This window comes from Camarhynchus parvulus, chromosome 1A (genome assembly GCF_901933205.1).
Source record: "Camarhynchus parvulus chromosome 1A, STF_HiC, whole genome shotgun sequence".
NCBI lineage: Eukaryota > Metazoa > Chordata > Aves > Passeriformes > Thraupidae > Camarhynchus > Camarhynchus parvulus.
In genome coordinates this window covers 28,554,645-28,698,823 of record NC_044586.1, presented here as the reverse complement: position 1 = coordinate 28,698,823, position 144,179 = coordinate 28,554,645, and the positions used below count along the sequence as shown (strand labels likewise).

General features: G+C 39.5%; 3 protein-coding genes and 1 long non-coding RNA gene across 5 annotated transcripts; 2 read left to right on the top strand and 2 right to left on the bottom strand.

Annotated features, from left to right (window-relative positions):
• Positions 1–22,925: 22,925 nt before the first annotated feature.
• LOC115910675 lies at positions 22,926–72,415 on the bottom strand. Its single transcript, XR_004061200.1, has 3 exons — positions 72,217–72,415; positions 42,629–42,715; positions 22,926–23,052 (listed from the first exon to the last, which is right to left on the bottom strand). It is a non-coding gene; the product is annotated as an uncharacterized LOC115910675 (long non-coding RNA).
• Positions 72,416–72,567: 152 nt separating this feature from the next.
• NUDT4 (nudix hydrolase 4) lies at positions 72,568–99,645 on the top strand. Of its 2 annotated transcripts, none has more exons than XM_030961076.1 (5): positions 72,568–72,976; positions 86,563–86,673; positions 92,533–92,577; positions 95,043–95,127; positions 96,155–99,645. In XM_030961076.1, the coding sequence occupies exons 1-5, from the start codon at positions 72,878–72,880 to the stop codon at positions 96,355–96,357; spliced, it is 543 nt and encodes a 180-aa protein (XP_030816936.1). In that variant the 5' UTR covers positions 72,568–72,877; the 3' UTR covers positions 96,358–99,645. The 2 variants fall into 2 exon arrangements, with proteins under 2 accessions (XP_030816936.1, XP_030816935.1); XM_030961075.1 differs by having other exon boundaries at positions 95,040–95,127.
• Positions 99,646–103,844: 4,199 nt separating this feature from the next.
• Positions 103,845–124,307, bottom strand: UBE2N (ubiquitin conjugating enzyme E2 N). Its single transcript, XM_030961077.1, has 4 exons — positions 124,191–124,307; positions 106,545–106,791; positions 106,222–106,362; positions 103,845–105,553 (listed from the first exon to the last, which is right to left on the bottom strand). The coding sequence occupies exons 1-4, from the start codon at positions 124,218–124,220 to the stop codon at positions 105,513–105,515; spliced, it is 459 nt and encodes a 152-aa protein (XP_030816937.1). The 5' UTR covers positions 124,221–124,307; the 3' UTR covers positions 103,845–105,512.
• Positions 124,308–132,370: 8,063 nt separating this feature from the next.
• On the top strand, positions 132,371–143,832 carry MRPL42 (mitochondrial ribosomal protein L42). The gene is made up of 6 exons (XM_030959572.1): positions 132,371–132,485; positions 133,550–133,701; positions 135,497–135,560; positions 136,427–136,511; positions 137,803–137,966; positions 139,214–143,832. The coding sequence occupies exons 2-6, from the start codon at positions 133,620–133,622 to the stop codon at positions 139,257–139,259; spliced, it is 441 nt and encodes a 146-aa protein (XP_030815432.1). The 5' UTR covers positions 132,371–132,485; positions 133,550–133,619; the 3' UTR covers positions 139,260–143,832.
• Positions 143,833–144,179: the final 347 nt, after the last annotated feature.

Here is a 144,179-nt window from a genome sequence, read left to right as displayed (position 1 = left end):
GAAGGCACTTGAGAGTGAGAGCTGCTGCCTGGGGACAGGGACACAAGATTCACTCTGTCCAAGACTGGCTTAGCTCATGTGCGTGTTCATGGAGTTACAGTGCAGCAGACCCTAAAGCTGTCCTCTTTAGCTGTGCACAGGCAGTCACTTGTTTGCTGTAACTGTATACACAATAAGAAAATCATTGAAGTAGCAACTCACAAATAAACTGCCTCTCATGTCCTCTAGCTACTTCTGTTTTGGGTGATTTCTTAATTGCCCAGTGTGACAATAGATACCTGTGGAACCTTATTGCTCAGAGTCATTCATAATTAACACGATTCCTGTCAGCAGAGACAATCAGAAAATCCAGCTCAAGACAGTTTCTAAAACATCCATGAGTGGACACAGTTTGCATGAAGCTAGAGATGATCCATCACTCTTGCCTCTTACTTAATGCTCTACTCTTTCTCTATAACAACTGCTAAATGCAAAAGCAAGAAAAAGTTTCCTAAGAAAAATTTGAGACCTCTTCAATCAATATGGCATGTCACAGTACATGAGAATTAGAAAGGGCAAAGAGAATACATTGCTGGAAAATAACATAATTCTTCAAGTCTGACAGAGAAGTCAATCCAAAAGCAAGGCAAAAGTGAAGACAGTAGAGGCATTCACTCATCTAGGCTAGGTAATGGGAATTTGAAAAATATGAGGGAGACAAGTTCCCATGATCTTATGAAAGAAACAATTCACAACATGTTAGGTAAATGGGACAAACAGGACAGCCAGTGCAAGGCAGAAACTGGTGAAAACACACAATACTGGCAAAGATCCTGCTGTCTGACCTAAGTCTGGTCCTGAGCCTGAAGTTTCACACTCAGCCACCATGACAAGCCATGGATTCTGTCCTCCAAAGGTGACAACAGCTCCTCCCTCCATGTCTACTCCTGCCTTCCTGTCACCTGTAGCACTCATCCAGCCAGGGCCTAACTCAGAACCATTGGATGACCCACATGAAAACTCATCAATATATTGCAGGTTGGACCATTATTTTGAGCTGCAGCATGGTCTTAAGCTTGCTGGGAAACCATACCTGAATCTATGGCAGATGTCTGAACACCAAAAATTGCCTGCAATATATATATATACAGAATTGCAACTATTCCGCTGCACGGAAATTATTTGGGATTTTTAGAAAGGCTCACTGCTTCTTTCTGTAAATATATCTTATAAGGGAAGGCTTCCCCTAAACCCTGTAGATCTGTAACTCTGGCATAATGCTGGACATCTACCAAATGACTAATCAGTCAGAGGCCCTACTGGGTTAAATATATGGGCAACATGATGAAAATTGCAGATTTCAGAGTGCAGGTACTTTGGAAATGGATGCTGGGTTGAAAAACAAAAATTGCTGAAGCTCTCTCAGAACATTCGGAATATGCTTTTAAAAATATATGACTTTCAAAAAAAAAACCAAAAAAACCCCAAACCCAACAACAACAAAAAAGCACCAAAAACCAAACAAAAACCCAACTCTGCTAACTTTGAACATATTATTTTAGCTATTTGGCTGCTAACTCTGGGACCCCTCAGGGTTCATAAGGAGAAATAGCAGTAAACAGAGAGCCAGGGTGTAAGTCCTACAGGGTTCTGTAATTTACCTACTGTCTCAGAATTTTTAACCAGAATAAAAACTGTTAGATCACTGAATGAGGGCCAGCAAGCTAAAATAGAGACATATGCCTCTACCTCCTGGAACCTGAGGGAAAAAAAAAGTATCAGAGGGTAGCTCCCAAGAGGAAGATTTTCCTCACCCTGCTTTTGGCAAGAGTTATCAGTCCTCCTCTGCTGCTTCATTCTTTATTTTAGGAATAAAGATGATTACTACTTATCAGCTGTGCAAAATTTCAGCAGTTTTTCAATCTCTCCAACAGAAAGCCATCAATTGTGCTCTAGAACAAGCTGGACAAGCTGGGAACTTTCACCTGTATTGTATTTGTGGGGTTCCCCAGACAGAGGAAGGAATGATGAATCTGACTCCATGTTCTCAGAAGGCAAATTTATTATTTTAAGATACTATATTATACTAAAGAATAGTAAACTATACTAAAGAATACAGAAAGGATACTTACAGAAGGCTAAAAAGATAATAATCAAAACTCGTGACTCTTTCCAGAGCCCCAACACAGCTTGACCTTGATTGGCCAATAAGTCAAAACAACTCCATGAAACCAATGAAACAATCACCTGTTGGGTAAACAATCTCCAAACACATTCTAAAGCAGCAAAACACAGGTGAAGCAATGAGATAATTATTGTTTTCCATTTTCTCTGAGGCTTCTCAGCTTCCCATGAGAGAAATACTGGGCAAAGGGATTTTTCCAGAAAATATGACTTTGACACACCTAAACATACACCTTATGAATATGGCTACAGTACTCTCCTACATCAATGCACCCTCCAATTGTTCCTCTAGCTCAGAGACCAACACATGACAAATAGCTTCATAGCACCCCTAGAAATAATATAAATCCATGGTGACCTAGCTAGATTGCGTTCAAAAGCCAGGAAGAATGATGCAAGCAAAGGCTCATCCCTCTCTCTCTTTGAAGTGACTTTCAATATATTTGAAAACTCACATTTCCCCTCAGTCTTTTCTTCTCCAAGCTAAATAAACCTTCTCCCATCGTCTTTCATCACAGATTGTGCTTTTAAGACTTCTGATAACTTGAATGCAATAAAAACTAACTGTAGTTCTAAAAATTAGTCTTACTCCAAGGAAATGTTGCAACTGATCTACCACTGTGCCGCACCAAGACAGCAACAGCCTTAAGCGACCTCCATTTTCACTGTCAAACAAGCTTTGCAGAAATCAAAACTATTCTGTGAAACAGATCTTGCTGGGTTTTGTAAGAGCAAGCCCATGATCCTGCACTGCTGTAGTATCAAATCAAGGCCTTCTGGCAAAGGATTTTCAGTGGAAGAGAAAGAGACATAAGGATCTAATGCTCTAAAAGTACAGCAAATGAAAATGTTCAAAATGTCTTTTACCTCATGAAAAGTAGATTCACAGTTGGCTCTTTGTGACTTTATCAGCATGACACTGTAGAGGTGTTTAAAAAGAAAATAAATAAAAGGAAATACAGAGGCGGAGTATTTGTACTGAGGTAGGAGCTGAAACAGCTTGTCATCATGAAGAGACTTTGTTTACAAAGGACAGTTTTCCACAATGACATTTACTGCTGCCACTAAGCTAAAAGAGAGATCAACATATTCACTCAAAGAGAGAAATGTCTTGACACCGACATTTCACGGCTTAATCTGTACTGCAGGTTATATTAAGTTCAATTAACAGGTTTTGCATTGAAGTTAGTTATTCCTCACATAGCTACCTGACATGAGACATACTGACTACCTACTACTTCTACAAACTGAAATTAAAAAAAAAAAAACACAAAGCAGGAAAAATAAAATTCTGGAGCTGTTATGATCTATATCTTTATTCAAAATCTTCCAAGATGCCTCTGAAGCAGGGAATTTATGGTTACTTAGTCTTTTCTTGTTACATCCTGTAATCCAGACACACTCATTAAAGTTCCTTCCAGTTTCTTAGGAAACAACCAGTATTCTCATCTTAGAAACCTTGAAGCTCAAAGTTTCTAATTGCAGGAGAGATCTGGATTTTAAAGCACCACCGGCCTTGAAGGCAGGCTAGGTCGTGCACAAGAATTTTATTTACCCAATTATTTGGCTGGTTCCTAATTTTTTTTCATAAAACAAAAATATATCTTTTTTTGAAGAAATCCTTATATTTTGTTCATTCTAGCAAAACCTGCTTCTGTCAACACTTCTATTTTCAATAGATAGCCTGCTGAACTGAAAAACAAGCCCATAGGAAATATTTCTTTCTTAAGATGGTTAGAAGGTAAAATTGCCTGTGGCTGTAGGCGATACCTTGGAGGATGACACAGCCATTGCTTTAATTAGACTTTTTGATACTGTCTCACACAACATGTTATAATCAAACACCTGACTATTATCCAGGCACAGATATTGTATGCTGACCACAAAACAAGTTGGAAAACTATTCAAAGAGTAATTTTCACTAGGTTCCTCTAAGTAATTTCATACACTAAGAGTACTTACAGAGAGTTCCTCTTAGACAGGTGCATGGATTTTATTCTGTTTCCATTACTTTCCTGACTGCTAATGTAGCAAAACCACTTTTCAAATGAAAAGAAGCTGAGCAGTGTTGCAAGCACCACACTGGCAATAAACAGGCTTCAAAATGGCCTTGAAAAAACACAAGATGCAATTCAGAAATGGTAAGTTCAAAGTACTACACTCAGGGAGAGCTAATTGCACAAACACATAGAGGGCAAGAACTCTGAAAAACAAAAGCTGGAAACGACAAATTGCACATGAAGTAATCCATTGCCATGATATAGAGAAAGCCAGAACTGCTTCAAATTCATTCTCAACAGTGTGGATAACCTTAGGCAGCCATTATTTTTCTAAAAACTGCATGTTTACTCATGCTTCTAGATAGACCCATAATAGTTCTGGTAATTTAGAAGGGAACAAAAACTAAAATCCACTCATTCCCTAAAAATATTAAATCACAAACATAAGGTGTCATTTCACGGTTAGTATGAGCAAAATCACATCTACCAGCTTGTGCATGAAACACTTATCTCCCTTTTTAGTTTGTCTGAGAAGCCAGTGCATTACATTGAGAAATTCAGAGCATGGGATCCTCACAGTGCAAATGCCAAACCCTTCCAAGGATACGAGACCAACATTTGTGCAGTAACAGTATGAACAGATGTAGTGGATGCAACTGCAAAGGTATCTAGTGTTAAGTACACGTCCTTGTGAAGTCACTAAAGATCAGCTGTTTAAAAATGACATATGAATGCCTCATTTAATGGACTACAAATAGGCATAAAGCCAGGTTACCTGCGCAGATATTTTTTCTTAGCCAGTCAAACACCAAGGTATCTAAAAATGTTCAAGTAAAATAAATCCAGGAGGTTTTGTATGTCAAGTATAATATATGAAAAATAATGCTCCTCTGGTACCATATAATCATTAAGGTTGAAATAGACATCTGAGATAACCAAGTCCAACCATGACTCATATCTTACGCCTGGAAGAAATTGTACTTCAAGGATGATAGTTTTATTTGTCATATCTTAAGTCTACATTTTCCACAGAGATCAGGCTGACATGGGAAAAGAAATTTGCACATAAAATTTGTACAGTTGGATATATTAGTTTCAGAAATGTTCACTTAAAAAAATATAAAAAAGGAAAAATGTTATTTAAATCAACTTAAATACTCCTACCTTATCTGATGAACAATGAATGGAATCAAATTTCAGACAACCTTCCATCTTCTTTTTCCATTTATTGTAAGCAACTAAAATGCATCTTTTATTCTTTTCCCTTTCTGTAATTTCAAACTCTAGTCACATCTTTAAACCCTTATTCACAGACCAGAATGATTAAATGTAATTCTGATGTTGGACAATTCCCTTTATCTACCTCATTCTTCAGTTCCAATTATGATTATGGAACTGAGAGAAACCAAGCCTACAGATTCAAATGTGTTTCAGTGTCAAAAGGCTATTAGGCCTTCAGTTCTGCCTACCATGAAAAAAAAAAATCCAGGACAAGAGAAACTAATGGAGAATATGGCCATTTAGCATAATGTCACTTGCCACAAAACTCAGAAATTGCATCCAAGGAGGTTCATCAATATCATCCCATAGCTCCTCTTCTGTTACATCACTGTAGCTGGATTCCACTGCTAAAAGCAAATGCAGGAAACTTTAATTTCTTGGATATTACTTCATCTTTCATTTAAGGGGACTGTGAAAAAGTGCCTAGGGTTCTTCAGGGAAGCAAGTGAAACAGAATTCTTAAAAACCAAGATTCTGTCACAGCATATGTCACAGCTGAGACACCCAGGATACACAAAGAATCACTGTACAATTTCACAAGGCTTGACCTCATACAGAGTAACACCATACCACTTCAGAAAGCTTCAAACAGCTGTTCTTCAACAGAACCTTTTATATCCTCAACATTCATGCACTGCACCTGTGTGCCCTTGGCTCCATTTGGTGATCGGTCAGTGCCCCTGGGCACTCCGTGGCTCATTGCTTTCAATGCTGCTCACAGCTGTAGCCCATTGGGGATGAGGCTCAGCCACAGCCCCACTCCTAATTACCACAAACTGTGTGCCTACAGGAGTCTCTTCCCTTTAGTCAACATTGAGCAAGACTGAATGCTCTGGGTGAAGGGTAGCAAGATAATGTCTTTGGTCCATCAGCACCAGAGTGTGTAAAACAAGCAGTTCAGGGCAGAGCAGGAACATGGGTTTCCTCTCTGGCAACAGCACTGTTTCACACAGTGTGAACAACTTCTCCATCTTAGATCCCTCTGTTCTGCCAGCCAGGATGTTTGAGCAACCAAGCAATGAACTTGACCAGAGGGCTGATCTCTCTGTAAAGCAATGCAGCAAAATAAATGGTTATTTTCAGGTGGATCCATTCTGAGTCTTGCTAAGTGTGCAAGTGCCCAAACAGATCTGATAGCACAATGGAAGAAGCTCTGAATGGACATGAATAGGAAGCCAGGAGCACTGGATTAAGTTGACAGAGACAGTTAAGAAATACAGAGAATGACACTTAAAATACCAAAAGGATAAGAAAGCCTGACATAACAAGTACAGGTACTCCAACACTGATCCCAATCATACAACATCTCAGATCCAATCCAACTGAAGCCAACCCAGGAAGTCCCTGTTCCTTCAGCAGCTGTGTGCCTGTTTGTCAAGCATGCTGATCAAACCCTTTCTGTGTTATACTGAATATCGGTTCAACAAAAGCAACTGGAATGAAAACAATGCCTGAAAGAAAAGGAAGACAAAAAGGTATGCAAAACGTCAAGGAAATCTCAGTGTAAGACTGATTCCTATAAACCTTATATCAAAACAACTAAGCTAGTTGTAATAATTCTTTTTCAACTGTGTAGTGCAATCTGTGTACTGGGACATGTTTTAAACAAAAAGTTCCCAGACAGGCTCAAGTTCTTTTTTATTATTTTGCATCTACATAAGAGAAACTAAGGAGCACAGCCAAGAAAAATAAGGTGGCTACAATGTACTGTTTCATCATGCCCAGGGAAAGAAAAACAAGCACTAGTACATACATCTCCAACACCCAGACATCAAAACAAGTATTTTTCTTTTTCAATTCTGTTTATTTGGACAGGCTTAGGAGGCCACCCATTTCATAAAACAGGAAAGCAACTTTAGAGGAGTTATCCCCAGTTACCCCAGAATACTGTATATGGTTTGGAGCAGATGACATGCACCATTCCATTAACAACTCACCACCCTTCAGGACCAGCCCATGTGAGAACAATTGTTCTGACACCAGGAAGAGATCATTTGAGCAAGGGGGAAAGAAAGCAAAAGTGCATGAACTCCACACCCAGGTTTGTAAAAAAGCACAAAGGAAACTTATGTTCACAACTTTTTTCTGAAAGTCAATGCGATTTCAACATCTGAATTTTCCATTCTGTAAAATCATTCTTTTGTAGAATCTAAATTACAACATGAGTCGACACCCAGGCTGACTTTCTGAAGGACACTATGATGGTCTCATAGCTCAGACATCACACTACCACTGTATACCTGGAGAACTGAAAATTGATTAAGTGCTCGTGAGACAGTGCTGAGAATTGTACATGAGAATTATGTAGTTACAACAATGAGAAAACTGAATTTTCAGAAGAAATTAATCCACAAGAAGCTTCTGCCAAATACATGACAGTACCAACCACCTGAATTCTGTCCTAACATACTAGAATATTTTATTGCACAAACCTCTTTTGTTAGAAAAAACTCTTTTTTCTTACATTTAATTTCTGTGAACTAGAAGAGAGCTTCTTTAATATCTACCAGATAATATTCTCAGTGCATTAAGGAAGCTTTTCTTAGATGCTTCACACAGGGTGATACCTAGCACAAATGCCCCATAAAGAAACCAACATACATTCCAAAAAACTGTGTATAACACCCTATTGGCTGTGATGTCTAACCGGTATTTTAGAGTGTTTAAATATGTACTTAAACATTGTCCTGAAGCTTCAGCAAAATCAAGTACAGGACATTTAGATACAGACTTACTAACTTCCAGATAATGTAATCTGAAATTGACAGATATTATCAAGATTGACATTACAACTGCAGGACTTGATTGCAAACAGTAGCACAGACACTATATGAAAGTTCCATTCCAGAAATGAAAATTTAGATTAAACTTTTTGAAATTAATGACAAATAGTGCACAAGAAACGTCATCACAATGATTATATTTGTTAACATTTCAGCTGACTGAAATGCATTTTCTATCTAGGGTTACAGCCTGTACATGCATTTCCAGTCAGTTTGATTTACATGATAAATTATTTTAAATATTATTCTCTAAGTTTTATTTCTCCTATATTCTAATATAATTGTTTTGAATAGTGTCTCTTTTCTGCTAAGAACATATACACTTAGTTGCAGAAGACCTTTTTATTCAAGAGGCTCACCTGCAAGTGACTAAAAAGCAGCCTGTAAAATCCTGTGCACAAGGACATAATTCCTGTAAGATTTGCAACCACACTAATCTTACATCAACCTTTGTAGGTTGTGTGACTAGTCCAAGTAACTCAATTTTGGTAGATATGACAGGTTGAGGCAATGACAGAAAACACATACACCTTAGATTTAAACAGCCAAAACCACCTCACTGGAGTTACCAGCACTGGAAAACAGCTGTAGGAGCTAAAAGACAAGCAGAAAATCTGAAATGAGAAATTCATGTTTAATTTTAGTTCTGGTACACAATTCACTGCTTAACCTTTAGCACTGAGCCTCTCTGTGCCTCAGCTTTCCTACACAGAAAAACAGGGATTTGCACAATTTTTCATGGTGTATCAAATTTGATCTGCTCCCAAGCTTCTGCTAATAATAGCTCAGTGTGAAATGGAAAGTAGCCAGTTTTAAGAGCTGAGTGCAAGTAAAGAGCATCTGTCAGCTACATGAAAAGAAATTCAAAACATTTTAGGCAAGAAAAGCATGACCTAGTACTCTGCTCAACAGTAATTGTCTTCCTGTCTGTGCGTGAAGCTGCAACATCATTTCTGACCCACCCTCAGACTTTAGAGGAAGAGTTCATTCTTACTGGCTGAAAACTTGAAAAGGAAACAAGAAACCAGAGGCTACATCCACTGACCTAAGTTTGTTTTTTTCAACCCCTTCCATGTTAGCATGAACTTCCAGGGTTCTTCAAGGAAGTCATTAATATCCCATATCCCTCTCACCCTACCTCAGCTTTGCAAGTCTTGCCCATCCTTATACTGCAGGTTGGGAGAAGAGAAAGCAGAGAATACTTAGGGAGGTGACAGTGAGAGAGATGCACAGCATCACTTGCTGGAGCAGCCAAAGGGGCTGGAGGACCTCCGAGAGCCACTGGCTGTAGGAGAGGAACTGCAGGACACTGGCAGCAGTGGGAGGTTTTCCACCTTTTGGTGGCCTCTGGCACGGGAGACTGGCAAATGGGATGGGGCACATGGAAACTAAGAAACACACAGAAGCCCTGACTTGGAGATGCATATCCAAGGACTTTTACCCCTGCAACTCCAACATAGCAAATACAGCCCACAAGGAGATAATGCTACAACTGGCAACCTGCACCGACTCATGGAGCAGGAGAAACCTGGCAGCGCTGGGTGAAATGGAGATCCCAGATGCAACAGCAAAGGGGTGTGAGCAGGGAGGGTTCTGAAGGAGTCCCTGTCAGCAAGTGAGCTTGTTGGGCTCTATACAGCCTGTCCTGTCCTGCCCAACTTGCTCAGGGCCTGTATTCTGGTTTCTTACATACTAACATTACTCTCCATTTAGCAAAACTTCTCTAGTGTTGATTTGTCCTCATCAGTCTCCTTCTCCACCCCTTCAGCTTCTGCCAGCACTTATTAAAGAAGATCTGGTATTCTGTATCCAACCCCACACCTACCCGAGAGGTGTCTCCAAGCACCCACCATCACTGGTGGGTTGCACAACTGCTGTGCAACCAGCACAGCAACAACATTCACCTTATGCATATCAGTGGTACAAATGTACTGCAATTTTGGGCATGCAAATTTGTTTTGCTCAGACTTTAAGATGCTCCAGTATCGCTACTCTTTGTATGTTTTTGACACGGTTTGCAGCAGGTCTGCTCTTGATTTTCTTACTGATAGTCACAGCTGAAAGGTCTTATTTGGAGTGATAAAGCTGAGGGTTTTTCCTGTTAATTTTTAAACCTCTCTATTCCCCCTTGCACTCCCCTCATATCAATAAACATCTGCCTTCCTTCCTGAAGGCCACCCATGCTAGTGTATTCCAGCAAGATCCTGTTCCAGGTCACAGCACACAGTCCAAGCTATGCACTTGCTTCACCTCTACCCAAAGGGATTTAAAGAATTGAACCACCAGACAATCTGGAAAATCTAAGTTGAACATTTACTGCTCTTAAGCCCACAAAAGATTACACTGGGTTGATATGCATAAGTAGTTACAACATTTGGAAGCAGAGACTTCATCAAATGCATATGCCACCCAAGCAAGATATTTCCTACAATTCAAAGTCAGCACCCACCACTTAAACTGTTGTCCCTCCCCCTCATTATCACCCTCCCCTCACACATATATTACTTGGCTTTGTCTTTCTCCCAAGAAAAATTAATGGGTTTTATTCTCACCACTATCAGTGAGCTTTAGCTCACTGCATTCAGAATGCCCAGACAGCGCAAGGACAAACCTGAAGGAACTTTCTGAAACTGTTATGAAAACGAATCAAATAATAATTAAAAAAAAAAGGCTAGAAACAGGAATCAAGCCAAATCCAATAATTACTGCAGAAGACCTAGTTCAGTAGCATTGGTGAGCAACTGCCACATCATAAAAAGATCATCACCTTTTTAGCAGTAAAAATCTAGTGCAGATGAAGGAAGATCTTGGCTGTTAGATCTTCTTCATCATGCACACAAACCTATTAATACAGAGAAGATATGAGATTACCAGAAGCTGAAAAAAAGTCACAATATTAATACCTCATTCCCTGCTGATGGTCAGTCGGGATGACAATGACCTAGAAAAAGATTTGGATATCAGTACTCACTTTGACAGCCACTGCCGTGCAAGAGCACTCACAATTTTTCTGTCCTTCATCTCTTTCTCCTCCATGGTGGGTGGATTCTTCCACCATTAGCTTAACTGATACTTGCTGTTCCATTCTTCTTGAGATTATTTTGATGTGGTAGTCAGTGCTGTTTCAGTTCATCTCCCCCCTTAACCTCTCCCTGAGCTCACAGCCTCAGCAGCAGTGTCCTACACTGTTATTTGCGTTCAAGAACTATGCAAAGACAGAGGATGAACAAGGGCCCAGTTGTTATACAGAATGGAAAAAAAAGTTTTGGGCCCCCCAAAGCAACTGAACTGCCTATTCTGAACATGACTTGGGGCATTGTGGATAATGGCACAGCTCCTCCTGGACAACTCCAATAAAGGAGGTCATGCAGATTTCTGTATATGTAACAGTCAGGCCAAAAGAGGTAAGTGAGGTGCAGACAGTGGCCAAACCTTCCTTGCCTGTTTACCTGTTCCCTGACACCTTTTTGTTCCTGACACTGCCTAAGCATAGAGGCTGTTTCCACTGTTGGCAATTCCGCTGCAATTAGCAGTGCCTCCTATGTCAGATTGCTGTGCTCCTCTTTCCCTTTGAGCTCTCAGAGTTACAGCTCTTGTTCCACTTCCTGGGAGACATCTTTTCTAAGACTCATTTGCCTGTCCCATCCTGCTGTTATGCTCCTGCTTCTCCACTTTTCTGATTTTATTGACAAGTAATGCTTGAGCTACTATGCTCTGTAGTCATTGCAAGATCATAGTATTTCAGAGCAGAGTTAGAGGTGGAAAGGAGTATATAAGGGAGCCATTTCTACTATTTGTAAAGAAGGAAAGATAGGATGAATGAAGATAAAAGGAGAGGAAAGGTTCAGGAACAGCCTAGTTTACTCAGCCAGTACCAACCAGTTCCATCTGGTAACTGGAACAAATTACGTAGTGCACCGTGTTGCTTTACTCTCCTGTCAACACAATCAAGCAAACTCAGCCACCTGGCGAGGTGAAGCCAGAGTGTTTTTAAACTGTCTGCTTCTACAAATGCTTGACATTCTTGATAAAGTTGTATCCTCTTTCAGTTACTGGAGAGATGTTGTTAATGTCTATAGCATTTGGGAAAGGCTTATGTGCATCAACAGTACATAGCAGTGCAACACTGAACGTGCAAAGAACTTGAAAAATGTTTTGATTCCTCTTCCTAAAACGCTAAAAAATGAAGGATTTCCAACTCCTAATATAACAGCAGATCCATCTGTTTCTAATCTCATTGTTCTGGGTATTTCTTCCTGGCCCAAAGACACAGAGGGAAAGTCAGTGATATTTTCCAGAGGGTGGAAATTAATTTGTCAGTGTTACAGCCAGTTCCACTGCTTTTCTCTAAATGACTCCACAGCTCAGGACTGTCAACTCAGCCCTCATTGTAGCCATTAGCTGTAGGGTATCCCATTCCTACAGACAAAGCTGAAGAACTATCTGTGCTAGAGAAGAGGTTATTATTGATAAAGTTCAAGTTGCTAGCTCTTTCCATACTTTCACACTACTTTAAATGAGCAAAAATACAAATAAATCACTTATTATCCAATCTTCTGTGAAAGTTCAGACAAATTATCAGGTTTCTCTGCCGCTTAATGTCAGTGTTACCACTGATAGCCAACACACTGTAGAGTTGGGGAGAAGCATCCTTACAAGACACAGCCTGCCTGTCAGGGCGCACTGCAACACACTGCTCTGTTTCTACAGCATTTCTGATATTTGTTTCTCAGCAAGGGAGATTTGAGCACCTGCCCTGTAGGGTCAGCCCCCCACCCCCAGATTCAGCTGATACAAGGATTCCTTGCCTTTTACAATGGCAGTTTCCTGAAGCCACACCTATCAAGCCCTTAAAATGGACCTTTTAGCAAGGAAGAACATGATGTTTAATCCTTAATGCTAGTGCTTACACAGAACAGATATCCAGAAGCAATCTTCTTCATCAATTCTGTGACAGTATGGAACACAACTGATTTTCTGGTGTGCCAGAAATAAGCTTTATATTTATGGCTTTTAAATAAAAGTCATTATAAAAATCAAAATCCTCCCACTAATGTTTTCAAAAGGTATTTCACCCGAAGTCATTTTCTCTGGGAGTTAAACTCAAAGGAGTGTTTAAGGTGAAGTAATTTCCAGCTCCTGGGAATATTACATCACCTTAGTCTGTCTACAAAAGTTTGGGCTCTGAACAAAGTTAATGCTCTTGTTAAAAGGTTCCTACCCTCAATTCTCTATTTCCCATCTAAGGATCCCATTCCTTCCTGCCTGCTTAGATGTATATGCTCCGTGCTCATGTTTACCTAAATAATCCTGTTTAACTCATAGCCCCTTTTGCATCCATACAATACTCTAAGGATTTGTGCTAACCTGGACAGTCCTCACAGAAAGAGAGGTCTAAAGGAAAAGTCACATGTGCAGTTAGGCATGTGGCTGTTTTCAGAAGAATCAATGAAAAATACCTTCTCCACATCAACATACAGATCCTACTTACAGGGCAATTCCCAAGACAAGAAAAGCTGAATATATCTAATGTCTTACAGCAACCAGAGGAGGGGCATCCAAACTGTCTCATACAATTTTCAGTCATCTGGCCTTTTTTCTTGCCTTGTTCTGCTTTTCAATGAACTAATTTGTCTTACTGAAGGGCAGAAAACTAATCTAAAGAATATAATGGAAAATCAGATTTTTCTCTGCTGCTTCAGTGAGCTGAACCAGCATACAGACAGCAAAGTCACATCAGGGAAGAAGCAGTCATGCAGCTAAGAGCAGGAGACTGAAAATCAGCATGCCAGCAGATCCCCACCCAAGGCTTTTCATTCCAGTAACTAATAATGGACAGCCTAAGAAAACACTTGGCCTTTTGGCCTTTCCACCCAAGCAGAATATGAAGTCCAGAGAGGTATGTTTTGCAGTAAAATAAAAAAGGGAACTTTGTATACAAAGTTTATTGATATTTTTATTTCATGCTAACCCATCCAATCATTCCTAAGGCTAATCACATTTAAGAAGGCAGTTCCATTATTTCAAGCACTTTATCCTTATTATAGTTACTGTTATTTATCCTTATTATAGTACAGTTGACAGTCCCAGAGCTCAGCCATCCTCAGCCTCTGAATGGACCCACAGTCTGGGGGAGGGGATACCAGTCTGAAGCTTTGCCAGAGCTCCCAATCAATCAGGCACTCTGCTAGCTCCTAGCCAATGCCTGACTCCAGGTGTTACCCAGTTTCCCAGGTGAATCTGTCTACTCATAGGGTTTCATGCTCAAGGGTACTAAATAAGTATGTCTTTCCCAGTTTCTGATTTATTATTTTCCACCATGATTCAGATCAAATCAGGAGAGTCCAGCACCTACACATCAGTACAAACTCTGTATGCTTTTTAGGTTTTGATACACTTGTAGCATTTTTGCATAAGAACAAAGTGACATTTGGGATTTAGTTCAGTAAAAATAGGCTTCTTATGTATCCAAGTGGAATCCAGGGTAAAAGAAAGTCCTAAGTGGACTAGGGAAGTACTAGATACAGTTTGTTTTTCCTGCTCATGGTTGGTCCACCTTTCAGGAAAATCTGAACATATCTCTTTGCTGGCCTGCCTTCCTTCCTCAGAAGACACAAGGCAAAAACAGACAGGCATTCCCTTTCCAGTTTCTTGTTTACAAAACAAATAGAATGTGTTACTCCTTCAAAACATCTGTTTGCACTCCTAACATGAGAAAAAATGTTGAGACTACGTGTTTGATAACAAGTCATGACCTTTGCTTTGGCATTTGGAGTTCGGTTAAACTCAGCTTGTTAAGTTTTCAAAACATAGTCATCTTTGAAACTTCAATTAAATAAAGTCCACTTATTCTAAAATGAAATTATTTCTGTATTTCTGGGTTAAAGAAAGATATCCACAGAGATTATTAAAGAAGTCTCATTACCTTGCTTTATTTCTTTTTACTTCTTAATTACACTAATGGATGAAATTCTAGCTAGTGAGTCAGAGTGGTTTTAGTGCAGGGGTGGTGAGCTCATGAGCTGAATATAGCACACCAAGCAGTTCATCCAGGCTACAGCTGAGTCTTAGCGCCATCTCACAGTGTCCCTGAAGCACAGAGAGGCAGCAAGCCACAAATCAGGTGATCACTTAGGCAGCCTGAACAAACCATTTCTTCTGAAGGTGTCACAGCCTTCACCTCTGAAGCCTAAAGAACCACACCACAAGTAAAGTGCACGGTGGGATGTGGGGCACATCCTCTAAGACAGCTGTGCAACCTCTGGCCATAGGACACACTGTGCAGTGGTCACAGGACAGAGCAAACCTGCGTGGCCACATGACACACACACAGCCTTCAGCCATGACTCATTCCACATGTACCTGCACATGTGGCAGCTAGGTGACAGGGCAGGTAGATTTGGAGAATGTGACATAGGTACTTGGCCGCTTTCCAACAGGCAAAGGGACACACCTTTCTTTATCACACAGTTTTCAGAAGCCATGTGACTGCTCAGGGGGAAAGCACAGGCACAGCTGCCTCAGAGCAATTCTGGTTATGGCAAATTCACTGCTCCTCCTACATACAAAATTTTTTCTTTCTCTTCTTTGCAGATATTGTCTACTACATGGGAGAGTGGTCTGTAACTCCAAGATAACAAGACAGTCCATCTTATTACATATTAATGAGGATCAGTACAAGGTTTCCTTTTATTTTCAACCATTTGACTGATAGTGAACATTCTTCACATAGGCAGAATGCTCGTGGGACATCCTAAGTCTCTGTTCATTTCTACAAGCTGCTTATAAAATTCCAATAGAATAAAACTGCCAGTGAAGAAGAAAATACTAAAATAATAGCTAAAGAAATAAGCATAATTGTCCTTCACTGAGTACTTGTTCACTTGCTGACCTGATTTTCTGAAGTGTAATCTTTGTTCGTGGTCTCTTTTAAGGGAAAAGTGTTTCTTAAACCATAGAAAGACACAGGAACAGAAGGATCACAGCAGTGGCAGGAAGAGCAGGGAAGCAGCAACCAGACTTGTTAAGGATTCAGGTGTTTATCTTTTACAAATGTAAAGTGACATCTGGCATAAAAATACATCAATAGGGTGAATTCCCACCCAAAAGTTCAATGATTGGGAAACAATTACAGAGTAAGCACCTTCTTGGCAAAAGATCAAATTTCTCCCAGTGCAGAGGCTTCGCTGGAAGACAACAGAGGTAATTCTACATTTGGTATTGCTTTATTGAAGCACTTCTGACTATAAGTTTTCACATTGCTATGATGAAAAGCTATGCCTTGGGAATATGCTTTAATCTATATGCTTCATGCATGCTGTATCCAAACACTGTTCTGAAGTGCAGTACCTGCAAGCAAGAGAGGTAAAAGTGGAGGTCGGTGTCTTTCCTTTAGAATCAAATGTTGTTTTGATACCTGGATTAGGTTTCTCCACACAAGAGCAATGTGCTGCTGTTAACATTAAACACTTATCCTCTTGATGAGAACCATAATTTTCAACATGAGGATTACAAATTCCAAGAGGTTTATCAACCATTGCTGGAGAGTTTGAGGAAGGTGGCTCAGAAACACCAACCCAAAAAACCTCTTGGAAAAAAAGAAGGTGTGTCCATAAATCCATACTCCCCTTGTTCTCCTTGTAGAGGTTTCTATACTCCATCCTCACTCCTGCTCCTTTCCTGGGACCTCTTGGTCCTGTGGTTCAGTTCCCATTTCTGATCTGCCTCATTAAAGTAATTCCCTTTCACATCTGAATCCCTCCACTCTCTTTTAAAAATACAAAACTTTATCAATTAACTACTGAAAAGAAATTTTATGTACCCTCCTACCCTGAGCAGACAGAGTTGGCCATTCTAATATAACAATTCAGCACCTCTTTGCTTTAAATGTGTTGGACATTTAAAAACAAAGCCTGACATTCATCTACATAACTGTAATTTCTCAATGACTTTCCCTCAGGTGTTCCCCTCCTAAAAAATGTAGTTGTACTACATTGTACAATGATAGGTACTGAAGTGATTCTTTGCATGCAGTGACTCAGGCATGCATACCTGATTACTCTACTTGTCTGCTTCCAGAGTGTGCAGGGGTTATTTCATAGCTTGATTGACATTCATAAAATGTAGCATTCAGTGTAATGGCAGAGGTTAATCAGCTGAAGGGGAAAAAATTTATTTCTAGCCTTCTGTCTACACTAACAGCCAACTGCCACAGCTCTGAGCACAGGACTCACAGTTCCTGACAGTGGCCAGGCTGTACCTGACCTCCACAAGAACAGGCTAGGAGAGATGGCAAATCCTCCCACTGCATCAAGTTACAAAGCCAACAACAGCTGTCTTGCCACAGGCAGGAGCATGCTGCCCACTGAGTGAGACTTTGGAATGGGCTAAGAAAAAGTAGGCTTTCTTCAGGTGCTGAGAGAACTGCCATCCTTATTTACGTACCAATCCAGCCACATGGGCCACGTCAGGTCAAAAGAGTCACAGATAACAGCATGTGGACAATCCAGATTCCCAGAGGAATGTGGGAGCAAATACATAAACATGCCTGCTGTAGCAGCACTTGTCCACCCTTAGGAACCCAGTTTGGAATAGTCCTCTAATATTATTGTTCTATTTTGTACTGTACGGGTTGAATTTGCTGGATATGAAGATATGAAGCAGAGGCAGTAGTCATTAGGATAGGTAAATGGAACACATTTAACATAAAAATAACAGTTAGAAATATAGAAAATTCTCATCTCAGGTAAAGACATTTCTCTGAGTAGATTTACATTTAAAAACGCACTTGCAAAATAAAAGCAGAGACTCATGTAATTATTTTTATTCCAATCCTTCTGTAGCAGTAGCAGCAAAGGACATATAATAGGACATGGCCCGGTGTTCACAAAGATCTGAAGCCAAACTTTAAGCCTGTTTTTCTAAGTATCTGCCAATCTGAAAAAGCACCTGAGTTTATGACATGATATTGAGTTTAGGATTATCTGTACACTGAGTTAAGTTCTTAAAATACATTATTACATAACCGTTTGTTGGGGCCCTTGCCTTACTCAGTTTACTACATGATTTTCCTCTGGGACAAAATCCAGACAAAGCAGTGATGAACACTATGCTCTCTGGACACTCCTTTTCCCCTCTATATCATTTGTTGCAAAAATTGGCAAGTGATAAAAGGCAAACTTGAAGAAAATAGAAGGCCTCACAATGAAAGCTAATGAATGTGGCTTTTTGCCATGGAGTTCTTCTACAGTGCCAGAGAGGCCATTTAAATCACACTTTTCACTATTCTTTAGCAACTGCATGTTCCTCATGTTCCCATATGTGGCTTGAGATTGTGGGTTGTAATTTGAAGCAGAGTTAAAGAGTCAGCTTGTAGTTGATTTATGTGGATGCTTTACTTTGAGTATCAGCAGTACTAAACACTGAATACTCCGAAATATCATCTGCTGGGCACATCGGCCATAAATTATTGCAGATAACAAAGAGAGAATACAAAAGCCCCATCATGTCATGGGAGTTTTATGGGATAAATTCAGTATGGAGGCACAAGAAAGGAAAGTGCATTAGGAAATAATTCTCTCTAATTTCAGAGCAGACTTTTGCCTAAGTAACTTTGAGACATTTGATTTTACAGTCTTTGCATATAATTTCCTAGACTCTTCTCAAATCAAAGCCTGAACAGAACAGAACTAAATCACTACAACTCCTGTGTGCCTGTCACAAGTATCTACTACCATCCACAAGCCAAGGCTCCTGGGCCCAAAAGCACAGGCCTCTGAGCCAGACAAGCTGCCTTCCTGCCAGTAAACCAGCAGAAGAGGTTGCAAGACATTTGCTTCTTCAGGTGACATTTACTACCATGAGCGGCTAATAGAAAAGGTAATTCAGAGATAGCAGAAAGAAGAATGTGTTCTGACAGGTAAAACTCCCACCCTCTTTTTGGATTTTGTTGACAATGCCCAGCACTTCCTATCTGTCCTATGCATGCATAAGGCTTTCTGTAATAGCAGCTCCTCTTTCTTCAGCAAGCTTCTTCTCTCAGTCCCACTGCCCTTGCTAAGCCACTCTCAGTTCTCTTCCTTTGCCTTCCCTCCAAAGTCACTGCTCTCCCAACAACTCCCAGGTGGAATATCCTCCCAATTTCTTGCTCATATATGTACAAGTTACTTCATTCCTGCTTTGTCTTCAACGACCATGCCCAATCTCCCTTTCTCTCAAGATTTTTCTCAAGCAGCTTCCATCCTTGACTTTGACATGTGAGCTCTCTTCTACATCCCTGTGGCCACCTGTCCTCCTTTTTGCTTACTGAAGTCCCAGCTTATAATCATCTCAGTCATTTTTATCTCCAGACTCAGTTTCCCTCTTTATTCTCTCCCTCTTCTTGCACCATCTCCATGACTCTTCTCTGTCATCGAGCTGCCTCCCATTCCTTCTCTCATTTTCCCCAGTTTCTAGGCCACACTACAACACAACAGAGACAACTTTTGAGAATATTTTTTAAGGAATAAAGCAACATATTCTTCCCTTAGCTTTCCTTTCAGAAATGACTCAATCACTTGGCTGCTATTTGTCAAAGTTTTTCACCTCAAGTTTTCCATCAGAAACGGAAAAGTGCAGCCAAAATTGCTAAAGCTTCTTAAAGTTATGAGCAACTGATACACAAAGCCATACTAGGATATGCTGTGGAGACTTAACAACACACAGGGCTATCTGCCTCTCCTGGAATTGTACTTACATACAGGTTTTATGCTTTCATTTAGATTATTGGCTTGAATAAATTAGCTCCATTAGCTTTAACTTTGCTTCAGTAAAAAACACTGAGCCTGGTTAAATAGGAAGGGTGGTCAGCTCCAACTTTAACAGACTTTGCTAAAAATGCTTGCTAAAAATTCCATGCTTAGGCACATGGTGGCTATGAGCCACCTCCAAACAAGGAACAGAGCTTATTTGCCAATGTCATACTGCTGCTCTGCTATCAAATCCTTGTTAAAATGCACACATTAAGTCATTTGACCCTAGCATATCTAAAAGTTGCATGATCTGACATTTCCAAAATGTGTCTTGCATTTTGTCTAGATGTAATTTCTTTTTATCTTACCAATGAACCTTAGAATAATTGTTTGTAGCTTTAGGCACCCTGAGCTATGTGTCTCAGGTGTGTCTACAGACATGAAATTCCCAAGCTTTCAAAGTCCATACACGAAGTGCAAAAATCTTTATCGAATGCTTTAAGTACTTCCTTCCAAAATTAATGATAATGTTTTAAGTACTTCCTTCCAAAATCTTTGCTGAAAACTAAACAGACACATACACTCCCACACAGTGTCCTTAAAAACATGAACATTCTTCTTGTGTCCTATGTTCTTTCTTGAAAAACATATACATTACAGACAATTTAAATGGTTTTTTTTATATTTCTCAGTAGTTTTAGTAGGCAAAAACTTTAAATTAAAAGAAAAAAAAGCAACATAGACAAAACCAAACCATTGTGACTGCTTTAGCTTACTCCTGAAGACTAAAAGACTAAAATAAACTGTGTTTAGCTCACTATGTCAGCTAAGAGGAAAAAACCTCTCATCTTTCACTTAGTTTTTACTTGCTTGTCTTCATGAAAGCTTAGAAGTTACTGGTGCTGCTTTCTTTCATTTCAGATTTCCACAGACAAGACAGAAACAGTGCAAGTGAAATGCCAGGAACAGTGAACTCATTTTATAAATAAAAGTGTGAGCATGTCCAATATATAAAATACATGAGTTCAGATTTGGTCAGATAATGTTCTTACACCTGTTCATTCAGGCTTTGGATCAAAGCACTTGCAGAGCCAGTGAATGATATTTGAACAGAGCTGGGTAAAAATAGATTTGTTCTTGTAATATTATCAAAAGGATCTGACCTAAGAGATGACAACATCTGATGGGGTAAATCATCTGAATTGGATGTTTCCTCATGTTTTAGGATTGGTTAGTATTATTCAGTATGCATAAAATAGCTGACCCTTACTATAGGTCATACTCTATTCATGGTCCATAGCTTACTTCTTCAGTTCTATATCAAGTTCATTCCATAGTCCTATTTGTATTATACACCAAAAGATTCATGGCAATAGTTTCATTTGCAAAGTAATCCACAAGTACAAAATAAGTTACTTTACAAGATTAGTGCAGAACTTTGACCGACAGCAGCCTCTAAGCTGTTTCCTCTTCTCTGAATTTCTTATATATCTTATGCATGCAGCTATATATGTAGTTAGGAATAGTACTCTTTTTCATTCCAGCAACTTTTGCTTCCATTGATAAAAAAGAATTGATACAGTATTCACTGTATTTTAGCTCTTTATGCTGCTTTGGGACCAAGGCTGCTGTCTGTGAGCCCACTTAGCTCTGCCTGCAGAACCATCCACCAGTGAGGGACTCTGCCCAGCACCTTGCTGCTGTGGTCACTCAGTCCAACAATGTGGATCAAGCCCACTCTCTGCAGAGTCACCAAGGAAGATTAGCATTGGAAACAATTTAAACCTGTGCCAGGGAGGATAAAAGCTGTACATGTCTGTATCAAGCAGGGAGGCAGGTGAGGAGGCTGTGTGCACTCATGCCCAAATGACAGTGAAGGCACAGGTTGCCCTGCTCAGCCACTTTTAATTCATGCTTGAGCAACTTTTGTAGGCACTGGTGACTACAAATACTATTGTATACAAATACAAATATATCTATACAAATACGATTACAATACCATTGTATTGACACACAATAATAAGGCAATTGTGGCAATGCCTCCTTTGCTCAAAACCCATAATGTTTTTTGTTGACTCAGAGTTTACATTTTGTTTCAGTTCACTGCATGTGAGACTTGGAAACCCTGGCTGAAACCTCCAGTTTTGTCTATACACAGAGCACAGTATCAGTTTAAATTAAAAAGTTTGTCAAGCCAACAAAAGATCTGGTGGGCATGGATGACTCAAGAATGTCATTTTTGCATTTGAATCACTCTAGATTTCAATCAGCACAGTCTTTGCCAAGCCCAGGGCTTCAGTTCTGAGGCAGTGAGATAGGGCATATTGCAGAAAAAAGCATTTGTAATTACAAATCAGTGTTTGGGGGGTTTTTCTCCAGTTCCATGACACATTTTCCAATGTCATCATTTTTGTAGTCTGTACTGTCAGTGTTTTCCATTTGTTTCTGCAGGAAAGACGGGTTTCTACAAAATTTTAAAATTGTGGCTATTTGTAAGTTGGGCAGTGAAGTAAGGTATTGTTACAATGCTAAATGTTAACAGCTCTTCCAACTCATTTCCCTGAAGCTGGGACTAAAATTAAGCAGTTAATGACTGTACCCATAGCTTAGAAATACCTCTACAGAAATACATGCTCTTTCCTGAACCCCTACCACAACACCGTAATCAACCAGCTAGCATAGTAGCCGACATTCCAGCTGCCTATGAGATTGCAGCACAATATGGAGTTTCTAGTAGTCAAAAGAAGTAGAAAAATATGAATCTCTCTTCAGAGCAAGCATTAGAAATTGCCTGGAAAAACCCAAGGAGGAAAAAGTTATCTAAGAAGCAAAAAAAAAAAAAAAACAGGTTTGCCAGAGCCAGGTAGCTAAAATATGGCATCTCTTCCAACAGGGGGAGGATCACTCCTGTCACCTTCTTACTAAAAATATTGATGTTAAATGAAATTTTATGAAATTTTACCTTTTTTGTGGACTGTCAGATAGGAGTGCTGCAAATATATACCCAGGAGAATACATCTGACAGAAGTAACTCAGTTCTGTATCCAGTACAGAAACACCTCGAGGCCTTTTCCAAATCCTTGTCCATTTTCACACCTGTAAAATGAAGATAGATCTGTCTTCTTTGCCTTAAGTGGCTACAGAGATTAAGCAGATATCAGAGTACTTCACCTTCTACCAGTGTAACACAGCAAACAGGTTCTTTTCCACGGGATAGAAAAACTCTTAGACAGGCCTGGGCAAAACAAAGTGGAGCACCTACACAACCTTTCACCCTCTATCACTGGAGGCTCCCCCAGCAAGAGAAGGAAGGCAATTATATATTCTCAGGTGCCTTCACTGTGGAGTTAAAGTGTCATGTGCCATCCTATACCTAAAATAAAAAGTAGGGGCAAAATAAATTTTCCTTCTATAAGATTAATAACCCCTGCCAGAGAGGAGAGAGATCCCAAAGGTTTGCTTGATACAGATTAAGCATATATGCATATATATATATATATATATGAAAAATACATATTTCAAAATGTATTAGGATAATAAAAACTCCTATCCTATGCAGTCAAGAAACAGGAGAGGAAAAATCTCTTGTATAACTTTTGTATTAACCAGGCTGGTGATGACAGTCATGTTTTAGCTGTTCAGCTCATAGCAAGAGAGCACTCTGTACAGAAGCAGATTCTCCTTGCAGATGCCTCATAACAGTTTGCAAAAGCAGGTAAATGCTAAATATAACAGCAAATACAGCAACAGAGGAACGGAGTAGTTAAGGAACTCAATTACTTTTTTTTTTCATAAGTTATTGGCAGACAAGCACAAAACAAAGTTTCCCCAAATTCACTTCCAGCCTAAGGTTAAGCCAGCCAGCTGCAAGCATTTGCCATAGTATGCATGAGTATGCATGAGTATGCATGTAAGTTCCTTGAAATTAGATGATTTGCATATAGCCACTGAGCCACCTAGTAGCAGGACTTTAACAAGGACATATTTGCAATTCCATGCCCTAATAGACCAGGACTGGTCAACAGATCAAGTGTCTACCCTGTTGATGTCTGCTTCTCTTTAGACAGAAATGTTAGGGAAATGTTTAGCAGAAATAGTCAGGTATTTGTCCTTTGGCAAGTAAAGAATAAAGAAATGTCTTTCTTTTCCTTCATATAAACTGTGGCTTGAAGCTTTTTTTTATTTGTATTGCAGTCACATTAAGTTACATACACAAACCAAACAGCTGAGACTCCTGGGATTTTCGATTCCAGTCAATACAAACTAATTGAAACAATGTGTGCTAGGAGTGGTGCAATTCTACATGGCAATGGGACTTATCTTGTAGCTCCGTGTGCACAGCAGCATTATCCTTTCCACACATTAAAAGGTGCAACCTTTCACATAAAGAGCATTTCCTAAGTTCAGTTTGAACTTTCACTACTCTTTTTAATGATAGAGCATTTAGGAGATTAGTGACTTGTTCTTTAGGAACTCAAGTGATCTTCTGGTTTCCATGAATACCTTTAAAAGAAATGCCACTCTGTTAGAGGCAATCCGAATGTGTGTGACACTTACTGTACACGAAAGTGTTTCTTGTACAACTCCATGGGCACCACACCAGCCAAACTCATCCATCAGGCTGTCAACACCTTACTCTTTTTCTGCAGTGACCTATGTGGAAAATTCTCTTACAAACAGCTGTTCAGATAATAGGCAGACAACAGGTTGTCTTAAACCCCTTTTCAATTGTGCATAAATGTTTGTGAATTTCTAGTTCCATCTGCAAGATAAACATGAACATAATGTTCTTTTGAATTACATTTATTATTTGTTTATATTTTCTATTTGCAGAAACTCTTCTGGACCTCCTACCTCCACTGCCAAAAAAAGACTTTTAGTTCACTGACCTTTTCTATCCAATGTTTTTGTTAGGATGTGAATCCTGCAGATGGAATTCAATTATTCTCTACTTGTGCATTTTTTTTTCTAAAGGGTTCATCAGCAGATGTGAAATGACGGTTCAGAATTATATGACAAAAGCTCAGCAATGGGTACTGTGAATGTAATGAAGACTTGTATTTCACAAAACTGAATTACTATTTCGTTATGTAAAGCAGTGTCTTTTCCAAAAGCACTGAAAATACACATACTGGAAGTGCCAGAGTGACTTAGGATCCTATTCTTTTGGACCTTCAAGACTTGGACCTTAGACTACAGACCAAACTAGTTATACATTCCCTAATTCCTTGGCAGAAAAATTACTTCTGAACAAATGTAGGCCTTGGAAGGTGCCAAAAGAAATAATTGATTGACAGCTTAGGTAGAATTTCCTGAATAAATCCCTAGATGGCCATATGTAATCATGCTGGATTAGATGTGTGAAGAAAAGTCCTGAGCTTGTCAGCAAAGACACTATTGACCTATTTTTGATGTCACCTTCAGGATGAAGTGCACATCTAGGTTATTGTGCATACTCTAAAATGTTACCACTTCTCTTCCCTGAATTGAGAGGTAGCTCATTTCCAGATACCAACCAAGACTTGATGAGATAAATGCCCCTTTCAACTCAGTTTTGGAAGTAGGATTTAAGCCTAAAACGTTTTCTCAATCTTTTTGAGAATTAATCTGATCATTTTTTTGCAGTCCAGCATAGACTGAACCCCATATATAGCTAACCTGGCATATAAACAATTTTAATAACAGCAACACCAATTTTAATAACAGCAACACCTGTCATTCAGAAGTGTGTTCTTAGTTCTCCAAAAGCTTCACCAGAAGCACCATTTCTTCTTTTTAAAGCTGAAAGCATAGATGTAGACATATTCTTCATACTACCTAGAAGAAATATTCAGCTATCTGGCTGCTAAATAATAACTCCTCTGGGAGCAATTTACAGCAGCTCCTTAAGTTAGCCATATTTAATCCCATTTCAGAAGAAAATATTGTTTGTGAAATTAACTGTGCATGCAGTGAGACTTGAGAAACTACATTCAAGTTCACAGAGCTCTAGCAGCCCTCAGATTGGATTAGATTGTATCACATATTACTGTTCGATTGATGATCTGTAGTAACTTTTTCCTCCTAATGTGACATTTGTTTTTCTGCCAAGAGACATCCTCTTCATTCTTTTATTCATGCACAAAGATTATACAACATTCAGTAATTCATACTGCTAACTCTTCCTTACCATTTCAAGTGAGTCCCATGACTGTAGTTCAGTGCACAGAACATTTGTTTCCAAAATGTGGGGGCTGGTTTTATTTGTTTATCCTTTCCTTTACACATTTCCAGAATGTCAACCCTGACATTCTGTATTTTTTAGTTCTTTGTGGTCTCAAAATTATGGATTGCAAGCTTAGTCAGAGCCATTATTGAGGGTGAAGTTAATCAAATACAAATGTTTATAAACCAGAGTTTTAAATGCTACAAGCAAAAAATATTTTTCCACTTTTCTTCAGACCTCTTTCTATTCCATAGAAACACATTTCTATGGCTGATTCTTGTGCCATCGAAAACTTTTCTGAGTCTTTTTGGTGCAAAGGTGTAGCAAATGCTAGTGGGAAGAAGGTTCAGCTCTGGGTGACTTCAAGAAAGTCAAAATCTGCCTAGGTTTCAATTCTCTCGGTGACATGAGGGGTATAAAAACAATCTCCAGGGAGTCCCTTCCACTGTTGTCCATATTCATTGCGCAGAAAACATCTATCAAAGGGACTCATCTCAATAGACACAATTTTGTGAATTCAATTAGAAAATGTATTGTTACAGCATGAACTGATATCATATCATTAAAAAAAAAGCACAGTCCCATGAAGGGGATGAAGGCAATACAAACAGAAATGTCAAACCAGCTACTCATCTTACATGGGATCTATAGAGATGAAACTAGGGGAATACTGAAGAAATTCAATAGATATAGAAGAATAACTGACACTGCTTGAATCAATTAATAACCACCCTCAGTTTTGTTACTGTCCTGTTCAAAAAGTCCTACACGGTATAAATTCCCCAAAGTCCTGGTCTAAGGAACACAAAGAACACATATACCTCTACCATAAAACACATATTGTTTAGATCACAAGTTAATTTTTCAATTCCTGTTCAAATAAAAGAAGACCAAATTCTGGCTGCTTCTGCAACTGTTTTACTGCTCAAAATGGCTGTGAGTGCAATACATGGCTTGGTGTATGTATATAATACATACATATATATATATATATATATATATATATATATATATATATATATACACACAACTGGTTTAAAGGCCTAGAAAACCTCAATTTACAATATCACACTAATGAATTTAAAATTTCAGGCACCCATGAGCAGCTTCAAATTTGTATACTTTGTGTTCATAGAATTGGCCAACATATGGATATTCCTTTCTAGTTCACCCAGAACATTTTACTCATGCTAAAAAAATGGTATTCTGTTTCATGTCCAGAAAATACACTTTTGGTTAAAATCATAAAAAGAGGAAAATTTCCAAATCACAATGCCTTTTCAAAACCCAATTTTTAAACTTTCTACGTTACAAAATTAAATATGCTAAATTGCCATTATTTTCCTTTTTAAATGGGAAAATCTTTGACATGGGACCTAAAAATTATTACTTTAATGCCTCCTAAAACTGCATTTTAGGGCAGTTTTGGTATTCACAAAAATGACCACAGCCTGTAAGTTAACATCCCATACACAGGATTGCCACAGTCGCAGTCTACTTTAGCACCCAGAAATAAGAGAACAGTCACAAAACTTTTAAATCATTTATAATAGTATCTGATATAATAGGAAAAAAATAGCATGTTTGTATTATTTCTTCACACCTATCCAAAAAGAAGTGCTTGTAAAGAATGAATATGCTATTAGGAAATGTTATGCATCATGCTTTATTAAAAACCAGTGAGTTAAGGGATTGTGCAGTGAAATCTTTGGCAAAGTTTTTCTAAACAGGATTTACATCATTTTAGTAAAATAAAAATATAATACAAGCAGAGCAATCAAATTACAGCAAGGGATAGTGTAGGAGAACCCATAAACTTGAAATTATTTTTGTTCTTTGTGAGAAAGATGTTTATGGGAATATCCTCCAGCTTTGTTGTCAAGGAGTTTGGATTGTTTTGCAACACAATGTGTACAATACTGGGGGTTTTGGTGCACTGCTGATATCCCTTACAAAAATACAGTCCCGGTGCTCAAGCTATGGGAAAGTGGTACCAGTATTACTTAAGTCTCACTCTTGTTCCTTGATAAAGTTAACCCAACATATTTTCATTTAGGAGAAAAGCCTCTTCAGTGCCTAATAAACAAGGGTGAGTTTTAAAAAAAATACCATAGCTTTCAATTTGAGAAGGAACTTTTACCTGCTTTGTGAGAAAGCATTTATCTAGACTAAATAGCCTTCAGCCTTCTTCAGCGCACTACAGATTTGTATTTATATCATTATATGAAAATACAAGACTGGAGTAATTATTTAACAGAAAATATAGAGGCCACATCCACCTGTACTTACCAGACAGAGGTTCTAAATCCTCTCAAAAAAATGGTGTGCTTTGTTCCTCTCACACTACAGGAAGTTCAGTAATTGGCATGTTGTTGGTACCAACTGTCATGTTAATGAGAAGTTTTAAAGTTAGACTAGATCTAGAAAATTAAACTGACATAAAGAAGATAGCTTGAAATCACAAGGCGATATGGACTCTGTGATTTACCCAATGTTAATGATTGAAGGGACATAATTTTTAAAATAAGAGCACTGCAAAGGATTTGAATGTTCTAGTGCTGCAAGACATGCCACAGACACTGAGTACAACCATGACTATTTTAATTCTTCTGACCTCAGTGACCCATCCAAGTATCACTGAGGACATCTCTGAGGGTGTCCTCACCTTCATCATGTGCCCAGTCTCTCACAGAACGCACTGGCATGATTTCCTTCCTACAGCAATGTCCAGTTTGTTTTTCCAAGCTGCCTCTTCTCAGATTGCAGTAACTGACAAACCTTGCCTTGGGTAATTTTGTTTGCTGGATATGCTCTCTCCAGGACAGTTTTCACTAGGAACCTTTCCAAGGATGTGTCACCCTGAGTTTGCCTTGGATGTAGATGTTAGGTAACTATTTAAATCACACCACCACAGCTGCTTATTCCTGTATCAGGTTAATGAACACTGTGCACCCTATCAGAGCACTATATCAATTCAAAATAAAAGAGAACTTGATCAACAGGATAATTGTAAAGCAGAATTTTTTTCAGTGTTATAAAAGGGCAATTAGGAGAAAAATGAGCAATGCTTTTAACTAAGCAAGGAGAAAAGAATTTGAACAATCTGTATGATTAGAGCACCAGTTTCAAACCCACATAGGCAGACTGGTACAAACCTCTCCATGAATATCAGACAACAATTGAAACCTGCCTCACAAACAAAGATAGAAAATGCAAGATTACCCTTACTACAAGACCATACCCTTTTAATAAACTAAGTTAATTTTAAACTGCACCTTACACTTAAAGGGTAGTTCTATTCACATTTTTACCTACAAGCAAACCAACAGTAAAGTTTTCCAGAGTCCTTATCCTTGGCCAACTGTTTTTTGTTCTTATTTGTGCTGTATAACTACCTTTATAGAACTGTTGTTTAATACCATATCATCTGAACAGTCAGAACTTCAAATATGGAATGGGAACGGTTTTCAACCTGAATAACTTCACTGAACAATTTATGGTCAGCCTCACATGGATTACCACAGTACAGCTGAAAGAAAAGAGTGAACAGCAGCACAAGTACAGAAACAACTGGTTCACCACTTAGATGACAGCTGAAGGTGGATAAAGATGTTTCTAGTGCTCTGGCTGTAGGCTAATGACAAAAGATCTTCACTGAAACAACACTGTTGTTTCCCTCTGCCCCTCTTTCTGTCATGCCAATGAAAGTGTTTGTGGGGTTACAGTGAGCAGCAGATCAAAAAGGTGATCTGCATCAGCAGTAGCATCTTCACTCTGACAGGGTTTTTAGCACCACCACAAAGGCAGACCACTCCCATAAAGCTATGTTTTCATCAACATCCCTGTCTCATCAAATCATGCCCTCATTTCTGTGCATCAATGGACTTTCATGCAAAGGTCACACTTCACCATTTGTCTTTAATGTGCATCATAAATAAATTGGAATCAATATTATGGTAAAAATAGCTAAGTGAGGAATGACATCCTCTATCCACAGAACAAGTTTAATGTCCAGTCTTTATTTCCCTTGTGAAATCACCAATACAAATACTGTTCATAAAAGGGCTCTGGTAATTTCATAAGTGGTAGTGAGCTTATTTAGCCTCTGTACCTAAGAACCAGTTAAAAGCTATATGTTCACTTTGAGCAGCATTTAGAAGACAAAGGCTAGGCACTGCATTTTAGTTATTAATTTAAACTGGTGTTGGTTAACCTCAAGTTTAATGCTTCCATTTTACTGACAATTGGCTGTCTCCAGGAGTGAAAAAATCCTAGTTACATCCACACACTCCTAATTCAGTTCAGCGTGCCATGCTTAGTTTTCTTGAAATGGGGAAAAAATTACATTTGCTGTGTGTACTATGAATTTAGTACAATCGGTCCATTGATGATGGTCCCTAGGGGGCAAAGAGAGATCATCTCAAAGCTAGGGTAAGATCAACATGCAGAATGTGTGTAATCCACACTGCTGTCTGTCCACCAGTCTGTGTTATTAACTGGACATTGGAATTGAAATAAGAAACCATTTCCTATGCAATGACAAGATAATAATTCTATAAGCAAATCTAAATTTAACCTTTCCACTAATTATGTTTGTTTTTAAAGGGGAAAATCCCCCATTTAAGTAAAAATCTCCATTTGTTATTTCACACTCAACTCTACATTTCTTTCAAAGCCCTACAGCTAGTTATAAATATAGCACTTTAGGTTCTCAGTACCAAGACTTCTCCAAACCTCTAAATCGCCTGATTTTTTGCATGCTGATACAGAAAGACAAGGGCTGTCCTTCTGTCTCATGCTGACACCTCAGTTTCATTAATCATGGGATTTTGGCTGCGTAATTCTTCTCTGCCCTCTCTGTCAGTCATTTGTTTTGCTTAGCACTGGTGCTCTTTCCTACCCCACATGCAATGACACAATTATTTGCACAGGGTCTCCAGAAGTACACTGAGCTAAACTCATAGGTCCCTGAAACTATGAGCAGGAGGTCATGCTTCTGCTCTTTATCTCCTACTAGCTCTGGTACTCACCAGACCCTCCTTAGAGATAATTCAGTGTGCTAAAATGACAGAATAAAAAACAAGGTTGGATAGTTTTCTGCTGCTCTACCTAGTGAGTTACATCAGCTCAGGAAGGGCTTGACAAATATTGAAACTGTTGTCCAGGTGGGGGACAGAGCCAGTGCAAAGCACAGCTCAGCTCAGGGAAAAAGTCCAAAACCTTTCCCCTTCCATAGAAGATGGTACCTTCTCCTGATCCCTTTTCATTTGCATTATTTTTAACCTTATCTGGTTGCCTGATCCAGTTCACAGTCCCCCAAATAGTTGCGTCAACAACTGAGTGAGTGACAGCCTGAGTGTAGAATTTCTTCCATCAGTTTCTCTCCAAAGGGCACATGATGTCTGAGCAGTGTTTTGCTTTAGACATGTTTATTAGGTTTGTTTAAATCAGACCATGCATGGAGGTGTTACCAGGCATGAAAGATGTGAATCTGGTGCATTCAGCTTTTATAAAGGTTCTTCTAGTCCACTCTGCTTTACCACAACAGGAAAAATAATATCATTTATGGTGGGCAGCTGTGGTATATTCCACAAACACCTTTGTTCTCGCATTCATCTTCTTACTTACCAGGGTTAGTCTCCACAGAAACTAGAGATAAGCTTGCACCCTTCATTATCCCTAATAAAGCTTCGTAACTACTCCCTAAGATATAAAGGATTTGCACTGAAGCTGCTAAGAAAATTCAGAGTTCATCTCATGAATTTTTTAGAATGAGATAAATCTGATCAGCAAGAGATAAATTACCAATAAGCTGGCTCATATACTTGTTTAAGGGCTACTTAGCTCCAGGAATGCATTTCAGAAAAGCACTTCCAGCTATCAGAAAATCATATATAGTGATAGGCTGCACTTCACAGTAGCAAGGTAAGTTTGATACTGTACTTTGGTTGATCATCAAAGCTGCAGAATAACAGGGGTAAATTTACCCGACTTCACAGTAGGATGCTTCAGACAAAGTGCCGCTGAGATTGGGTGGCAACTCAACCGACTTTTAGGAAAATGCCTCTAAGACCTGCCAGGACTCCAGCTGTACATTCTGCAAAACTTTCTCTCCATTAGATTTATCAGTTTTGTGTGGGCTAGACAAAGAGGTTCATAACTTCACACTGACATGTAGTTAACTGTTAAATGTCTGTGACATTTGTTAATCTGTTTCCAAATACAGCAATGGGTTTCTTTGGCACTTAATACCTCACTGATGCCCCTTGCTCAGTGTTGGGAGAAATTTCAGGTTAGTCTGGAAAACACTAGAAATTTGCATTCCCACAAGGTGAAACCCTGGTCCATGGATCACGGACCCAATGTATTCAGCAGAATCAAATCTCTACTCAGCACTTCTAAACTACCCATCTCCCATCAAGTTGCAACATGCAGCCAGAATTTGCACCTTTCAAAGGCAGCAGCAGAGGAAGAAAATGAAAATAAAGGTGGACATCCCTACAGTGTTTTGTTTCATCTCCAAACTGTTGAAAGCAGAGCAAAACTATAAATATACAGAAGAAGCCATCTGCTCTCAAAAACTTCAATGCACTAAAAGATCAGTAGATCTTCTTAATGTAAAGCCTGTAATTTCATTTCTTCAAAGCATTCTCACTTAAACATTTATTGCCACAAGTGTAAAGATCTCTGTGAGATTAATGTGAATATCGTTTTTGAAAAGAACTAATGGCCTGCACCTGAGATTGTCAAGCAGAGAGTCACAGCTTAATCTAAGCTCTATTGCTACATTTTTCCCATTTCACTTTCTCTGACCTTTAAAACCTAAGCATACTTGGATTTACTGACAGTCAAAATCACCTGAAAATTCAGGCTGAGTACCCAAATACACTGTACAAAGTGATCCTTTCTAAAGCAAGGTAGGGATTGGTAATATTGAGTCACTTGCCTACATACAAATTCTCAAGCAAGTCTGATTGCTACAAAAGTTTTAGAAAAAGGATAGTGAAACATTTGAAGAGCAAAAAAAAAAAAAAAAAAAGAAAAAAAAAAAAAAAAAAAAAAAAAGAAGAAGTAGAGTCTTATACTGAGACTGAGTCCTCTGGATCCCTGACCGCCCAGCTCAGAGGGCACAGCAACAGCTGAGCTGCAGCTGTCACTCAACAAAGTGATCAAAATGCAGATTGATAGCAGACCCTATGTGACCCTTACACTTTATCCTTTCAGGGTTTCACAGATTTTAATTCTCATGGATGCAGGATTTCTGAATGCTGAGAATATTATCAGAATATTCAAGCTGAGAATATTCATTCTAACTGGGAGATCTATATCTCTATATCTATGTCTAATGTATATCTATATCAGCTATATCTAAATCTATATATATCTAAATATAGAAATAAATATAGCTATTGATATGGCTATTTCACTTCCAGGTCTGCTTTATCTTTCAGGTGGAAGTGCTGATCCTCTGCTTTCCTGTCCTTAACCCACCCCTGCTTTAGCTCCTTTTAAGCAATAAAGCCAGTCCAATAAGCCTCCTTACTGCTTAGTGCCTCTGTGAACATTTTAGTTAGACTTGCAAAGGTTGCTAAACGTGATCCTCGATTCTCACAAGACTTTTCCTCACTAAATTACGGACATTCACCCAGCTGACATGTTCTTCAGCAGAATTCCAACACAGCCATAGTAGCCAATAATCCTGAGGAAACAGTAGCAAACCATTCCTCTAGGCAGTATAAAATTCGCAGTCACAGCCACCCAAACAAAAAAACAACAGCATGACCACAAGGATATAGCTAACAAGCAGCCCAACATCCACCTAATAACTGCAAGGAATGGTATCTAGAAAAAGCATGACTTGGGTCAGATATCTATATGCCTAAGAGATCAGGGAGCAAGAAAGCATTTTATACTATTCAGCCCAGACTAGAAAAGGACATTCCTAAGAGTACACTTGCTATTTTCCACTCTTTGATCCTACAAACAGTATCCAGTGGGATGATGGAGTTAAAAAAATGTGGCTGTTGTTCTCCTCTACTATCTCAGTTCACAATACTCTGGCACTGGTGAGCACTATGTGCAGAAGGAGGAGCAGAGGTTGGACACCAAAAAACTTTCAGAGTTTACAGTTTTTCCCTTCCTGTGATTTAAAAAGAAACTCAGGAAAGTGCACTTTTATTTGTTGTTGCCTATTAACAAACCCAATTTTTTCATCATACAGTACAATATCTCTGTGGTAACTCCAGAGAAAATTCATAGTTGTTCTTGGTAAAAATACATATGGGTTTTTGGTATATGTAGCCACTGAAATTAACCAGGTATGTTCTGGACCTTTTCATCTATTTGCCACTAAATAAGTAGTAATCACACATGGAGAGATTGTTACAATTTTTTTGCATAGGATTCAGTTTTGTTTTGTCAGAGATTTGCAAAACTCTTGTCAAAATCATGTTACTCCTGGTTTGACTGGATATAATGAAGTTTTCACAAGGGCAAAGTTTAGATAGACAAAGAGATACAAATATAAGGTCACTTAAGTGAGGCAATCTGAACTGGAATGTACATTCTGAATGTACAAATCTGTAGACTTTTTACAAGGCTTTCCCCTCAACCCTGCACAGCTCTTCAAACAGAGAGTATCAGCTGGTGACTGAAGCACAGACCAGAGTCAGCTTTTATTTTTGGCTTGCATACAGATTTGTTGTGTGACCTTGATCAAGCAGTTTAACCTCTGCATTTCCTTATTAGTAAACAGGAATAATCACCATCCCTGACCTCATAGGCTTAATTCATGAATACTTGTAAAGAGCCTTGAGATCCTTGCCTGTATGTTGCTATAGGAACAAGAAGTAAACCTACAATACAATCATGTATGATGCTTTCATGATCCCAGTCACAGCAGTACTCAAGCACTCCAGCCTTTCATTTTAATTTGCAGTAATACCATTATTGGGAGTGAAATAGCAGCAATGTTCTGTTTCATCCAGTTTTGGAGATGGGGAAATGAAGTACAGGCAATAAATTGACCTCAAAATTGTGTTTTGGATTAACTTTCAAATTCAGTCATATACATGAGGTAGATATAGGGAAGACTGAGGAAAAGAGACTCAGACTTAGATTTCCCTTAACATGGTTCCAAGTGTACACATGTACAGATCATATAGGCAGGATGGCCATGCTGCACTTAGCTGGACATCAAAATTTATCTGCCCTTCTTGCTAGACAGCTGCTAAGCACTTCTTAATAGACTTAAGACATACATTGCAAAACAATGATAGCAGTTTTAGACAGCCTAGGAAACCCACACACACTTATCAAAAGGTAACAACATGGCTTCATGGAAACTGAGTGATCAGTCAGTAGTGCAGTTCACTAGGGCATAGCATAGGCACAAACAGGGGAGACTTCCTGCTCTGCGTCAGTCAGTGGCACAATTCACACTGACAGCAGGCAGTGAAGGCTCAGTGACTACATGACCAACTCAGAATCAAAGAAGGAAAACTGCAGTAGGTCTATTATATATCACATTAATCCTCTGCCCAACCAGTCTATTCCATGAGTGTCACTGGGAGCTGGAATTAACACACACATTTTTATGTTACATTTTCTTCTATATGTTGACATTTGTGATAAGATTTCTGCAATAAAGTTTGTTTACTGACAGGCTTCCTTTGTTGTTTTTCCCCAGTCACCAACATTGCAGGCAGACAGTTTAATCACAACATTGCAGATTGGGAAGTGCTGAAATATCTCTGCTCTAAGCCTGCTTTACAATCTACTAACAGAACACGTGGCTAAATTATCATATGACTTAATCTATTGATGTAAAAGCCAGCATGGAATTTATATGGTGAAAGAATGCTTAAGTATAAAAGAATTTATACAGCAAATAATTTCAACTGATGCAGATTCAGCCACTCACTCACTCACTGTCAAGATGCACAAGACTGCATCTGCTGCTACAGACTACTCTTCAACTTTGAAGAGTTAGTCTATGTCATTAGGATGTACCACAGTCAGCAAGCGTTCCCTATGGCTGAAAAACAGTTTCTGAATCAAGATCATCATAAAGTACAAGATTCTAAAGTTAAACCACTGTAGGACATGGGATAAAAGAGAGGAAGAAGTAATTTATCTTAAAAATATATGTTATTATATGTTTATAATTTTTTACAATGTTTATAGAAAAGTTTTGAACTATCTTCCATTTCATTTTTTTTAAAGAAGCTGTGGATTAAACCTCCTTCATAAAGCCTTCATAAATATTTTTTCTACAGTGCTGTAACACAAGCATTTGACCTAATGCTCCTTTTTTCTTAGATTAGACAAACAAAACCTTGGCAGCAGTTTCTGGACACTAGTATAATCAGCTGGGTTCCCTGTGAACCCAAAGATACACTTTAGAAAAAAGAGTCTATTGAAGACCATTTTCTTTAAGGCCCTTATCAAAATGCTCATCCTGAATATCCCACTGGCGACATACAGCCCAGGAACATTAGATGCACCTTATAAAAAAGTATTTTTGGAAGCCCAACTAAATTTGACAAACCAGCTCTTAGTATTATTTTGACTGTCTGCCAACCCTGAGGTTTGCACAAAATTATGATCTTCAGTACCTTTGCTAAGGAACAGTGCAAACAACACATTTGCAGCCAAACCCTGTTTATTAGCATGGGAATTCAGTAGGTTGAGCTGGTAAACTGCTGCAAACTTGGCTAACACAGCTGGGGTACTGTATGAAATCTCTGTGCTGTAGAGTAGCATCGTATGAATCAGCAAACACAGAGAAATAATCACATTGGTATGACATGTATAGGAGTCATTGTTGGTCATTTTATATCAGGCACTATATCTTTGGTCTCTTTTGTGGATTGAGTTAGAGTAATCCACAAACCCAGATTAAAACATAACAAAACACTGTTCCTCTGGTTAGGTAGTTTTGACTACTTTCCTCTCATCAAAGGAAAAGCAGGGCAGAATCAGAGATCAGATCTTCTTCATTTGATCCTACACAAGAAAGGAGACAAAAAGACAAGTGAAAAGAGGCTATAAGCTCTCCTGTTGGGATTTTGCCAGGGATTTCTCTCACATGAACAATTATTGGAAAGACCAATACCCTGAAATTTCATAACCTGGCTTCTGCTTTTTCCACTCCTGCTTATAAAACCTTTCTATTACCACCACAGGTTGTCTGTGACTGACCCTATGCTTTTAGCATGGGAGGGGACTTCCTTTTCTCCATCTTTCTTTTCCAGGCTGTTTCTGACAAACTCTGAGTACTTGGTCTCTTTGACACTGGTAATTATCCCACCAATCCTGGTTACAATATGTCAGCTGGAGGCTAGAATAAAAGCAATAACTAACTGTAGAAAAGCCCTATAAAAATGTTATATGCTACTGGTCTCAGATTATGCTACTGGTCTCAGATTATCTCAGCTTTTACATGTTCTAGAAGGTCGAAGTCTTCATCTCTGCCATGCCCTACTGCCCTTTTTTCACTGTTTAGGCTTTCTAAAGCCTGGACTCATGTTCACATTTTTAAAGATTTCATGCAATTTGCTTGTGAAAGCTGCCATATTATCACCTACTTCCCTGTCAAAGCTGCAAAAGCCAGCAAAGCTGTTATTATTATCACTCCTCACATAGTTAAGATGCAATAGCAGTGCAAATAGCAAAGCAAGAGAATGTTTTAAAGAAAAATATTGCCCATTAAAATTTGATTACAGTAAGCCAGGCTTTATATTATTACAGAAAGAACTGCTGAGAACTGGAGTGCCTCCATGCTCACCAGCAAAGTTATGTGTCCATTGAGTCGGTGAGGAAGGAACAGGAAAGGATGATGAAGATAGGGGAGTGCCGGGAGATAGAGAAGCTGAATAGCACTCTAGTCCCCAGTGTGTGCAAACACTCTTTCTCCTTTGGAAATCCAGACAGAACATGAGCTATTCCTGCTTCCTGCTCTAGAACTTCTGCTCCTTAGCTGAATGGCACAGCTCTTGCTTTTCGCACCAGCAAGAGGTCAGTCATCACATAAGCACTGCCAAGTGTTATAATTACTGTGTCCACGTGGTCACTGCGTCTTATTGCCCAGTTATTTCATAACTGAGCGCTAAGTACTGCACCAGCTCCACGCACACAGCTCTCACTGACTTCTAGGGCTCCCTTTACACATAGGTCTGTTGGAATCAACGTTTTTCATGACTTTATTTACTTGACCTGTCAATATTTTGGAGAACATGATGGTGCTTTGGAACGATTGCGTATTTGCCTTGTATACGCATTGAAGCTGAACTTACATGTGTATCTCTTGCAGAATTCATTCATGAGGAAAACCATACAAGTTTACAAGTTAATAATCTCCCTGGATGTCAAAATCCAGGGCAGATCAGGATGTGCATTGTGTTGGCAGTGCTGCAAACTGGGCTGTTTTAGTATTAACAGTAAATTTCCTAGCCTCAGTAAAACTTTTAATAGGTTTTGCAGCAGGTTAATAACTAGCCATGGATATTTGCCATAAGTAATGCAAAGCACAGAAAAAAAAAGGTCCAACTATTAAGAAAACAGTAGCTTGAGTTATCAATTCAATAGAAAGACTCCAGTGCTTTCTTTTAGATTTACACTTCTGAGTAAAACAGATATGCCACCTTTGTTAGAAAGAACAGTGACTTCCAGAACCAACCAATCAGCACATTTTAGATCCCAAATATTCCAAACCAACACCAAGTAAGATTTTCACCAAGTAAGATTTTGTTATGGCTCCTAGCTGTAGAACGTGACTGAGTAGTTCACACTACATGGGTTCCAGCTTCAGCTACATAACCAATGAGACAATATTTAGGTGCATAGAGCAATGTGGCAAAGTATCTTCAGCTGCTCCACCTCACCATCTAGTACATAAATAAAACCAGCCTTGAACCAGACTGTCTACTGGGATGACAGACATGCAGACACACATTCTGCCATTCTGGTTTTGGGAATAGCAACTTCTGGAAAGGGGAACATGAACACCCGAGAAAGAGTTTTTTCTCAGAACATAGACTGGTTTTTTTATCCATTCTAGGAAGATAAAAAGCAGTGAGATCCTTATGGTGACTCTTGAGATAGCCACCCCACAGCAGTCACCGGTGATAGCCAAGAGGAAGGAACCACTCTTCTGGGGCTATGTTTCATCAGACACTAGTATTCTGTGATCATTCCCCTTCCCTCATTTTCTTCTGGTTATAAATTATGAGATATAAAGCATGTGTAAGCTATGTAACATTCTGCCCCTCTTGTCTGTCCCTGGAACTGCCCCTTCTGCCATCCCCAAATTTTCTTCTTGTGGCTGTTTACAGAGTGCAAGTAGAAAGTAGGTCAGACAAATGGAGACTGTCAGATGACTAGTTTGAATTTATAGACATGTTGTTGTCTCTGTAGAACCATAGCGTTGTTGTTACAAATCCCTAAAAGTTTGTTTTAGCCTGAAAGGCTATTAGACTTACTTCACCAGCAAAGGAGAAGGCTTTCTGCAGGAATTTCATCTGATTAAGTCAACAGAACTCTGCCTGCAGAGCACAGCTTCCAAACATTTGGCTTCATTTTTGTATCATTTATTCTTTACCTTTTCCTGCTCATAATGGAAACACTATGAAAAGCCTAAACAACTTAACAACTGGGGTTTATTTTCCTTTTTGCCCCTCACTTTGCCCACACACTCCAACACAAAAATCTCATTTAGTCATGACAGCTTAGAATCATAAGCAGCCTTGGAAACATGTGTTTCATGTATTGATATGCTTCATACAGCCACGTGACAGCGTCCCACCGTGCCATGAGGAGTGCACACCGCAAGGGCTGCTCCTAATGGCAGGGAAGGGGAGTACAATTTACAGCTCTTTTAACTCCTCTAGCAAAGACACCACCAGTCAGTTACTGTGGCAAATAAAATATTCTGACAGAAGTATGATTGAAGTTGACAATAGTCCCACAAATGTCAGCAGAGTTTCCAATAGTGTTGACAGTTTTAGTGAATTCACGGCAAAGTAAGCAGTAACTGCTCCATTAGTCCTATGGTCTGGCAAGGCCAGAATGACAGTTTTAATGTTTTATTGTCAAGTCACCTGTCAGAACAACTGACTGTTGCCTCTAGACTCCTGTTAGCAGTGTGAAACATGGTACAGTAAATAACCATAAGCTGGTACTTTCTTAGACTGTTTTAAAACATATTACAGCAGCAACCTCAAGCAGTGCTTCAATTCTAGTCTCAACAAAACCCTAACCACATTTATTGGCTTAAGCAAAAGATTAACCACTTCCTCTTGTTCTCAAAAAAAATCTGACAGCAGAGTAGAAGTGCGGAGAAAAGAAAGTTCAGAGAGGCCAATCAACATACCAGTGGTAAAATCTTAATACTACTAAAATCCATGGTAGTTTTGCTATGAATTCAGAAAGACCAAAACTTAACTTTATATGTTTGCTTCTGTGTTGCTCAGAGAAACAAATAGAAGATATGGTGGTCATTGTTTCTCCCATTCATATGGAAGCCCTTCAGTGGTGAGGCTATATGGGAGTAAATCATTAGATTGGGACCACAAGTGGGTAGAAGTCAAGGTATAAATTTTTCTAATAAAATTCCCTTTGGAAAGGTCCCTCAGGAAATGTTTTAACTGACAGAATACAGAGCAGCCTTTAAACTGGATGAAAATCAGAGGGAATGGAAAACTGGACCCCTCCCCATCTATATTGCCCACATTATGCCTGCTGCAAAGTTTACATTTCCCACTATTTGTTTTCTGTAGATATATTCCTATATTTGAATGCATTGAAAAATCTTGCCCTAAGAAGTAAGGTCTCTCCCTTTTTTCAAGAGGATACTGAAATGTTGACAGTGGCTACTACTTAGAATTTCTTTCTGTAAAAATGTACAACTTCAACTACCATGGGTAGGATCCCTCTGTCCTTATGAATCTGCCTCACCAGGTGGAAGCTGGGTGCCCGTTCTCACCAGCTGCATAGGGACTCAGTAACAGGAGGAGAAGTTCTCTGATTTAAATGGGGTAATTCCTCCTATCATAAAATACACTTCTAAAAGAAATGAGATCTCTTGAGGGAAACTCAGCCTTTCTTTTAAAAAATATTTTTAAAGCAAGTGTTTTATGATTAATCTCATTAACTCTTGAATTCAAGTAATTCACGGATCCAAATAAGAACATGAAAACAAGTGTATTATTACCACATCTGAAAAAAAAGTTCTAAAACTCTTAAGCTGCAACTACTTTCCTTTGCAACAGAAACTTATAAGGGTTTCAGCTCATAAACTCATGGTACCTGATAGCTTTTGCATCTTATGCTTTACGATGACACCTGGGTATTTCTAGTTTATCGTATCTATGTGTTCAGCATGAAAGAGCTGAAGGTCTCAAGAGACCTTCCAAACTCATAAGGCCTTCCTAGTCAGCTAGTTAGATTATTAGTCATGTGCCTTCTGAAGCTATTAAACTTTCAGTTGTTAGATTTTCAATACTTTTCACTTAGTGCTTCCTTCCTGAACACAAGTATTTTTACTTTTTCAAGGCAACAAATCCAGATCTCTTTAGATAGTACATTGCTAATTGCAAGAAATTCAATGAGTACCACAGACTCAGAGTTAATAGCTTACTTATTTTGCAGTAGCCACCAGTTCCATACACATAACCTCAAAACTTCATTCCAACCTGTTGTTTGTAATCACTATTTTTTTCCCAACAGGTTGTTTCTCATCACTAATGTTAGTGATATTGTTGCAGTGACATGACTTTGCTGATACATTATTTCAAACTTCATCTAGTTTTATGCCATTGGAACCTGGACACTCCTCCATAAAATTTTGGAGACAAAAAATTGCAAAACATGCCAGCTATATTAGCCATCTGAAGGTTATAGTAAAAGACTGTGACCACAAGAGAAGCCCATTCTGCTTGGTGCTGTCCAAACAGGGCTTGCTTACATCTCCAGCAAGGCATGACTCTATTGTATCAAGGGATACTTTACATAGGTGGACTGCAGGCAGTTCAGCAGTGAAGCTACAGAACCTGGCACAGTCTGCAAAGCCTGCCTGAAAAGCAAATTCAGAAAGTTAATCTGCGCTGAATTCTTTGCTGCTGAATCTATCCTGATAAGGGTATTTGACTGATGTTAATTAATTTAAAGCTAATTTAAGTATTTCTATGTAAGATGGAGTAATAATGTGATTGCTGTATAAATATCTCTGTAGTAAGATATGGCACTTTCTTGTGGTTGCCAGAATTAAAGAAGGGTAATGGCATGAGAAAACAGGGACACAGTGAAGACAGGTGGCTTCTTTAATTTCCTGCTGAAAATGGTATCCATCTACAGACACAAACCGCCTGGCATGAACTACAGGGAATGGCTACAGAAACACATAATTTCCAAATTTAGCCTCTACATATTTCAGAAGAAACATCTGTGGTTTAAGACAGCCCAACATACCTTGCTTTCCTTTATCAGCACAGTGTCAGCTTCCTGTCAAATTCTTGTCAACTTCACTTCCCAAATTCACCCTTCTATTTCCTCAGTCTGAAAAACAAAAATAACAGCAACTCAAAAGTTAGCAAAAGCAAGGGTGGAAATAGTGCTAATGATGGATATTTATTGTCTTTTCAACTCACTTTAAGGGCTATGAAATCCACATAGAAGAGTTATTTCTCTAAAAGATCAACTTACTAATATTTTCTGTCCACTGCCAGTTGCAGCTCTCCTAACATACCTGCACTGCTGACTGCATGAGTCACTTGGAACATGACATCAGACCTTCAGCATCAGGCAGTGATGGCATTAAGCAGCCACTGACCAATAGGTTGAAATATATACAGGAGGTCTGCTACACTGATGCTGTTATACAGTCCTCCGAATTTCTTGTTTCCAAACAATCTTCTGATACATTTAACATCAGTATACAATGGTCAGTTTTTTAGCTCAAGCTGGGAATTGAAAAAGAAAACAAAGATGACAAAATCGTAAATACACAATAAATTTTAAAATGTAACTTCTGAGGCTCCTTTGCTTCTTGCTTTTTTGTCAAGTCTTTTAGCTGACTTAAAAAGTGATAACCAACTCTACAACTGGAATAGTTTATTTCTCAACCTTGAAAAACAAGCCATTGAAAAGTAAAACTGAAATCAATTTTAAAGGACAGACTGAAAGGAACTTTTTCAACAGCAAGCTCACAAGCAGCTTGGAAGAGAAAGTAAATAAAAGAGGACAGAAAAATGTTTGAAATTCATGTAATACAATGTTCTGATTTAACAGTAGGTTGACTACTTGTGCTGGTGACTTGGTTCTCCAAGGTAGGACAAACTCTTAGACAAGTCCAATATAGTGAAAACATGGTAATTAATGTCAAAACATACAGTTCTAATGTTTAAGCCTAGAAACTAGATGCTAACTGTCCATACATGGGAACTCAAATCTAGGAGCTTATACTCAGATGCACACAGCAAAGCCCCTCATGGTCTGTTGTGCAATCTGCTCTAGACTCATCTGTACCACCACAGTAAGGGGCCAGGGAAGGAACTGCCTTATTTGGCCATTAAGTTTTCAAACTGGCTCCTACTGCCACAGCCCTAAATCCCACTGACTTTTGCTTGGAACTGGATTCAGACCCTAAAAATCAGCTGTAATAAGGCTCAGTCACAAATTAAGCAAAGTGTTTAATTCCCTCTCTGAACTGCTGAAGTTATCTAATACCAGATGATCAAGTCACATAATTTCAAAATAAATATAGGCTGCTTTTAAGTTATTTTATCATTTGAACACCTTATTGGTAGTAGAAAGTAATAGAAGCAGGACAGAAGGTAATGATACTCTAAGAACAACATTCCAAAACAATTAATTTACCCAAAATCCCAAAACGGCTCTCAATCTGTGCTCCACACAGCCTATAATTGTGCTTAAGATTATCACGACCCAGGTGGAGGACCTTGCCCTCGCTGAAGCCTATAAGGTTTGCATGGACCCACTTCTCAGGCCTGTCCAGATCCCTCTGGATGGAATCCCTTCCCTCAAGCATTTCAGCTGCACCACAAAGCTCAGTGTCACCAGCAAGCTTGCACTTGATCCACTGTCCATGTCTCTGAGAAAGGTGTTAAACAGCACCAGTCCCAACAATGATCCCTGAGGAACATCACTGGTCTCAACTTGGACATTGAGCAGTTGACCACAACTCTGAATGTGATCACTGAAAGGAAATAGAAAAAACCACAAAAGATGTGTTCAAGAATTGAAATTCGTTGCTTCAGAAACTAACCAGGGCACAGTGTGGTTGTTCAAATCCTGGAAACAGAGATGGTCAGCCAGTTGCATCTTCTCCAAAAATATCCACTGTGTATCTAACAGTGTGAAGACTACTTTCCTAATAAGCTCAAAAACTTAATGCAGGAAGAAAGGTTGAAACACTGAAAACTTTAGGCATGGATGAGTTTGACACTTTATTCTGGAACAATCATTGGACAACAAAGAACTCTTAACCAGGAAAAATAACAGCCAGCAGAAGTCTGTGTGCATTCCTGCTCTACTTCCAATTCCCCTGAGAACCTGGGAAAAAAACTGGGGAAGTTAAAACCGTTCCCGCAAGCAAACTAAGTTCTCTTTTGGCCTGCTGTTATTACAATAAAAGAAAACCTATTACAACCAACTTTAGTCAGCTATGGCATGGATTTCTAGAGCTGAAAGAGTCATCCCCAGCTTTAAATTCAATTAAGAAAAGAAGTATTTAACAAGTAATTTATCTGTTTTATTTTAGGCAGTGGCATCGGGATGAGAAAAATTGTGCTGCAAAATGAAAACAACAAGCCCTATAAATTTCCCTGTTTCCCTCTACACACAATAAATGAAGTCCAGACGAGGAATTGTCTGTGTTTAGTAAAATGAATCCCACCCAGTAAGCCTGTGGCATACAGAAACTTCTCCCAGAGGCCTTTTGTTATAGCTGTTACAGTTTCCATCATTCCCGACTATCAGGCAACAACAGTGCCTTCTTGATGATCTCTAGATGTGCAATGGAATCACAGATATTCAAAGTTCTTCCAGGATTTCTAAGCCATCAGATCCTACTCTATGTATAGTATGGATCTGAGGGGTACACCTTACCATGTAAATACTCTACATGATAAACAGGAAAGAAATAGATCAGAGAAACTCTTTTTTCCTACATTGGCTACACAAACTCCCTCCCTCCCATTGCAGAGACTTAGGACAAAATCTGAAAGACTGAAAACTGCAAGACATGCTAAAAAATTTTTTAAAAATTACTAAGCTGCATTCTTGATCAGAAAAGCATAATACTAACAACCCAGAATCTACAATACAGCATGAGAAATAATCTTTGGTTGAAGACCCACATCATCTTCCTAACTCAATTTTTATAGCAATATTGAACATTGATGGAGGAGATTTGCTATTGATCCTCCTACTCAGAAGCTGCTATAAATGCCAAGGTGAGCATTGCTCATAGTGTAAGCTAAGCTTGATAACAGTCTAATATCTGAAAATCCAGGTTTATTTATTATTTTATTTTTAAAAATCTGCACATGTGATAAAAAAGCAGTCACTCTTTGGATAGGGCATACCATCACAATGCTCTTTTATGCTCCCTCAAACAACTGGTACCCAGAGCAGGTGGCACTGGCATATCTCTGACTCCAACAATTACTACAAACACCTTATTTTTCCACCTGAATAGGTCCCCAAAGGACATAATAGTTGCAGAAATTATGTAGTATACAAGTGGCGTTCACCATCAGAACCATTTCACCAGTAGAAAACCAGACCTCTTATTAGATTTTGTTATAGAACAAAGTCTTGTCCATCCTACAACAAACAAAACCACTGTTATCAGTTAACAATAGAGCTATCAATTATCAGTACAGCCTCACTATTTTATAGAAGGCTTTTGAGTACCATGTTCACTTTGCAGCTCCTCATCACAAGAAAGACATTGATGTGTTGGAGTGAATTCAGGGGAAGGCTACCAAGCTGACTGGGAGACAAAGCACATGATGTACATAGATGGAAGAATTGTGTTGGTCCAGTCTTCATAAGAGAGGAGTTAGGGGAGACCTAATTGGATAGGAACCTGAACAACCTGATCCTTTTGAACCTGCTCTGTGCAAGCAGTTGCACTAGGTGACCTTTCAGAGGCCCTTTCCAACCCATGTAATTATATGTTTCTGTGAAATGAATCAGAAAGTGAGAAGAAGACTAAATACAGCCATGAGGAAGCAGTTTCTATGGCTTTAACACACACTTCCATCAGTTCTTGAAGGGTGCTCAGTCAATATTCAATACTCAGAAGCAGTCTCACCTAGTTGCCTGCCTAATAATGACATGTTAATATAGTTGGGTCTACGTACAGACACTCAGACTGCCCACAAATCTCATCCCCTTTACAGCAAGCAACAATACAGCTGTCCTAAGGACAAGGAACTGTCTCATCTGCAGACAACTGAATTAGCAGGGCACACAGCCTATCCACAAAGCAGTGAGGCTGCTCTTGAATGACCTTTAAAATTTCAGCACTAACTAATGTTTCTCCTGCAAGAGAATCAGCTGTTTTCATGTGCCCCCAGATTCAGGAATAACAACACCCTAACAAGTGCAGAATGAATAGTTAACACATTTGGCTTCAAGACGAATGCTGAACAGCATTACAGACACAGTTACCAAAATCCCCTTACATGCTGTGTATATTTTGCCAATACAATCTGAAGCCATGAAGAAATATATTGCCAACCGAAGCAACCAAATGTAAATGCATTCTGCCAAAAGAACTTGCTGGCTACACTATGCCAACAGAATGTTTGCCAGCTAGATCTCCTCATGCAGAAAAGGCCATGGATTGCCACTGTCTTTCAGACTCTCTGTCAGATTCCAGTATTAAATGGATGGATTAACATTTTGCAACCAACAAGGTGACACTAGTTATCTTCATGACTGTTTTTAGTCACTAGTAAATACTAGTCGACACTAGTCAACATGTCAATTTACACCATCATCTGTACTGAACCTTGCAAACACAAGGCTGCAAATATCTGCAACTGCCTAAGTAGATACACCAGAGATGTGGAATCACTTAAGAACTCTGTGAGGTTTCTTAAGCTGCCACATTTGTACAGGCTTACTACTCCACCTTGTACACTCAGACACAGCAGACAAGATCCTGAAGTACCTTTGCATGTGCACTAGTACAAATCAAAAGGACAGATGTCTCATACTAACAAAAATGCTAAGTTGTTGTTTATGGTTCACATTAGGATTTGAATTTTGCAGTCTCAATAATAAAACTACCTTGCCAGATAACAAGGTGGTGATGCAGAGTATTTGAAAGTTCTCTGAAAAAAAAGTTTTTATTCCTGTTTACTGAACCAATGAATAAGGAACTTTGTGGGGACATAGTTAACCTGATTCAACTTCTTACAAGGGTTTGAAAGTCTATCCAAAGAAAAAGAAATAGAATAATCTAAGCATAATCTGGTGATGAACCACAAAAAAGATTCAGACAAGGCATCTGATTTGCCATTTTCCCAAAACATTTAATGTTCAACAATTAACCTATCAGAAGTATCTAGAGCTTCTTTTATCTTCAAGAGAAAACAAAAACAATTGAAAGTAGTTTAAATTTTTTACTTGATTAAGAGGGACTTCATTAATAAGAAGGTCTGGGAGAGAAGACATAAATGCTGTCAAACCGACAAGTTAGCAAAAGGAAGCTACAGTTAGCCTTGGAATCCTTTCTGTAGAAATTACAGTACATTGAAGAACAACGTGTAATAATTTTGGCCACATCTTTTGTGAGACATTTACTGAAAAATGAAATAACAAAGCAAACTTTCAGTCAAAGGCAACATTCTAACAGATCATCTCCACTCCCTCAGCAGAGCATAACAGAGGTCCAGTATAGATGAAGGACTGATGAGTAAACAGATTACCCAAAACTATCAATAACAACACTCAAATACTCTGATGGTATATATAGACTAAAATATGGGACCTGTTGAAATAACAGAACAGCCAATGCCTCATGTAGCAATGGAACTAGCACACAGGAAAAAAGAAGAAGCTACACAATTATAGATCCCATGTCTTATGCCTATACTAGAATGCAAACAAAAACCTAAAAATATTATGTCCACCAGAGATATTGCAACAATGTCATAGAAAAGCTGACCTTGCAAATCCCATGAGCAATATTAATCAGATGGTCTCTGTCATGAACACTATACAGCATTTACAATTAGCACTAACACAGATTAATAAGAGCTACTGGTATCCTATAAAATTGATATCAGGCAGTCATATTCAGTAGAAAAATTATTCTGTCCAAATGAGTTACAGTTAATGACTCCCACTGCAATGAACTTCACTAAAATTTCTCTGGTCAGGATTCTAAATCCAGGAAGGCTCTCACCTTCCCAAATTTGCTCTGATTTAGATCCCAGTAGTAACTAAACCAAGCTGATCAAAACCATTAAGGGGAAAAAAGATATGTGAAAACAACTGCTGACTTAAAAACTGCAGTCTGACACCTCTCAGGCAGCAAGATGTCTCAGGAACTGAATCATGCTTATTATCTAAAGCCGTTCAGAAACCCTCTTTAACCACTTCATTTTACAAGTTAGAGAGAATTTTGCTTTTGACTGCCATAGTTATAGGATTGGCCAGTCCTGACATGAGTTGAGACATCCATCTATTAAAGATCTGTTAGAGAAGCACACACAGTAACACTTGCATCATCACTGAAATAATTTTCCTTTAAAAAGCAGTTACCACATAGTCATGTGGAGCAGATAAAAATACTACCAAAGTAATTACAATGTAGACCAGCTCTGACTCTTCCAATCTTTGTACTTTGGTGTAGTTCTTGTTGAAAAAATGTCACTATTCAAGTTCTGTGTTGTTCAGATTACTAGAGATGGATATTCGTCCCACCTACTTATTCTTCCCACTTTAACACTGTTGTGAGGAAGTATTTCTGACATCCACCTACACCAGAAAGAATTTGGTCTACAGCCTTTTTAAATCGCACTACTCTGAAAGACATATTCAGATAGCTGTTATAGACAGATCATTTTGTAATACCTGCTCTTTATAGTTCTACCTATGCCCCCCCCAACAGGTCAGTTCTGAAAATCACCACTCTAGCTGCTATTTCTAGGGCAGGTGCTCAGCTTTCAGAATAAGTGTTAAGATCATGCATCAGTCAGGTCTAGCTAGAGGCTAGCTGGGTAACACATGGATTCAGCTACAAATTCAGCTATTTTCATTTATAGAACTTATTTTTGTTTACTGAGCTTATTGCTTTAAAACAGGTGGTATAGTAACCTATAACTTTTATTTTGGCTACAGGAAGCAGTTTTTCCATTACAGCCTTAGTAAAGTCCAAATAGAAAATACAGGCTGGGTGGGAGAAGCATATTTTGGAGAATTCTTGGGGTTAATGTTATTTAAAGCTCCACTTCCTGTGAAATACTAGAGCCCAAATCAAGTAGGTGCAGGTTAAGATGAGATTAAATGGTATTCCTTCAGTAACTAATGTAACATTCCTTCTTCACATTTTCTGGCCTGAGGGTGAGAGCATTGCCATGGCTTGGGAAAATCTTGGTGGATGTTTCCTTGTTGAATAGTACACTTAGAATCTCTAAGTCCCTGAGCATTGTCTTGAGTAGACAGTTCTTGTTCTATGGATGTTGATAATCACAACTAAGCTTATCTTTTGGGTAATTACCTCTTTTAATGCTTTAATTCTTTATTAGAGGCATTTCCAGGACAGCATTGGCATTATCACTTCTCACTTAGGCTTCTGGTGACTGAGCCAGGCTAAGGGTTAACACTGGCTTAATTAATGTTTGGTGTGCTATTGTGTGAGTGTAGACTTTGAGCTTGCTTAGTCTCCACAGACTTACCCTCCTATTTTAAGTTTTTCAGGGAACAGAATGCCATAATACTGCTGTCAACTAAAGGCCTGTTTAGGCCTCAAGACATCAAACTCAGGATGACATAATTTGAGCATATGACCAGCCTGAACTGGATTTGTGAGAAATGCTTTTTTTTCAGGAGTGTCTGAAAAAAACCTGCCTTTTCTTCCAGCATGAAGTATTTCAGCTGGAAGAACCTGTTTCTACTAAAGCATAGTTTCTATGTCTGAGAACTACTATAAACTTTTTCTAGTGTTAAAATGAGTATCTATGTAAAGTTCACTGAAATTGCATATGTTAAATAAAAAATCTTTAAAGACATTTTAGAAGCTGATCTTCTCAAAATATAAGTGAGCTTGAAATATTATTCAAATCATACAGAAAGCCTTTTTAAAATTACATTCTGAATACAGCTGTGCATCTTCAGTTTGCTATGGAAAGGTGAAGAGTATTGTTAACACCTGTTCATGCCTTGTAGCATGGCATTTGAAACTGGCAGCACCCAGCTCTTTAAAAGCCAAGGTCTATTTTGCTTTTTGAAAAAGTTTTACTTCTGTAAAACTTAAAATGTTTGGATCATCTACTAACTGTGATCCATATAAATTTTAACAGTAAAGGGATGAAATATTCTTGTTGTAATATAATTACATTCTCTGTAATTAAGGTGTGACTTTGCTTGGTGTTGTCTTAGATTACTATCACTATTGCTTTTTCATACAGGCATAAATATATGCTTAAACACTAAAACTTTGAAATCTGATTTTATTATTGGTAGATCACAGTTAATGTACAGGAGGACAGGACACTCAGAACCTAAGGCTCTTTTAGAACTCCCTGCAGAATCAAACATAACTCTGCAATATCAGTCCAGTTCCTTTGACCTCACTATGATCATTCCGTAGTTTGTCTTCCTGTAATTTAAATATCCAGGAATCCTGTTTCCAAAAGTCAGCTTTATCCACTGGTCACACAGAGCATTCTTTTGTGGTGGCAGCATTAACAGCACACAAAAAATAGCTGTGCACTAAAAGTAATTTCTTGTAACTATAAAACATAATTTTATTTATTAATTCTATTCTGTACCTTTCTATATCAAAAACTTAAAAGGCAACAGCTGTTGGTATACAAGCTGTTGAACAAAGTATACTAGATCATTTGTAGAATCAGTTCTTGCTCTGAAAAACATAAGCATCTTTACTTCCATCCTTAACAGAGTTTTATTCTGGTTGCCACATCTCTCCTACCCTCAGTAATTTCCATGTTATTCTACTTTGTCTCAGTGCTATTAACAGCCATTTTCTGACAACTTCTTCAAACTCCCTGCAATTCCAACTTTAAAGGCCCTTGACACTGTCTCTGTTTAATATCCTCACAGACAAGCTGACAATGTATGGGTTATATCAGTGGATAGTGAGGTGGATTGAAAACAAGAATGGCCAAGCTGGGAGGGTGGCAAAGTCCAGCTGGAGGCAAGACACTGGTGGTGCAACCCAGGGATCAGTACTGGGGCCAGCACTTTCTAATGCTCTCATTAATGACATGTGAAGAGACAAGAGCACATCCTCTGCAAGTTCACAGTAACACAAAACTGGATAGAGTGGCTAATACACCACATGGGCACACTGCTTTCCAGAGAAACATTGACAGGAAGGAGAAATGAGGAAAACCTCATCAGGTTGAACACAGGGAAGTGCAAATTCCTGCACCTGGGCTTTAATAACCCAAGACTCCAGTACAGGCTAGAGGCTGACTGACTGGAAAGCAGCTCTGCAGAGGAGAACCTTAGGTGTTCAGCCCAGAGAAGAAGAGGCTCAGATGGATCCTGTCCATGTGTATAAATACTGCATAGGAATAAACAAAAAAGAGGGAACCAGACTCTGGTAGTGCCCAGCATCAGGGTAAGAGGCAATAGCTGCACATTAAAACACATAAAATTCATGTGGGCACATGAAAAACACATGTGGACAAAAACCCCTTCTTCTTCCTCCACGTGAGTGATCAAACCATGGACATTGTTGCTAAGAGATGGTGTGAAGACTGAATCCTTTGACATACTCAAAAACAGCTGGATGCAGCCCTAAGTAACCTGCCCTAGCTGACCCTGCTTGAGCAAGGATTGAACTAGATGATCCCCAGAGGTTCCTTCCAACCTCAACTATTCTGCAAATTCTAAAACAGAGATATTGCTAACATTTTTGCTACCATATTTTCTTATAAAACCCACACGGAAACAGGACTGAAAAGGACCAATTAAACCTCCAGGTTGTTATCATCTCAATGTCAAAATGTTGTTTTCTTAAACCCACCAGTCCTAAGAGAAGACTTCCACTCTCACGCCCCATAATTGAAGGTTGGGTGTCTAGAAAAACCTTACCGTAAATTATTTTAGCCACATGTTCTTATCCCCACATTGTTTTTCAGTCTAACTATATTTTCTCCTCCCACAGGTTTATAGAGGTGCAGGCTTATTTAGCTTTTATGGACTCTCACAAGATGCTGTCCATTCCTGTGATCAACCTCAGAGCCTTTCCTGGCACATGCTCCAGTGTTAATTCATCCTTTATGAACACAGAACAGTAGAACAGTACACATTATTCCTCAAAAATTATACTAATGCCTTCCTCCCTGTTCTGTCATAAACAATTTCCTCACTTTTTGCGCAAAACTGCACATAATATATCCTTCATTTAATCTCACCAAACTAAATTGGAGAAATTAATACAATAGAAGACTCAGGTGCTTACTTGGACTGTGCTTACAGTCCATTCTAGTGGGACTAACAGATGGGAGGCTCCTTTCTGCACTCTCATCATAATCACAGGGCTAGGTCATGCTCACTGCAGCCATTTCATTAAGATCTTCCTTCCAGGCATCAATAAATTTCAGTCTGTTTATTACAGCTGTATTTCCACCCATGCACACTGTCTGAGGCAGCAGACTGCTTTTCTCAGAAAATCTTCAGCAGCCCCTGTAAGATGACCTGAGAAGCAAAAATTATCTCAGCCCTGAGAGGATCTAATTCAAGTTAGGCCAGCACATATCAAACCACCAGAGAGTAGGTAGGTTTGGCTTCTTTTAAACAAAGAGGAAACCTGCATTCTAAATCATGCCTATGAAAAAATGTTTGAAACTTGTTCTCGGTGCCTCATCCTCTCTCTAAAAAAAAAAAAATTAAAAAAAAAAAAAAAAAAGTAAGGTGTGGGTTCAACTTTTCAAGAGTAGCAGAATTACAGGGTCATCAGTCACTTATGAAAATGGGACTTCAGGGCTTTGAAATTTACATTCAAGTAAGTTTCTAAATTAGACAAGACACTGAAGCAGAGCTTCAGTAGAGCTGGCCAGTTGATAGCCCAAAAATAGCCATTAGCAAAGCAAATATAACTCCAAAGAGATGTAATCTATTTAGAAGTACTTTGGAAGGTAGAAGGTGATGGAAAGAGAGGAAAATCTAATGTAGAGACCACTTATAACTTATGATGTAAATGAAATATGATCCCATGGCATCTCAAAGCTTGGGTTATATTTGTCCATGAGATACCAGCTCCTGATCTTCTATATAGAGTTAGGATAGCATTGTAATACCACTTTATTTTGCCCAGTCCCTAAAATTTTGAAGGGAAGTGAGGTAAGAGTTATAACCCAATGTGTGAGAAATTACCCTTTTGTACTGAGCAATCTGCTGTTTGGCGCTTTTTATTCCTCTTTGAAGTTACATTGTTTTCAAGAAGACTTTGTTTCTGTCCTGACATTTATCATGTCACTACAGTCATTAACATATGAAAGGCTTTTTTCAAATCCCATTTCAACTACCATTCCTCCTATCTTCCATTTCTTGGAGCAAATATATGATGGGAAGAGTGGTGGAAGGTGATTTTTTTCTTTGAATCTAATAAAGTCTACAGAACTAAAATAGGCTGAAAAAATAATTCCCATTTTCTGTCTTTCATAACCACAATTCTGCCCTCTACTTAGAGTAATTGTGCATGTTCGTAGAAAGGAAGCAAATGGCAATCCAGTATTAGGTAAACTTACTGTAGTTAAAATTAGAGAATAAATATCAGTTCACTGAGAACTTACCCTCAATTCATTAGCAAACGTTATCCTCAGTATCCTGATATATATACACTGCTACACGTTCTTCTAATTCTCAGCAGAATGGACTTGCCTCCTTTCTCATTATGATTCTATGATTGTACTCCATCTGAATACAGTTACTCTAAAGAAAGAGATGCTTACCCTTTGGTTGAGGTTATATTTTTAGAGTGTTAGTTATAAAGATATACTAAAGCTGTAGCTCCCTTTTACTGGATAATAAACATAGCCCAACAGCTGAAAAGATATATTTACAATCTTCCCCCAGAATCCTCCCAACCCCTTACTGCTAAGAAAAACAAGTGGGCCACTGCAGCATGTCCCAGAACTATTTTGGTATTGGGGAAAGTGCAAGTTCCAAAGCAGTGTGGAAAAATGCCCTGCCAGCTGCTCCCCTCTCATTCCAATGCAGGCTTAACAGTCTTCCCTGGTCAACTGCTAGATAAAAGCACTTCCAGATAACTTGCTTCGACATCATTAGTGCCACATCCACAGAGATTTTTAGGTGTCTAAAGGCTTAAAGGTTCAAATGAATTGCTGGACTCTAATCAAGCGTCATACCTCAGCTGACCCAGAGTAATTGGCTGTGGAAATCAACAAAAAAACTGCAAAGCAACTCCCATCAGCCCAGCTCCCCACCAGGGAACACGCTCCCTCACATTACTGCATCTGCCACAGAATGAGGAGAGCACAGGGGCCTGCTGAGGCCCAGAAACGCGTCACCTCAGCTGGCTCTGCGCCAAGTAACACTTCATTTATAAATATAAATCTGCTTTCAAAGCCCTGGCACCTGAAAGTCATTGATGCTTTAGGCCTCACCAGTGCTGTTAGCCACATGCCAGGCATTCCAGCTTACGGCATGCTGGGGGCTTGGCTTAGCTGAGCCCTTCCTACCTCAGGCCTGCTGACCCCAAGCCATGGCCTAGGCCTGCGCTGCCAGAGCATGGCACACTGAGGGAGGAAGCAAGCGGCTACCCAGCCGAGGGGATTTAACCACAGATTCTTACCTTGCTCTTGTTCTTTTAAAGGAGATCTATAATGTAGCTCATGCTTCTAAAGAAAAGTTTAAAAATGTGGACCTCCAGTGACTCAAAACCTTTGAGAAGCAAACAAATGTCATGTGCATGTGATTTTTTTCTAGATCAGATGAGCTCCTGGATTCATATATATGGCATTAATGACAGTAATAAGTGCCAGAATGACAATAATATGATATGGCAAAGTATGCTGAAATTGATTCAGTCTGGAGAAGAAAAAGGCAAAGTACTTAGATGGTCTATATGAATTGCACATAAACACAGTTTCTGAGTCGAGCTGGACCCAAAAGCCAGACAGACACGATCTGGCTGCTGATGTTGCAACATTAGTGCTTCCCTGTCAAGAAGGCAGCTGTGAGTTCAAACAAGTAGTCATAATATGTAACATCACCTCTTTCATTTTGGCTGTTTTTCTTCAAATTAAAGATTTTCGTTAGTATTAGAACCTCTTCTTTCTTCAGAATGAGTTTCAGGCTGCTGGTAAGCTGCAGTCGAAGGTAGAACTGAAACCAACTTACACCAAAACTCAACAGCTATAACCAAAGAAGCATTGCAAAGGCTTTAGCTACCACACAGTACCAGCATACAGCCCAGATTTGTACAGCTGGAGCCAAATGCAACACTTTTGCATTTTCAGTGCTGTTGTCTAGGTTAGCTAGATCAATATGTGAGCATTGCTATCCTACCTGTAACTGCAATGTAGATACAGGGAGTTATCATTAAAGCTCTGAACTCATATAGACAACAAAATTGGCAATTTGATTTCAGAAATACTTGAGACACTAAATTTCTCTTAGTAGGCTAGGTTTTATTAGAAGCTATGGATCACAACTGGAAGGGCATTGAAATGTAGTAAGGTGCCATGAAAAAGCTGAGAAGCATCCAAGGAATTACATCCATCTCAGTGCAAACTGTGCCAAACTTCCAAAACATCCTGTAGTCTGCTATTTCAAAATGAAGCTGGACATTCACTATTCCACACTTCAATTGCCTAACTTAATGCTCTTATGAACTCAGATTATACTAAAATTAAGGGGAGGAAGTTAAAACATGAGAAACTCCTATTAGTCTACCAAGAAGAATCATTTTCCCTTTACACTTTTCTCAAAAGCAATATAATACAGTATAGCAAAATGAAACTCTACTTTGCAGTATAGGTATATATTAAATGTCAACTATATTTCATGGGCTTGCAGTCCTACTGAGAAACTGTTTTGAAAAAAAAAAAACTCTGGTGATCCAAGCATCCAGGAAAGAATCAAGATTAACAAAATGCTAAAATTTAAAAATGTCTCAGAATTTCTGGTAATTTTATCCTCTACCAATGCTTTTATAAGCAATAATCAAGAGGCCATGTTGCTGATAGAGAAGGATAAAGTTATGAAACAGCACAGGCACCTGCCTATCAATTAACCCTGAGCACCATTGGAAATGTTACTGCCTCCATATCACCTTTCATATGTTCACATCTGGTATAATATGAATTTGTTTTAAATATATTCCAATTCTTCTTGAGGGCTTTGGTTTTTGTCTGGCAATAAGTACATTCCATCTTCAGTTTCCAGCTCAGGATTGAATGCTGGGAGCTTCTGCTACAACTTCCATCTGCAGAACTTCTTGTGTGGGCAGCTCCACAAGAAAGTCTTCAAGGCAGACTACAGCTCAGAAGACAGTGATGGCTGTGTTTGCATAATGTAGTGACAGTAGATACAAACACTGAGCATGTTTTGCATTTCATTTCAGAGCATATGAACTATAGGCATCCTGAAGACAGAATAGAAATTCCACAGAGGAAAATCCAGAGTCACTGCTATTACCTCACCTTCACAACTATGGTAGCTATGAAACATGCCACCACACAAATTCTGGATTAAAGAACTTTTTTTTTTAATAGAGGGGGGCATTTAGATTTAATTGCACACAAACATAAAATAAACCATGAAACAAGCAGCTTTCTAAAATACAATTGCAAAATGCATGCTGCTGGTTGCAGAAATTACTATCTTAAGTTAAAAAGTGAGAAACAATATATATCATACACTAACACATATGTGGCTGATACAGAATTTGAAAAAAAGATAGATGGCACACAGAAACTAAGGAGTTTTTGCTGTGGGTTATTCTCAATGGAAAGCTCAACTTGACTGTCACAAAGAAGAAGCTGTCAGCAAACTCATCACTGCTCATGGCCAGAGGGCTGACTAGCACTGTTCAAACAATGGGTGGGACCAACATGAGAAAGGAAATGGAACCCAAAATGTGCTGTTTGATTCCATCCCATCCATGGCTCCTCCCAGTAACATTGTTCTGCAGCCTAGCCAGAAGCCATACCCATATATGCAGTGCCTTTAATCACCCAGTTTATATTGATTTCAATGGGAATCAGGCTCCTAAATGCCTTTGTCAGTCTTAGCTTTACTGGTGTTGCCCTCCAACAGCAGTGAGAAGCTTTTATACTACCCTGTTGCTGCTTCAATGCCTTTCCAGGAAAAAGGAAGAAAAATACATGCATATCTAAGGCATGATTCATGCCAGTTTTGCAAGGAGATAACCACGCAGCCAGCACAAAAAGAGACATCAGGAAGCATATCATTATGTATGGCTTTTAACATTAAGTGACAGCAGTGGCTGGCTACCACTAGATCAGCATACCTTTTTCAGAAACTCTGACAGCATAGTCAAATCTTAAGGAAATTCCTAATCGCCTCTTACTTTCACACATCTTTGAAAATTAGATTTAAGACTGGGCAATTGTGTTATATTTAACAGCTATTTTACATGAAAAAATGTTGGGCATAGTTATCCTGACTGTCAAGCAATTTCATTGCACCAGTTTATAATACCACAAGGAAATGTGCATTTAAGGGGTGACCCTCTTTAGAGTTATGTTCTGTTAGTGTTCTATCCCCCTTATGAGAGATGATTGAAGAAAAAAAGAAAAATAACATATGGCAGCTATTGCCAAAGTAAACACATCTTGTTCTGAAAACCTGCATGTTCCTCAGTTACTTTAAGAGGAAAAAGAGCTTTTAAAAAATCAATTCCATTTATTGCCTCCTGGGTTTTGATTTTTTGTTGTTTTTTTTTTTTCTGGCAATGAGACGTTGTTGGCATTACACAGATCTGACATTTATTAAAAAAAAAAAAAGCAGCTGTGCTGGAAATCATGAATGTCAAAGAAAATTGAGAATGCTAGCACATGCTGAGTCTTGTTCTCCAGCATATTAACAGAAATGCATTCCAAAACCAGGTTTTATCCTAAGAAACCCTGACCAGGGGTAGAAATCCTTCTTGCTATGGAAAAAGAGATAAATGCACAAAATCATAGTCATTATTTATATTACTTTTAATGCTTAAAGTCTTAAAGGGTTCATGGACACACCACCACAGACATCACTTATTTCTGCATGCCATGTGTCATCACAGGCTGTCAGCAGTGACAGCTGACTGACAGTTTATCTCCTTTTGCATAAATGAGACACTGCTACTGGTCAGACTATCCTGCTTCCAATGGGGAAAAAAAATCAGGAAAAAAATATTTCTTTCAAGAACAAGGACTTGAAAAAGTAGGACTAAAAATGTCATGTGGTCCACTGCACTACTCCAAGGCAGGACTGCTACGGTTTAAACAGTATTCTGACATTTTTTGACTTTACATCTAGAATAACCTATATCTGATAACAAGAAGATACAAGTGAAATCAAATTTCCCCCATCCCAGAAGAGGCTTCTACAAACTAGTTATGGAAAAAATATGAAGACTGATACTCTAGGAGTTGCACTTTAATTACATGTTCTGATTTCTGGCAGGCTGCTGTAAGCTGAGAGTTGTGCCTTGAAAGTGATGCTTTAAGTTTGAAAATTCCTGAACACAGGAATGCCTAGGTCAGCAGTTCTTGCCATTGGCTTACAACGATTTGCTACACCGTTAGCACATCAGAACAGTGACCAACAATTGTCTGACAAAACAATACAGAGAAATACTAAATTCATTTTCTTCATCTGTAAAAAATTTTGTACCAATATACTGATACCATTAGACTGATATGACTGGCTTGCAGGTGAGCAAGTAGTCCTTTCTCATCAGTGAATAATAAGAATTAATGTAGAATTTATCAGGTGATAGAAGTGTCATCTAAGTAACTGAATTTTTTTGTGTTCCTCCTGAAGACAAAGTTCTTTTAAGCCTGTTTTTGTAAGATGCCTGAATAAACTTATTTCCATTCTGGACATATTTCTATTTCCTAACTGCAATCTTACCAATCACTTCTATGTAATAAAAGTTTCAGACCGTAAAAAAATTAAAGCTAAGCACATTTTCAGAGTTGTTCTCCTGTTTAGTCATCACATTTTGGGAACAAAATGTTGGCTCTTGGTTAAAGAGGAAATATCAGAAATACTGTATGCAATGAAGTTCCCAAAATGGTAGCTGGTAGCTGCAGCAAAGTGCTTTCACTGATGCAAAAACAAAAATCTTAATCCACATGGGCAAATTAAGTACCATTTTTATTAACTGCAGCTAGTAAGCACCATAAAATCATATTTGTTATCTTTTTTATTTTTGCCATGCATATCTGCCTTACCCTTTTTTCACACCTGCCTTTCCCTTTCATTTCCATTCTTTGTTTTGATGCTTACTCTTGTTGTTTTATTTCAGAAATTCTTTCTATTGTTCCACTTCACTTTCAGTTCAGTCAAGAACTCACTGCTAACATATTCTCAAATAACAACCATTTTGTCCTTGAAGAGAGCTGAGGAGCAAAAGGAAGAAAACAGAAAAACAAAACCAAACAAAACCCCACAAGCTAATTTGCAACTATTTCAGTTTCACAAAGAGGGCAATTTGAGATGTTTACACTGCTGGAAGAGGGAGACTTTTTAAAGGAAAGTTTAAAATTTTTGTATACTATTTCAAAACAAAGTAAGAATTACTAGCTTTACGTTGCCCTTGCAAAATAGGTCTCTAGTATTTACAGAGGCCAGTCTGTAAATTTTACTGCTTGAAAATAGTCCTTGTTCATAAAATTAGTATCACAGTTAATCTGAGTCTACTTAGGTGACTCTTGATGAGTCATATAAGTTACTACTTAAATTATCTACTTATGTCATTTTGATGCTCATTTCTGCACAAGATTACCATTAAAGTCATAGAAATAATGCTGCTAGATAAGCCAGTGATCCCATTGTTTCCAGAAGCACTTGTAAAAAAGAAAATCCTTCAAAGGATGTTATAAGAAACCCTAATGTGACAAGTTCTAGAACTGTCTGCCCATGAGGGATTTTTTTTTAATTACAGGAAATTCATTATTTTTACATCAAATGCTCAGACTTGATTTCAGTTGTCCCAAGTTTCTACTTCCATATCCATATAGCAAAACATAGTATCAGAGACAGATGTGAGAATGTTGAGAATGTAAAATTTAATTTTGCTTGAACTTTTATAAGACATCCACATTTAACTTACTAAGTAAAAATTGTTCAGAAATACAGATACAGAGATAATTTGAGTAGTATAAAACAGTGCAACATGTGGAAAAGCCACCATTGGCCAAATCCTGCAGGTTTTCAATTATGAAAATGAAAAATACAGAAAAATACAGGACTGATTTATTTTTTAGTAGGAGGTGAGGAGGGGAAAAGAATTACCAAATATTGAAGGCTTTTATGTGTGACAAGACACAAAATCCACAGTATTACTACCGACATCCATTTAATCTTTCTTAGGAGTCTTCTACTCCCTTAAAAATGCATACTGAAAATACTACTCCACATGCTACCACAAATATAATTAGAACATACTATCAAAAAATATTTTATCCAGCACGAGTAAAGAGTAAGTACAGTATTGTCACCAAATTAGAAAGTCACCAAGAGATACAATAGGAGATGAGGGCAGAGAGTAGACCCTACTTCTCATCTCTGTACTGCACACACAATCAATAATCAGCTTGGCTAAAATTCTTAGTGGGAAGAATTAACACAACAGACCTTTACTAAGGCATACAGCTCACCAAAATGAGGCACAGGAGAAAGAGAACAACCATTTGATCATTTCTGCCTTTTTCTGTCCAGAATTCAGCCTCGCATGCTCTGCAACGCCTTTACAGCACCCACTAAACGTCTTGGAAGATCTCCTAAAGGGCAATGGAGACCATTAACTCTGATCATCCATCCCAGGAAAGGCATTTCTATAGATAATCCTATCTCATCCTGTATGTTTCTCTACAGTGGAATAACTCAGACATAATATTATATTTCAAGAGAGTGACTCAATACGTTTCAAGACTTAGAACCTGTGTGAAGGAAAAACACTTGTACATCTTTTACAAGCTCATTCAGGCTATTCAATGAAGTTGTTTGAAACTGAAGAGCAAGGAAAGACTCAAAATAAGTGAAATGTAAACAAACTGCAAATGAAATACTAGAAATCTAAATCAATTAGCAGCTTCCTGGCTTTTGGTTTGGGTTTTTTGTTTTTGTGGTTTTGTTGTTATTGTTATTACTGCTGTCTGTTGGATTACAGTCAACTACAATAAAAGGTGAAGCAATCTTTGAGCAGACCAGCCCTTCCACATAGCAGAACAGTCATAACTGCCGTTCCATTAGGAATGGTTATGGCTCACACAACTTCCTTGCTGCCAAGATAACCTTATCACTGTAGAAATAGGCATAAAGGGAAGAAAGGGAAGAAAGGGAACTGGGAAACAGAGAATTCTTTAAAAGCAAGCATTCAGCCGTGTATCTCTCTGCTCTTAATAAAAATTCATTGCCCCTTCAGCACACCCAGGAAGAGTCACCTATTCCCGGGACAACCCTCTATACCAACCTACAGGTTGGCTCCATGCATTGCCTTACATGTTTCTGAGCACATTCTTTTCCCCACACTCACTCAATCACACCCTCTTCTTCCTCTAGTACTCTTCAGCTTTTACAGCACAAATACATTACTCACAAAGCTGAGTTTCAAGTTATGTTAGATGGGGATGTTACCAAGTATGAATGAGGAAGGTCAGTGTGTTAAGTTTCTTCTTGTGATTGCAGCCAATGAAGTAGAGCCATCCAATGGTGCAGATGAAAAGTCAAACGTGAAAGAACATCCAGTTTGAGTTTCTATTATACCACATTGAACAGGTGCTCCAGAGTTCTTATGACAAAGTAACATTTTTAAGTAGCTGGATTCATAAAGTATTACTGAAAAAGAAAGTATATGAAAGTATAGCTTCTTTATATCATTTTACATTTAAAACTTGGTTTAGTATTTAAAGTCTATTCACTAAGAATGGCAATGAGGTAATATACTGTACATCAAGTTGAAGCTTATAATGTGGAAAATGCTCAATAGCTATAGGCATGAAAGATGTCTTAAAATATCTGCCAAGGCAGAAAAATTATTGTCACATCTGTAGAAGTTTACAATCCTTAACATAAGAACGAATTTTACAGTACCTTTAGAAATTAATTTACTGAAGCAGTTTCTCTGAATCAAAATCATTGTAACAGGAAAAACAGTGAAAGAACCTTAAAATAAACTACCATTTCTGTATAATGCACACACACAGTATTTAAAAACTGTTAAGAATGGGTAGTGTCAGCATCAATTTTAAATTTTTATAATAAAGTACTCGTACTACATGTTCATTCTTTGTTATTTGCACTTTATTATATAAGAGGCCTGTACATTGAGTTCAACTGGGGACAAATTGAGTGGCAGACTTCGTAGTTAAAAGGGACTGCTCCAGTGTCATTGAACAAGGAAAACATGCCACTGGAGCCAACACAAAACAATTCATATGTAATTATAAACTCACAACAGTCTTACCCAGCATAATACCAATTCCACAACTGGATCTATTCAGGTTGCTTTCACATACATGAAAGGCCCAAAAAACTTTACAGACCTTTGACAAAAGTCCATCTGGCAGCAGCTTTGATATAAATACTACATAGAACTGATACAAAGAGGATAACACTTCCCAAGGTAAAAGAAAAGATAAAAGGAAAAATCTTTGAGGTAATCAGAGAAAATCAGAAAAGGAAAGAGATAAAATCTAAAAAGCACATGCTCACCATTTATATTACAGAATTTTAATTCATGTGGTCAGTTTTTATTTATTTTAGTAGACTTTGTTTGGTGCCACTTACAATGCATCTCTAGAAATTATCTGCACTTTTGGTCCTACTATCAGGGGAAAAACACTTGCAAAAACTCCAAGTATTCAATTGCAAAATCTGGTTTCAGCCACATTTCAAGGCAAGTATCTTGAGTATAATAGATGATTTCAAAAGACATGTCACCACTTTGAATAGCAACAAATTTGCAGTTGCAAATAAAACTGATCTTTTAGCATTTCCATAATCAGGATATGACTTGTGAAATCTATGCCTTCAAACCAATCTAATCTAGATGTGTCCTCAGTCAAATTCTAAATCCTATTTCCAACTTAATTTAAACCACAATATCTTCATTTCCTTTAAAACTCAAATTGACAAGATCCATAGTAAAGCACTGTCTTTGGTGGATCATTCTTGCAAGCCTCCTGCTAATACTAGCAATCCATGGGATCTTTGGTCTTTCTCTAGGATTAGTGTTCATTATTCAGGCAGAAGGAAAGAGCGACAAACACTGAACCACATAAATCAGGTCTATAAATGTCATTAGGAAAAGAAAAGGTTGTTTGTGACATCTTTTATGCTTCCAGTAATGCATTGCCATTGCCAGAATTTTCTTTCCTATATAAAGATACCTTATCTAAATTCTTAAAGATAGCAACAGTAAGGTTCAGGAAATAATACAAAAAATCATAAGAAAATTCACCCTTTTCCATCCTGTGAGAAATGTTAAAACTGGCTACTAAAATTAGAATTAAGGTGTACCCTAAACCCTTATCCCCGAGTTTTCATTTATATACATGTAATTTATGGAGATACACTGTCTTTTAAGAAATTTTACATTTTTTTTCACCTACCCTTTGTCCGTAGTGAAAATAGTAAGTACTCATTCAGAAGAATAATTTTTAATTTAATCAGAAATTTTACTAATTTATTACTACTTTATCCAAGGAAAAAGTAATATTAAAATTTATGTTAAATGGAACATGAAGCTTTATAAAGTCAAATTTTAATTTAAATATGCATAACACTGCTAAAACGTTGTAAGCCCTCTACACTCCACTTGACCTGTTGAGAATGACATGAACTCAGCAGAATCCCTGAAAACTCATGTGTACACTCACATAAGTAAGGGAGCATTGAGATAAAGCTGAAAAGAATATTTTAGGAAATCTTATGATAAAGATAGAGCTACAATGTCATAATGTAAGTCAACTAAGATGACATGAACAGTTCTATGTAATATAGTCAGCAAAGTAAACTTACAAAGCTTGCCCAAGCATGGTGGAAGGACAGAATTTTGTTGCATTAGTTATTTAATAGGACAACAAATGAAGTAATACAGCAAAGGTAGAATATTTTTTAAAAAGCAGACTTCAGACAAGGCTATAACCTCAAGAGGCACTGTCTATCAATATGAGCAACAGACAGACCAGATAAATCCTAAAACAATAACAAAACTTTTCTTCCTGAGAAACACTTTTTACCAGAATAGAAAACATTTTTATTCTATGGAGGAATCCAAATCAGCTAGATTTCATCCCAAATCCAGGAAATAGGGAACTTTAATAAAACAACAGACAGATCAACTCCTACTGTAGTTCAGCTTTACAAGTAGTAACAATAGAACAGGTATTAATTTACAGCATACTTAGAGTAAATACCACTGCCATCAATATTTTAACAGTTGTTACCTAGACAATAGTAAAATCTGAACCTCACTGCACTGAAAGATGTGAAGCTGTTAACAGACAGCTCAATGACAAGTTGAATTACAGAATCAAACACCCCCAGTCTTTGATTTGAAATTGTCCACATTTATTGTTTCTCAGGACAAAGTTCAGTAACCATTTACTCAGCTTCTACTGGAAACAAACAGTAGTTATTATAAAGTAGTAACTAAAGCCTGATATGCTTTGGGGAAACTCCAGGAGGAAAACTTGATTTTATTCTGTGTAACCGTATTTTTTGTACAAGTGCATTTTTTTATTTCTATCTTCCTAAAATTTGGGAAATTGAAATTACTATCGAGAAAAACTATATTATCGGTGAATGCTTCTCAAGATTACCTACACACAAATAGTGGACCACTTTCATAGCAGCTGCATGAGAGGAAAAATATTTACAAAAAGGAACAAGTTTCAATAGATGGTTATCAAAATATGCAATTTAAATAATTTAAATTTAAATAAATGTAAATATTTAAATAATTCATGTGGCTTGTGCAATAAAGGAAAGCACTCGGAGCACTTGTCAGAGTAATAGCTAGAAATTCCCTACTTGGCTTTTCCTAATTTGGAGCTTACTGAGTCTCAGCGCTCCAACCATCCCACCATTCTGATGATCTTTCTCAAGCACAGATTCTATCTCAGAGGTCCTGGAAAGTTTTCTGGATACAAGCTGTCAAGATAAATACAATTCTTCACTAAAACTGAAGTTGAGGCTGGCTAGCTTTAATAACATATTCATGTTTGAATGCATCCCCCATACCAATACTATTTTATTGTGGCCATACACAGAAAACATGTTCCACCTGCTCAGAAGTTGAGCAACAGAACCCAAAGCATATGGAAATCACTAGGCTAAAATCCAGAGCCACCAGAGTGATTTCCTACTGCTACCAACATGTACATTTATATGCAAATCTTCCATTTGCCCACAGACTGTCCTTGCACAATTTTCTGTGCGCAAAAACAAACCAGGCACACATCTGTGCCTTTGACCTCAGCAGAGCCCTGAGGCACAGCTTAAATGCTACCTTCTGCTGGCCTCTTAACACCAGGAGGTTCAACTCTTAAATTGCAAACAGCTCTGCTGCATATTTTTAGTAACAGTAGCCAAACCACAGTCTGAAACAAAAGCACTGAAATATAAGTGATAATACCAGGCCCCACTGCAATTTGGTTCCAAAGCCAGTAACACATTCAGTCATCAAACATTCCCGTAGAAACAGAGCAATGAGCAGCTTGCACGTCTGGATGTTTTCAGGAAGCCCATAATCAATCTTAAAAGTCTTGTAATGGGTCATAAAGATGATAATGACTAACTATGATTAAAATTTGTGGGTTACCTATTATAAATCTGCTCCACCCATACTGTTGTACGTATCTATCAGCATTTGGGAGTATTTTCCAACTTAAATGATCCAATGATTTTATTATCTACTCTTTTTTAAAGGGAGCTTCCAACAAGAAATGTTAAGCCTGACTAAATGTATAAGGGTCAAAATCCTTGGAATTAAGTCTAAACCCTTTTGGAATTAAGTCTGCAGATGAAAACAAGGAGAGGAGCACTCAGGGCTTTTTTGCCCCCTCTGCCACCACACCTTTGCAGTAATCACTTTTTCCATTTATCTTTGAAATTCTACCAGATATAAGAGCAAAATTTAATAAGTGTTTACTGCTCATGTAGAATTACCTTTAGTAATTATCTCAAGTATTTCTTCAACTCACAGGTACACAAAATAACTTCCACTGCTATTTAGCACATTTCCTCATAAAACATAAAACATTCAAGCCCCCAGTGTTTCTGCCACAAATTACATTTTTCTACAGTCAAAAAAGATGTGCATTGTCATTCAAACTCTTCTGCTAGATTTATGTAAAGTCATATCAGAAACAGACAGGGTCAAATAGTCAGTAACCTGGCTACACAAACATAACAAAATAAACATAACAAACAAATAACCTGTTCTATGAGACTTGAGTGCCAAGTCCAGCCAAGAAGACTTTTGTTAGATTAGGAAAGAAGATTGCGTAAATGACATTCTATTCTTCCATTTTTGATGCACTGATAATAATACAGCTACCCTTTTATTATTAACCTGGCTTCTAGTAAGTAGGTTCTGCCAGAAAGGGCTGCGTGGTTTTGATGTAAGGCCACTATAAACTCTTTCCCTCAGCCCATGGCTGGAAAACATACTGCACAGATTTAGCCAAACAGAACATGTGTCCATCTCTTGGCAACTCAGTTCATGGTCCAATTTCCTCTGTACATTAAACCAGGACACTGGAGCAGCTGGTAATTATTACAGGCTTGCTGCTGCTCTGGGAGTGGTAACATCTTAACCACAGGTAGACCTCCAAAACTATCTGGGTATTTTCACAGCTTTGAATAAGCGAAGTCCTATCTTTCCAAAAAGCCAAACTCCTCAAAACCTAGACATATTTTACCCTTTTTTATCCAGAAAACTGAATGAGGATCAACAAAGGTCTTCATGGAGCCACACTTACAATTTTCTTTGCACATAAATCAGGATTTCATTGCAATCACTTAGAAGGCATAACTTCATCACTGAACAAGCCTGTAAGTCAGTCATATAGTCTCTCCAAACTACACCCACTTGCACTATAAGTAGTCTACTACCAGAATTAAATCAAAACTTGAATTTAAAAAGTGTTATGGCAATGAATTCATAACTAAGGAAGAGAAAATACTAAGGACCCTATTGTGAAATGCACCTTTCATGGGAGGAATATTTATGACTTTAAGCAACAGGAGATACAATTAACAAAGCTTTATGGCCTTAGGAGCTTAACCCCAAATCTAAAATTACATAATCTCACAGAGAATCTAAAATACCTAACAGTGATCTTACTTTCTACTTACTTATTTCATGGAATTTGGACAAATCCTTTAGATTTTAGATTGTCTCTATGACAAAAATAAAAGAATTTTGTATTACTACAAAACATCTTCTTCAAGTACTTTGAATGAAGTTGAGTATTGTCAAAACAACTTTATCACAGAAGCCCAATAATATATGCTAAACAGTTACATAGAGTAGCACTTTTTCTATTTTGCTAAAAGTTCAATTTTAAGCAAATCCAAATCAATCAGAATTCAATGAACACGGAAAAAAAGCACAAAAAATAGGCAGTTATCTAAATATGTAAAAAATAAATGTGCTCAGATGTCTACATTCAAATGAACATAATTGCATTTAATTGATTCCCCCTTTCAATTAAATGGTGACTATTATTCATCCCCATTCATAAGCATTTGATACTAATCCCCATCTTTACTGGCAGGGTCGCTTTTACCAGACATCAAAGCAGTGCAAACTATACTTTTTGATAAAAGTCAAGATTATAAAGCTGGACTGGCAGACAGTAACAGTGTAATTGCATACAGTTCATATCTGTTGTTCAACAACAATAAACCAAAGGAAAAAAAAATTGTTGGCACCTGTAGCAGTGGTCTAGATTCACCTGAAAATTAGGGAGCCCTGTGGATGGAGAATCCTACTCCTGTTGTAATGAGCACGTATGTGTACTCTCTTCAAAGGGCAGCTGACAACAGCCAGGTGACAATGTGGCTCTAAGGGAAAAGATAATGTGGGACTTACTTCATAAAAGCTTCTTTATGTAGCAGCATGATTTAGAAATATGTAAGTGCTCAATTTTTCAAAGTTCTTCCTGTTCAGTGTTTACCAGAAGAGAGTGCATGTATGAATTGGCAAGCCTTTTGCATATTTTTTGGCACTTAAAATTATTTTAAGACTAATGCTGGCATTTTCATAACTGCTAAATCATTAAAAAGATAATATTTTAAGTCTGCAGGGAAGCTGGCTTGGCACAGTTCTCACTTGCTTGCTTACCTAAAGTAATTTTTTTCCTGCCAAATATATAAAATCTCAGAAGAATCACTACTCCCTCCTATTGTATCTTGGTGGAGTAAATCAAATAAGAACTAACCCAATGAATCCTTACATTTTCCGTAAACCAGATGTTCTTATATTCAATTATGTTCAAGACTTTTTTTCTAGTTTGGGGAAAGCTGCTCACCAGTCTGGCAGTTAGGCTAACCTTTCCAGCCTCAGCACTGCAGTTACTGCAGCTTCTGCTGAAATGATGACAAGGCTTCAGCTCCAGGCACCCTTTCACCTGGCCTCAGAACAGCTGAATGAGGACCTACCGTTCCAAATGCCCAGGCTATGCAGCACTAGAAGGATGCATTCTTAAGACACTGTTTGCTCCTGAACTTTGGGGGTTTTGTGCTGGTTTAGTTGTTGAATAACAAAAAAATGTTATAAATGTGGCAGAGCAAATGATCAGCTAGAATAATAACTAAAGACACTGGTTTCCCTAACATAAAGTCATTAATTGGATGCGCTATTTGAAGAGGTGACAAAAAATCTTAGGTATCTGTCCCTCTCCAGAGCAAATATTAAGTAGAGGACTAAAAGTACCTCCAAAGCAAATATTTCTTTTTTATTAACCATAATAAACTAAGAGTGGCAAAGAAAGTCACATAAAACTTGCCAGAACATAGTTATTGAACATTGCAGTTTCTAATCTCAGCAATAAATGTAGGTCAAGGGAACTGGAAAATCTAATTACTCTGTAAATTTTTAAACCTGTTTCTTTCTTCTCAAAGAAAAGAAAATTGTTCCTTTGCATTTAAGCAGACTTCACTTCAAAGTGTAACTACAGCTAGGTGATAAATAATTTTTGCCTGAATGTAGAGGTTTTTGAACCTCCTTCTTTGCACCCTGGGTTGTGTACTCAGCTCTGGTTCACGCTTGTCCTCAAGGTATCACCACTTACTTCACAATTACTAGAGCTAAAACAGTAAAATCCAGAGACACTCATCAGAAAAAAGCAGACAAAAAAAACCTCATCATTGATTAAAATAGATCTTTGGTACCACACTGCAGCAGTTCCTTTCAACAATATATCGCATTTGATACCCACTATTCATACACTGCATTAAGAAAATACAAAGCAATGCATTGTTACAAAACTATTATGAATATAAGTATCTGGTAGCATTGTAAATATCAATTATTCAACGATTATATGACTTTTTCACACAGTTGATGCTGATTTCAGTGTATACACAGACCATATTACTTAGATTTACAAGAAAAAAGAAGCAATTGAAAAAAATACAAAAACTTTGAAGATTCAAGCATCCTGATGACTAAAAACCAAGGATTGTTTAAGGATCACATTTCCAAACAAAAAAAAAATAGTAATTTCAGGCACTTAAGATGAATTCACGGCACAATGAATTTCAGCTTCTCTCTCTCAAAACATAAAACAAAAACAAAACAAAACAAACAAACAAAAAGATTAGAAGCTGTAACTACAGCCAGCCACTGATGGGTCCATGTCACAGAGCTCTGACTCCCAGCCCTTACCTCTGCAATACGTGACAAGGAAACCATGAGTTTCACAAGAGATAGATTTGTGTGTTGCGTTCTGATTTGGCAGTCAAATGTTTTGTTTGTTTTTGGGGGGTGGGAGGGGTGAGCTGTACAGAAGTGGAAAACCTGGCCTAAGGTCATCTGATCTTTGGACAGTGCTCTCATTAAGCATAAATCCTATTTTTGAACCTCCTCCAATTCCATGAGGGGTGAAGTCTCCCAAACAAACAAAACAAAAAACAACAACAAAAAATTAATTTGGAGAGATCCATGTGGAAGACTAAAAATGGGTTTCTATTGAAAGGTAAACCCTGAAACACTAGCTCAAGGAACCACCCAAACCAAAATGAGTTCTACCCTGGTCTGTTTGAAAAAAGAAAATAATTACAAGATTTTGTTTTTGCTTTATGCATTTGATGAATGACATCTACACGGTTTATAGAGATATAAGGTGTGTCTTTTAAACCACATGAGAATTCAGCAGACTACACCACACTCCCTCCTCTGTATCATGGACAAATTTATGAATACAAGCATCAAAAGCATCCTCCAGTATTCTCAAAGCCTATCAATATTAACTTGGTAACCTTTGAACCAAAAATTTCAGACACTAATTAGGCATTGGTCCTTCCCTCAAATAAAAAAAAAAAGAGCTTATAAGAATTTATCCTGACTGGAGATACATTAAATTGTCAAAATCATATGTAGCCTGAGGCCTGACTGGTAACAAGCAGCAATAAATGAGACCTGGATCTGCACTGAATGAGCAGAAAAGGAAGAAATCTTATCTGCCATTTGTTAAGTGGCAAAAGTGGCAAATTGGCAGAGGCCTTCTTAAACATATATGTTTAAACAAGTAACTAATGTGGAAAAGCAAATTAAATATGGAGTTTCTTAATCTCTGGGTGTTTGACTTTACAGTTTATTATAACTTTGGCAAAATAATACAACTCATTACCATTGTGCTTTCTTTCCTTCAGCTTTCATGGTTCTGGAGCAGGACATTGCACTGATTCATTACACTTAGTTCATATTCTGAAGAAGACAAGGTTCAAATTTCACTAAGAACCAGAGCAACCAGTGATGACAATCCAATCTCCCTTCAATATATGCCATAAACAGCATATAAAAAGTCTGACTGATCAACAAACCTGTTAAAAAAGTAACACTAGGATGGAAAAAATAGGTGTTCTGGAACAGCGAGAAACAAGCAGAACAGAAGTTTAAAGCACATTGGTCCACCCTAGAAGCAAAAGAGAGCCTGATGAACAGCAAAAAGGTTCAGATGAAGGAAAAAGTTTATGGAACAGTTGAGATGGGAAATTTTTACAATCACACCACTAAAATAAGGACACACAACCTTCTGTCTGCCAGTACAGCTGAGTAATCTTTCATGCACAACCACTGAAGGCATCGATGACTGCTTGCAGTTCACATCAATCCAAGACATTGAAAGGAGTAGCATTTTCTTATTTTGCTTTTGGATGGGTTTTTTGAGTTATTTGGGATATTTTTTATGACACGATCTGATGATAATAGAAGTACGGAGCTAGTAGACTTCTTCCTAGCCTACTGGCAGCATTGGGGAGGCCTTTTGTCCATCCTGATCTCGCAAATAATGTAATACAAACGAAACCAAACCAGCCTGAGCTGCCCGCACCCCAGCCTGCCTAGAGCATGTTTTCCAAAAACAAGTTATTTCCAAAAGGGGTTAACTTACAGTGCCAAAGCTACGCTCTGGTTACGGCACTCGAGCCATGTGCATACCCCATGTACGCTCAGGGAACGCCGCCCCGCCTCCCACACCTACGGCGGGCTCGGTGCCACGGCGGCTGCCGGTACAGACCGCAGCCCTCCCGCAGCCGCACCGGGCACCGGCCCAGCGGCCCTGGAGCGGCGCCTGCCCCAGCCCCGCGGGGCCCGCCCGCTGCCCCGGCCCGCACAGCGCCCGGCCGACAGCGCCCGCCCCGCAGCACCCACCCCGCGGCGCCGATCGCGCCCGCCGTGACCGGCGCTTCGCCTCCCGCCCCCCGCGGCCCCGCCCCGCCCAGCGCCTGCGCGGAGCGGCGCGGCGGGCGCAGGAATGCGCGTTACGGTTAAATAGTGGGGGCGCAGGGGCGGCCGCCGCGGGCGGGCGGCGGCGGCGGCTCGGGGCGCCGGGAGAGCCTCCATGGCGCGGCGCAGCTCCCGGGGCGGCGGCACCACCAGCGGCAGAGGCGGCGCGGCGCTCTTGTGACAGCGGCTGGGACTGGCCTTCCTCCAGCCCCGCTCCCGAGCGGGGGCCCCGCGCCGGTGTCCCAGGGGCGCGGCGGCGGCGCTCACAGAGCGGAGCCGTGGCGGCGGCAGCGGCGGCCGGGGGCAGCCCGCGTGTCACCGCCTCTATGATGAAATTCAAGCCGAACCAGACGCGGACGTACGACCGGGAGGGCTACAAGAAGCGGGCTGCGTGCCTGTGCTTCCGCAGCGAGCGGGAGGACGAGGTGAGCCCGCCGAGCACGTGGGGCGGGGGGCGCCGGGCCCAGCCCGGCCCGGCCGAGGTTCCCGTCCCGCCGCCGCATCCCTTTGTCTGGCCGCGGGGCGCGGGCGCCTCCCGGGGGACGCTCCCAGCGCGCACGGTCGTGCCGGGGCTCCCGCCACCCCGAGAGCCGGCAGGGGCGGCACGGCGGGGCCGCGCGGGCTGCGGCCGGCCGGGGCCGGTGGCGGGCGGCCCCTTGGCCGTGCCGGTCAGAGCGGGGCCGGGGGCGGGGCGGGCGCGCCTCTCGCCCACCATCTTGGGGCGGCGGGGTGCGCGCCCACGTGCGCGGCGCCGCCTTTGTGCGCGGCCCCGGCGCCCCTCGGCGGGGAGAGGAGAGCCGGGAGAGAGGGCAGGGAACACTGAGCTCTCCGGGCGGGGCGGGATGGGTCAGAACACCGGCTGGAACTCCAGGGTTATCATCTGTGCGCCCGTGACACGCGGAAAACCGGTTAATGTATAATGGCGCGTGGAGGGCAGGGCTGGTGTGTCATCCTAAGGCGAACCTCCTGCCCCTCCTGCTTGGGTGCGATAAAAAAACCCTGTGGTTGGAACGCCTGGTTTTGCCACGGAGAGAGTAAAATGGAGCTTAGAAATATTTTGTGAACGAGCTTGGGAGAGTTCTTGCGGCGGCTCTGGTTGTAGCGGGTGGCGCTCCCCAGGAATTTTATGTTGCAGCAGAGTCGGGAGGTGGCAACAAAGTTGTCCCGTGTTCCGAGCCAAGGTCAATGGCACTGCCCGTTATCTGGGAGCTCGGCTGATGCTTTCATTGCACAATGCTTATTAGATGGTCTCTTATTAGATGGCTGGACGCGTACCCTTTTGCGATTTCTTTTGATATTTTCTTTATAGTAGCCATGAAATAACTATAAAGGTTAGGGTTTGGAGGTTTTTCCTGCCTTTATCTAGATGCTGGTGCCCTTCCCACGCTGTCAGTACAGCGAATGTCCTCCTTAAACATCTACTAAGTAAGTATAATGCCGTGGGAAGAGGCCTGATAAAAAAATACAGGCACTTGGGTTTAAAAAAAAAAAATATTTCCTTTGTGGTATAAATATAACCGTGGGACCATGCTGATGACTTTTTACTAGTGTGAGGGAGAACGGCACCCAGCAGGAATCTTGCAAGGTCTTGTTATGGATTACAGCTTTTCTTTGGTCTCTGACACTCCAACATACTTCACCAATTATGTGAGTTTAATAGGAATTTTTGGATGCTACTCCAGCTCAGACTTATTTGGAGTTTGAACACCTGAGCCACTGTTACAGCTTTTTGCACCAATTATAGTTGGAAATTCATGATCAGGGTCACCTTTGCCAGTGATTTCTGTTCACTCTGCATTTCCTGGTACAACTTCTTGCCATTCTCTTTCAGTCTTGCATCCAATGAGATCACTGGCTGCTCCTTAATACTGTTTGTGTATAATGACATCCTTTGAGGCTAAGGATGGTAGTAGCAGCTTCACTGGGCTGTGTAAGAAGAGTGGGTGCTGACCATTATTGCACTGCAGTTCCTTGTGTATTCTGGATGGAGTACTTGTATTGCTGGCATGAGGCTGGGCCTTGGCATCATGCAGGTAGACATACTTGAGGATGAAGTGAATGGGAGAACATCAGATCAGATTTAGGACATAGATTATGTGTGTGGAAACAGTTAAAATTGCTTTCTGACAAGCTGTTTCCAGGAAAGCAGTGCCAACAGCTTGAACTTGCTTAGGAGCTGTTTCCCAAGTGCCAGCCTCATCTGTGTCAGTACAGAATCTATTCCTTAGAAGTTTGATGCCTGACTGCTGTTTGTGATTAGCTTCGGTCACCAGCCATGTTCCCCAAATTAAGTGTTTGAGGCTTGCTTCTGTCCTCTTGAACACTGTTGTCCAGGTGGTTTCTGTGTTGCTCTATTCCATGTAAATGTCTTCAGTGTTTCTTTTCTAAGTCTCTAGAGATTGCACCATCAGTTTTCAGCCAAGCTACACCTCCAGGGTGTTTAGGTGTAGGGTAACTTCTGCAGGAAAGAACACGAGGGTGGTACCCCGGTAGCTGGAGAAGAAGGGAATAGGAGACTCTTGCAGAAGTTATTGGGAGGTGGGGGTGGTGGGAAACTACAGGATAGAATAGTTTTCATGGTTATTTTGACTTGCAGGATAAGCAAAGAGTTGCTTGACACTGGAGTTGAGAAAATAGAACCAACAAATGAAAACAATTTTTAGCAATACATTTCTTTTTAGGAGTCTTAAAAGCAAGAAATCCAAATCTCAACTTTTTTTTTTCCTGGAGATACTGTCTGCAAGACTAAATTTGGTCTATTTTTCATCTGATTAGGTTCTATCTGGAGGAATGAGTATCTATAGCAATCTTGTGATACAAATCTTGGAATTAACCTTTCTTTCTACTTCCATTCTGACTGTCCAAAAGGCTTGTCCCTAGCCAGTTATAGCTGAGCTTAAGCTTTTTTTTTCTCCTTTCTTGCACTTAGTTTTCTGACATATCTGTAGAGAGCAGTCATTCCTTTCTTAGCATTTTTTATGAACTTTAAGTCTTAAATCATCTTCTCTTAAAAACAATTTTCTCTTTTGGTCATCATGGTAGCTCTTACATCTCCTTCCATTTGGAAAATGTATTTTTTAATGTGGGGGACACTTGTGGTTGCTTTACCTGGGATCATGCTGTGCTGTGTAAAAGGTTACTAACACTTCTCCAGCTATACCAGAAAAAATGTTGTAATAGGACCCATCTCTACATGACTGTAAAGCTGTTGTGTAGTCATCTTGTGTTTTCTGGTGATATCTAAGTCCCTTACTTCTTGCCACCTCATGAACTCTAAACATGTACCAGAAATCCACAGCAGTGTTCTCAGCTGAAGGTGATCCTTCTTCTGCAACTTCGTGTGATGTCCCCTGTTGATATCATGACTTCTGGATGCTGCCTCTTGACTAAAGACTTGGGCATGTTCAGTAACAGTTTGTTGTGTCCATTGACAAAAATTGGGCAAGTCACTAAAACAGTTAATATCTCTACTGTACATCTAGCAAAATCTGCTTGTTATGGCTTCCTGGTTGACTTCTTATCCATACTGCACTTCTTTTGCTGCCTGTGCTGCCTTGTTGATGTTGCAGCTGAGTTTTATGCACGGTGAAATAACATGTCAATGGAAAAAGACTGGCCAAACCCATCCCTTACACTTCATTATACGTCTGTTTATTTTATTATTGCTATTACACAACTGTTTACATTGAGTTTCAGTTTACTTCTTTATTTCTCAATTTGAAGCATAGGTGTGCTGTAGAATACTGCTGAGGTGAAATTCAGCCTGGTGGTTCCTATGTGCAGTTTGAAATGCAGACACCAAACTCCTGCTTCCCAGCTCCAGCCCCCTGTCCAGTTAGACTTACTGCTGGACTCGCCACTCCTCGCTGCCAGGCTTAAAATTGTTGAGTCAGTTCTCCTGGGTCTTACAGGCTGCAAACTGGGCTTCCCTGCCGTCCTGCAACCCGTCAAAAGCTGCTGCTTTGAGAGCTGATATTGCAGCTGAAAACCTGGACCCGAGATGACTGATGGTTGTTCAGCTGCACCACTGTGAAAATCATGTTTCTTCATCTTCAAGTGCCTCCACACAGAATGATTTAGTGCTATACAGCCCATTTTGGTTTAGATTTTGTTGCCTTCATGCTGTCATAGTGTATGATTTAAAAAGAAAAATCATTTAAAGAGGAGGAAACCCAAATAGCCAAGTAAAGTGCCCAGTAGCCTTGGGTTTTTTGAGTGTTAAAGGAGGTGGTCTCTTGGACTACTGCCATTAAAGTGTTGCCTGTTTTGGTTTTAATGCTGTCATTTGGGCTGAAGAGAGAGCAAGATGGGTGGATATGAGCTGAAGTGCTGGTTCCTTTTTTTCTGTAAGGAAATAAACCAGTAATTGCAGGGACTGTCTGCCCTTCGGAAGAAAAAGCATCCTGGAAATGAAGCAGGAGAAATCTCATAAAAAAAAGAAACCAGGCTGTGTGGGCATGAGTGTGTAGGGGGTGCAGCCTTTCTGCTTTGAACAAACAAGAAGCTGGTAGGTGTGTGCAAAAAGCTGATGGCATTCAGCAGGCAGGGTTGGGCTGGCAGATTGGGCTGGGAGGAAATGCAAGTTTCTCTTGAGCAACTAGGAGTGGATGGCAGCTTTAGAATAAGCCTGCAGGAGAGCCCTCTTGAAGGGCTTCCACAGGTTAGAATTGTTTATACATTCAGTGTTCTGCAAACAGTGGTTTTACATAAGAACCCTCCTGTCTTAGGGTCTGCACAGAGGGTATGCAAGGGGATTCTTATTTTTCAATGCAGAGAACAAGGCATGCCTTTAAAGCAGCAGGAGCAAATAGTAATAAACATAATTTTTGTAGCAATTTGAGTAACTGAAATAATTTTAAAACCTAATTTAATTTTTTTCCATCAACTACATCTTATACAAATAAATGAGTAGTTATTTTTAAGTATCTTGAATATAAACTTTGAGTGCATTCTAATTACTTTGGCATCTGTAACAGTGCTTTATGTAATCAAATATGGTACTGAAAGCCCTAGTTTAGTGTTCAGTCAGCAGTTGCTAGTGGCACACCTAAAATAGTTTCATATGCAAAAAAAGTCTTCAAGCTTTTCAATTTTTAATTTTGCATTTGTTGTTCAGCCTTGTGCATGAGATGGAAACAGATGGGAAGGTGGTTTTTTTTAATATTGAGACAGTGAGGAAAAATGTATTGTTACACACTTACAGGAAATGTAGATATTTTTTTCCCCTCTGTAGCAGGGCATACACTTGCATGTCAACTATTTATCTTGTCCTTGAGTTAAAAATTATAAGCTCCTAGTGTGATAGCTCCTTTTTGGTCTGATTTAATAACTTTATTTATTTGCTTGTAGAATGTCAAGATAGATTAAGCATGGGTTTCTTGTATCTTGTTATGGTGGTCATAGTTTAATCGTTTTTAAAAATAGTGTTCTTTAGTTTTGTGCAGATGTTGCTTTATATTGGCAATGGTTTTATTAAAGAAAAAAGCAAAATGTTATTTTTATGTGCATTGGTTTAAATGGTCTGAAAGCCAGAAGGACCTCCTGTTGTGCAACCTGATCCATAAAACCAGGGCCCAGAAGTATCACCTGGCTATCCTGGCAAAATGGAGTGTTCGAGGAATTATTGTAAATAAACTTGCAGAGTCATGAAAGATATTCCATACTTGACGTGGAATTTTTCATTTGGTTTCTTTATCCTTCAGTGTAGAGCTCTCAGGTGTCAACACACAAATAATGTGTGCTTTCAAATAACTTGGGCTATGACCATGGCACCTTATTTAAGGCTGGTATGGTCTCCATAGTGGTATGGGTTACCTACCTTGCATTATGATGGTCTGATAGAATATAGACATATTTTAAATGACAGAGAATGACATATTTTAAATGACACATTTCACTATGGACTTCAAGCACACTGTGGTTTTTATTTTCTGTTTCATGTCCCTGCCCTGCTAATGGACAGGAAGAGTAATTAACGTAGGATGATTGCTGCCTTAGCTTTTCCTCAGCATTTTCTTGACACTTGGACATTATCAGCCAGGTTAGATGAACAGTCTGGTCTAGTGGAAGGTGTTCCTGCCTGTATCGGGGGGCTGGAACTACCACATGATCTTTAAAGGTCCCTTTCACCCCCAACCATTCTATGAATCTATGATCTGCACGCTGTAGAAAAGGGTATAGCTTGAAAAATCAAGACCTATAAACAGCTTCCAAAATGGTTCTTTATCATGTGTCTACAGAGGTAATGTTTGCTTACAGTGTATCCCTGCAAGCTCATATGGGGTTAAAGCTTGTGTTAATGTTAAGAAAATTTGAATCTTAGGTTGCTGTGGTAAGATTTATGTCAGGTAACCAGCTCTAGATACAAGCCACTGGTGTTTATTATGTCCACAGCAAAGCAGTTTTCTGCAGGCATGGCATATACACCTTGTTTTCATGCTGGAATACTTTTTCACAAATTCCAACTACTTGCTAGCAGTGGAAGCCTGCAGGTTTAGTGAGGCTGTGGGAATTCAACTGTCCACCATAGCAGAAATCTTCAGTCTTCACTCATAAGTCTTCAGGTACTGACATTGGTCAACAATGATGTTTTTGTTTTATTTTGAAACCTAAATTATTTTTTCCTATACCTGTGGTATTACTTGTCTGTGCCGTATGGATACGTTTAATGGTGTTGATAGTTGCTTGAAGAGGGCTGGGCTGAGGGGAGAAGGAAATATGGCTGTACTTGTATAACATCAGGCTAAGATGTCCTGTAACAAAGCACTTTTTGCCCTGTTTTGAACATGCTGTCTTTTTGAGCCAGTTATATTTATGTTACGATACTAGAAAAAATACCCTTTTAGCTTTCTTGCACCATCCTAAGTTTACTTAGGATTTAAGCTGGTGGCAAAGTTTCTGTTTGAATTGCTTCAGTTAACTCAGTGAGGCTCAAAACTTCCAAGTTACTGTGAAATAGCACAGTGGCAGATTTCTTCAGAAATACATTAATGTCATAGATAGATATATGCCTATATACACACAGATATATGCATTCTTATCTCTAGCTGGAGTTTGTACACGTTTTTTTAAACATCTTTTGTAGATATGTGAGTTCACAGACCATAGGTTGATGTGTATTTTTTCCAGTCTTGTTTGTAGTAGTCTTGAAAAGCTTACTTTAATTCGGTGGCTTTTTGACTTAGTGCTTAAGCACTTCGGTGAAACCAGTGCTACAAACATAAATACTTTAAAGCAAACTTTTGTCTTCAAAGACGTATCTCAAAGATAGAAAAGGCTAAAAGGTAACTGGTACTTGTCAAGAAGTAACCTTGTCAAATCTTTACCTGCAGCTGAGCAGCTCTCAAAGACTTGGAGCTCTTGTTTCTGACAAGTGCTTGGAAGCCGATCCCTCAGTCAAACAGATTATGTTGCTGAGTAACCAGCAAAGCCCAGTTCTCCTGCTTGAGATTAGGACATGGTTTCAAGTTAAAAAGAAATGGGCAGCAATATTAGTTTGGCTCTTCCCCTGCTACCTGAAATTGTGGTTTCTCTGTTGGTCTGCATTAGCAAGCAAGAGGGAGGAAGGTTGTTGTGTATAGTGGTTTGGGGAACTGGCCCAACATGAGAAGTAAAACTCATGCTCAGGAAAAAGTAAAACTTTTTTATAGGCACTTGTGGGAAATTTCTTATTTGTTTGCAGGTTTGGGGTTTTTTTTCATTATTTCCTTTTGTCATATTCTGGGTGCAAGATCTGCACCCTTCATCACACTGTGAGACCTGTCACATCTGTTTTTCCAAAGGATGCTAAGTTTAGGGGGAGATGGAATGCTACAGGTGACTTGAGTCACTTTATGTGAGGAAATGTGTTCTGACCGGCATGCCATAGTAGTACAGTGCTGTTCTATTCCTGATATGAACACTTCAGCCAAAGAACAAAATGAAGTAAGTTAAATAGCCAGAGGAAGACACTAAAATTCTGTGTCACTATAACATGTTAGCCAAATATTTGCATTTAATATGAAATAAAATTTATAAATTATTACAGCTGTAATTGCGAGTCAAAAGCAAAACTTCTTCTGAAAAAAGCTGACATGTCTCTCCTTATTGCAATATAGCCTTAAAGTCAGAAGGTCTCAAAGGAAAAATAGTTTCCAGATCTAATTCTGGAGTATTATGTAATTATACCCATATTTCTTTACCATTCATCTTCAGAGTGGGGGAAAAGTAGCACTGACTGATATCTAGGTGCTGTGTTGCTGCTTTGAAAAGTGATATTCAAAGTAAGGTTGGGAGGGTATTTCAGACTTTAATATTCAGACTTTAATATACTGTGTAGACAGAACCCAGTTTTCTGAGATGCATTCAAGATGTGCTCAAATTAATGAGCATTAGGATTAATGCTAGTTAGCCATTCCTCTGCTGTTGTGCTAGCTCCTGTTCAGTGAGGCTAAATCATCTTTTATAACCTCTGTCATAGCTGGGGACTGCTTTTCAGTCGATGGCCTTTAAAGTACTTTACTAGAGGCTCTTGAATTGGTACAGGCTCATTTGGAATTGAGAGGCTGCAGTGGTGCCTTTCTGCCCCAGTTTGTGCAGCACTGCCCCTTGAATAGCTGTGTCCTGATGGGTGTTGTGTGTGCAGGCTGCACAAAGCTTTCATGGGGAATCTACTTTTCATCCAGATCAGCTTCCTAATAAACTCATAATCACAGTGTTAGGGGGAAAGTAAAGGTGTTGCAGTCTTGACTTCAATTAGCTCTTAAAATGCTGTCCAGTCTGATCCTGTGGTTTTGTTGTTACTTTACTTTGTGCATGTTATTTCTCCATGTTTAAAAAATAAAGTAATTTTGAAAATTCTTGCAGTAACAAATGAGGACTAAAAGCAGTCACTCTCCTGAGAATCTTTTCAGGAAGACCAATATTCCTTACTAAATGCTGCCTGTGTAGCATTGCTATGGCAAGGTTTAAAGCTGCATTTTCCAACCTCATTGCCAAAAGGCAATGGCATTCTAGGACAAGGATACCACATTAACCTATAGGGGAACTGCAAAACTGTTTCAGAACTACTAAAATGAGGCAGTGATTCTTGAAATAGAGAAAAAAGTGTTAGATAAAGGAAATCTCTTAACTACCATAGCAGGTTGACATATGCTCTCTGAGATATGTGCTTCTGCCTAAAAATTTATACAGTTAATTGTGCAAATATGATCCAGTGTTTGTAAGAGACGTTTTTCCTTGCTTCTCAATAGCGTTCCTGTGTTGCAGCAGTCAAAGTTGTTCCCTAGTGCTTTTAAGGAAGCTCCCGAGGTGAAAACAATTGGAAGTTGAAAATGTTAGGGAATAATAAAGCACTTACTGTTTGTATTCTTCCCTGACCATCTGCTTATGGCTGGTTTTAAACAAATCTTAGGGCTTGACTGACCCTTTTGGCTGTTTTAGCATTAAACCATCTTTCTGACTTTTTCAGGTGCTTGTAACTTTAGCAGACCAACCATGTAGGCTGAGTTTCCATAGTAAGTGTGTTAAATTGTATTATATTAACTCCATCACAATGGGTCCTGTCGTTTTTTCTCAAAGTAGGCTTGGATGTTTTATCCTCTTAATGTTCCTGATGCCTTTGACAATATGCAATACATCTAACAGCATTTGACACTGTTTTGTACCTGAGAGGTATCTTTTAATGCCTTACTAATCTTTTCTATACTGTGACCTGTTTAAATCTTCTGAAATGATTTGTGTGTACTCACCTTTGGAGAGTTTGGGAGCTGAATCCTTTGTCTTCCTCACACCTGGCTTCTGATCACTACACCTGGGCAGTGTGATGTTCTTTGCAGCTGAGTCACAAATGCTCAGCAGTCTTTTGGGAGTGAGGGGTTGATTCCTTTTCTCTTGGACATTGCTCCTTCTAACTCCCAGCTTTGCTATAAAGAAGGGCAGACTTGGCTATCTCTATCAGGTAATTCAAACATCAAGTTGGACAGCTACTGGAGTAGTGGGAGCCATGAAAATGGGGTGTGCAGTGGGAAAGACAGGAATAGATGGGATTAGGCTGGGAATAGAGAACTTAAAGACATCTGATGACAAATATTTATTGTAAAATTGGAATGGTATATTTTCAACTTCAAGTTGAGGATCACTTTGTTTTGAAGTGTAAAGAATCCAGCTGAGGGGGTTTGCTCTAGCTACTTTAAACGTTATCCTTGCTTTTTTAATGTAACTTAGTTTTTAATACAATTATTTTGGTAAAGTATAATGTCCTTCAGTTAAGAAAGAAAGAAACCAATGATATAAACTTAAACCGTTTTCTACCTCTCTAGTGCTTAATATGAAAAAGATATCAAGATTAATAGCTTGTGGTTATAATTTATATTACTCTGAGCTGTTACCATTTTGGCCTTCTGGAATACAGGGCTGCCAACTGTTTCATGAGTGGTTTTGACTTGAGAAAACTAAAAAGGCCAAAACTTCAGCGTCTTTAGAAATTTTCAGTTGTTTGTCTGCAAGCTTAGCATTTATAGTGACCAAGTCCCATGATGCCACCTGCCCTGTAATAACCTTTTTGGTTAACCATATTACGGTTATGTGTATTGATAGGTGCTTATTACAAGCAGGCTGGCTAGCAGTTTCTCCTCCTCACCACACTTGAAGGTCATTTCTATTCCTGGACTTGGAAGGGAGGTGAAATTTGGCTGGTAACACTTAAGGGAAGAATTTTTCCTTTGTTTCCTCTTAGCTGAACTTTGCAAAGCTTTACCTCTTCACTTGGCAGCATTGCAGCATCTTTACCTTAGTCTTTGGAGTAAGATAAGCTCAGCTGTATAACTAGACAAGCAGATTGCACTGCAATACTCTGTACCTTTTTTGAACAAGAGTTATCAATAGTAAATCTTAGTCAGAGACATGGGAAAGGCAGTGACCACTAGCAAGTAATGCAACTCAAATCTTAGTCCTTTTTTTGCATCTGGGGATACAGGACACAAACTTCTTTGCACAGGAAGTACTTTTGCTTTTTTTCTTCTGAGCCTAATGGGGTTTTGGTGTAAAATTTGGTGTGCGTAAACCAGAAAAAATACAGGCGTGTGAGATTCTGTAGTCTTTTCCAGCAGACTATTGTAATCTGCTTGACCATGAGCCTCCTCAGAAAAGACTGGATTGTCCAGGCAACCTAGATCATATTTCTCCTAGTTTGATTATCTTCTATTAAGGGAAGGTGAATTGCTGCATTTTTGCTGCTGATTTTTGCACCTCTCTTGGCATGTGAGTGCAGTGTCAACCAACCACAGCTTTTTGGTGTCTTCATAGTTAAATCACATTTTTATTTACACCCTCATCATTAAGTACTGGGGGATGCATCTTCTGGCCACTTAGAGATGGAAATACCTCAAAACTACATGGAATGAAAAACAACATACAAAAAAACAAAAACATAGAAGACTGCTTGATGCTATACTGGAAAAGTCTGTGGAATGCTTTTCAGCCTTACCACACAATCCTGCAGCTGCTAGCTATCAGGTCTTGTTGGTTGTGGAATCTGATTAACACCAAGTACGTTTTTGATAGCATTACCCTAGCATGGATGCCTCATGCCCTAGTGGCTTCATGTGTTAATGGTAAAAAAAATTGTGCATCTGAGGATCTCAGGGATATATCTTAGTGTGATCCCTTGGATTCAGACTGTAAAATCAGTGGGATCACAGGAGAATAAAGCATAGAGGGAAACATGTTTGAGAAAATGCTTCAGTTCCAGGCTTAGAGGTTTGGATGGTTGCTAAAATGAATTCCCAGGCTGTAACACTTGGGAGTTTATTGTATATGTAGCTGTAAAGCCTATCTACAAGAGTTGATGTATTTTAATGTTGATAACTTGCTAGATGTATTTGTTTCTGCTTTTTAAGAGGGTAATTTAAAGCTAATATATGTACAAGCCCAGCTTAATAGTCTGCTGATTAGATCTGATTAGCAGTAGTCAACTACTAAATATAAAGGCGTAAAAAATCCTGGCTTTACACTACACTGCCAGAATGAGAAACCTGATTTATCCCATAGTAGTAATTAAGAGTTTTATGTTTAGCCTTAACTAAGCAATGAATGCTGATTTTAAATTGTTCTACCAAGCTGGGAATGATTTAATGATAATCATACTTTTGTTTATTATTGTTGCTAGCTTTCACATGACTGGATTGAGTGCTAGTTTCATCAGCAGAAAATGATCTTTACTGCTTGTATCTGGAACTCAGAAGTGAATTCATAACTTGATTTTTACAACTTTTTTTAGCACTGCTTAAAGTGGTTCTTTGTAGTGATATAGGTGCTCCACCTAAGTGTTGAAAAACATTTTCTAAAATTACTTTCAGTAGAGCTGTGTACGCTCTGTGAAACTTCTGTTAATGTCAAAGGATCCTAGGAAACCAAAGCCTTTGGCTGTAAAAATCAAGTTGAGATGCATTTGAGTCTAACCTTATTGCTTTTGCTGAATATTCTTAGGTTTTTAGGTAGCTGAGTAAAATATTTGAGTTGACTGAAAACATGAACTTTTAGATCAGATGCTAAGAATGCTTCTGTACTAAATGATGTCTCTGCTGTATTCCTTAGATAGGAAAAAACTTCAGGGAAATTAATCCTACCCGAAAGGATTCTCCACTGTACTCATCTTGACTGTACATAAGATAAACACTGCAAGGCAGTATCTGTCAGATAAGCCTCTTACAGGTGCACCTCAGTATGCACACATATCATTGCATGCACAAAGTATGCAGTCATCTGAATTACACTCCCAGTTCCTGTAGGTGAACCTACAGCCTATTTCCATGAGTGCCAAAGGGACATAGTGTAAGTGGTAATCATCTCCCTGTTACTGTCATCAGAATCATTTTCCTATTTAAGCCAACAGGGGTAAGTTTGAAGTCCATAAAGGTGAGGGCTGGGATGGTCACTTCAGTTATCTGGCACCAGTTAAAACTCTAACCTTTAGACTTGAGGTTCTTGTTCTAGTCTTTTAATTGCTTTTCAAGACTTGAGCACTGACCCTGCCCTTTTACTCCCCACAGTTGTCTTTTGACTTCAGGGTAGGGTTCATGTAAGTAATGCTTAGAATTGGAAGTCTTTTACTGCAGAGATGACTGAGCATGTCTTGGTAACTGGGACGTGTCTCAAATAGAAGTTAAACTGCTTATTTCCAAGTGGTCCTGAATCAAGGTCTTATCTTCATAAACTCCTACTGCAAAATTACTCCAAATATAAGGTATCATAGTTTGTTGGACAGGTAGCTAACATCTTCTCTGCTCTGAATATTATGAAGTGCAGGTCCTGTAGACAGGGAGTTTTAAATTGCTGTGTATCAATGACAGAACCAGGTTAGAGTCAAATTAAGTGAAATTAAAGCATCTCGGGGAAAAAAAGTTAAATTTAGAAATCAAATTCAATGTGTTGTGCTTTTCCCTCTTACATAAATGTTTAAAAGAAACCAAATTGGACAAGGGCCAATGAAGTACTCTTGCTGTATTTTAGTTATGCAATGGTGTAAGCATGTCATGCTAACATAACACTTCAGTAACTAAAAAGAAGCTTGTTTCTGTATAAAAATAAGAAATATTTTCAAAGGTCCATTTTTAGCCAGAAGATGCCATTCCAGAAGAACTAGTTTAACTTCTCTGTGATGAAAATGTCTTAATTTTCACACTTTGCCATCTATCTGATTTGAAGACTTAGTTCTGGAAAATATTATTAGATTTTTGTTGTATACCTTCGCTTCTGTGCACATTATTCTGTATTTTCCACATTGTGTCTAAGCATCCATTGGAAAGCATTTGTACAAAGAGATCACAATGCCATTGTCTTGACTTAGTTTTATAAAACGGATTGGATGTTAACTGTTTTCCTCTTTTTCCAACTCCTGCTTGCCTGTTATGTTTTCTTTCTGAAGCCTGTAATCCATCTAGCTAGGCGAATAAGTGCATTGCTGGAAAAGCAGGTAGTAGTGAGATTCCTGACCTGTGAGCTGTATTTAACAGTCACTTGCAATTATTTCTAGGTGCTGTTGGTAAGCAGTAGCCGATACCCAGATCAGTGGATTGTACCAGGTGGAGGAATGGAACCAGAGGAAGAGCCGGGGGGAGCAGCCGTGAGAGAGGTGTATGAAGAGGTAACAAAAACCAAACAAAGCAAAAAATCCAGCTGATCTGTGCTGCTGTTGTCTTCAGATGGGAACCAAGAAGGAAGAGGGAACTGCCTCCTTTATCCAGTATTTGACTGAGACCTTTGTGGTTATGAAATTCAAAGAACTGCAGTTCCATGTGTTAGAATTGGGGTATAGTGTGGTAAGGTGAACTAATCAATTTAGCTACTTCTTTCATTTCATAGCTAAATTTCTGTCTGCCTTTATAAACAAGTACTGGAAGTAAAACTGTGACTTTATGCCAAATGATGTTTCATAGTAGTGTAACATTTCTGTGTTTGTGAAGAAAATTTTGACTTGCAGCTCTTTTAGAACAGAGTGAAGGTAAACTAACCATTAACATCTAGCTGCATAAGACCAAGAAATCAGCAGACCTTTGAGGACATTTCAAATTAAACAGATTAGAAACTGATCTATCTGAGCAGCTGAGAATTCATACATTTATGGCTGCTTATCTATAAGGAAAGCACTGTGGTTATAGTCTGCATTTCTATCCCTACCCTTATGACCAGGCAAAACAGTGCTTAAATCATGATGAATTCATGCAGTTTCCCTATACCACAATACTTAAATTTCAAATTCAGAATTCTGGGGTTTCATTTGCTGTTTATTTTTCCTAGGAAAATTGTGAAAAATATTAAGTGTTTCTTTAATATATAACAGCCATGTCTAAACCAAATAAAACTGCAAGAAAAATCAAAATATAAGAATTTTGAATAGAAGGTATAATTTTTCATAAATTGGATGCATTCTGGTGAGTGAACTGCAGGATTTCTGCTAGACTTAACCAGTTTTCTCATTCCATTTTGCTATTCCCAAAACACACTAATATTGTTGCTGATTAGTATTTGTAATGATTTTTTCTATTAGCTGTGCTATTTGATGGTTCATCTTGCTTACCCTTAAGACTGGTTCTGTTGTGATGTTGAGACTTAGGAACTTGATGTAGATGTGACTTGCACCAAACAGTGCCTGCTGTTCAGTGTCAAAGTGAGATCTTCTGTGAGCTGTGACTCAGTGACCCTTCTCCCATTTTCCTTGGGGAACAGACTGGTCCATTATTGGCTGCTCTCAGCAGCCTTCCTGCAGCAAGGTTCAAGCATGAATAAACCTCACTGAACCAAAGGTGTTTGTTCCATACTGGAGGAGTTCATCTTGACCCACACAAGACATACTCAGCCACAGGGCACAGTCCATTTGAAAGGAGCAAAGAGTTTGGGTTCTAGCAATGAGTCAGCAAAGATTTAGGCTTCCAAGCAGCAGTAACACCTTTAGGGAGAGTCTTGTCTTCCCACTGTCACAAGTTCATTGGTAGGATTAAAAAGCCCAGTCCTCTGCTCAGTGTTCTTAGGAATGCTGGTAATTTTAATTGCTGATCTGACTTAAGGGGTATAGTCCAAGGTGAAGGATAGTAAAGTCTCATCTCCATGTTAAATTAGAGCTGATTAAACTGTAGTCATATATTTGGGGTTTTTTCTTTGGTGGTAAAGAATGGATGATCTTGAAGGGACTATGCTTTTTATGGTGTTTTGGAGTACAATATAAAATTCCAGCCATATTCTGCTTTGAGCTGTGCTTGCAAATGCATGAAGAGTTTTCACAGACTAGGGGCTTTAATAAGTAAAAATAATTTGGTTACAATTGTTCTACTCCCTCAGAATTCCTGGGGTATGATAGCTTGTATAGCTGATCAGACTTAGAAGCTCATACCTTAAAGTAAAATATTCTTCAGCTACTGGCTAAGTCTTGTATGCTTCCATGAGATTGCCAAGTGCCATTTTTAAAGAAAAAAGAATGGTATTTAGGGGTTTGAGCCATGGAAATTCATACTGACCTTTCTAAAGGTGGATGTCCTTTCTATTTTTATACTAAGGTCAATGTCACCTGGCAGGCTGGTTACAGTACAGTGAACTGTTAAGAGTTTTGTGAATGAATAAACTTCAAAGAAAGCACCATGGTGCTGGTTTGAAATGTGTTTCTTCAGTATTGGGTCATGCACAAACTAAGCATGACTCAGTATTTCTCTTAATTTATTAAAATGGATAAATTCATAGTGGGAGTTATAATGGCATTCCTTAATGGTAGAAGTGCTGATAGCCCACTGGCTTTAAATACCCTCACTTCAACACCAACAGCTGTGTATTTAGAATGTTTTACAACTCAAAGATCCCTGTAATCAAATGTACATGCATGGCAGTTGTTTCATAGTCTGCCTGTGTACATGACTCCAGGGGTTTTTTAACTCTTCAATTCTGTTTGTGTTGGTGATAATGATTTTTGCCTCTACTGAATATTTAGTGTTTCATTTAAGGTTGTCTGACATTTCACAGGTTACTAGAAATTGACAGTTACCTTAATTATTTAGATGAAATCAACTTTTACAAACCTGCAAGGAGAATACCAAAATGAAGTTACAGAATAAAGCAATCCCAGAAAGGTATTGAACCTCATCAAAATGAGGAGCTACTCCATTAATGAATTTGGAGCTTTGTCTTTAATTGCATAGCATGAAAGATTAAAATAAGTTGTCTGCAAATGCACTGTTCAAAGAAAAATGACACAAATGAGTGGCAAGCCAGTGATGCCCAGCCTTCTAAATGGAGATGCTCTGTGAACTGTGAACCACTCCCTTTTCTGGCTCCATCTCACAAGAGAGACTCTTGTTTTGTTTGTTTTTAGTAGCATATTGAAAGGCCTATGAGAAAATATGCAATTTCCCTCAGCCCTGTGTGGATTTAGTTTCTGAGAAGATCCTGAAGATTAATTTGCTGCAACTGTGAAAATGGCAGTAATATCATTTAGGACTTCTCACACGAAATAGAGGAATTAGCTCCAAGGAGCGTCTAATATTTGAAAAATGACTGGGTGCTACAGACTAGAACTGGTTAGACACTGCAGAAATAAATAAAGCACACTCTCAGCTGAAAGATTAGGGCAGACGTAGTCAAGCATTTTGTTTTATGAAAATATGCAAAAATGGGGCAGGAGTAGTCTTGCCACCATCCCTTCAGGAGTGTAGCCAATAAAATGGCTACAATACTATCCTACAGATGCCAGAATTAAAAATAACTCAAATCTTTGAGATCTTCAGCAACTTTGTACCCTGGTAGCTGTTAGCTTTGCAGTGGAACTGCAGCGTGACTCTGGCTCCATCTGGAGGGGACAGGCGAGTCTGGCGCTCCTCTCAGGCTGCAGTACCTCCACAGCTCAACAGGAGTGACCTCCGGGCACACTGATCATGGCATGAAGTGCTGAATTCTCTGTTGTGGCTGATGTAGACTAATGCTCACATATATGCATGAGATTCAGATCTGAGGTCCTATTTGCAGAGTACTCAGACTTCCTTAGAGAATTGTTCTGGGCAAGTATAGCACTTAATTCAACAGCCTGTCTGTCAGAAGAAAACTGGGGTTTTTCAGGCTTTTCTCCCAACATTTAGAAGGTCTTACACACTTATAGAAGCCTACAGGATTCTGTTTACATGAAGAACCATATTTTAACGGCCATGGGTACATAAAAGCCAAAGGAAGAAGTATGTTTTTATGAGAGGCAAAATGGTTCACAGTCCAGAATTTAACCACTGCGTTGGATTAGAAGCTTACCATTGGGAAAGGGGGAACTGCTTTTGATGTTCTGGGGATAAAGCTGAAGTGTTTCTTGGTCCTCTAGCACTTAAATTTTGACACATTTTGAAGCACCTTACAAAAAGAACTTGAAGGAAATATTCTTGTTAGTAAAAGCACTTAAAAGATCACTGTCAAATTCAAGGTACTTCTTCAACTATGAAGATTATTCAGTTGAATATTATTTTTGGGAAAAAAATCACAAGCCTTTGAATTACTACCTTTTTGCACTTCTGAGTGTAGAGATTTTCCAAATACACTGCTGTCTGCAGGCATGATGCTACATTTTGGAAACATGTCTATTTGAGTAGAGAGTAATTAGACATCAGTTATAGTAATCACATTTATGTAGCAACATCTGGCTGCACCAAAGCTTCACTTCAAGCTTTGGGGAGTTTTTACACGTGATGTAATGGAGTGCTTCTAATAGTTTCATTCAGAATTACTCAGCTAAGTGTATTTGTTTAAAGCATTGATTTGCTTGGAGGGAGAAAAGAGAAAGTGTTAAGTAAATTCCACTTAGAGTAACATTGATAAATTCCCATTGTGACTATGGGATACCAGTAAGTTGACAAAAGTTCTCTATGAAAGCTATTCAGTATCAGTAAACCTAGCTGGTCATGGTGGTGTTGCCATGTGTTAAATATTACTTGTCAGACTGTCACTTGAAGTGATACTGTAATGCTCAGGAAATTAGGACTGATCAGTAAAAAACATTTCTTCAGCGTGCTGCTTTTCACAAATAAGTGCTTTTTCATTACCCAGTATAAAGCACAAGCAATCTCTAGTGCCTATTGTGGCATACCTTACTCTTTCAGCCCAAAATAATGGCCTGTCACTTCCTAATTAATGTGCTGCTTAATCACTTATCAGGTCAGTTGTGTATTTTGGCTTTATGAGCTCTAACAGGTATCTTGGCCAACACAGCAGATAAACAGAATATTGTATGTTGTTTTGCATTAACTTTTGCTCTAGCTCTTGCTCTAGATAAGCAAAATGCCTTGATAATTTTGCAGAGGCTGTGATCAGGCTTCCTTCATCAAAATGGCTTAATAACACCAGCCGTCTGCTTTCTTTAAAAAAGGCAGTCACAGCAAACATTCACTTGTAAGACTTTGATTAGACCTATTGCTAAAGCCTGTCAGAGTTACTTATTAAAATGTAATGAAGATCCATATGGTCCTGTATGTAAAGACATAAGACATCAATAACTGTCTTTAGCTAAGGCTGGAAGCAAAGACTGAAAACTAGAAAATGTCATCTTAGCACTAAGAAGCCCTATTTTAAATATTGGTTGTATAACAAGACAAAAACAATCTAAATATTGTCTGTCAGTAGGCAACATATGCCTTTGTGTCAGGCATATGGACTGAGTTTTGTTTAGAATAAGTGGATAATTGTAAGCCATGTCCCTTGGAAGAGGCATGAAATACTACTTTTGGAAAAGCAAACCTTAAGAGTCTTAGTAGAAAGTAATGACCGACCACCTTATCTGAATTGATAAAAATCACAAAGCATAAGCTGATACCAGGATTATTTTAAAATATTGGAATGAAAGTCTGAATTGAAAGCGTTTTGTAATCGTACTAGCTAGAAAAAGAGTTCAAAACTGCAGAGAATTGGGGATGTAAATTTGGGGGTTATATTACATGACAAAAGCTACTTGGGATATGAAAACCAGCACACGTGAAGTCATTATGCTGCAAAATCCATGCAATGACCTACAATTTAATTTATTATTGTATTTTTAAAACTTGTACTTAAATTTCTGTGTAAAATAGCACTGGAGTTTCAATGACTGCTTCTTTTAGATTAATTCTAATACTATTTGAAGTTCTCTTGTCCTTTCTCCTTTCCTACATTATTTTAGTATTGGGCATGATTTATCTATTTAATAAAATACAGTACATTACAAATGTGGTAAGTAATACAGTATTTTGGTCTGGATGGAAACCTTGAAGGATTTATGGATTCTTTGATCCACTTATTAGGACAAGCTTTTGTACTCTAATACTCTTATAAAGAGTCTAAAACTAGAATCTCCAAAATTAGTGCAGCACTATCTAATTAAAACTTAAGCTAAAACTCTTTCTTAAATAACCCTAATAAGGAGGAGTATGCTACTGTAGGATGATGGTACAGATGCTTTATATTTTTATAAATTAATACCAAATGCTAACACTTTTTCTTGTTTGTTTTGTAGGCTGGAGTAAAGGGAAAGCTAGGCAGACTACTTGGAATATTTGAGGTGAGCTATTTTCTTTGAGTTCTAAAAGCAATGGTTGCTTTGTGAAAACTGATAAGCTGCAACATCAGACTTAAGTTCATGAGTATTACCTACCTATAGTTTTGCGGTGTTGCTGGATCTGCTGCATTAGACAGGACTTTAGGTGTTATGTGATCTGTGAAGATTTGAACAGGAAGAGTTCAAGGTACATATACCAGTTTCACAGAATATTCTCAGTTGGAAGGGACCCCCAAAGATCACAGAGTCCAACTTTTAAGTGAATGTCTTGTACAGGGATCAAACCCATCACTGTTATCCAGCACCAGGCTCTCACCAGCTGAGCTAATCTCAGGTCATTTTGGACCTCTACTGGAAAGATTAAATTAGTACTTATGGAGAAATAAAAAATCCCTAAAACCCAAACCATTCATAAAGTTAGGATTTCTAAACCATTACACCAGCCTCTTCTGAGGCTCTTTTGACTTTTCCTCTCTGGTTAGATTTTGCTGAAGTAATTTGTCAACTTTCACACAAGTAAATTGATGAGTCTGGATAGGAATTCTCTTTATGGCTTTAATTCACTAAAAAAAGGCCAAGGCTTTGGACAACAGATACATCAAACCTTTAGCTATGTAGTTCAAAACATCTATTTGATGGTATAAACATCAGACTCTGAACTACCAACAGTGCAAGGACACGTGCTAGCTAGAACTCTATTTTAATCCTGCTCAGGTTCTAGACAGGAGCAGACTGTAGTTTTAATAGTCTTCAGCTCCTAATCCATCCAGTGTTACTATCTTGTGCTGTATATAAAGTGGAAGTCCCCTAGTCTCAGTGAGGTACAAATCTTCACCCAGCTTTTATAGGCAGTGTATTCCTGACAGGGATTTCCTGTGTGAAGTATTACTTAGTCATGTGTCCCATGTGTGTGAAGTATGGAAGCCATAACACAATTAGAGGAGATCCTGAAGCTTTGTAGTTAGTACTACTCACATTTTTCTGATATGTTTTGGATTTGAGTTGAACTGGATGGTCCCACACATTAAAAACTTGGCTGTTTTAACTCTGCTGGTCAGTCTACAAAAGTATTCTCCATTTCCCAGCTCAGACCAAAAATTCAGGATAACCTATCATGTTGTTGGCTTACAACAGGGGCTGCAAAGCACAATGATTCCTTGGTAGTTCCGGTATACATATGTTCATATATATGGTATATATGTTTTTCTGGAGCCATTTAAAGTTGGTTGTGTCACTTTACTAGGTTACTTCTAACTTAAATCAAGGCCCTACTTTAATTTCTCAACAGGCCCCCACAAATTGTTAGTACCATTGAGGGGGCCACAGCTTGTGACCTGGGGATGGAACTAAGAGAAAATGGAAATAAATGCTGCTGCTGAGTCCTCTTATTCTAAAACTACAGAAAGGATATGTGTTATAAATATATGTATCTCATTTAGTGGTGATACTGACAAAGAACTGGAGAATTTTTATTTCCCAGTAAAGCACAACAGTTCAAAACTATATTAAACTTGGAGTGAAACAAAGTTAAGTGTGAAAGGTTATTTGGTTATTTGCACAAGAATACAGCCATCTGTTAGGGGAGCTAGGCCATAACATCTCTTGGTTCTTAATACAGTTGTAATTGTAGATGGTCCTGGTTTTATTAGGAGCTCAGCTCTTCTCAAGGGGAAGGATGTTCTACTTGGCTGGGTAACACCTCAAACACTGCCACTGGCCTGCTTTGGAGTAGCAGGGAGCAATGTGTCTCTGCCAACGTCCCATGGACTGGCTGCAGAATAGGGGCCTTGCCCTGAGCAGACAGATCTGTCAGACTGTTTAACCTGCCTTGTGCAAAACACTTGCCTTTGAAACACATGGTGAGTGCTGCCACCGTGGCTGAATGAGCAGATGGCAATGGTTTTTGCATTTGGCATGACTGCAAGCATAGGCTATTTAATTTGCCTCACTCACCGAGTGAAACTTTACAGCCAGCATTGTGTAGATGACATGGCCACATGATGCAGTGGTTCCAATTTGAAAAACGTGTTTGGGTTTTGTTAAATGACCTTTCATCCAGGAAATCCATTGTGGAAACACTTTTAGCAAATGTGGAGTACTGTGGTAATTTACAACATAAAAGAAAAGTACTAGTACTTATCTAGGGCAGTACTAGTGGACTACTGCTAATATTTAGCTGAATGACCAAGAACATGCTTTGGCCAGTATTTCACAATCTTCAAAATTGTTTGTATTGTCTTTGGTTTGGTTCAGTTTTTTTAGTCTAGTAAAAGAGAATAGCTGTTTCAAAAACTTTTGTTTTCCCATAATTTTGGGTCTCATCAGTACAGATGTTTGTTTAGTGAAAATAAAAGCCGGGCTTGCTGGCAACTATCCTTTAGAGGTAAGTAATTTCTATCTTGTAGTTGTGGTAAGTCTGTAAGTTATTTAGATGAAAATTTAAACTTGTACTTCTAATATTCAAGCAGAACCAGGATCGGAAGCATAGGACGTACGTTTATGTTCTTACTGTGACAGAAATACTGGAAGACTGGGAGGATTCAGTTAATATAGGTAAACTAATTCTCTGTCCTTATGTGCTACACTTAAAAATGTTGTGAGCAAACCCTTTTCGTTTTTTTAAGCAGTTTGTGTAATTCAAGGGGAATACTAATTCTGTTCTTGAAAAAGTCAAGGCATGCTGTTCTTGCACACTTTAATACATAACTAGGGTTGCTTCCAACATAGTGCTACTCTTATTCTTAGAATACTCTAATTATTATAACATTATGACAGAATAAATATTGTAATTTTTAAAGGCCAAATACTATACTGCCAAATTGTTTTTTCTGTAAAAAGTAGAATGTTTTACTGTCTGATACTGTAGGGTGTTTTTAAAAGTGTCCTTGATCTTAAATAAGTGTTTTTTGTATATTCAAGGACAGTAGTTACAATGCGGTAAAACCAAACAAAAAAACAGAATTCCTTCCATTTTAACAAGACCATCATTGACCTCGCTATTTTCAGAGACTTTGAATTTTAAAGGACCAGCTTGTAAAAGTAAGATGGTCTTAAGTGATCTTAGTAAAGTCTTGAAACTTATATAAACATGTCTGATACAAGGTATAGTATTTTTTAAAACTCACACCTAACCTGAGTAACTCCATATATGGATGCATATGGAGGCTTTGAGTATGGAACATGGCTTTTGAAATCAGACCAAGCCATTCTCATGCGTGCATGTTCAGTCTCAAGATTGGTTTTCTGCTAGGCACAACAATGTAGGATGGCAGTATCTAGTAATTTAAATAGCCTCACACTTTCCTCTAATGACCAGCTGGGGCCTTTGGAGCATATAAAGAGTCATATGAGTTTCTGTCCACTATCTGGTTCAAGAGAGTTACCTGAAAGTCTTTATTATGAATTGCATTTCAGTAAGCTTGAGTGACTCTCTTGCATTAATCGGTTCTTTCAAGGTCTTTTTGTTCACTCTTTTGCCTGACAACTTCAACTTCCAAAGAACTGAGAAAAAGTGAATAACTAGATAGCAACCAATAGTGCTGTTAACATTTTATAACTCTGTTCTTTCTTGTGGATTCAGGAAGGAAAAGAGAATGGTTTAAAGTAGAAGATGCAATCAAGGTCCTTCAGTGTCACAAGCCTGTTCATGCAGAATACTTGGAAAAACTGAAACTGAGCTGTTCACCCACTAATGGAAACTCTGTGGTTCCCCCTCTTCCAGATAATAACTCCTTATATGTCACTTCTGCACAGACTTCTGGGTTGCCCTCTACTGTGAGATAAACATTTGGATTACCTTTTTATTCGTGTCATCACAACAGGAGACATCTGTGATCACATGTAGGCATCTGTATAACTGTCAGTTCTAAGTGAAATATGTGAATGTGTCATAATGTCAAATTTATTTGAACATGTTTTTCTTTTAACAGTGTAAAGTAGTATTTCAGCAAACCAAAGCCATATAGGGATTTTTTAAGATGCCTTAATAGGCCATTAAAAAAAAAACTTGACTATATAAATTTATAAATTTGCATATCTGCTAAAATAAAATATGCATCTCAGTGGTGTTCAGCTTATTTAAAACTTGTGAGTTTTAGTCAGTAGTTAAAGCTTGAGCAAATAGTCTTATACTAAACTCTTATTTGGTATCCACAGATGAAGTGCTAAGACCTTGAGCTGGCAGTATTTGGGTAAATGGATGTGCTGAAGGCAGAGGTGCACAAGGGTGACTACAATAAAGCACTAAACCACATTCAGCCTGTCAAGAGCAAAGGATACCAACACTAAGCACTGCTTGCCTCAATTATCCAAAAGGTTGCCTTGTCCTATGCAATCTTCATGTAACATAAAACTAGGGCGAGAACAAGAACTTTGTCTTGCAGCTACCAAAACTATCCACTAGACTGTAGTTTCATCACTTGGTCAGCTGGTGAACTGTCAGATTTGTGTGAAAAGCATTGTAGATCTTTCTTCCCCTTTTTTTCCTTTTAACCTTGATCCATGTTTTGTTCATGGTGTGATTACACTGCAGGTTCCAAAAACTTCTTTCTTCAATTAGAAACATCTCATGTAGTGTTCCTGCAGTCTGTTGCAATTTAAAACTGTTTGGAGGAAAGTAAGACTTAACCAGGGGCACCCTGAGGTTGCAGAGATGTCTGTTAGCAAGCATGTGTTAAGGTGCCTTTCCCTGCAGGAGCCAGGAGTGCTGCCTCCAGTGCTTAGGACAGGAGTGTTGACAGCTACTGCACCAGGAGAGAAATAATACTCCTTTGTCCTATTAGAAGGAGTGCTGAAACCCCCAGTTTTAAGTTAATTCTTAAATCCTTCAATTCTACTGTTTGAACATCAATTACTTTAGATTCTTCAAATAAAAGCTGGCCTCTTGGTAAAAATATAGTTGGAATAAATGAGGTACAGCTGACAACCTCCCTGTTCTAATTATTTCTCCTGCTTTTCATCCAAGAAGATGAAAACTAAATCCACTGTTGGTCTTAATGTTTTTACCATAGGATTACGCTCTCTGTATGTGTGTGTGTGCATGGTTTCTTCTACAAGAACACAATCTAATTCACATGAACATCCTACTTCTGAATTTTTTCTAGGATTTAAACCCAACTGTACCTCCTTTACATCCAGCCAAAACAGGTTGAGGTAGACCACTACCTCACATGTGAAGTTTATTCTGGGTAAAGCTCATTCTCTTATACATTTGAACCTTTGTAAATAGTCCACCTAGTAAATAGTGAGTGTAAAATGGAAAATAAATGTAATTTAAACCTTTTGTTACTCAATACACAAATGGTTAACTTCTACTTTTTTAACACAAATTGTGTAAAATGCTGCTATGAATTTTTTTGTGCTGTTACACTTTTTTAGGAAAAAAAATGTTGTTGCCACAAGTTACTCCTAGAAAAACAATCTTGTGCCATATGTAAATGCAGTGAGACTAGGGAGATAGATGATCTGATCTCTTAATGCTGCTCTCTTTAAAGAGGCATAAATACTACTGACAAGAGGCATGAGCCACAAAGCTGAAGACTGCTGAAACAGTGGGTAGGACACTGCTTTCCATCCCTCTTAGCTCCTAGTCCAGGTCACTTCCAGAACTGGAAAGAACACAGAAGTGTTCAGCTGCACCTAAAGGTGGAAGCATTGCCAACAGCTTGTCCATCCTTTCAGCCATGAGGTGGGAGGCCAGGGAAGGAGCATTACTGTTTCAGTAGTGCACACAGAGGAATCCCTATTTCACACTGAACCTCTTCCAGACTGGCACACCATTTGCTCAGCTCACTGCTTTACACTGTTCTGCCAGGTGAAACAGGAGAAGGAGGGATTGAGCATAATGAATGTCTGATCTTTATTAAAATCATACTCATGGTGTGGAAGGGTACCTCTGGCTCCAAAGCTGCCTTTAAAAGAATGAATAATTTAGCTCCCTTTGTTGATCACTTTAATGCTGACTTTTTTTGTTCAGTAGTTATTTTAACACTTTAAATTGAGCAAACTTGTATAGGTTCTCTTGTAACAAGATTATATCACATCCATGAAAGCTAAAACAGAATCCAGAGTTTGAGTTTTTATTCATTTAAGGAAAATGCTCTGTCTCCAGATTCTTGGAATGAAATCAATCCAAGCTTGTATGAGATTTAGTGGTAATGCATGATCTTATTTTGTAACTCTTGAATTATGTATTTGATAATAATGTAAAATGTACAGTATTGCTGTTGCTAACAAACTCAGAGTTGATTGCCTATAAATATTTTTGGTCACACACATTTGAGCTGTTCATTAGTGCCAGACAGATTTTTTTTAAACAGCATTTGTTGTACAAATCTCTTCAGTCTCTATGCAACCTTCAGAATGAAGTTCTATTGCTTTGACTTCTACTCCCTTTCGAAGAGAAATGGTTTGTGAATCGCAGACGCAAACTGAAGACATTTCAGTTTTGCTACAGGGAACAACTGCAGTAAAGGGACAGCAGTATGGCTTCAGTACTAATGAAATCTGACACTGAACTCCAACAGAAAGAGTTGTAAAAATGGGAATAGGAAGGCTACAATTTTTCTACTACCAATCAATTTAAATGTTAGAAGCATTTTGTTTTTACATGAATCTCTAGTTTGATGGGCCAAACCTCTTTCAAAGTAAATTTGGGATTTTTCTCATGCCAAAAAATTCTGTACAATGTATCCAATTTGGTTCTCCAGAGGAAAAAGGGAAGAGACAGGCTGTCATCTGCAATTGTTGGAGTCTACTTTGTACTTCTGCTTTTCCTGGCTGACGGGTTTTGAGATTCTCATCAGTTACATTATGGTGGTATCAAAGAAAAAGAGCCTTAAAGTTTAAAATCTCATGGAGCCAGAATTAAGCAAAATGGATGTGCTTTTAAACACAAGAAATCCTGAGGTATTGCAGAGAGGCTGTTCAAGTGAAAAATCTTATTTTGGTGCTTACTGCACCCCTGGCTTAGGCTAGCATTGTTCTGTTAACAATGTGCTGTGAAAAGAAACATGAGGGGCAGACACTTGGTTTACTTACCAGCATGGTTTGTGAAGTGAAAACTGAAAGGAAGGGAGAGGGGGGGTGGGAAGGGAATTAAGTTGTACACATTTTGACCTGCTTGCATGGATTTTCTTTAAAGATTGATGTAAGAATTTTGACTTTTTATATTTGAGAAATACCAGAATAAAATCTAAATTAGTCCTGTGGATGATGTAGTCATTCCATTGCAAATACTGCACCAGAAGTGATTGTGTGAAAGGCTTCAACCCCATCTAAACTACATTTAAGTTTCATCTAATGTTTCCTACTTCTTGCCTTGTCCCTGCACTCAAGCTTTAACCAAGCTCCTTGTTCCAAAGAATCATTTCTTCTCCTTAACTTGACATGACACTCCCTCTCCCCTTAGCACACTTATCCAGTGCCTGTCCCAACTTGAAAACTGAAAATGGGTGCCAGTGCTCAGCCTGCTGCTGGAGCCCTCCCTCCCCTTACCTTGTTCTTTGAACCTGCAGTCTTCCACGCTGGTAGGCTGGTGAACAGCTCCTGTGTTTGCCCCTGTCAGTATGACTTGTGACAAGCAGACACTTAGCACAGCTCCCTCTCTTCAGCTTAAGCAGAGTTTCACCATAGTCCTGTCTGGCTCCTATCACTGTATCTCCAAGGCATCCAGTGACATGTAAGACTCAAGGCAGAAGTGTGACAAAGCACAACAGATGGCAAGAAAGGCAGAGTGACTGACTTTCCCAAAACTTGGAGAGATTGTAAGAATCTTCAATCTTGAACTGAAAAAGTTTAGGGGTTTTTTAAACTTACCCTCTTTCAACACTCTTAGGCTCTCAGTGCTGCTGTGCCATTAGGCAAGGCACTGTCTCCTTGGCTCAAGTGATGAACAGCACCACATCCACATTAGGACAATGCTCCACATAAGGAATGGTGCCACCTCTTAACCTGCAGACTCAGCAATCACAGGTATTTTCTGCTTGTGACAATCTGATTGCTATGGGTGATGCACACCAACCCAAACTGCCCCAGATAATTTTCTTCCCTTAAATAAGCATGAAATACTGTTCAAATAGCCATTTAGGAAGGCAAGAGGCCACTGAATGTGTCTGCTGTGTGATCAGCTGCTGCTTGCCTCACAGCCCACAATGCTTTCAGTAGCTCACTGGTTTCCAGCAGCTTTCCCTCATTTTTTACCACTAGTTCTGATGGATGGGCAGTAAGAAGCAGCATTACAGCAATGTATGATGCTGGCCAAAGACCATCAGCTTGTGCACTTACCCTGCTGTTGGCTTACCTGTGGCCTAGTGCCCATTACATCCAGACAAATTTTGTAACAAGGCTCTTGTCCTAAGGGCCTTTTTGCTGTCATTCAACTGCTTCACTCTCCTAAATATTTCCTTTCCTGCTTTCTGGCTGTGACACTAATGCAACCTGTCTTTGAATAAGGTAGACGAACATCCACAGCAACTGAAGGAAGAAAAAACACCATTAGAATCACCTGATTGTGTCATGTGAGATTAGTCTGCCCTGGATAATTGAGCATGGGACCACAGACATTCTTCCATAAATTTACCAGGACCCAGCCTAAGCCTTCAGTTTTACCTGGAAGAACACTGTATTACTCATGAGTAGCTGATGGGAAAATAACAGCAGGTATTCAGGCTGAGACAAGCACACTCACTACAGCAAGCAACAACTGAACATCACACATTAAATGTTTCAGATTTATAAATGACCTTGCAAGCCTTAGCAGGCAACTTAGGTAGGAAGGTTCAGATTAGGCCTGAACCAAAAATACTCCTTCACTGCACCTCTGAAAGCAAGAACCCAGCTTACATGAGTATCTGGAACAACCTTGCACAAGTACTCCAGTCAGAGATGATTTTACTTGAAATAATTTGTATTTGCCTTCCTACAAAATGAACTAATAAAAATGCTTCTGTTACATGTCACACTTGCATCCATCTCTTACCATGCAGTCTGGAAGTACCTGTGGTTTCTACCTTCCAGTGCTCAAGAATGCTCCTCCAGGTAGAGCACTCGGTGATGAGCTGATCAACAGTGACAGCTCCATAGCAACTGAGCTACCCAGGTGTGTCCTCTTAGGGTACAATTCCCTTCCCTAACCCAGGTCAGCCAGTGAGTAGTGTTCCCCTGAGCACTTCCACTGGAGCAGCCTTTACCCAGAGATACTCTCTCTACTGCTCACCTAACCCCTTATCTAAGTGTTGAGGGAAGTTCACGAAAGCAAACATCACAGGTAAGGCAGTCATCCTGCTTGATGCCTCCTTTCTAATGCACTTCTGTGCAACATAATGAAATATTTGCTTTAAAATTATCCTGCACATTTCCACAGAAAAGGCTGCAATAATCTGTACAAACTCCACCCCAGCAGGCATGTGATTTTTAACCTTGTGCCACGCTCATAATGCAACAGTTCAGCAAAGCTCAATACATTTATCAATTTGATTGCACTAGAAACTGCCCAAACTTGCAAGTAGGAAAGCCTTGTACTAAACCAGACAGGTTTGAATAAGCAGGCAAAAAAGCCCCAAAAAATAACAAAAGACCCCACATGCTCCTAAACAAAACAAAACCAACCAAACAAAAAAAGCAGGGGAGGGACTCAACACATCCTCTGAGCAGTCTCCTCTGAGGATTTCTAGACAGAGGTGCTGCTCTTCTCTCTACAATGTGGGGGGAAGCCACAAGCAATTGAAAAGTTGTAAGAGAAGTTAAAGGTTACCTTTCTTATTTTACCAGATATTAACTCTTAGGAAACTTGTTGCACACTGATGGCAGCCCACTGCAGTTAAATGAAGCTCAGTGCCTGAGTAATGAATAATCACTCTTCCTTTTATTTCAGTGTCATATCACATTACAGTCAAGACATGTTATTGACAAAACCTACCAGACATTTTACTTTAACCCTAAAAAAAAAAAAAAACAACAAAAAACCCAACCCAAGAAGAAATGTATATAAATAGAGATGTCACAATTTTTGATGTCACTAGTCCATTAAGATGTTCCACAATAGTCTCAATGTGTTAGAAATACAATTACTTGAAAGCTATCAAAGCGATGTTTCACTTGGTTTAGACTAAAGTCAGCTAAGATACAAAACACCTGTTCCATCAGCTCCCAATAATCATACACTTCATACCATGACAGAACATGGCTACACATGGAGAGATCACCACTGAATATTTATGCAAAACCAAAAGTCTTCCTCTTGATGTACAGGAAACTACTGCAAAAGTATTTTGCATGTGTGGTTATAAAGCCCATATGATAACCCAGGCTGAATATCTGCACAGTTACTACCCAAACACTGACAAATGAAATGCAATGTCATCACTCTTGCTCAGGATTTTAGGACATTTGACACATAGCACCAGTAATGGTAGAGGAAACCCATTTATTTAAAGTTACTGTAAATTGATTCAATAGACACATACTAAAAATGGAGATAAAACTAACATTCCCTAAAAGACAGCTGCATTTGCTTATCAGCTACAATGGCAGGTGGAAGAGAAATAACTGAGTTTCACATAGAAACTGGGAATATACACCTATTTAACTGAGGAAAAGCTTTTATCTTACTGGCTTCAAAGAATTTAGCCTGTCACACATTCCTTGGCACAAGCTGGAATGAAATTCCCAGCTTGATTTTATACAGGGCTCTTAAAAGAGGTTTAAAAGTAAAGTAAGTATTACTTAATATACATTACCTGGGTCTGGATTCATTCTGCCTATAAAGATAAAACTGTTTAAGTGCCAGCTCAGGTCTTGTTTCTCTACTGAAGGGAGGGAAAGCCACTCTCAAAGAGGATGCTTAGGTGGGTCTGACTGTCCTCTGGGGGTGCCACCAGCCCTTGGACTAGAGACAGAGCTGAGGAAAGCTGCATATGTAGTGTAAGATAAAGCATTAAGAGGTAGGTGAAGTGAACCCAGAGTCTACAGCACAGCTCACTTATTCTCAGCTGCCTGCTACAGAAGTTATCTATGCTAGTAGCAGATCCAGGACATAGCCCAGCCAGCCCCAAACACACATTTGTAAGAAGAGAGGGTTAATGGTGCTTACCTCCACTGAAGAACAAGCTACAAGCCCTGGACCAACTTTGGCTTACATTCAACACAGAAAGTACTTTTAAAATAGTTTTTTTATTACTCAGTTTGGTGAAAAAGTTGAATTCTGAACCATTCTTCAAACATGTTGGAGAGAACTTTGAGGGACAATAGCAGTTACTAACCACTGCAAGCACTGTCTGTTGGAAAACACAGTTTTAATAGATATTCTTCATCTTACATAAGAGCACAATAAATACACCACATTCTATAAAAATTTCAGATGATACTAGAGGAAGAAGAGGTGAAAGAGGGAGAAGACCAACAGACTACATAACCATGCCCCTGGATTGCACGACAAAACACTCCCTACTGCAACCACTACAAGCTGTCATTTATGCATTTCAGGTTGGCCTTGCCAAAAGCTTTTAAGCTTTTTGGTTGGTTGGTTGGTTGAGTGAGTGAGAGGGCTTGGGGAAAGGAAGAGAACAGAGATACAAGAAATGAAGGGAAGCAATTAGATGGGCTCCCAGAAGAGATACTGGTCTCCTAGACAGGATGCATACACAAAAAACAAGGATGAGAAGGAGTTTTTTCATCACTTTCCTTCCCTCCAATAAAGAAGCTTTGCTGCTATTTAAGCTGACCAGTTGCTCAAGCAAGTAGCTTAATAAGGCTTGTAGAGAAAAAACAGTGGTATGAGTTGCTAGCTGTAAGGGGCTAAGCAGACATCAGTCAATACATAAGCTGGCTCTAACAGTGGTTCTACACATGGGAATTTCAAGTTAACAGAGGGCAAGAATTTAAAGAAGTTAGAAAACCATGCTGCTATGCAGATACTCATAATTAGTGCTGTTGTTTGCTCTCCACCTCCTACTTCATTCTGGTTATGTCCATGAAAACACACATCGATGCATTGCTAAAATTAAGGTTGCAACTGTTCCATCAGAGACTTGTTTCTAAAAGTCACTCCAAATGCAATTTCATATTAAATTGGCCATGTAAGGTCACCCACATAACACAAACCAATAAAAAAGTCAGGAAACAGATGAAGAAAAACAAATAAAAACCCACAAAAAAATCCCTTGTGAATTCCCCCTCTTTACTGTTAAATCTGTCAGATTGGTGAAGAAAAATTGTCAATTCTGGACTAAATTTTTTTAAATACGATTGTCACAGAGAAATGAAAACACAGCAAAAGAAACTATACAAAAGGCAAAGTAGAATAACAAAAAATATTTTACTAAAACATAAGATTTACAGGAGATTTTCCAGACAAGCCATACAAAATGGTCACAAGCTTTTTCTTGGAGGGATTTTTCTACACTTGACAGCAGAATCACTATAGTATTAGTGAAGGTGATGGATGTTTAATGTTCCCATTTTTTGTTCAAACAATGAAGCTTGTCCATCTACAGCATCTAAGTTAGACTGGGCTAGAGGGTATATTCTAAAATATAACTGGTTAGCTGCTTTTACCAATGCAATTAGCATCACCATAAAAAGGGAGGAGGAGCCCACAAAATTAAAACAAAAAGCCCCGCAGCTAACCCTGCCTACCTTCATTCACAGTGCTTATACTTAAACCATGACGGGAAAAATGATTACAAGCAGAGATGTGCTGCTGCTTTCAAATAATTTCACAACAATCCAGATGATACTTCTAGCCTCTGCTCATGCGGTACAATAGTGAATTAGGACAAGACACAGATTTGCTAATGTGCATTTAATCACCAAAGGACTGAAGATGTCTGGGCTTTTATTCTGTAATGTTTCTAAGACTGTGTCCATTAAATGCAAACAAAAAAAGGAAGAGGTCTTGGCAGAACAGGAGAAGTGATGCACACTTGATGTTCAAAGCGCATTTAAATATTATTCATGGCATATAGCCTAGTCCATGCTCTGGCTGTAAAGAAAAAGAAACACTTTTAAGAAAAGATGCAGTTTTCAGGCTTGATTAAAGTAATTTTAAATTCATATCCTTAAAGATCTCTTTTACAACACTGCTGCAAGCACACAAAACGTATCAGTCCTAACATTTTAAGTGCAATTTTGAATTCCAGCAGCTGTCAACTTTTATATATTATAGAAGCAGTCTGACAGCAGTGGATTCAAAAGTGAAGAGGCATAACATAGCAACTCTTCCATTCCACTATAGCCTGCAACAGATACAATATCAGAGATGTACTTTCCAGAACCTGTTAATCCATTCCTTAAGCCATAGAGGACAAGCAGTAGAATGCTCCTTCATTTTACCAGAACTCCAAATTAGACAGACTACCAAATTAGGACCATTACACAGACTAGCACATCAGGACCATCAAAATCCAAGATAAAACAGATCAAGAGAGCTTCTTCTTCTATCAAGCCTCGCAGACTTAAAAACAGACCACTGCAGGCACATTCAGGGCACCTGGACTATGACTGTATGCAGCAATGTTTTGTTTCTTCAAGTTGCAGACATAAAACTAGAGGTCACGCTTTACACACCATTCCTAAACCTAGAGAAAAAAAAACCTAGACAGTAAGCCATTCCTAAACCCAGAGGAAAAAAAAAGTTAGAAGATACATCACCTGTTTCTATGGCTTGGGCTTCATTGGTCTTCCATTGCTCAGCTACATCATTTGCTAGTGGATCATCTGGATTGGGAGCACTTAACAAAGCCTGGATTGATAGCAGAACTGTACGAATCTGCAAAGCTGGGGACCATTTATCTGAAGAAACATTTATAGCACTATGAAACACCATATTCACCACAGTCTACAGAAATAGAAAGTTTTTCCAGATTAAAGAAGAAGCAAGATATTCTTTAAACACAAGAAAACTCTTTTTAGGGTCAACTTACAAACATCGGTATTTAATATGGTAAGAAGAAAGAAAACATAGTACCACTTACCTTTCAAAATATCTAAACATATTCTTCCCAGCTTGTCTACATTAGGATGGTAAATTTTGGTCATGAAACGTACTTTAGGAGCTGCCATTGGATATTCTTCCGGAAGGAATAGTTCAAGTTTAAATGTCCCACCCTCAAAGGGGGAATCCTGTGGACCTGCAATGACCACATGAAAATAGCGTGCGTTGCTTTCATCTGGCTCTGCTTTTATCCCAGGGACTGGCTCTGCCAGCAAGCGCTGGGTTTCCTACAAGAAAAGGAGACAATGAAACAAATAAAACCCATTTAAAATAAACATAGAAACCGTAATATCTGTAACAAACCATTTTAAAAGCAACAAGCATTCATTTAGCCTATATTAACAGAAACTGTGTTAAATTCCTCAAAGTCAAAGAACATCAGCAGAAAGGAGACAAGGCAGGGGTAAACTGGTACCCATCTCCTCTCAGATCCTCACCTGCTGTGTGTTTCTCTAACACATAGTAATAGGTAACTCAGCTGCCTCGATTCTCTTTTGACTGAACTATTACCAAGCTGCTGTGTTTTTCTCAATATACTTAAAAGCACTTTAAAGAATACCACAATTAAAACACCAAAGGCATTTCCCATTCTATCTTAAATAAAAACTCCCATAAGTGAAAAGCCAAAAGGATTAATCACCCACAGGAAGTGTTCAAGGTTTACTCTTAACAAGAGTGGACTGGTTTATTAAGCTGAACATTTGTACTGGAATCAGATCCAACTTTGAAGAATTTAAAGTGCTACTCTTCTGCAACACTAAAGGTGTATTTTAAGGATGTTTTATATATTTAAACATATAGATGCATAAATAGCTTTGGTGTGAGCACTTTCAGCCTACATATAACCATGTTTAAAGTCACCCTAACAGACAGTAGAAGACAGTCAAGATGTTCTATAAACAGTAAAATTAGGGAAGACCAGTCTCCTACAGGGACTTGGTTTATTTGTTGCTCCATTCTTCTGCCAATCCTACCTCAGGCACCAAGCTGTGACCACAGCTAAGAGCTGCCCACCCTGCTAATGCACTGAGCAGACAGACCAAGGCAGGTACATTTTCCTTTCCTCAGCTGCCTGTCTTCACAAGTCTTATGGGCACCATTCTAGCTCTTATAAGAAAGATCCCAAGGCCAAAATGGGCAAAAGGACACTAGGTATGGACAAAAAACTCCTGCTAAAGTCTCATTTCCTCACACAATTTTAGTCCCATTTCCTCTTTCCTTCTAAGAGAGCTTTTACTGTGTACACTTAATTTTTTTCACCACCTTCCTGTGTTGGCTTTCACAAAGAAAAATTATCCTACTTCTACTGACAGAAGATGTCAACTTGTAGGTGTAACATTATTTTACTATTTCAGTTTTATAGCATATTTATTCTACATGTCTACAATAGCACTTCCAAGGATGGAGCATCCACAACTTCTCTGCACAACCTGTTCCACTATCTCACCACCCCCACAGGAAAGAATTTCTTCTTAACATCATATCTAAACCCACTCTCAGTTTGGAGCCATTTCTCTTGTCCTGTCAGTGTGCACACCCTTACAGTTAGCCTCTCTCCAATACAGTAAGTCTCTATACAAGCACAAAGCACACAGATTACCTCTACTTAGCTAAATAAATTCTTCAAACCTAGCTGCAAATACTCTTGCAGAAATAAGTGTACACAGCATTAAAGTGATATGGCTGTCTTGATGCAGTTAAATAATACCTCATTTTACAAAAACTGATCAGTACATAAAGAAGTAAAGTCATGGTAATTAATTCCAAAATCCAATTACTCATCTCTGAATTGTCAAGGTCCTACAAATTATAATATAGAATTTATTACTGTGTATATTTGCAAACTTAAAACTAAGTATCTCTGGTATGCTTCCTTGTTGCAACTACATATTGTCTACTTATCTGCATAGACTTTAGATGCCACTTACACACCTCACTGGAAGGCCATCCAAGCCTCTTAGAGCTGTCTACATTTATTTCTGTGAGTGTATTTATTTTATACACATAATTTTATAACTTACTCATTTGTATTCTGCTGACTATTTACTTGTACACTAATTGTGTAGAAAAGCAGTCATAACAAATTCTGATAGTTTACATTCAGTGGTATGAAAAGTCAGTAAGAAACTACACATAATCCCTGAAATGCATAAACCATTCTCAGTTTCTTTCAGCAAGCTGTCAGTATGAGTGCTGCCTCAGGTAAATGGGACAATTTGGGTCCCTGTCTGTGAAAGACCACATACTGTTGGACAGCTCTGGCAGAGGAAAGTGTCTTTCGCTAAACATAAACTAATGTGAGCCAACTGAAAACTTTAAAATAAGGAACTTACGGAAAAGACCAATTTTTCAACTTTTTCACAGCTGGACTTTGCCAGAGATGTGCCTGTAAGCAAACTGTGGCTTTGGTTCTGATGGGCACACTCAAAGACTATTTTTTTAATATTAGGGATAACACATTTTAATAGCTGGGCTGATCTCAGCCCTCCCCAGCTCCCCCTCAGTCACCCCAGTCCCCAGACTGCATCCCTAGTTATGCCAGGATGCTGACTGTAACTACACTGGGGAGCCAATCCTGGCTTAAAATACCCCAGAATCAGCAGCTCTCTGGCAGCAGCATCAGCACTTCTACCTGCCAGCAGATCTGAGGGAGCAGTGCCTGGCTACAAGCTGCACATTCTGCCACTAAAAACCATTTGTCAGTACACAACGGGAGAGCCCATAGATGAGAAAAACAACTCTTTCAATGCAGGCACCCCATAATACCCAAGGGGCTGTACCACTGTGAGCATGTCACCCTGCTCAGAAAGCCCTTCATGCCCCCACATTCTGCGACTGTGGTCACCTTGCTACAAAACACCCCAAAAAAGGGGGGGCCAAGAAGAGCATTTGTGCTGCATACAGCCACTCAAGTACTGAGCCTACTCTGAGCCCACAGAGTAGGCTCAGAGTAGACTTGGGGAACATCAGTGTTAGATGAAAATTCCAAAGAGACACACCTTGCTTCCTGCACTGTGCACAGAGCTCCATCACTACCCATGTCATTGAAGCTGTTTCCAAACAGAAATGAGGATGAACACCTGTGAGGGAACTGGCTGACACTCATCTGTCACACCTGCCAGGCTCCACTGCAGCAGAGAGCAAGCACCAGGCTAAACTCCTCCAAAACACTCAAAATGAAAGGCCGTGATCCCATGAACACACATCACTGCCTTTGTGCACAAGTTTCAGAAAATACTTTTTGTGCAAGAGCTTCAGAAAACACACTTGTGCGCAAGCTTCAGAAAACAGCTTTTTAGAGCTGTATAACACAGACAGGCTTGATAGACTGCAAGAAACACAGCAAAAATGCCGTTTATTGAGAGAATGTGCAATGTTTGTACTTAAATACACCAATACCTCCTAAATTCTGACAGCAAATAAGGGGTTTGTCCTGCAATTATGAAGACATTAACAATAATATCTTAAATATATTTGGGGGGACACCATGGAAAAGGAACAGAAAGGGAGAAATTAATCAAAAAGTTACATTGTAAGGTCTAAGCATATAAAATGCTTAAATATACAACTAGGCCCAATTCTAAAGTGATTACAGGGACTTGATTTCCACATATTAGGGTAAGATGGACACTTGCAGACAGGCTGATAACTAAAATAAATTTGATTTGCCATAAAACTTGCAAAAATAAGTCATATTTGAGAAAAAATTGTGCGTATACAAGCAATGCTATGCACCTGGTCAGGAAGCTTACGTGTTTATAGATTTTAATTCTTTTAAGTGTACATTATCAATTAAAAAAACAAAACACCAAACAGACAAAACCCAACCAAAAACAAACAGAAAAAAATACTGCAAAAAATAATGACTTGCCTCCCAGTACATCACCCACAAGGGAACGACGAGAGATGGACAAAACAAGGAAATGTTGAACTACACATTGATCTTACTCTCTAATTCCCAGAGGGTGGCTACCCAATGAAAATAAGTCTCCCAAGCACATTTAAATAAATAAATGAATGTTTAATTTCTTTTCATTAAACTTTTAACTTACCACCTTTATTAACTCATCAGGATGATTGAACACATGTAATACTTGACTTCCCACGTTTTTTTAGACAGACTTTCTTACAGTTTTTCAACCGAAGAAGTGAGTTTTATGCACTCTGTTACTTCCTCTTTTTCCCCCAAAACTGCCTTCAGACCCTTCTTCCAATTTCAGCTGTTCTGTATGTTTTGTAAGCTGTCAATGGCTAAGGATAACCAAGCTCAGTGCTTGGAGGGGAAGACATGAACAGCTCCAATACTACTACTGCTGTTAGGCCAGCTTATTCCAACCAAGTGTATACCACCCTTGCCCAGCAAAATTCTCTGACAATAAGGATAAAAAGAGCTGAAACACACAAACATAGACGTGCTAAAAAGGACAAATAATAAATTCAGAGAAAACTGGGTTTTGCAGTTCTGCTGCTCATAATAAATGTTTTTACAATAGAACAGTTAATTTTGTCTCCAACAAGAATACAAACTCCCATCAAGTTCCAGAACTGTATTATGTAGTGGTTTTTATTAGCTCTCCTCGAGCATACTGAAGTTTCACAGAAGACATTTCAGCACATATTTTGAAAGCTCTAGAGCCTTCACTGAAGTTTCCCATGCTGCCATAGGCAATTATCTATCTGTCATACTCTGCAATGTTTTTAGATTGAGATTTCTTCTCACTCCTGTATTTACTCCACTTTTTCCAATTCCAAGTAATGTAACAATTTTAATTTACTAAAATAAATTAATAAACCCAAAAAGATACATGCCAGTCCATACTTGAAAAAAACCACATCTGACAATCACAACTGGTTATGCCTCCCCCCTTTTTATGCCTTCCCTTTTTATTTTTAATTAAGTGGTTAGAAAACACATAAGTGTTGAAGGTGTTTTGACAAGCAAAAGCAAAGCTTTCCTTATTAACACAGGTGGCCTGAAGCAGAGTGACAGATGATACTGATGGGACAGATGGTGTAGCTGACATTCTGCACAGCTATTCTTCTATGAAGACATTAAATTGAAAACTAATTGTACCTGAGGGGGAAGAAACCCTCAACCTGTTTTTACAATAACATGTGAGGATAGGAAGCCTCAGGAAGAGAGAGCATTGTGATCTTTAGAAAAGACCAGCAGAGCAGGAGGCAGGGGTGACGGGTTTTTGAGTTTGCCAAGACTAAGAGAAGCCACACAATGAGGAGAGATGGATCTGCAGGAGAGTAGGTTTCATTCATCTTTGAGCTATTGCTTAGTTATTCTGCTTTCAGTCAAAGGGGGAAAAATGTTACTGAAAAGCAGACATCACCACCAGGATTCTCCTTGTTCATACACACAGAGTAAGACAGAGCACTTCTTTAAGGAAGTAATGCTTCCATACAGACATACAGAAAAATCAACTGCTAATGAACATGGAGATATGAGCAAGCATACAAAGGAGAAATCCATTAGAAATACACTATTTCAATCACTTTCAGTCTTGCAAAGGTGTTTACAAAGGCCTCAAGCTGTCAAGGTCTTAGTCAAAACAACTAAAAAGATTTCTGTGTGCTACTCTTTTGAAAAACAAAAAAAAGCTACTTCAGAAGTCTCGCTTACTATCAACAGACTAAGGCAGGACCAAACAAATAACTACAAATAGATAGTGCCAAAATACAAAAGCAGCAAATACCAGAATCAGAAGACTCACCTACGCAAGTACTTGCAAAAGAACCCCAAAGATTATTTCTTACCTTGCAGAGCCACTGCAGCTGAACTGTAAAGCTTCTCTGTCTGGCAGAGACCACTACAGTACTGAAGGAAGAAATTCTGGCATGGAATTAGACAATTTTAAAAGCTTCTTCATTGCTTTTTAGAAAGGAGAACTATTTTTTGCTTGGAAAAATAGTGCAATTCTGTTCCCTGTGCTATGGCAATAGTTAACCACCACAAATTTTACACTGCCTGCCAAGCGACGTGGCTAAAAGAGTTAGGAACAAATCAACATTGAGCACCCATAAAATATGTGACCTTTAAAGCTACTGTGTGAATGCCACTAGAATTTAAGAGAAGCTTGCCTGTGAAGTCAGCACAAACTAGCTCAGAGAAGAAATCCAAGCTCCATATCTCTAGACAAATGTGCTTTGCTTAGTAATTCAGCTACCTGCATTTTATTTTCCTGATACTCCAGTTTTCTTATTTCACATTCAATAATACTGCTATGCAGATTACTTTAATAAATAAAACATGCTGCTTATTAGTCCACTAATACTGTGGTCTCAGTGAGTGTTACAATTGAAGGAACACACTATTTTACAGAATGGTCTTCTGGTCCACACTATCCTTTAATATCAGCTGTGAAATCACCTAGTGAGCTCTGTAAAATCCATAAGAACAAAGGTAGCTTAGAGAAATCATACCACCTTACAGGGGCTGAATAGTGTAAGGTGATAAATGATCAGCCACTGCAAAAAGGAAAGAAAAAACCCAAATTTGTGGTGCCTTTCCAGTTCAGCCTATTATGCACTTTCACTTTTGCCTGTATAGCTGTCTCTTGACCTCATGGTCTAACATAGCAAGTGCCCAATCTGGAAGAAAAGAAAAGAAAGGGAAAAAGTCATTCAAGAGAGAAGAGTCCCTGACGCAGTGCACCAGATGTTCCACGCCAACAGCTGTGCCAATAAAAAGCAGGGGGCAAACACATGCTCTCAGAAGCATGGGAGAAGATTCCTTTTGCTGAAAAGGCTGGTTTAGAGAGCTGGGACTGCAGTGTAACCACAGCGGGATACCAGCGTAACAGATTACTATTCTGTAACCAACCTAAAAAGGAAATGCAGAGCCTTCCACCTCATTCCAAAGGAAGAAGCTTAACTACCAACTAGACTAATTTCAGTAACAGATGGTAAACTACTAAATTAAAAGTCTTCACCCATCTATAAAAGTCTTAAACACCAAAGACTCTGCATATCTATAACAGTTATCTAAGAACCTTTAATAACACTAAGACTACAGAAAAGCATCCTTATGGCTAGCAACTTTATGCTAGTACCTTAAAAAGAAGTAATATCATTCAGAGGCTGACATATCTGTGATAATATTATTCTGAAACTTCAAAACACAAAACATTACTAAAGGCCTCTTACATAAAGAGAAAACACTGCAGGTCTTAAAGCTGTTAAGTATCTGAAATGGCACAATACCATATCGTTATACAAAGTCTCAGGGGAATGATTCTTTCCTCATATTTTCAGTAGCACATTTACTAGCTCAATTCTCTCAGCAGTAGTCAAGCAATTTTCCTTCCGTACCACATTCCTACAACTTTGTCAGGCCAAGGCAAGGTACAAGTCCTCTCTAATCTGTCAGACAATGAGAAAGTGTAGGCAGAATCTACCCTTACTTGTAGGTTCAACTAACTCTACCTTTATTCTGAACAGATCAGGGAATACAGATGATGCATGTGGACTTAATCTACAACAGGAATTACAGCTCAAGTATGAGTGTTTACTGCTGCCACCTTGCCAGAAATTACCTTTCTGCAAATCTACTGAGAAAGCCCACCCTGACAGCATCCTCAATGCAACTCAGGAAAAGTGAGCTAGGTCTTCTTAACTAGACCTTTAATCTGAAAAATGCTGATTGACAACATAAAAACTCTGCTGCCATCCAGCAGAGGACAGGAACTTCCAATAGAAACCATGGAACAGCTGGCACTGGCTGTGGATAAAAGCATCTTCCACCAGTACAAATGAAAAAAGTCTGCACATCCCTTGACAAGTTTCTTCCACAGGTGCTACAGGAGAAGGTCTCAAAACAGGCAGTTACCACAGTTTTTGGTTACCCTGGCCATTTACAAAAGGAACAACAGGATGCAATGCAACACTGTAGGAACAGTCCCAAAATGGCCAAAAAGAAGTGTTACTTGTAAAATTAAAAAGGCATCCCAATTGAAAGAAATCCACATCAGCTTGCTCTTTTTAATTTGGTATGATCTAATTCAACTGCATTACCAACTGAGCACATGTACAGGGTGTATGTGTCAAGCTGCTGGCAGCAGAGGGGCTCCAGGGGTGACCTCTGTGAGGAGAGGCCAGGAGCTGTACCTCACCATACACAGCCAGCTCCAAAAACATGTCAAAGGACATGGGTGAACTCATCAGCCAAGCTGGTGGCACACCTGAAAAAAGTATTTAAGAAAGGACAGAAAACAGCACCACACAGAGAGAACAGCAAGGGGTAAAAAAAAAAATTGTGTGCAAAACTAATGTGAACAGCAAGGCCAGAGAAGGACAGTAAGGACAAGCTCCAGGCACTGGTGCAAAGATTCCCTGGAGCCTATGAAGGATCACAGTGGAGCATACACACCTACTTGTATCCCATGGAGTGGACCACTCCAGAGCACAGGAAAAGCGTGAGAAGGAAGGAACAGCAGAGAGGAGCTGTTGTAGACTAACCAAAAAACCCCATTCTCCACCCCCTTACATCCATCAGGGACAGGCAAGCTGGGGAGCAAGGAGTGAAGGACTGAAGCTGAGTACTGGAAAAGGGTGGCAAAGCTGCTGTTTTAATTTTCTCTTTGTTTCTCATCATCTAATTCTATCTTACCTGGAAGCAAATTAATTAATTAATGTGCCCCAAGCAGAGGCTGTTTTGCCATGATGATTATCAGTAAATGATCTTTCTGCCTTTGTCTTGACCCATGAGCTTTTCCTTCTTATTTTTTCTCCCTGCCTGGTGGAGGTGGGGAGAGAGTGTGGCTGGGTGAACACCTGGCCAAGGTCAGCCCACCTCATCATAAACCACACAGTACTTTTTAATCTGTGTTTGAGATCTTGTATCCAGAACCACTTTTAGAGAGAATGCAGTAGACAGTTTCAGATTCTACATATGATACTGAAAATTAAGAATTTTTGAGGAAGAGATGACAGACTTAAAATTAAAACCACTAGCTCCATTTCCTGCTACTGTTGAAATAATAACACTTATCACTTGCAGGATATCACACATAACAATTTATGTGGGAGAAAATGTGATGAGGAAGAGGAGAGATCTTTCAGTTTAACTGATTGCTCATCAGTTATTTCAGTATTTGCTTCCTAAAGGAGTTCAGACATTTGCTGCCAAATCCTCCAGGAAGATTTCTAAAACAGATGAAAAGACACTACCAATAGCAAAAAACACAGGTGTTTTTTTTTTTAAATACACCTAAGTTCCACTAATTTTTAGTCACTAATATTTTTTTTAATTACACCTCAGGTCCACTAATTTTAGTTCCACTAATTTTAGTCATTGAGAGTCGAAGTCCTTTGTTTCATTCTTCACTGGCTGTTGAGTTTACAATTACATCAAATTGCTTTTCTACCCACCATTTCAGCATGGTTCTCAGTCCTTCTTGATTAACTTCACTCACGTCTGTAACTACCTCCACCATTTCCTTTCCTCACAAAATGCAAGTTTGCCCAAATGGGAAGCTTTAACTTCTCAGCAGCAGTGCTAATTTGAACAGTCATCCTTCCACATACTCCCCTCATCAGCCCAAATGTTTGTAAAGTCAAATAACAGATGAGATCACAGAACTGATTTGGTTTAAGAAATAACCTTTACTGCAGAGTTCTGAGCCAAATCAGTTCCTCAGTCTAAGTTCACCTCAGAAGCACAAAAATTTTTGTGCCAGCACAGTCCAAACTGAATCTGTTCATACAGTAAGCTGTTCAACCTGAATCAGAACCATAGAACAGCCTGGGTTAGAAAGGACCTTAAAGTCCAATTCCCTTGCCATGGGCAGGGACACCTTCCACTAGGTCAGCTTGCTCAGAGCCCCATCCAACCTGGCCTTAAACACTTCCACGGATGGGACATCCACAACTTCACTGAGCAACTTGTTCCAGTGCCTCACCACCCTCACAGTAAAGAATTTATTCCTTACATCTAATCTAAACCTGCCCTCTTTTAGTTTGAATCCACGTCCCTTGTCCTATCCCTATATGCTCTTGTAAAATCCTTCTCCAGCTCTTTTGTAGGCCTCCTTTAGGTACTGGGAGGCTGCTACAAGAATGAGCCAGATCGATCACTTCACAAACTTCTGGTTAAGCTAATTTCACTAGGGGGTAACTTCTTCACTTTGTGCAGCTCTCTGCAAAAGACAGAAGTACAATAACCAACGGCAGCATTTCAACTGAGATTACACAGAGAATACATTTCTTTCATACTTTCATTCTGACCGCAGGTAACCCTTGCCAGCTACCTGTGTCATTACCTTCCAACTACATCCAATAGTCCAGATTCATTTTGGGGTATGAAATAGAAACTTAAGGCTTTAGTTAAAGCACTACACTGGCACAGGGACAAGTTATAATTACTTGCCAAATGACAATTCTTTCCTGTTTGACTGTGATAAAGGGGAAGATCACACTGATCTCCTTCACGGAGGAGTGATAAATTGCACACAAGAAGGTAAAAAAGCATGCACATTTTTGCTTTGATTTTTGAGGGGGAGGCAATAAGAAAAAGTGAAACTTATCAGTCAAAACTGTCTTTTCTATGTAGGGGTAAAGTTGCCTCAGAAAACTACAAAGATTTAATTCAAAACTTAGCGTTGCATTACATCACATTTTGGCACAAATTCTTCCAGGGTCTATCAATTCATTAGCTACAACTATGTAAAGAACTGGCTGTAACCAGCGTTACTGAAAACAAATTGGTTACCTAAGCAGATGTCATATTGTCAGAGAGATTTCCGAATGTTTACGTTAAAACTGTATCACTGTAAAACAATTTCACTGAAGAAAATTTTCTGAAAATAACATTACCTTTTAGGACAAAGAAAAAAAATAATTAGCACCAAAGCCCAATAAACTGTAAAGTAAGGGTCAAACATCATAAATAGGAGGCTACACTTTGGTTCACAAAAGCCAGCCTCCACACGAATTCTCTTCCCTGCCATATAATCCCCAAGAGTCAGCATTCCACATGCCCCCACTTCCTGGGCTCATTACTGGCTTGTACATTAATGCTTCTACCACCCTGCAGGTCCCCAGACTCCGTCACTCGCCCCAACTGTATCCAACACCACCTCCCAAAAAAAAGGCAAGGAAACATGTTCAAAGTGTCAACATGTCAAAGGCACCAACTGTAAAAAAAAAGAATATAACAGTGGTACAGCAGATTTAGAAAACATCATCTAGTACTCGACATACAGACAGTTGTCCAACAAATTGATACTACAGCTCTGCTAAGCAAGCACTGTAAATGAACTCTGGATTGCTCACAATCCTCTCACACACTTCTGGCTCTCTAAATCCCATCACCACACAATTTTAACCACTGCACAACCGCTCGCAATGAGATGAACACAAATGTATTCCAGGTAACAGTGCCTCCTCAGAAGAAAAATAAAGAAAAAACCAACCAGAATCTACCCACTCTTGGAAGAAGACCTTGTAGCCAAGCAGCAACATGAAGAGGAGCATTTTAAGGTGAGCAGCAACCCCCCCCCGAGAATGACCTCATTCTCGAGTTTTCCACAGCAGATTACAGGATTTTGGGACTGTGAACCTGAGATCCTATGCAAATTCCTAAAGGATTATCTATGTGATAGCACAGATAGAGCTTTTCATGGTGCATCTCCAGCTATTGTAAAGCAAGGCATAACTGAATTCACTAAGCTAAGAGTGTAAACCACTCCTGCAGTTATCCTGATGGAGCACATTTGCACTGGAGCCCTGCATTCATATACGGTGCAGAGCCAACAATCAAAGTGTGATTAATGCAAACAGTATCTCACACTGAGCTTCTGCCCAAATTCTGTCTATACTGGGTGTGCATGGCAAGGGTCTGGTAGTGGGGCAGGCCCACTGAGGTGCTTCTGTGAGAAGCTGCCTTCCCCCACGCCCAACAGAGCCAGTGGCAGCCAGCTCCAAGCCAGACCTGCCCCTGGCCAAGGCTGAGCCCATCAGCAATGGTGGTAGCACCTCTGAGGTAATATATTTAACAAAGGGAAAAAACCCACAACCCGGGCAGCAGCAGACAAAGAAAAGAGATTATGTGAAAACAACTCTGCAGACACCTAGGTCAGTGCAGAATGAGAGGGAAGAGGTGCTCCAGCTGTGGGGGCAGAGATTCCCCTGCAGCCCATAGACGACCCCATGCTGGAGCATGTGGATGCACTCATAGGAGACTGCGACCCCATGGGAAGCCTACAGTGGAGCAAGCTCCTGGCAGGTCCTGGTGAGAGAGAAGTCCATGCTGGAGCAGGTTTGCTGGCACAATGCGCGACCCATGTGAACTTGTGACCCACACTGAAGCATTCTGTTCCTGAAGGACTGCACCCTATGGACAGGACCCACAGTGGAGGAGTTCATGAAGACTGCAGCCTGTGGGAAGGACTCATGTTGGAGAAGTTCATGGAGGGACCTCATGCTGGAGCAGGCAGAGTACAGAGAGGAAGGAGCAACAGTGAAAACGTGTGATACACTGAACACAACCCCCACTTCCCATTCCCCTGCACTGCTGAGGGGTAGGAGCAAGGAAAATCAGGAATGAAGTTGAGCCCAGGAAGAAGGGTGAGGTGTGGGGGAAGCTGTTTTAAGATTTAGGTTTCATTTCTCATCAACCTACTAGGTTTTGATAGGTAATAAATTATATTAATTTTCCCAAGTCAAGTCTGTTCTGCCCATGACTGCAATGGGCGAGTGATCCCTCCCTGTGATTCTCCTGACCTAGGAACCTTAGGTTGTACTTTCTCTCCCCTGTTCAGATGAGGGGAGGGATAGAGCAGTGTCCAGCCAGGGTCAATCCACTACACCATCTATGGCAAAATTTGCAACTTGCTTCTCATTATTAATTCACCAGTCACAAGTAACTAAAAAAATGTGATTTTGTTTTGTACTACTACACAAAACAAATTTTGATGATACTCTAAAAGCCATCTAAACATAACAGACATATACAGTATAAAACACCTGCATGCAAAGCAATAAAAATCCATTGGTTTACTATAGGTTTGTGTCTCAAAGTTGCTCAAGTATTATACAAGATGGTCAAAACAGGATTATTGTCTCTATCTGGGTTATTTGCTGGGGTTTTCCTCAGTTTTTATTCTACAGGGTCTACTGAAAGCTTCTTTAAGGAAAAGGCTGTGAAAAGTTACCAGTGTCCTCTGAAAGATCTGTTATTAAGACACCACATTTTCTTTTTAGAACTTAACCTGACTAGACCTAACTGGAAGGTTTTCTTATCCTCTAGGCCTGAGCCTTCTTCTCAGCTTCCCTCCCCTGCCTGCACAAAGCATCTGTCCTGCCAAGCTCCAGGCTCCCAGTACCTGCCTGTACGCTCCTCCCACTATCCCAGCCAGCCCAGACCATGTCGGTCACCTGGCAAGGAAGACTCAGTGAGGGCTGCAAAACAGTGCACATACTACCTTTCTGCACTTGGGGGGAAGGGGGAGACAGGAGCAGAGGAGCAGGGAGAAGATGGTTTTAAGAAGAGTACAAGAACACCTCTGAAAATTCCCAAAATGTTCACCCTTCTATCAAATTTTAAGTTATCCACAACATTCAAATGGCATACAAGATGCAAAGAGACATTACATTCTCTGATAAATGTCAGGGAACAGCATTCTTCAGAAGTAATGTTTTCTGTGCCTAACCACCATCCTAAGAAATACAAAACACCACAAAAAGGTATTAGGTTTACCTCAAGCTTTTGTTATTTAATTTTTTTAATTCAGGAAATAAAAAAGGGGTCAGACATGTCACAGAAATCAAAAAGTAGCAGTGACTTAAATTTTCATGTGGAGACAGAAGACCATGCCTCAAAAATCCAAAGCTTTCAAGAAAAAGTAAGAAACTTCAAGTTGGCTGCCAGTAACACTTCTAAAGAACTTCTAGAAAGTTCCAGTTGCAGGATAAATGCCTGATTTATATTAGAAAAAAACCTCAAATATATAAGGCTGATTATACTGACCTCTACTACAGAATGCACTAAGAGCCTAACATCATGCACACCAAGAGAATCTCCATAAAACCTCACAGAAATTTTACATTTTGAAGCAGTATTTTGTAGCTAGCAATCCAAGTGTTCCCAGAGTTTCAAAAAATACAGCAAGCAGGAGTTCACTGCAGATAATGGAAATAGCTTCACACAGTAAATAGCAAGGAATGCGTATCTCAAACACCACAGCATCGTGCAGGGGAGGAAACCAAAGCCTCTGTAATTTAACACTGATAAATTCATTAGAAAAAAAAATCTGAAGTAGCCTCAGCTACTGCTTCAGATGCTTATTTCATGATAGGAGCAGCTGCAGTGATTGTAACAGAAGCGCTAATAACAACCGGCTACAGTCAACTTAGAGACCTGTGCATCAAATCATGAATGATGAGATCACTGCAGCAATGAAAACAGCAGAGAAAAAAGCACTTTAAAAGATGATACGGGGCGATATTATCCATTCCATTCACATACTCTGACTGCACTTGACACAGCAATGAGGTGGATTGAATGTCAGCCAAGAAAAAAATTCAGATGCAATTCAATTCCTTACTCGACTGGAGGTACGTGACTTTGCAACATGGGAAAGAATCAATGTAATAAGCGCTTGAAAGTAAAAGTCACTGGGCTTATTTATGGTCTGTTGCAAAGGCTCACCTTTTAATACTGGAAATAGTCACTTTTTGGAAAGACGTTTACAGCATAAAAACCACACATCTATGTATATGTGCCAATAACACATCTTAATTTTATCTTACATTAATAGGGTTTCTGTTGTCAAGATGATTCTCATAGGACCCTTGGTGTTGAACTACTGAAGAAAACAGAAATACCTCTTCTCTATTCACAAGACACAAGGTTTTCCAATTCTGATTACATCTTTAAAGATTCAAAACTACATCAATGTCTTCTACTCCACCATTTGTAATGTGCTAAAAGTCATAACCCTAAACCAAGTCATCTTTTGAACCTACAGACCATTCCTACACATACTTTATTAAAGTCCGTTTCTAAGTAATCTGAGGACAGGAAATTGGGAATAATTCTGTATCTTCTGCAACAACTGCTTTACAACACCCATACTGTCACCTTTTCATTGAATTTGAAGAAAGTATTGGAAACATAACCAGAGCTCTTGCCGCTGCAAGGAAAGCTCCTGCTCTCCTCCTGGGCTGGATGACGGCCTGCACATAGCAAAGGCGCAGGCTGAGGAGCACAGGGCTGCAAGTCAACCTGAGCCCGGCCATCTGCCAGCAGTCGCTCAAGACAAGGAATGCCAACTGCATTTGGAGCGGCCAGCTAGGCTCAGGACTTCATTGCAGTCCAAATACACCCTCCTAGCCCCAAGCAGCCATCCATAGTCTCTCTTGGATGACAACACAAAGGGGGCATGTGGCAAAAAGGGAGATCTTTTCCTAAAAGTAACCTACGCCATTTATTTATCATGAAATTTATTACTGTGCACAGCATGAAGATTTAATTTTCTTTACTGGAGTTATTTTACTGTTACTCAGCTATTTCCTATCTCTCTCTTCCATTTCTTTCCCTGATCTTTCAAATTCTCACTAGCAACTGAGTTCAGTGCCTCCTCTCACTCTAAGGCATCCAGAATAGGAAATTTAACACTAAAGTCAAAATTGGCATGACAATTCTCACTCAAGACTCCTGAAGACTTTAGCAGGCATGGTTCTGGGACCGCACCTCTGCAGCTGTGATATTTCAAGATATGACTTTGCACATTTTGAGGCTGTAGTAACTAGTCAGACTCAAGTCCTAGATCATAGGCACATGTGGCAACCTAAGGCATGCACAGCACAGGAGCTGAAGACCTGATCATCTAACACAACCAAGCCAAGATTTAGTAACTCTAGGCTGGCTGCAGACAACTTCCAACGCACACATTGAAATACCCAACCCATCATATGTCTACGGGGGATCCTTCATAGAAAATCTGGAGTTTCTAGGACCCTTTTTAGCCCTCCATCTTTCTTCTCCAGGAGGAAAAGAAACAGTCCCACATCACCACACATCTTTGAAGTGAGCTGTGTAAATTGTGCCAGCATTTCTTTCTAGAAAAGCATGAAGAAAATAAAAGTACCAAGAACAAAATTTACACATCAGCATAAGTAGGCGCACTTCTCAGCTGTATTCTGGGGACGTGTCAAGAGCAATGAAAATTTAACGCAGACACCAGCCTCATGACTGAGCTCTTACTGCAACCCTGTGATAAACACTGGTTCCACTGTATTATGAATCACTGTTCCCTATCACACCTGAAATTCATTCAGATTAGCATGCTGTGCACTCAAGCAGTTGGCTAGGCATCAACATCTGTAAGATTGGTCTTTATTTTTACTACTTACAATTCTGAGCACTAATCGTAGTTTAGTTTTGTTTCACAGAAGATAAATGCTACTTCTACCTTATTTTACCTCATCATCTCTATCACCTACTTGATAACTTGATTTCTTAGACGAAATAATTGTATTTTTTTATCCACTATTTAACACTTTCTAAGTTATTTACAATGGTTTCCAACCGAGAAAGCTTCACAGTGTTAAAAACTAACATCCATTCACTGTAACAAGCTATGAGGATGCTGTCATTTCCTGTGAGAGCTAACGAACCTTACCGGAATCACTTAATAACTTTTGTAAAGAGAATGACCACTCATTCGAGGGCTTCGTTTCACACCATTACAGACTGAGTACGAGACAGCAGCACAGCAGGAGCACCCACGTGAGCTACAGGACCGAGCTATGTTTTCATACCTTGCAAGACAGCTACCTGTATCTCCAGTAAGTGACTCCAAATTACTTATGTCTTAAGCTGGAACTGAATTCGGAGGATCTGCTGAAAGTACCCCAAAGTTAGGAGCCCTTGCAAAGCTGGGCAAATCAAAGTCGAAACGTGATACCGAACGGCCAGCACGGCACGTTAATGGGTAAGGGCCGACAGCTCCGAGCAAGCTCCGAGCAGTAACCAGGCTGTCCCAGCGTGTACCCCCGGTGCCAATGTCCCTGTGGCCCAGGGTTACTGCTCGCTGTGGCTTGTCCCTCACCGCACAGTAGGAAGCCGAGCTCGGCGCCACCGCCGCCCTCCCCCGGCCCAAGCACGCCGAGAGCTGCGCGGGGAAGCCGGGGCCTGGCGGCAGCTCCCGGTGAGGAGCGGCAGGGCGGGCAGAAGACAGAGGGGGGTGTGCCGGGTGTCTTTAGAGCTCCGGACCCCGGCAGATGCGCACATACCGGCGCTCGGCAGCACCGGGGGCCCAGGGGCGCCGCCGCCGCCCGGGCGATCCCCGCAAAGGGCGCGGGCCCGCGCCCGCCGGGAGGGCCTGGCCGCTCCCGCCGCCCGCGCACGCCGACACAGCGGGCGGGGGCCCCGCGGCGGCGGCGGGAAGCGGCGGGGGCGCGGGCGGGACGGCAGCGAGGCGCCCCTCGCCCGGCAGGGGGCGGGAGGAGGCCGGGGAGACGGCCCTGCCCTAGCGCGGCCCTGCTCCCGGGCACCGGAAGCGGCGGCCGGCGCGGCACAGCGCTGCCCCAGGCGCGGGAGCCTGGCTCGGCGCGCCCGACCCTCCCGGCGGGGCATGGCGGAGCGGCGCGCGGCGGGCAGGGCGCGCGGCCGTACCTTGATGATCCTGCGGGGCAGCCCGGCCATCTTGTCTCGTCGGTGCAGGCTCGGGGCGCGCCTCCGCTCGGGGCGCGCGCACGGCCGGAAAGACCCGCGCCGCGCTTCCTGCGGCACCGCCCTGCGCGCGTGACGCCGGGAAATGTAGGATAAAGGGATCGGCACGATGGAGCCGGTGTGAGGGGGTTGTGCGTGTGTGTTGTCCGCGCCAAACATCTGCCCGGCCCTGATTGTTAGCTTCTGTGGGAGTCCCAAAACCTGCCTCAAAGATAGCTTATAACATCAGCACCTAAAAGATAAGGAGCTACTGAGACAGTCTAGCAAAGGGCCACAAAGGCGATGAGGGTCTGGCACATCTCCCTAACGAGGAGAGACTGAGGGAGCTGGGCCTGTTCAGTCTAGAGAAGAAAAGGCTGGAAGGGATCTCATCAAAACATAAAAATATTTCAATGGTGGGTTTCAAGAGAATAGAGCCAGACTATTTTCAGTGGTGCCCAGTGACAGGACAAAGAGCAATGGCCATAAACTAAAACACAAGAAGTTCCATCTCAAAATGAGGAAGAACTTCTTGAGGTTGAGGAACACACTGCCCAGGGAGGTTGTAGAGTCTCCCTCTCTGGAGACATTTGAAACCCACCTGGACATGTTCCTGTGTCACCTGCTCCTGGTGATCCTGCCTTGGCAGGGGGTTGGAAATAGGATCTCCCAGCCCTAACAATTCTGTGATCTTTGTCTTAATAACACCTGGTTAGTGAACCTCCTTCTTTATCAGCAGAAAGAGGACTATTGTAAATGTTGGAGTTTAATTACTGCATGAGCATACTAGGACATTACTACAGCTTCATAGTAATAGTAACATCTAAGAATGTGCATCATTATTTATGGGAAATAACAGCACAGAAAAATGAACTAATTTCCCAAAAGTTACTAAGCAGGCCAGCAGCACAGCCAGGAATAGAACCCTATGTACATATCATTCCCTGTCAAGTGTTTTCTTCTGGTTTAAAACAGGATATAATTTCTGTGTCTAGCTCTGGTAGGCAGTAAAGTTTTCTGGCAATGGCAAATCTAGGAGAAAGACTCCATGACTCCAACACTTATTTAGATATCAAAGCATCTTCATTGGGCCATACCCTCAAGACAAAAGTAATTGGAAAATTATGTATTTTCTTACAGTGCATGCTGAATTACTTCTCTTTCTTTGTTTCTGCCTTTGCCCTTTTTTTTTGTTTTTCTCTTTTACACTTCTCACAGAATATTGTCCATTAAAGGACTGGCATACATAGAAGAAAACACAGGCCAAAAGTTTCTTGAAAGTCTGTGAGACACAACAACAGAGTGAAGCACAGTTGGCTCAAATAAATAAATGCTCATTGGTGTTGAATTCAGTGGTCCCTTTCAAGTGTTGTAGACCGGGATCCTTGCTTCAGTTGGAAGCTGCAGCAAGTCAATCTGGCTTACTATGTTTTGACAGCTTGTGTTGCACAATAAGTGGTCTGTCACATCCTGGGAGTTTTCATTATACTTCTCCTTCTGGCTTCTTTTATGAAAGGGCTTTTGAAGTCCACTTGATCGGGAGATGGCAGTGAATAAAAACATTGATTTCTGTTGTCATATCTACAAAGATTTAGATTGTTCTCCTAAGCCATTTTAGCTCCCAGAAAGACTGCTGCAGAGATCCCTGAGTATCCATATTGGATAAAAAGCCATCCAAACTAGCTACTCCAGAATACCAACTGTAGACTGTCACCTGTAGTCCCCATTCAAATGGGCCTTCATTCCCACAGCCCAACTCCACCAAGGTCTGCCTCCACAGTGGCTGTTGAGTGTGTAGTTTCATGTCAAGGGCACACCACTTTTTATTTGCATTGCTGCTAAAGAGGGCTGCTCCCCTCCTCCTATGCCACACACTGCTGTTCCCTCAGCTCACACCATGATCTCACCTAAGATGAGCTGATCAAAAGCACAAATGGTTCCTCAGTGAGCTGCTGTGAACCTCAGGCAGCCACACAGCTGTACAGGTAAGGCATAAACAAGGACAGGCACCCATACCTGAAGGTGTGAGAAAAGGACAGTCTATAGTTCCCTGCATTAGGGGTAGTGTGAAACCACATACTTGAGGTTAAGTTAGACCAAACAGCTGAATCAATCTCAAAAAGAGGGCTTCTTTCTTCCCCTTCCCATGTCACTCCTACCTTCCTTCCTTCCTTACACATGGCATTTTCCCTGCTGTTCATTCTGCTGAGCTGATGCAATACACTAACTTGGCAGAAAAACAGCCATTCAGTCTAGGCTTCTGCTGGACTGATGAATTGATTTGTCTTACAGTGGGGTCTGGCGAGCCCCAGACAACAAAAGGTAATGGAAATGGGAGTGAAATTGTACCTGTAGTGTCCATGAGTAATTAACTCAGCTTGGATGCCCCTCAGCCTTTTGGAGAAGCTGCAGGCAGCACTGAGGTCCTGCTCCCTTTCCCTGCCCTGTATTCCTGATACACTCTTGTCATTGGTAGTATCTACTGGGGTATAGGGGGTTGTTGTTGGGGGTATTTTTTGGCTAAGTTACCCTTCTGACCAGCTGACTGAGGCATCAGAGCTGGCACAAGCAGCAGGAAGCAGGGTGAGATGGTGCAGGTGTAGGGCCATCCCCTCCTGCAGCAGTGATCTGTTCTCTTGGCTGAGCTGATCTTGTCCCACTGTCCCACTGCACAGGCCAGGATGGAGAGCACAGGGTTCCTTCCACAAATCTGTGATTATCACACCGTTGCCGGGATTACAGTGGTTCCAAGAACAAAATTAGGCAACCACCTTATTCACCAGCAGTGTTGTATAATGCTACTACAGGCAGGGAAGGTAAAGAAGTAATTGCAAGTAGGCAATTAATACACCCAGAACAATTCAATACAGCTGCTGACCATCTTCCTGTGACAGCTTCTGCTGTCATCGAATTACCATCAAATTACTCACTGAGTGGGTGCATTCAGGCCAGCTGAGCCTGTGGCTGACTAATCTTATTTCCTCCTCCTAGCCCTCTTTGCAATCTTATAGAAGTTTTAGTGTAATTACAACTCTCTTTCAAACCTCAGATTCTTCATTTTTGCATAAAAGCATTTTTATATTTTTACCAAGTATTGTAGAAAATCTGTTCTACAGCAAAAAACAGATGGATGTATGTACACATGCAGAATGAATATTCACAGTAATATCCAAATTTTATATTAAAAATGTTCAGTAAATCCCAGAGTAATGTCACAAGAGTTACTATGATGCCTATGTACAAAGGGGGAAACTAAGGCACAGAAATACAGTATTTTTCATTTAGCAGTAATTTAAAGTGTCATTGGACAATTTCAGAATTATCTGAACTGGCGGGACTGGGTGAAACTGTACTGAGAGAAGGAAAAAAACCCACCAGCTATACATTTTACCAACTTAGAACATCAAAATGGGATGCTATGAGTAGCAGCCTTCATTGTAGCAAATAATTTTTGATTTTTTTCATTAAGTGGCTGCTTGAATAGAGACAGTATTGTTTCCTTGAACTATGGTAATCAACACAAATTATTTAGGCTGCATATGACTGCTGAGGCACTGTAGTTTTGTCATCTGTTATTTACAGTTGCAGCTTCCTCCTTATCAGTAACAGGATGGAGCAGTGATGAGATGGTGTGAGATATGCTAAAGAATAAGGAGGGCCTACTAACATAAGCCTTGATGTTTACTCTGGGTGTTTACAGACTGACTTAAAACAGAAATCTGTCTGTCTGCAACGTAACTTGAGAAAAATTGAGAATTAAGACCATGACTAAACTACAGTGTCTCATTAGAAATTTGATTTCTACATTTATAGGATATCCTCACAGAAATTAAGAGACAGCATTTCAGGAGTGGAGACCCATCCATCCCCATTGTGAAGACACAACTTTGCAATGAAACACATTAATCCATTCATTCACAAATTCAGGTCCACTTCTAGGTATGATTGTGTAGTACCTTGCCAGTTTAAAAAGAAATAAAGGAAGCCAAATGCTTATTCCTAGGAATATTTTGAAACATTGTGGTTTCTGTGAAAACAATAAATGTGTATTATATTCACTTTGCCAATGATCTAGCCTGAATGATTTTCCTAAGAAACAATTTCCTAAATATGCCACTGCAGCAAAAGAGCTGGAACAGCCTGGTCCTAATTTTCCATTTCTCAGAAGGGCTGTGTGTGTGTGTGTGAGTGTGTGTGTGAGTGTGTGCAACTGCTCACACAAAACCCACACCAGTGCAGATGATATCTCTGATTTATAAACTTGTTCATCTAAAACAGAGCAAACCAACATAGTGCTGCCTTCATCACTGCATAGTGTTTGCAGCCTAACTATAGCTTAGCCACCTGATCAGTTGGAGATTTCCTGGAGAAGTTTTGTAATTGACTGTTGGAGTAAGAGCAGGTTGATGGTTTATCTAAAGTAAGAGAGCAACCTGGAAACAAAACTTCCCAGATTTCCAGAGACAGGAAGTCCCAGAGGTCTGGAACTCAGCAGTAGTGCCTCCATAGTATCTGCAGAGGAAACAGAAAGAACAATCTTCCTGCTGAGCGAATACAGACTGAGCGACTCTCCCCTCTTTGCTGTCTACAAGCTGCTGAGACAGGCAAGAGCCTTGGCAGTTATTAATAACCCCATCTCCAGACATGCTGGAGAAGTGTGCAGTCACACTTCTGAGCTGTCCTTAAGCAATTCCCATCTCCCTTTGGAAAGCTGTAATCTGTCAGAACATGCTGCTAAGAATACATGCAGCACATTATGCGTCAGGGAGGGAGTAGACCTCATCTACTATCTCCTAAAAATCTTTTTATAGAAACTACCTAAAAATAGCCTGGAAGCCTAACACAGTATGTGGTTCAGCTTTTAAAAAATAAAAATAAAAGTTCTTTGGTACCTTCAATTGCAACTTTTCAGAACTAGGATTTAAGTTACAAGATTTGTCATTACAGAGATGTTCTAAAAGCGCACATTGCCAGAATAAAATCCTTACAGAAAAAAGTATGTCATTCAAAACAGGCAGTACTGACTGTAGCTTCAAATTGAAGCTTTTGTTGATCTTTACAATCTCGTTAATGAATTAGCTTCTTAGCCATTAACAACTCAATGCCACCAGCCTATAATATCCCACCATTAGGAGACTTGTTGGTCACATTCATCAGGAACATTAGAAACTACTTTTTCAAACTTGTGTCTGAGGAGAGCACATGTATCTGCAAGTGTGTGTCTGTATGCAGTCCTCAGGAAGTACGTATGGCACTGGAGAGTAAAAAATTTTCTTTATTAAAGCAAATAAATTGATGTAGGAAACAGTAATGTAGGAGCACCACAGAAGTCTTATATTGTAATCATGACTGGTATACTCAAGCATATCAAGTTTTAGTATTTTGTATTGGGAGACAATTTCTAAGGGGCTAGGGAGGTTTTTAAATTTTTTTAGGAGTTGCAGCTCCATATAGAAAAGATTTTTAAAAAGTGTCTTGCTCTGGAGAAAGAAACAGGTGAAATTTACAGCAGTCTTCAGCTGTAAGGGAGTTAATTTCAAGTTTTCCAATGCACAGCAAAGAATTTTTGTCTCCTGCATGGGTGAACAATGTCCTTTTGAGAAAACAGCTAAGAATCAGAGTTTTCAACCATAGCAATCATCATCCCTGAGTTTAGGCAATCTTTGAAAGAAGCTATGATGATTAAATCACAAGCATCTTCAAGAAAAGTCAGAGAAGCCTTTCTTTTACTTAGTATTTCCTAGGAAGGAAATGAAGGCCTAATGTACTTGTCAGAGGTTCACGCACAAACACACACAAGTAGCACACATTGCATTTGCATACAGGCATGTCACACTGCAGCTGACCAGGAGAAAGTCAAGAATCCTGACCAGTTCCCACATTGTCACAAACTGCTCCTGAAAAGACTGACTTTCAAATAATTCTGTTTACCCCCACTATGCCTATGGACAAAATATTCCTGAAGCTCACTCTTTAAATGAAAATTAATTCCTTTCTTTTAATTTCCAGAGTGCACTTGTTTCAGACAGTTTATTGCCATTATATTTTTTCAGCACTGTCCTTGAGTTTAAAATCCTCAAAGTCAATCAGTAGAACCACTGCCTTGCTTGTATCGGATGATTGCTTCATTGTATAGGACAGTGCCCTCATCCTATACAGCACAAAGATTTCCTTGTGGGAATCATAAGCTAGTACACACAGAAAATTGAACTGTGTTGCTTCTGTTTGGTGAATGAGCCCAGATCAGATGCCTCTGTATCTGCACACAAAAATTTGCTGGAATTACAAAGTTTATCTCCACAAATCTGAAGGAGATTTTTAGTGGAGCTGTGATTTCTCACCTTGGCTGCATCTCTCTCAGTAGTATGTAAAACTTTTTGACCCATCTCTGCTCCCTTTTTCTATGGTGTAATGAATCAAATATTGCAGGGAGCACCAAAATGGAGGTCTTCCATCTTCCTTCGTATAGAAAAATACTCAAGAAGAAACCTTTGTCAACGCTACTAGGAGTGATCAACTCTTGACTACTGATTTCTGGCTATACTTCTGCTATACTGCTGGAAATTATCAGTGTAACTACAACTCTGCAACTACAGACCAAAGTTAAACATTGCTGAAATTGTGAGGCTTTCACTGATGACAACACAAAATTGCAGTACCACAGTCAATGACCAGAAAAGACGCAGTCGTCGTTGGAAGCTTTCTGGAAGAGGTTGCTGCCTTTCAGGAGACGCTAACTGAGAGTCTCCAAAAGGGTAATGCTGTGACAGGAATGGAGACACAGTCTGCTGATGTGACTTAGAGGCTTTGTGGATGTGTAAATGCCTAAATTGCTGGAGCCATTCCAGATACTAGAGCAGCAGGTCAGACAATCGATTTTTGTCATCTTGTCTCTCATCAATGTTGTGTAAATATAAGCATGTCTTTGGAATGCTTTGTGACTCAGTCTGTGAAAGATGTAGAGCAGTAGCCCCAGAGCAGCAGTGTGCCTGAGACATTCAGGTGAGTTTTCTTTATGCCTTGAATATTGGAAACATGCAATTTCATCTACATAAAATCCACAGGCCTTCCCTGTGGAAGATTGTTACAGGTACTGTGAAGATCTGGCTGGCTGAACAGAGGAAGCTGCTGCAGCCACTGTGTAATTTAACCTGGAAAGCAAGCAGGCTATGCTTGCAAGCTTGTGAAATAACCAATAACGTTAGAGATGTCCCTTCGAATTGTGGGATTAGAGGGGGTTATTTTGCAGCTAATATAAGACTATGGCACGTTGGCACATGGCCAGGACCGGCAGGTGCACTGCTGCCTGTTGCTGGGGCGTTGTGCCCCCTCCCTCAGCTGAACAGCTGCTGCCAATGCCGAGGTTGCCTCAGTGCCTCCACTGTGGGTTTGAGACTCTCCCAGCCAGGGACCAGCAGAGTGAGCAGCCAGTGTTTGACCAAGGGTCCCGTGAGGAGCGGCTGAGGGAGCTGGGGGTGTTTAGCCTGGAGGAGGCTTGGGGGGGCCCCTTCATTCTCTACAACTGCCTGAAAAGAGGTTGTAATAAGGTGAGGGTTGGACAACCTGTGACAGTGTTGTCCACAGTGGTTAATTATTGGCTTATTGCACATCGGGTAATGAATCTGGGTTCCTGTGGACAGCAGCACAAGAGGAAGTGGCCTCAAGCTAAGGAAGCTAGGGGAGGTTCAGGCTGGACATCATGAGGAATTCCTCCACAGGAACGACTGTTAAACACTGGAACAGGTTCCCCAGAGAGATGGCAGAGTGGCCATCACTGGAGGTGTTCAAGAAACGACCGCACATGGCACTTACTGCCATGGCCTAGGTGTCAAGGTGTACAAAGATGGGTCAAAGATTGGACTGGACGATGTCAGAGATGTTTTCCAACCTAACTGATTCCGTGGATAGGTGTTTGTGTGTCTCGGCTTGCTCCCCGGCCCAGCCAGCCACGGCCCGGCCTAGCCCTTCCCGCATGCATATTATTATGAAGCGGCTGAGGGCTCGTCGCCGGTGCCGGAGCAGCGCTGAGGGCAGAGAGGAGGCGGGCGGTGCCGGTGCCCCCTCGCCGCCCGCACTACGAGTCCCGGCGTGCCGCGGGCCGAGCCGCCGCCGGAGCCGGAACGGGCGCGCGGCGCCGCCGCTTCCGTCGGCGGGGCTGGTGCGGGGTTGGCGGGGGAGCCACCGGGCAAGGCCGGAGAGGCTCTGCCTACGTTCGGAGGAGCTGAACCCTGTGCGGCACGCTCAGGACTTTCATAACGGGTACTCTTTGGCTTGCTCTGCCGGATTAGTGACTTGGTTTGTTTGTAATGCTAAATATCTTCTTTGGTTCTACGCCTCGGGTTTCGTGCTCCCGTGTGTTGCTGGAGTTTCCTGTGCGCTGTCTCAGGGATGGGACTGTTCCCATTCAAACCGGAGCGGTCCTCGCAATGGGGCTGGGAACGGGCTGGGAACGGGCTGACCTCTGTCAGGTGCCTGACCCTGTCCTTGGACCGGGATCCGCCGCGTTCCTCGCACCTTTTTTGTTAATGAGCTTCTGAGGGCAAGTTACGAGCGCTTCTGTAGGTGTTGGTGCTCCCCGAACTTCAGCAGCATTGGCACAGATACAAAGAAGGCTGAATAATTATGTGTCAAAATTGGAAAATGCACGTTTCTAGTGATGTTCTGAAGCCCAAAATATGAAGTACTTTTAAAAGCTTCTTGTTTCTTCTTTTTATTTTAATATGTATGCCTTTAAACTGTTTCCAGATACGTTTTTCTAGGTTTCATTATAAGTTTCTATTTAAAGCAATTTTTTTTTCAGTAGACAGTGAAAACAAAAGGTGTCCTGCTTCTGTGAAATTTTGGGTAACATTTAAGGTATTCTAAATGGTGTTTCTGAGTTTTGAGGTGTATTGCTGAGATAGATGAAACCAATTAACTGCATTCGAGAGTTTTTTAACTACAGCAAGTGTAGTTTATAAGTATTTCTATTTTTGTACGGGCTGATGATATTTACATTGTTAACAAGAAAAGCATATTTCATGAGTAATTTTATGGAGTGTGCAGAAGGAAGGATGCAAGTTTTAGGTGGGTGAGTACCAGTAGAAAAGCCTGTGAGGAGGCACAGGCATGGAAGCTTTTTTTTAAAGTTTAACCTTCAGTGAATAAAGTCTTGCGCTATTTTTGACTGTTAAGGAGACAGGTACCATAATCCTAAGTGATAAGGATTTCTAAACAATTGACAATGAAGAATTATGTTGCGCAATTTCTTTCCTTAAAATATTCGAGAAGTTTAATTGTTAGTCTTTTGTATCCTGAATAGTTACAAAACTGTTTTCTTTCAGAGGGTGTTCTGCAGAGAAAAAGTTCTTTGAGTTCCATTTGTCCAGGGCTGGTTTCCTCTCTGCTGTCACCATGGCAATGTCACTTAGAACTGCATGGCCCAGCCTCCTTTGGATGCGTTCAGCAGCAACCTGTAAGCAGGTCCCACTGCAGAGTAAGTAGTGATGAAATTGTAGAAGTCCTGTATGAAATTTTTTTCCTTGAGAAACTCTTTCCTGTAGTGTTTAAAGTAATGGAAACATGGAAGTGATTTTTCTATTTGAACAGAATCAAGTCTGTTAGTCTATGCTCTATTCTAATAGTAATCTAAAGGATATCTTTATTTGTTTTTTTCTTTTTTTGTGCTTTTAAAACCTTCATAGTCCGAGTAGGATGCACCCCGAATTTATTGATTAGCTTGTAAATACTACCCTCTTGCCGCTGATTATCATTGAAGATTTAAATTGATTTTTTCAGACTTAGAAAAGTGGTGAGAAAAGGCTATAGTAAAATCTCATTACTTAACATAAACAGAGAACAAGTAGAAACAGGCAGTACTATTTCTTAGATTTTTGTCCATGTTTGAGACGTCAAGAGAAAGACATATGGAAGATTACAGTAAAGGTGGTAGAAAAGACAGTAATGGAGAAAATAGTATAGACATGTTATATTTTAGAGGTAAGTGGGCAAGGAAGGGAAAGAAATTTTAGGAAGACATACAAACTAGTTGCAGTTTACCAGAACTCAACTCCTTAATAACTAAGAATAGTTTAATTAGAAGAACTGAAGAGTGGAAGTGGTAACAGTAATTCTGAATTTAAGAGTTTGCATCTAAAATATTTCTGAGAGGACAATAGCTACACAAAAGTTTCTTCTTGGCTTTTTCAGCCTTTGCAGTCTTGACACAATGAATGCTCTCTCCCTGTGCTAGGAGCAGTCATGAAGAATCCTATTTGTATTAAAAGATGGTCTAAATAAAATAATGTCAGATAAAGTTGAAACCTTTTTATGACTTAACAGAAAGCTCAGAACATGTGAAGACTTGTTTCTTGTGATCATAATTCTGTTCTAAAAGCATAGTTGTTGAATAAAGCTTTACTGGACACAGAAACTTCGATGTGGATTTGTCTCAGGTTCTGGCAATAAAGGAAGGGGGTTCTTGGTGGAAGTCAACTCCAGGCATGTCCCAGGCCCACCTTAGGCCTGGATACCTGCATTGTTGTGGAAGGCAATGCCTACAGGAGGATTCCTGTGTGAAGGGCTATTAAACACCTTAGATTAGTTGTGTTTGGGCTCTGTGATCTTTAAAGTCTTTTCCAACCTAAATTATTTTATGATTCTATTAAAAAAATGAGAATCAAACCATGGGGGAGGGACTTGGAGTGGTCTGTGATCCAAGCTTCTGCTCAAAGCAGGGTCAGCTCTGCAGTCATATTGGGTTGCTCAGGGCTTGCTGGGTCTTTGAAATCTCCCAAGGACAGAGAACTCACAAACCTGCCCGAGTCCCATCCCCTTGGCTTGCTGTCCTCATGAGGAAAACATTTCTCTACATATCCAGTCAGAGCCCCTCCTTTTGATTTTTATAATAAATATTGCTATGAGTGAAATTATGAACTTCCCTCTAAGTCCTAAGGTGCTTTACCTATATAAGGGATATTTCCTAATGGTGAATTCTGTAGGTGTTTTTTCCATGCAGTGATTTTATTCAGGAAAACAATACAACTAGGATGGTAAGTATAGGTCATAGCTGCCTGCATACTGTGTTTTTTTGATTGTACTGCTAGAAAGCTGTGTACTAAAAATGAACTTCTATTTAGATAGTATTTGGGTTATGTTAATCTAAAACTGAGTATGATTATAATCCCTGATTAAGACTTGAAACAATGAAAATTGAAAATGTAAACTTTCTTTATTGGGCACAATTCTGCTTGTTTCTACATCAGAGTTCTTTACTTGGGTTTTTATTGCAGATGGAGCTGTGTATCATGCTTGCCATAAATCTACATACTCAGTTCTCCCTGAAGACTACAATTGGTATGTAAATGTGCTTGGATGTGTGGCCTTTTCATGTAATGTTTATTCCAGGGCTACTTTCTCTCTCTGTCCTGAAGTCATCATATAATAGTATCAAACACATCTATTGCCAATATTGGATATATGTAATAATTTCAGCTAAAGTACTGTCTCTGATAATAATGATTGTGAAGTTAATGTTTCAGTGTAATGAAAAGTCATGCAGGACTCATTCTAAACATGTTGATGACTCCCAGTACCCCTGCAGTTTTGTTTGTGGAAGACCAAAATTAGCTTAGAGTAGTAATTTCCATTGATGCTTGTTGTTAAGACAAGGTCCAGGTATTTTTGTGCTGCTGCATGGGAAACCTGTGTAGAAATGGGAAAAGATGATACAAATATAGTGAGAAACACTGAATTTGTGTCACCACAGTTTCAGGAAGCTAAACATGTCATGGGAATAGGAAGGAAGGTGAGAAAATTATATTCTCACAATGAAACTCTCAGTAGGACTTCTTGTTCAGCATTTTTTACATACTAGAAAAGTTAGAACCCCAAAGCCATGCTGTCCTAGAGATCATTATCCCAATCTGTTTAGAGTTTAATATGCAACTATTTTAAGTGTTTAAGATTTTTTTTTCCAACTCATATTTCCAGCTATTTTAATAATTTATTTTAGCCCTTTTTTTCCTCTACATCAAAAAAGAAAAAGGAAGATGACTGAGGAAACAAAAACTTGGAGGTTTGGATCAAATGTTTATGACCCTTATTTTACAGAAATTATTAAGGATTCATAAATGCAGGGTCAAATCCAGTTTTCTTTGTGACATGGGCTGCTCAGTTGTTCAGTACTTCTGAAAGTTATGAGATTTTTTTTATTTTTATAGCAAAGTGGAACTTGCAGTGACATCTGATTTGAAGACAATTGTCTGCTACCACCCTTCACTTGAGATTCCATACGAGCATACAAAAGTATGTCCAAGCGTGCACATTTATATTTCTTACTTTTATAAAGGCATTTAGTAATTCATAGGTTTGAGTCTTTAGAGCATCTTTTTAAATTTGAAATCCTCTTTAGTATGTGATCAGCACATCTGTGAAGTAAATGACTGATGAATATAGCTGCTGCCACAAGGAGGAGTTTACTCTTAGTTGAATTGAGGGAAGGTTGCAGAGTGAGAAAAGCTCAAGTATCACAGCATACAGAAGCTCTAGTAGAATTAAACAAGGCACTTAAACACTTGTGCACTACAGAGAAAAGTGTCTGTCTACACAGGTACTACTCAGAGAGGATGATTGGAGTGCAGGTTATGGCTCACATGTCCTCCTGCACAAGAGAATAAAAAGAAATACTGCTGCTATTGTTTTCAACTCAAACTTTAAGTTCCATTCAGCATTGAGTTCATAAAAGCCACAAAGAACTTTAAATATTGATTTTTATCTATCAGTAGTACTTTCAATGCATTCTTTACATTGATGAAAATAAATCTAGTGTTGTGATTTAACACCTAGATAAATTTTTCTAGTGTACACTTTTTGTTTGAATTTTCAGTTCTTGTGTGCTAGTAAAATACTGCAGCTGGCAGCTGTGTTGCTGAAGTACCCAATGTGAAAATTCTCCATTGAAACCTAAACCATTTTAGCACTTTTTGCCTGCAAATTACATAGCAGCATTTTTAAATCTGTCAGTTGCACATACCCAAGAAAAACAGGTGTAAAAGGCTAAAACAAGGGAAAATACTTGTAATAGCTATAGTAGTTACATTTCTAATTGAAAACAAGCAACTTGGTCTTACCTGTTGCATAAAAAATTAGGAACTGACATTTTTCTCTAAGGTACATGTCCTCTAAAAGATTTTTAGCAATGATGATGGTCGCTATGCATAAAATTCTGACTGGGAATGGTGTGGATACTTTTGTGTTAGTAGAGCTGAAGCTGATGATTCAGCTAGTGAATTGTAAGATTGAGCTCTGCAATAATGACTACAGGAATGCTGGTTTTAGGGATAGGGTCATCAGCTGTAGAACCTGGGGTAAATTAGGTGTGTCTAGACATATCTGCTCCACAGTGGTGTGGTTTCATTTGGGGTGGGAAGGTGGGGACAATAAACAGCCAGTGCAATTGCAGGTATTTTTCTGTATTTTCTTGGTTTAAGCTGTTAGATAGCATTACAGATTACTCTTAGTAGCTTGGCTTTTTTACCTTTTCAATTAAATAAAACAAGGAGAAACAGGACATACATATACATTACTGTTTTCCTAGCCCATAACACGGCCAGATCCAGTGAATAATAAAGAAGAAAACCTTGATCAAGTTTTAAAATCCAGATTGAATGAAAAAGAGCTAAAGAACAGTAGAGGTCCTACAATTGAAGAGCTCAGCAAAATGTTTTACACAACTAAACATCGCTGGTATCCTGTGGGACAGTAAGTATTTTCAATTTGTCTGTTCCTTTTGGAAGTAAAGGGAAATACAGGAATAATTTAATGACCAGATTCAACTTAGGATGAGTCATGTCAGACAAGATACCTCTAGCATTTGGGCTACTACATCAAATTTTCAGTGGAGTGTTGGGTGAATGGAAGACTATATTTAATGGGAGGTTTTTTTAACACTGCTCCTTTGACAGACTTTGGCACTTTTTTCTGTAAAATATGTGACAGTGTAGAAATTTCTCATACATCCTGTTAGTTGCTGCTTTGAGTCATTTACTAAGTTCCATAACAGAATCTAGTATGTAAAATACCCTCAATGGACATAACCAAATACACCTTGGAAACATGCATTGCCTATTCCTTAGCAACCTCAGTGGGATGATTCTCAGACTTAAGAGTAGTAGAGGTTTTTCATTTAGAATGGTGAAAAGTGCTCTTTGGTGTGCCTTGTATTCAGAAATGGAGGAGGAGGAGAGGTGCACATATACATGACTGAGCTTAAAGAGGAACTCTGGACATTCAGGTATACTAATGTAAACAAGCAGCATTCTGGTGTGTGTTACACCCTTCCACTCCATGTTACACCATCTTTCAATAGCTGCTAATTTTGTAGCTATGGAGACATAATACAGGCAATTTATTTTTTGTGGCTATCCAGAGACAACTTTTTAATTAATGTGCTTTGGGAGTAGATATAATGAATGGAAAGATAGGACTTTTATGACCAAAGGGTAGCTGTCACTTCGATGAAGATCAGACAGGATCTGTCTTGTTTAGCATGCATAACTATGAGGAAAGTGTGGTTCATTATTTGTTCAGAATAATTTGTTTTTTAGTTTTTCTGCAAAATATTACACTATTTAACATACAGTCTGGCACAGCTCCTTTGAACATCTTTGTTCTATAGCAATCATTTTAGCCAAAGGCAAGGCTGACCATGTAATAAAATCAACTTCACACAAAGGATTAAGAATAAACAGCAGCCTTTGTGCCTATTCAGCTGTAGAACTGATTGGATTATTGCGTGCTTGTAGCAGATGTAGCAATAGAAATGAGTAGCATTATGTAACTCCACAAACAACAGAGATGACATCTAATGAGTGGTGATGGATTGTGCTCATGTATCTTGTATTTCACTTCCTTGTGTAACCTCAGATCACTCACTGGGGGCAGAAATACCACAAAAATAAAGGCTGTCCACAGCTTGCACTCACTGCAATGTTTTTTTTTCCTTTTAGGTATCATAGAAGACGCAAGAATCCTAATCCTCCCAAAGACCGATAACCAAAATAACTTCTTGTTCATCAGGACTTGGCTATTAATTTTGATTGGAAATAAAAGTTACAGAAGGTGACATGTTTGGCTGTAACAGAACATGCCTAACTTGATTTGACTGTTATTTTCTACTAAAAGCAGCAAAATGGCACTGACAAAACAGGGAGTCAATAAAGGCAGTTGTGCATTCCTGGTCAGCAAATGGACTAGTCTTAGATCAGGATGTAACAGGGATGGAGTGCTCTGATTAAATTCAAGATGTCAGAGGCTTATCATTGGTCAAGTGAATCCATACAAGTCTTGTGTCAAAATGGGAAGTCTAGAAATGAATGTTTTAGGGTTTGGTGGTTTTGAGTGGGATAGTATTTTTTTTTCTTTTAGGAATCTAGTAAGGTGAGCTTGAACATTGAAGTATTAATGAAATAGTTTTTATTAAAAATATTATGTGAGGTATTTGTGAAAACAATCTGGTTTTCTTCTTCTGTTACACTTGTGAGATACTGGCTCCATGTTTAATTCTACATCACCCAACTGACTGTAGTTAAGCCTGTTGTTGTGTATGGAAAACTGGCCAACTTGGTTAATTTTTAGCATCCAAGACACAGTAACTTGCTCTTCTAAATCATCCCCCATTCTCAGATATCTACGAACTTCTGTGTGCATTTGTGGTTCATGGGGGTTTTTTGTATGTTTAATCCCACCCAATCTACCACTCAGTGAGGATGCTGTGTTCATACATAAGCTGGAATAGCTGTATCAGAGTAGGAGTTTGGTCTGATTCTACTTCATTGCTTTATCATTTTGTAGTGCTTAAATAGTCTTCCTCCTGTAATATTCTATGTCATTTAGCTTTTTTTCCTTCAGGAAAAGGGAAAAAACCTTTGTTCCAGTCTACAGTTTTAGGCATCAGCCCTCTAACAGAAACGGCTAGCTTGGAACATTATGCTGCTACAGGGATGCCAGTGACTTCATAAAGCCTTATTAGTAGGTCCTTCTAAATAATCAGAAAATATTTGTCTTATGTACATCATATATGTTTATTGCATTTCCCTTCCAAAGCAATTTGGATAACCTAGGAAGGGGTTTGTTTCTTCTGTTAGTCTATGTCATTTTGCCAGCATGTGTTTTCTACAGATTTTGCTGGAAGTTGAGTACCACTCGTCTTCTCAGTTGAGATGTAGAGAAACTACATCTCAACTGTTAATTAGTTTCTAAAGATACTACTGAATAACCTTTTTTCCCCTGAACATCCTTTATTTGTGAAAAAAGCAATGTTGGATGTGAGTAGAAAGGCTGCCTTTAAATAACTGTGGGAATTTATACAGAAAACTAGTGCCAGTGCATTTTTAACTCCAAATGCTGGGCAGCTGATAATGGTTTATCATGGCAGAGCATGAAATCCTTTTGCTCCTTCACTCTGTTGTGCTTATAAGATATCAGAGTCTGTGCTCAAGCCAACATGAGCCAAGTGATTTTGGCTTCTTATTAATGGTGTGTTGCTCGCATAATAAGTCTGCTATTGTGAAGTAATGTCTGTGGGGTCTCTATGGAGGATGGCTGCTTAACTCTGTAAGTTCAATTGCATGAACATAATAGTGGCTTTTTCTTCCTGGAATATAACTTTTTAAATAGATTGTAGCAATTTGTAGTACAACAAATTTTGGTATTTTCATCACTTTATGGTGCCTGGTGAGGACTCTGGTGTATAAGTGAGCTTACATCTCATGCAGTGTTTTATGTTCCAATGCATAAAATTGAGTCCCTTTTATTTTTGGAAAGCTGAGACCTAATTTGTCACCATTTGACTTCAGTGTAAGAAGATATATCCTTGGACTAATTTAAACTTATTTTCCCCCATTCTTTTTCCCATATTTTTGCTTACTGCTGCCTAATACTTCTAAGAAATCTTGCTTTACAGAGAAACCTTTACAGTCATAACCTTCTGTTATGACATTTGTCTGTTCTTGCCTGTCAAACCCTGTTTGTGATCAAACATCCACAATCACTGTAGAAATACTGTCTTTCACAATGTTTCCCAAACACTTTTGGATGCTTTTCAGGCATTTTGAGAGCTAAGAATCTAGGATGTGCTTGGCTGCTATCTTTAAAGTACTTCCTCTTCTGACCAGTGGCTGGAAACTGTCTAAAACACATGTTTACTACATGTACCCTGTGCCCTTTTGTTACTTATTCGTAACATTGATGTTCTAAAATCTTTCCCTGCATTGTGATGCTGCTTTCAATCTTACTGTGTTTTCTTTTACTAAATCTTTTTCCTGGGTTACCCGAGGCATGACACAATTAAAATACTACTCTCACAGTAATCTGAAGCTCTCTTCTTGGTTTTCTAGGTCTCAAACAACTGGCTTTGTTTCTCTTCACTTGAAAACTTGGAATTCAGAATTCATCCACTTGATTATTGTTCCACTTCTATAAAAAAAAAATTTTGAAAGTTAGTTTGGGATTTCTGTTTTCCATTGCCCTTGTTCTTTGTAATTGAAAACTTAAGTTGCGTAAAATTCGCAATGTTAAGTCTGTTCTGGCACTTTGTATCCCAGTTTGGGCACTTAGCCATTTGTTTTGTATCTAGTAGCTATTGAGTTCCAGAGCATCTTAGGCTTCTTGCTGTGGATAGTATACAGCTGGGTACATCTTACTGAGGGATTTTTGGTTTTCAAATGTCTCTCTAAAAGTCTCCTCAGGCCTTGCTTGGCCTGCATACCATTAGAAAACTCTGTTTCAGTCATGTGTCAAAAATGTTGCCTTTAACTCACAGAATCACAGAATGGTTAGGTTTGGAAGGGACCTCAGGAGATCATATAGTCCATCATTTCTGCTAAGGCAAGGTCACCTGCATCAGGTGACAGGAACACAGCCAGGTGCATTTGGAATGTCTGCAGAGGAGAAAACTCCACATCCTCCTTGGGCAGCCTGTTCCAGAGCTCCCGAACAGGAATTTGGACCATTTAAATCGCAGTTCAATTAATCTGAGTGCCTCAGCGAAAAGAATTCTTTCCTCTCTAATTATCCCCAGATTAAAACAAAACTGATGCTTTGAAGAGGCTTTTTCCCTTCGGTGGGTGCCGCGGGAGCTGCTGTGCAGGCTGTGTGCGGCACCACCGGGAGGCAGCACTGCCCAGGGCCGGAGCGGGACTGGGATCAGGACCAGCTCTGCAGGCAGCTTTAGCCCCGAGAGGCGGCCGTGGGCTGCTCCCTTCCTAACACTCGGGAGTACTGCGGCAGAAGGAGCTCCCTAGCACCTCCCAAAGGACTTGCATTTAAAGGATCAAAGGTTTTTTGCCTGTTACTTTTGTAGGGTGTCTCAGAGACAAAAAAAAGTTCCACCATCCCAATCTGGGGAAAAAAGAGTCGACAGTCAGCAGTAACGTGACCCATGTGACAAATGTCATGACTTTGTTTCACTTCCCCATGATTGCAGCGAAGGCAGCAGTTAGCCTCCTGCCCATCTGCCCACCCATCCTGTCCTCCCTCCCCACCATCCAACTATTAAGTTCTATAGGAAACTTCTCTCTTGCTGCTGTTATAATAGGTCTGAACTTCATCTGTCATGTCCAAATTCTGCTGTACCACAATAAATTGTTGTGGCAGGTCATTATAAGTCACAGGACCGACTGCTTATCAAAGCCAGCACTGCATTTCTCAGTTTCTCCAGTCTATGAATTTTAGCAGCTTCTCTGCTGTAATTTCTCACATGCTCATTCCATCCTCAAAGCCAATACAAAGTTATAAAATGGAGAGTTGAAATAGATGTAGGCTGCATTCCTCATCTGTAATAGATGATGTATATTTTATTTTAATACTACAATATAACAAAATTGACCTAGAGCAAACCGCTAGTCTCCATTATAAAGGAACAAATTGTGTACCTACGATACATAAAATCTCCAAGATTGAGACAGATACTAATTAGACATCTAAATTAGATGATTAACCTGAGTTAATCTTCAAAGGCTTTCCTTGTGGTTAGTCAGCACAGGAAAAGTACATGCACAAGGCAGTTGATCTTATTTTAACATTGTCTAGAATATGTCACACAATTGTCCTCTGAAGATGCATTTTCCTTTTCTGTGAAGGGAGAATTTTTTTATCTATATTGGGGCCTTTCTGTTTTGTTTTTTTTTAATGTAGGAGCACAACTATGCAAAATACTCTTAAAATTCAGATAAAACCATTTTTGATATTTCTGCTAGCCTTCAATAGTATGTAGTCTGTATATAGGAGCTCTTAGTTTTCTACATAGAGTAATTTACACACATTTAATTTGTAAATGTACACTTTGTATGAGATTTTAATCTTACCTTGTATTTAATCAACCCTGTAATGCTAAAAATAATAAGCTGTTTGGAGAAATAAGATAGTTACTTATTTATATATCTTTCTGGTACCTCTTATGAAATGAGCCTATTATTTCAACTGTTATCTTTTGGTACTTCTACAAAAGCAAACATGATAAATTATGATTTACTGGGCAATTTGCACAGAATTACCTGACACTTTAAATACAATTGATACAGAATGTTAGTGCCACTGCGTATAACTACAACTGTTGGAACACTGCAGAACGGACAGTGGGAGGTGTGTAGAAGCTTCATGAACTAATCAGCATGTTTGGTCAGCAATTTTGCATCACCTGGCTTCTGGGGGAGTAGAAGTTTATGGCCTGGCATGCCACTTTATTAAAGGTCATGATGTAGGTGTATGTATCACATAGTTTTTTGTTGTGTAGAGACAACACAAGATGTTGGCACAGCCAGTAGAATTAAGAAGCTTTGCCAATTGGTCTTTATCAAACATAAATACAGAAAAAGGTTGTGCTTATATTTAGCTTTACTGCTTGTCAAGATGAAAAACAGTGTCAGGTCAGAGGCAGTTTACGTTTTAAATAAGACCAATTTTGACTGCTACCAA

Bases quoted from the DNA above. Each gene is read 5' to 3' on its own strand.
- MRPL42 (XM_030959572.1), top strand. From the start codon at position 133,620: ATGGCAATGTCACTTAGAACTGCATGGCCCAGCCTCCTTTGGATGCGT. The intron at 133,702-135,496 runs GTAAGTAGTGAT...TTTTTATTGCAG, and splicing joins TAAGCAGGTCCCACTGCAGA to ATGGAGCTGTGTATCATGCT. The intron at 137,967-139,213 runs GTAAGTATTTTC...TTTTCCTTTTAG, and splicing joins CGCTGGTATCCTGTGGGACA to GTATCATAGAAGACGCAAGA.
- NUDT4 (XM_030961075.1), top strand. From the start codon at position 72,878: ATGATGAAATTCAAGCCGAACCAGACGCGGACGTACGACCGGGAGGGC. The intron at 72,977-86,562 runs GTGAGCCCGCCG...AATTATTTCTAG, and splicing joins GCAGCGAGCGGGAGGACGAG to GTGCTGTTGGTAAGCAGTAG. The intron at 95,128-96,154 runs GTAAACTAATTC...TTGTGGATTCAG, and splicing joins GGAGGATTCAGTTAATATAG to GAAGGAAAAGAGAATGGTTT.
- UBE2N (XM_030961077.1), bottom strand. From the start codon at position 124,220: ATGGCCGGGCTGCCCCGCAGGATCATCAAG. The intron at 106,363-106,544 runs GTAAGTGGTACT...ATGTTTCTTCAG, and splicing joins ATGTTTAGATATTTTGAAAG to ATAAATGGTCCCCAGCTTTG. The intron at 105,554-106,221 runs GTGATGTATCTT...TTTTCTTTACAG, and splicing joins AGCCCAAGCCATAGAAACAG to CCAGAGCATGGACTAGGCTA.